Source organism: Solanum verrucosum, unplaced genomic scaffold, assembly GCF_900185275.1.
Source record: "Solanum verrucosum unplaced genomic scaffold, falcon-dt-bn FXZP01000182.1, whole genome shotgun sequence".
In the NCBI taxonomy this organism is placed as follows: Eukaryota; Viridiplantae; Streptophyta; class Magnoliopsida; order Solanales; family Solanaceae; genus Solanum; species Solanum verrucosum.
The window spans coordinates 4,916,176-5,060,354 of NW_026020378.1; the positions used below are offsets into that span (position 1 = coordinate 4,916,176).

General features: G+C 32.5%; 8 protein-coding genes, 1 non-coding gene and 1 pseudogene across 10 annotated transcripts; 3 read left to right on the top strand and 7 right to left on the bottom strand.

Annotated features, from left to right (window-relative positions):
- Nucleotides 1-6,382: 6,382 nt before the first annotated feature.
- Nucleotides 6,383-6,455, bottom strand: TRNAF-GAA (transfer RNA phenylalanine (anticodon GAA)). The gene has a single exon. It is a non-coding gene; the product is annotated as a tRNA-Phe (tRNA).
- A 6,776-nt stretch (nt 6,456-13,231) lies between these two features.
- LOC125838565 (3-ketoacyl-CoA synthase 11-like) lies at nt 13,232-93,532 on the bottom strand. Of its 2 annotated transcripts, none has more exons than XM_049517618.1 (2): nt 93,520-93,532; nt 13,232-15,046 (listed from the first exon to the last, which is right to left on the bottom strand). In XM_049517618.1, the coding sequence occupies exon 2, from the start codon at nt 14,798-14,800 to the stop codon at nt 13,283-13,285; it is 1,518 nt and encodes a 505-aa protein (XP_049373575.1). In that variant the 5' UTR covers nt 14,801-15,046; nt 93,520-93,532; the 3' UTR covers nt 13,232-13,282. The 2 variants fall into 2 exon arrangements, with proteins under 2 accessions (XP_049373575.1, XP_049373574.1); XM_049517617.1 differs by lacking the exon at nt 93,520-93,532 and adding an exon at nt 15,204-15,361 and having other exon boundaries at nt 13,232-15,049.
- LOC125838561 (carbon catabolite repressor protein 4 homolog 6) lies at nt 21,731-47,559 on the bottom strand. Its single transcript, XM_049517613.1, has 17 exons — nt 47,358-47,559; nt 46,744-47,281; nt 35,672-35,838; nt 34,328-34,393; nt 33,839-33,891; nt 32,409-32,490; nt 32,268-32,311; nt 31,991-32,072; nt 28,843-28,935; nt 28,640-28,672; nt 28,427-28,518; nt 26,539-26,777; nt 25,641-26,440; nt 25,415-25,506; nt 25,149-25,233; nt 21,987-22,113; nt 21,731-21,812 (listed from the first exon to the last, which is right to left on the bottom strand). Exons 1-16 carry the CDS (start codon nt 47,454-47,456, stop codon nt 22,024-22,026), a joined length of 2,655 nt encoding a protein of 884 aa, XP_049373570.1. The 5' UTR covers nt 47,457-47,559; the 3' UTR covers nt 21,731-21,812; nt 21,987-22,023.
- Nucleotides 47,636-61,950, top strand: LOC125838579 (uncharacterized). Its single transcript, XM_049517635.1, has 7 exons — nt 47,636-47,841; nt 48,892-48,934; nt 49,018-49,110; nt 49,201-49,263; nt 49,553-49,648; nt 49,746-49,823; nt 61,645-61,950. The coding sequence occupies exons 1-7, from the start codon at nt 47,708-47,710 to the stop codon at nt 61,729-61,731; spliced, it is 594 nt and encodes a 197-aa protein (XP_049373592.1). The 5' UTR covers nt 47,636-47,707; the 3' UTR covers nt 61,732-61,950.
- Nucleotides 62,325-76,447, bottom strand: LOC125838584 (uncharacterized). Its single transcript, XM_049517641.1, has 3 exons — nt 76,227-76,447; nt 63,059-63,181; nt 62,325-62,536 (listed from the first exon to the last, which is right to left on the bottom strand). Exons 1-3 carry the CDS (start codon nt 76,378-76,380, stop codon nt 62,325-62,327), a joined length of 489 nt encoding a protein of 162 aa, XP_049373598.1. The 5' UTR covers nt 76,381-76,447.
- LOC125838628 (pectin acetylesterase 8-like) lies at nt 83,254-85,710 on the bottom strand (annotated as a pseudogene).
- A 23,812-nt stretch (nt 93,533-117,344) lies between the features above and the next one.
- Nucleotides 117,345-118,283, top strand: LOC125838572 (cyclin-dependent kinase F-4-like). The gene has a single exon (XM_049517625.1). The coding sequence runs from the start codon at nt 117,345-117,347 to the stop codon at nt 118,281-118,283; it is 939 nt and encodes a 312-aa protein (XP_049373582.1).
- Nucleotides 118,284-120,949: 2,666 nt separating this feature from the next.
- On the bottom strand, nt 120,950-121,660 carry LOC125838629 (uncharacterized). Its single transcript, XM_049517676.1, has one exon. The coding sequence runs from the start codon at nt 121,658-121,660 to the stop codon at nt 120,950-120,952; it is 711 nt and encodes a 236-aa protein (XP_049373633.1).
- A 2,500-nt stretch (nt 121,661-124,160) lies between these two features.
- On the top strand, nt 124,161-126,899 carry LOC125838570 (uncharacterized). Its single transcript, XM_049517623.1, has 4 exons — nt 124,161-124,436; nt 124,844-125,148; nt 125,246-125,456; nt 126,191-126,899. Exons 1-4 carry the CDS (start codon nt 124,200-124,202, stop codon nt 126,689-126,691), a joined length of 1,254 nt encoding a protein of 417 aa, XP_049373580.1. The 5' UTR covers nt 124,161-124,199; the 3' UTR covers nt 126,692-126,899.
- An 832-nt stretch (nt 126,900-127,731) lies between these two features.
- On the bottom strand, nt 127,732-132,755 carry LOC125838580 (V-type proton ATPase subunit c''1). The gene is made up of 4 exons (XM_049517636.1): nt 132,448-132,755; nt 132,276-132,353; nt 128,324-128,494; nt 127,732-128,229 (listed from the first exon to the last, which is right to left on the bottom strand). Exons 1-4 carry the CDS (start codon nt 132,582-132,584, stop codon nt 128,058-128,060), a joined length of 558 nt encoding a protein of 185 aa, XP_049373593.1. The 5' UTR covers nt 132,585-132,755; the 3' UTR covers nt 127,732-128,057.
- Nucleotides 132,756-144,179: the final 11,424 nt, after the last annotated feature.

Below are 144,179 nucleotides of genomic sequence, written 5' to 3' on the forward strand. Positions count from 1 at the left end.
TTGTGATTCTTCTTATTTGTAGCAACACCAAATATAATTGTATCATAATCCTAGAAATTTAAAAGGATATTACAATCTTTTTTATGTGGTGCTGATGAATTCATTGATTTGATAATGCGGTAAATTTTATGATTAAACTACTCTTAGCTTAAATTCTATTAAATGCTGACAATTTTGGCAATCTCATAAAAATTATGACATGTTTTATGATTAACAAGTTTTATCTTAGATTGTTTAGAAAGTATGCAATTTGGACGACAAAAGAGGGCTAGAGCGTGGGTCAGGGTCAAATATGAAAGGGACATATATATTTCAGGCTTGATCTGGTTTAGTATCAAGATGATTCTTTTCTTTATATATATATATATATATATATATATATATATATATATATATATATATATATATTCGTGTATCATTTCCACGATATCGTTAAGATCAATTAATGAGACTTGGACGGAAAGTGTTTTTGCCTCCATCATTAGCTTGGATCATTCTTATTTTTGGTGGTTTAGTCACACCTTTCAATGAATCCCTTAATTATGTATGAGGAATTGTCCTATAGAGTAATGAGAAGGGGGCTAGTAGTCTCCAAAAATGCCCTACTTATAAGTTCCCTAATTTATCGATCCATTCCTTTGAATAGCAAAGTTTTCTGTGTCTCGTAAAACCAAGAATTCTATCAACTCGTAGTCTGTGACAAAGGAACTTCAATTCAATTTTCTTTTCATAGGCTCTTTTATTGAGAACAAAATTTATTTGTTTGATTCTATCATTTCTTCGATTTATTTGAACAAAATCAAATTAATATAATAATTTTTTAAAAAACAAAACCCAAATAAAATTAGGGGCAAACAATATAAATCTCACTAGTTTAGGTCCTAATTACTAGTATTTACGATAGTTTTGAATATTAGTTCTTGTATTTAATTGGTTGGGTACATATATCTTAACTCGAAAGATACATATCCAAGGAATTAGCAAAGAATGATACATGTTTAATTAAGGATTGTAACTAAAATGCTTAATTTAAGGAGGAAATCCCCCCTTTAACAATTTTTGAGTATATCTAGTCTAACAACTTCTAAAAAGAAATAAAAAAAAATTAATTTCTTCAATTTATTTTCGAGCAGCAACAAAGTGACTTTTATTTTTAGAAATTCAAATTTATTTCTCGGAATTTCGAGCTTCCTCTTCAAGATACACGTATCTGAGATATGTTCCTCTTCCAGATACATGCATCTGATATATGTTCCTCTTCCATATACATGTATCTGAGGTATGTTTCTCTTCCAGATACACATATCTGAGATATGTCAATAGCTAGATACATTACAAACGTGTGTCTATTTATGTAGCATAACAAAATTGCTCAATTAGTGGCGTAAATCACTCCTTTAATTGCTTTTGAGAATATATAGTATAACAACTTCCTAACAAAATTTCAAAAATCTTGAAATCCTTTCCTTCCTTTTTGTGATAAATTGACTAAAACAATGTAAATTTCAGATTTCTACTAAAATTTAAATTTTAATGTATCTCAAAATAAACACAGTATACATAAAAGTTAATATAACAAATTGTATCACATACATACGTAAATCTCCAATATATTTATTAGATACATGCATACTTAATCAGATACATTGATAAACGGTCAAACTCATTAGTAGCCCCCTAAAGTTGGCACTAAGTTTCACTTAGACACCTCAACTGGGTGATGTTCATTTTAGACACCTCATGTAGGGTTCCGTTGTGTCATTTTGACACTTTTGTTGGCATGTCAAAGTGAGTGTGATACACTCAACAATAGAGCGTGAAAGACTCAATTTAGCTATTTTTTATTTTATTTTCTCTTCTTCTTCCATTTTTCTAGCTACCACCTCCCACCATTTTTTGAAGCTTTTAAACTTCTTTAATGGAGGTCAATTTTTTTATTCAAATACGTTTTCAAGTCATTTTTCTTCTTCTTCTTCTTCATTGTAATACTTTTCTAAATCTACAATCACCTCCCTCGACCTTTTTTACCGCAAAAATGGATACCAACACTCATATTTCATGTTTACTCTCTTTCTTTCTTCCTCTCCCTCTTTTCTTCCCACAAAACAACACTAAAACAAAAGAAAAAAAGAGATCTGAAACAATTTAAGAAGTTGATAAAAAAAAATAAAAAAATTGTTGGGTGTAGTAAAACAACTAGCTTTGGGGGGGGGGGGGGGGAGGGGGGTAAATTGATTTTTTTAGAATAATATTTTTATTTTATTTACTAAATAGATTTTAAAATAATTTTTAACTTGAAATTACACATGTAATCATTTAATTAGTTGTTTGCCACATCATCAACGAGTGTATTACACTCTCCTTCTGCTTTTTGCTTATTGTCAAAAAAGTGTCAAAATGACATAGCGGGACCCTACATAAGGTGTCTAAAATGAATATCGCCCAGTTGAGGTGTCTAAGGCCTCATTTGTTTGCACTTAATGGAGGTCTGATCTTAATAATTCAGATTCAGTCCATTAAGTGTGTTTGATTTTTAGGTCTGAATCTGAATGATTTAGACTCAACCCATTAAGTCCATTTGTTTCTTTTGTCAAAAAGTCTCTTAATGGACCTGAAAAGGTTTGAACGGATTAGATCTAAGGAGAGTCTTAACATCATTTAGACTTATTTAATAAGTTATAAAATAATATTGTATCGCCAGAAAGTTTGCTCTCACAACTACAAACTTTCTTCCTCTCTTTTCTCAATCAAACACCAATTTTTTCCGCTAAAACTGGTAAGTTTTCATAATCTTTACAAGTATTTTTTTTTATTAATAATTTTCTTAGGGTGTATTGATGTTTGTCAAGAACACTTGTTGCAATAATATTTTTAGTGTATTGATGTTCATCAAGGTTTTTGAGTGAAAACGATACTATTCATAATTAAAAATTATAACTATGTATACATTTTTGAGGTCTCTTATTAGAATTTTGTCTTAGACCAATAATTTTATTGAGACTCTTTGTTCATCAAATTAGTTTGTGAGATAACACTAATATATTATTGCTGTTGAACTAGTTGGTGACAAAAATAATGGAGCTCTTAATAATTCTCCATCTCAATCTTCAGTTTCAGCTGGAAAAAAAAAAGTTTTGGGGGGAGAAAAAATACTTATTCATCTGAATTGGAAATTGATGAGAAGATGATTACTGCTCTCGAGTTATTGATTAAAAAAATAGTACACCTACATTTGAAGAATATATGGAAAATTAGATGGACTTGGATGAGAGGAGTCATTATACAGTACATGTGTTAGTATATTTTGTAAAAGTGTTCACTACAAAAAAACATGAATGACGTTAGAGGTTCACAAGTTAGAGAATTGGATTAATTAAGGTTATCGGAAAAAAAGATAAGAATTCTTTAGTTTTTCTAATTAGCCAAAATATATTTTAGGCGCTGATAATGTGATACCTTATTTTATTTTTTTCAACTAGTATTTGTCATAATTGTTGAACTTTTTGATATTATATTGTGTCTATAAAATACTTTTTATTCGTGATTTTTTTATGTTATGCTTGATGATTATGATAATTTTTTAATCCAAAAGTAATATTTTTTGTTGAAATCAATTTTTTATAACATTTTATTAATATAATGTTTGATTTCATATGTACATTCAAATATTGAAAACAAACAATAATCATTCAGTGTTCAGATTTGGAGAAAACACCTTAATATTCAGATGTGTATTCAGATCTAGACACGTAGCTCTTAATGCAAATCTTAATGTTCAAACGTATATTCAGATTTAGTGGTCTTAATCTTAATGAAAACAAATGAGGCATAAGTGAAACTTACTGCCAACTTTAGGAAGCCACTGATGGATTTAGAATCATATCTCAGTGACTTCAGTCATATGTGGCCTCTTAAAATTGTTCGCATAATTCATTTAGATACCTTAACTAAGACATGTGCCTATTGAACATCTCTACCCTTTTGAATTAGAATCATTTAAACACTTTTTTGCTTACGTGACACGTTGTTTGTACTTCACGCAGTATAAGCGCGTGAAAGATTTTTAATTAAGTATTTTTTTTTGGAAAAATAATATTTTTTCTTCTTCCTCCACTTTGCCATCACTATTCCTCCGCCACACCACCAGTTTCGCTGCCGCCATAGCCATACATCCTTCTTCCACTTTTTCTCTCCAAACACTTCAATTCTTCTACCTCCATTGTTATTTTTTTTAACTCTGTCTCCATTTAAAATATGATTGGCAGCACCACCACCATTTTTATCATGTTAATTTGTAGAGGGTTTTAAGTTTGGAATTTGTCTCTTTGCTGTTAATGTAGTGATTTAGTGTTAAGTTGATGTCTAGTTGTGTGAATTTTGATTGGACGATTTTTTTATTTATTATTTGTTTTGCTCAAATTTTTATTAAACTTTTTCTTATTTTTCTTGAATGTGTTGTTTTGCCTTCAAATTGATGTATATTTGTGTGAACATAAGGATGTTCTTCAACCAAAAAAAATTATCAGCTATGAAACACAAAAAGAAATCTGAAATAACTTTATTTTTCCGACAATGCCAATCGGAACTCATTAATTTTCCGATGAATTTTTTTTCATATTTCTTGTATCTAAAATAGGACGAAGAAGAAAGTTATCGTTGAAAAATAGGTTGAGGTATACGGAGCAGGGGCGGACCCACGTTGTATCCAGGGGTTCACCCGAACCCCCTCGACAAAAAATTACACGGTATATATAAGGTAAATTTTCTGTATTTCGGTAGATATATATATTTTGAACCCCTTCAATAACAAAGATAAACTGATGGCACAGTGGCAAGTACCCCCAAAATTATGTTGTACGTCACTGGTTCAAATCTCACTGAAAGCGGTTTTTTTTTATTCAGTTTCAGTTTTTTTTAGTTTTTTTTTTTTACTTTAAAAAATGTGCTAAAAGATTGGTTTTAAACCCGTAGGAATTCAAGGCTTCCATTCTAAAGACTTATTTCACATTTATACTTTTATTTTTTGAACCCCCTGAACATAAATCCTGGATCCGTCACTGATACGGAGGGTTGCCATGTTTGGGGTGACACTGTAAAAGGAAGGTTGTTGTGAAGAAGATGGCAATGTAGAAGGAAAGGTGGATAGCAGGGGAAGAGGGGGGTGGGTAAGTTACTTTCTTTTTTTCATTATTTTTAACTTTAAAATAATTTCTCTTTCTTTACTTTATGATAAATTTTTAATATTTTTTTTAGACTCGAAAATAACACATGTCATTATTTGATTAGTCAAATTGTCATGTCATCGCGAGTGCATTTCACACATTTTATACTTTTAGCTTATTCTAAAAAAAAATGCTCAAATGGTTCAAATTCAAGTAAGTAGAGGTGTTCAATAGGTATAATTCCTAATTGAGGTGTCCAAGTAAATTATGTGGACAACTTTAAGGGGTTATAAATGACTTAAATCTATCTCAATTACATATCAAATACATCATTGATGTATAAAAAACATGTGAAAAAATCTACTTATTGAAACTTTCCGATTACGTTCATGACTGGTTAGGATATCTCACCGCGGCGGTATTTGCTTCACTTTTTAATTTGTAGATGTTGCTCATTTCTCGTTGAGCTTTGATCTGACGGACCTCCACCAGATCTACCCGAAATTTGACATGAACACTCCTCCAATTGGGCTTTTCGACCTCCTAATCGCCTCCACTATCGATACGATCTCCGGATAGTAACAATTTGACAACGAAATGATATAGGTTAATCATATGAATATGCATTGATACATTTAATTTAGGCATAATACATATATTAGACCCTAAACTTGGCTTTAAATTTCAACTTTGACCTCCAACTTTCATAGTGCACAAACAAGCACTTTAACTATCCAACCTTTTAATAAATAAACACGCGATTTTTGGAGCAAAGAGCATGAAATGCAAACGCTTCCACGTGTATTAGTGAGCCACTCAATGGCTGCCAACTAATTAAACACTTTACACGTCCATTTTAGAACTAAAAAAAAATTAAATTAATTAAGAGTAGAGTTGTCATTTCAGCTTTTTTTTTTACTATTGTGTGCCTCAAAAATTTCTAACTCGCGCAAAATGCGTGCACATCACGCGTTTTGCCAGGTAAGACACGCGTGTTTATATAGTTAAAGTGTCTATGTGTGCACTTTGAAAGTTGGAGGTCAAAGTTAAAATTTGAAGCCAAGTTTAAGGTCCAATATATATATTATGCCTTTAATTTAAGGAGGGTAAGAAACAAGAAATTGATGAACAACTTGTACATAACTTCTGGTTGTTTGCGGTATGAACACACAAAAAATTGTCGATGAAATTATCAAATTGCTAAGTGTAAAATATTATTATGCGGTGAACGTGGATCGAACACGTGACCTTCAGATCTTCAGTCTGACGCTCTCCCAACTGAGCTATCCCCGCTTATTGTTATAATAATATCATTTTAGTTATCTTAACATATGTCTGCAGTGATGAAAAATATACCCGCTTTAAATATTGGGAAGCAACAAAAGAAGGTATCTGAATATATTTACGAAACTACTTTACACAAACTTTAATTATTTACTTGAAAATTATAGGGTGTCGTAAATTCGTAGCAACTAGGGGGCTCATGAATCATGATTCAACATTTATCTAAAAATAATCAAACTAACTAAATTCGAAATTCCAAATACAAAAACTTAAATTAAATCAATTAAGTCGATTCTAGTAAAAAAAAAATTATAACGAGTTTCTAAAAAAAATAAAAATTGATTGATTTATTATTAAATATAAAAGCTTACTATAATATACTCTTTGAAAGACATCCATAGAGACTAGTGTACATGACAGTTAAATTGGTATATGAAGTGAAAGAAATATAATATACTTGTCATGTGATATGAAAAGATGTTACAAATACAAAATGATGGCAGCTTTTAATTTTTGTTGAATGAATCGATCCCATATAGTACTGATTACAATCAAAGTCACTAAAAAGAAACTAATGAAAATATAATAGTATAATTTCCATAAATTTCATCGTGTTAAGAGTTAGTTACATTATTTTTCTACTATTTTTCAAATTATAAGAATCTCTTAAAATTTTTGGATTACGAATACATCACTGAACATTCGCATACATCATCAGTAGATATCCAAATACATAGGGGAGGGATGTATCAAAGAGGAGATATTATATACGGATACATAGGGGAGATGCGTATTAGAGAGGGGAGGAATGTATCTGAGAGGGAAATAGGGATGTCAGCGAGAAGGTAGTGAATAGTGATGTATTCGATAGGGAATTTTTGAAATTCTTTTAAAGGATAGAAAATTTTAGAAATTATAATAAAATAAGATGTGTATTTAGATAATTTTTTCAATTCCTAAACTACATAATTAAACTCAATTGCAGTTTTTGATAGTTCAAAATATTTGATCTTATTACTCGTAAAAAGACGTGAATATTAAGTGTCGATTGCCAAAATCCCATATGAGTGACGGACAGTTTTATTCTTTGAGTTTTTTTTTTTTTTTTTGCTAACTTAGACCCAATACTAGTAAAGTATAGTTTTAAACAAAGCCCAAAAACAATATATATAAAAGATTTTTCATATTCTCCTTATTTATTAATAGCAGTTGACAGGCTCCTATGTCAAAGCTTTTACATACTCTCTGCATCCATTTTTAATTGTCATGTTGCACTTTTCAAAAGTCAATTTGATTAATTTTTAAAATTAAATTAAATTACATTAATTTAATATTTTAAACAAAAAAATTAGATTTTCAAAAACCGTAAGAAAAGTACTATAAATTCCAACTTTTTGCATATCAATACGATGAAAAAATACATTGTAAAATAATAGTCAAAGTTATTATCGTTTGACTCTAAAAAAAAAATTATGATAATTAAAAATGGACCTCGTATTTAAGTTGCTTAATTAATGAGGTTCCTCATTTTCATATGTCTAACGGCAATAAAATCAATATACAACTTTAAATAAAATAGTCAATTCTTCTAAAAAAATCAAGAAACTTGAAGAGTAGATTGTAATCTTGTAAGCAAAAGAAAATTTAAAATCGACAATACACCACACTAGACTTTTAGTGTTGGGCTTGTGCAATTTTTTCTTTTAAGAAACAGGCTTTAAATAGAGTAAATTTTAGGAATATCAAATGTAAGAATCATATTGTGCTCTATAAATCGCAGTTGATTTGTATAAATTGTGTGTCTGTGTTTATGAAAATTGTGTTTGTATATGTATATGTTTTTTGTGTTACACTAGAGTGGCGAGCGAGTTTAGGAGAGAGGAGAGAGGCGAGCGAGAGAGGACATAGAGTGGAAAGGGAGGTAAATTGTATATTTATATCGGTTAGATAATTGTATATATGTAATTACTATGTATATGTATCAATGATTGTGTTTGTATATCTGCATAAAAATTGAATTTGTATATAATTGGATCGAGTTAAAAATATTTGTATATCAAATCTCTCTCGGTTTTATACAAACATGAATTGTACATTGTATTTGTATAATTTGTGTTTGTATAAAGTGAGAGAGAGAAATGCCAAAGAGAACTGAGCAGGGAAAAAATTGTATTAGTATAATTATAAATGTATAGGACAGAGAGCGATGTATTTGTATTTGTATATACAGTCTCTCGCTTTATACAAACACTGACACAATTTATATATTTGTGTTTGTATAAAAGTGAGAGAGGCGATGAGGAGAATTGAGAGTGGTGAGCGAGATTCAGGGGAGAGAGGCGAGAATGACAATATGTTTGCTACGAATTAGAATTAAATGAAACTATAATTATATCGTTTATTTTAAATTAATAGTTTGCCATAATGCACAATTTTCCCTTTAATAATGCTATAGTGCATGTGGAATAAGTAGACTAAAACCAAATTAATGATTAAAAGGTATAAAATATTTATAATTAATTATGAAAAAATAATACCATTTATATAGATAAATATATTAATTTATATAATTTATCGATTTGATTCAATTATATTTTATTTTAAAAAAATAAAATCAAAACCAATCAAATATTGTCATTTTTTAAAATTCAAAACGAAATCAAATCAAATGGTGATTTTTAAAATCAATTTGATTCACTTCGATTTGTTTCAAAAAAAATTTAAATCAAATTGTGAACATATATAGAAAGGAAGTCCAATCTATATATTGTGATTTGTGGGAGTGACAAAAGCTAGGGATGTACATGATCGGATTGGTTTGAGTTTTTTAAATATTAAATTAAATTATTTGTGTTAAGTTTTTAAATTTATAAATTAAATCAAACTAATAAAACTTGGGTTTTTTTGGGGTTTTCAACCTCGGGTTGAGTTGGATTTTTCAAATATCAAATCAAACAATTTGTGTCGAATTTTTAAATCAAACCAAACTAATAAACCTCGGATTTTTTTTGGGTATTTGGATTTTTTTTCGGTAAAGTATTCATACAAACAAATATTGACTATGAGTAATAACACTAAAATATTCAATGAAAATAATAATGAAACTGTATAAATTAAATATTGCAAATTCATAAGTCATAATGAAAATGATTATAATTTAAAAAGTACCAAATCATGTTAAAAACAAGTCTAATATAAGTATTAATTACATGATTAAACATTAAAGAAAAATTAAACTTAGGTTATGTATTTTAAATGTCTAAACCAATGTAAAACTAAAGAACAAATATTCAACATTATTGTCATTCTTAGTGTTGAATTAATTTTTTTATTAGCATTAATATTGATTTAATTTTGAATTGAGCTTTATTAGAGTTACTAATACCTATGGACTATAACTTTTATTCGACCATTAAAAGTTCTAAGTCTCAAAAAAACTTGAAAAAATATGTTAAAAGATAAAAATAATGAAAATTTATAAGTAATATTTAGAAATTACATCAAAGTAAATATTTTATGTATAAAATAAGTTTTAAAAATTATATACAATTTTAGATTGATTTGGTCTCGGATTGACTTATTTTTAGTTAAACCAAACCAATCTAAGTATAGTTAAAAAAAATTCCAATACCAAAAACCAAATCATTAAACAATTTTTTTTTCTAATTTGATTCAATTTACGATTTGATTCGATTTTCAATTAGCCATTTAGAAAAGATTTTCACAAATTCTAATTAATACAAGAACATGCACGTCAATTGTACGTCTCTCTCAATTAAATAATATTTTCAAATGCATGCATGTTCAGTGCATTCTTACATATACAAATCATACATAATTATTAACCAAAATAAAAAATAAAAAAATCATACATAATTCTGGTCTACATAGCTGACCTGCGTGCTTGACACCTTTATATGACCAAAATGTCTATTTATCCAAAATACTTTTCTTATTTGACCAAATTTAGATTGAGGTACCCAATAAATAATAATTGTGGTGGTAGGAGATATTATATATTTCGTTAAATTAATTAAGATAATAAATAAATTGACTCGAATACATAATTATTAAAAATAAAAAAAGCCTACTTCTCCACTTCTCCGTTTCCTCATACATCTATTTTAAATATATATAAATAACATCTCAATAATGCTTTCTTGGGTAGTTTTGTACTAGGGCCTAGGGGTGTTCACTTTATTTGTAAGTTTTGTCAAGAATATACTTTCTCTTCCCCAATTTAATAGTTCATTTTTCTTTTTAGTTTGTTAAAAAAAATATTTATATTTTGTAACAATTTAATTTTAAAATGCTTATTTTATTTTTAATGAAATGATTTACGATTAGAGGTGGAGCTAGATGGGGGTTTGTAGGTTCGGACGAACCCACTAGCTTTTTTTTAGATCTTATATTTGTATTAGAAAATTTAATATAAATACATATGTATATTTACTTGTGAACCCTAGGGTTGTTCATGGTTATGGTTAACAAATCAAATCGAACCTCAATCCGAACGAAACCGTTATTTAGTTTGGTTTGGTCAGGTTTGATTTTAAATTTTGAAATCCGATACTATTTGGTTTGGTTTTGATTTTACTAAAAAACAACCACAAAAATAACCAAATCGAACTGATAAATTAGATATGTAAAATTTATAATTATTTATATATTATTCATAAATAAAATATAGTTATTTTATTAAATTTTAATTAACTTAAATTTTTAACTTTACCATTTTCTCAAGCCGAACACTTAAATTTTAGCCAAACTATTACAATCCTAAGTCTAATTAGTCCATCAAAATTCATTACTTTAGTCTTTACATATCCTACCTCACATAACATTAGTCACATTTTCTCTTAATTGAATCACTTTGTTCAGGTAATAATAACTCTTGTATTGCTTAATTGTTTAATTGAACCAACCATATGAAATTTCCTGTGGATTGTTCATGTACTAGGTGTTTGTGTCTATCGAGATACGTATGTCCTAATTTTTTTTATTACTTTCAAACCAAAAAAACCATAAAAATTGAACCAAACCGACAATAACCAAACTGATGGTTATTTTTTTCGTTCGGTTTTAGAAATTTTAAAAATTGACTAGATTGGTTTGGTTTTTGTTTTAACCAATAACTGATTCAAACCAAACCACAAACACCCTAGTGAACCCTCTAACAAAATTGATTGATAGTCCAGTGATAAGAAAGGACGGTGAAAATGTTTTTCACACTAGTGTTGTGGGTTAGAACCCCATTATCAACAAAAAATTCTCTTTTTCTTTTTTAAAGAAAGAACCATCTATATCTAATTTTAAACTACAAGTTTCAAAAGTTTTTCTTCATTTTTTGTACTTTATAACAAATTAAAATAACTCATATAAATTAGAACAAAGAAATTGCTAAATTATTTTTTATGACAAAACACTAATTTAATGTGATAAGATTAGTCAAATATTTTGTTTGGCGTTGTGGTATGTGGGAGCGGCGAGCTTCGCATTTGGCATGTCGGCAATTACCATATGTTCACAAAATATCTTCGTTTTTTTCCCTTAGAGAGTTTGTGGTCTCCAATTTCAATCGTATTTATAACGTGGACACCTCCCCTACAAACATTATATTCATTTCTAAAATGTTACTCTCCGTTCACTTTTATTTATTTATTATACTTCCTCTAACTCAATATAAATGAGTGTGGAATGTGTCATGCAAAGAAAGATATTAAAAGATATTACATAAAAGAATAATCTTGGAGGGAAAAAGTAGGTAATTCTGGAAAAAATATTAAATGTTCTTAAGCATTGAAAATTTATTTATTTTGTACTTTAAGAAAAAAAGAGTTAACAATTCATTTACTATATCGGATGTGAAGGAATATATGTTTACTAGTCCAGTTTGAAAATTCAGTCAAAATTTATCATTTAATACCTAATTTAACTTTATGATTAACTATAACAATTTTTAATACGTTTCTCAAAATGTGAAATTTATTATAATTAAAGGATGATAAAATTATTATTTTATTTATTTATCGCAACTTATAATTGAATGTGATAAATTAATAATGAACAGATAAAAATAAATAGAAGAAGTGATTAAATAAGTAGCTATTTGATATTTTACATAAGACTTCACTTACCTATATAGGAGTAAATTTGGAAGACTACAATCAATATGTTCTTGAATATGTACATATTTCAATTTTCATTGTTGTTCTGAGGAAGCTAATTCTCTTTTCTGTTGGTTGGTTTATGTAGAAGAGGAAAAAATAAAGAAAATTTTACAAAATTATTTTCTTAGTAATTTACTATAATATCATCCCCCCCCCCAGACAAATAGAGTCTTTTTCTCTATTTTTCCTTTTGGAAATATACTTTTTTTGTGGGGTTAGGATGAGTTAAATAATTAATGGAACAAAACAATTATTAAAGCAATAATTCCTCAACGCTTCTCCAACATAAACATGTTGATGAAATAATTCAACATTACACAATGAATCCCAACAACATGTGCCCTGTCTAGATAAGAACTTTACATGAATATTAAGATATTGAATGGGGATTTCTGAAACTTAGTAACTTTTACGTGAATTTTGTTTATATTGAAAAATCCAGTAAATATATAAGAAACAAAGTATATATGTTGTTAGTTTAGTGACAAAACATAATGAGAGGTATACTTGGACATTCATAAAGATTTGAAAACAAGTAGTTCAATATTTATAAATCTTTTAGAAACTCAAACAAATTTGGATTAACTAATGAACTATCCTCTAATGAAGAATTCAACTTTACACATTTAGGAAGCACTTAGCTAATTTTAAGTTCCATTGAGTTGTTTAGATTCTTGCAACTTTTGGAACATCAACAGGGAACTGGTGAATTTCATCCATCCAGGGATTCTTCTCCTTGTCTGGATTTATACTTCTCAAAGCCTTCCAAACAGCACTGTTACACTTAAATCCTGAACCAAATGCTATCTGCCACGTTCGGTCTCCCTTCCTGATCCTACCTTTGGCTTCCGAATAGGCCAATTCGTACCAAAGGGAGCTGCTTGAAGTGTTGCCAAATCGATGAAGTGTCATTCGTGAAGGCTCCATATGCCAATCAGAGAGCTGAAGGTTTTTCTCTAGTTCATCCAGCACAGCTCTTCCACCAGCATGAATGCAGAAATGCTCAAATGCTAACTTAAAATCAGGGATATAAGGCCTTATCTTCGCCTTCAATAGCTTCCTTCCCACCAATGTGGCGAAAAAAAGGAACTGCTCAGACATAGGAAGCACAAGAGGACCTAATGTTGTGATGTTTGTCTTTAGAGCATCGCCAGCTACTGCCATCAGTTCCTTCGACAGAGAGACGCCAACTTTTCCATCGGAATCTTCCAATTGGTAAACACATGTGAAGCACTTATCATCAGCACCTTTGTGAGTTCTAACAGTATGGACCAGCTGGTATTTTGACCGTTTCTTATCAGATCGTTTATTTGAGAGCAACACAGCAGCACCTCCCATCCGGAATAAACAATTTGGAAGGAGCATGGATTTCTCATTGCCAAAATACCAATTCAAAGTGATGTTTTCCATGCTAAGCACTAAGGCATAAGTGTTGGGATGGACTTGAAGAAGATCTTTCGCAAGATCAATCGAGATCAAACCAGCACTACAACCCATTCCCCCAAGATTGTAGCTAATAACATTCCCCCTAAGTTTATAATGATTAACAATCATCGCGGACAAAGAAGGGGTCGGGTTAAACAAGCTACAATTCACTACTAAAATCCCAATATCCTTAGGCTTAACAGAGGTTTTAGCAAGAAGCTCATCAATAGCTCCAAACATGACAGCCTCAGCTTCTTTTCTTGCTTCCGCCATACAAGGATTTGGCGGTACATTAGTCACAGCCTCAGGGAGGTAAGTTGAATCACCAAGACCAGACCTCTCAACAATCTTCCTTTGAAACTCAAGATTTCCATCTGAAAATGTTCCAACAGACTTAGACATCTCCAAGAAATTCCCCTTTGTACACTTCCTAGCATCTTCGGGTTTATAACACGAGAAATTAACAAGGTAGACCGGGCTAGGACGGGTAATGAAATAGACAGTAGACAAAAAGACCAAAAGGGTGGAACAAATAACAACAGATATGAGATTGAACCTAAGCTGATCCCAAAGAACATAAAAGTCATTTGGTGAGAATGTTGAGAGTTGAGCAGCAATGATAACAACTAGAGGTGACAAAAACAGGTACATTCCATGAGTAATAAGGTAATGATAACCAAGTTTAACATACTTAAGTTTCACAGATTGTTTGAAATCAGGAAGGTTTCTTGAATTTGAAGATGGCTTAGATTCATTCATTTTGATGAAATTCTAAGAAACCCAAAATCAAACAGTTGAAGGGCAATTTAATCCTATAATCAAGATTGACTATACTACTATTTAAGGGCAATGTTTACCTACAAAGTTTGACTTTCCCCAAAATTTGTGTTTTGTAGGAGTAGTCAAGATTGAATTTTTACAACATTTTAAGGGTAGTTTAACAACAAAGGGGGCAATAATAGTCAAGAACAACCTCACCAGAAACTCAGCCCAAAATCAAACAACCTCCTGCAGAAATAGAACAACAAACTTCAATCAATCTTACAACAACAATGACATGTATGTATACACAAACTATATTATTACCGTGCGGAGATAGAGATGTTGTTTTCGATAAATTAAAAAGCTAAGAAAAACAATTAAAGACAAGAGTATAAGAAACCTTTAAAACACAAGTTAAGAGAGAGGGAAGTGAGGAGATGGTTTTCAAATTGGTACAGTGATAATCACAATATTTATAAGCCATAGAGTGAAAATTGGGATTGAATTTTAAAAAGAGTTGATGGTCAAAAAAGAACATATGAACTACATTGAATTGTTGGACTTTTTTTTATAGTTCGACAGAAATAAAAAATTTAATATTCAAAAAAATTATTACACTTTATATTTTCTAGAAAAATAGTTTAAAAATAATCAAGAGAATTTTATTGATCAGAATATTTATAAGCTAAGAAAGTGGAAATTGGGATTGAATTTTAAAAAGATTTAACAATAAAATAAGGTGTGTTTTTGGTACATAGAAAGTAAAAATTTGCAGTGTGTAGACTTGTAGCCTTTCTACATAGAGCTGTGGGTCCTTGTTTTGGGCCAGTTTTTCAGTGCCATGAAAATCATATTTTTGGCGAGAGAACATGTTGGACGGGTATCTTTCTTCCAACTGTATTTCAACTTTTATTTTTAGCTCTTTTAACAAATATTCTTTTATTTTACTAAATACTATCCTCTTCATTTTATATTAATTGAAATTTTGAAATGTTTCACACCTTTTAAGAAAAATAGATTAAAACATAAATTAAACATAGTTTTTCATTTTTACCCTTATTAATTATTGTCAAATTTATTGAAGTCATCACATTGAAAATCCAAATGAAGGGTAAAATTGGAAGAACACTCTAAAAGTAGTCTTGAAAACTGAACAATTAAGTTAATTTGAAAAATGGAAAATGCCTCAAAATTTCAATTAATATGGAATGGAGGGAGTAGCTCCGTCCCTATTTACTTGTCCATATTTCCTTTTTTAGTTGTCCATTTTGACAAATCAAGAAAGGACAACAAATTTTTTCCTATTATATCCTTATTTACACTTCTTGAAAATTGTAAAAGTGTATGTTGTTTCCCTCCAATTTATTTCACTTGAATTCAAATAAGTGGTTGTAATTTTGAAGTGAAAAGTTGTCATAAGGGTAAAATTGTAACTTCACTGTGCTAACCATTGTTGCCTTAATCTGTGTGTCATTTCTAAAGTGGACAACTAAAAAGGGACGGAGGGAGTAATACATACAATTTTTAGATTTAAAAAATATAGATATCCGATACTAAAATACTTCATTTGTCCCTAATTACTTGTTCATTTTTCCTTTTTTTAGTTGTCCCTAATTACTTATCCATTTTGACAAATCAAGAAAAGACAAAAAAAATTTTTTACCTATTATACCCTCAATTAATTACTTTGAAAAAGGTAGACTTTTTGAAAATCTTAAATTTTTAATTCATCCACTTCATAATTAATAGGTATAAAATGGTAAACTCACTATATTAATAATTGTTTTCTTAATAAGTGTGAAAAATCAAAAGTGGACAAGTAATTAGGGACAGAGGGAGTAATTACTTATGTGAGGTAGTTTGACTCGGCACTTAATGTACCATTTTACTTGTATATACAATATTTTTTTCGACGAATTGGACACCCTAACCACCACGTGGCTATGCCACTGCGGCTCCCCAATCATCCGATATTGAAATAACTCATAACGCTTCGGCTCCTCAATTGTCCATATTGAAATACTCCATCCATTCCTATTTATGTGTCACCATTTAATTAGATTTCACATGCATTAAAAAGCTAAGTAAATTTACTAATTTATCATTATTTAATATATTTTTGAATTCAAGTTTTCAATCAATGAACATGAATTATTAACTTAATATATATATATAAGAAGTGCTAAATGGCCAGAATTATGTGGCCATAATTTGGCCAAAATCGTAAAAAGACTAATTTAACCTTGTTCCCTTCCAAAGTAAAGTCAAGTATTTATTATTACTATTTTCTAAACTTCTAAAAGTATGCATGAACGAAAATTTTTAGTATGGTCGAGGCACAACAAACAAAAGTTGTGTGAAAATTTTCTACCAAAGGAGAAAATTAAAATACATGTTAATAATATACATAAAAATATGTTTTTAAATATAATTTGAAAAATATTTCAATAACGATAATCAAAACTCAAAATACTTTAGAATTGATAAAAATCAATACATTATAGAACTACGTAATTTAATTTTTAAAACATAATAATTAAATATGTAGTTTTAAATACGTAATTTAATTTTTTAAACCATAATATTTAAATATGTAGTTGAATTTTTTACAACATAATAATTAACAAATATCAAAACTACAACATTAATGTGTAACTATCTTGGGTTGTTGTGAAATAGGATCGACACTTATGAATCATATGATTTTTAGTATTTCTTTACTGTGTCGATATCTATTGATTCTAAAGTATTTTGAATTTTGGCTGTTATTATTGAACTATTTTACATTATATTTAAAAATTATTTTAAAATGAATTTAAATAATTTTTTAAATAGGTAATTTAAATTTATTCATATAATAAATACAATAAAATTACTTAATTTTAAAAATTCTTAATCAATTTTTTTAAAATTATTAATTTGAGAGCAAAAAAAAAATATTGTGACTACAACTATGTATACTTAATATTTTAACATATCATTTAATAACAAACATTTTTTTGATAAAACAACAAATAATACTAATAAAGAAAAATATATATGTGATGAAACTTTGATCTAGTTCATGTTTAACAAATTTGTGTTGTCATTATCATCAGAAAACTATGAAGATGTTTTTATTTTAATTTTTGTTTTATAAAAGTTTATTTTGAAAGCATAAAGAACTTCTATATTCTTTCCTAGTTATTATAATTTTTCAATGAAGAACCATCAATATTTTTTTCCAAAAAATATTTGTATACGTCTCTAGTACTAAAATAAATAAATAAATATTAATTTTAATGAGTCTTTATTTGTGTATGATGTGATTCATATACATTTGAGGATATGAAAGCAATCACATAATAGAGGAAACATGATGGTAATTTCAGTTTTCTTCATAGTTCGCTCACATACATTTTAAGTATAATCAGATAAAATATATATTTATCATTTAACTTTTTTTCTAGAAAATCCATACGTAACAACAACTCCTTTAAATAAATAAGAGTAATTGTTTTACCAACTTGGTGAATTCAGATTTTTAATTTTGAGTATTATAGATATAAATTTTTAATATTTAAATTTAGATATAATTTATCTTTTCATGATTAGAAATTATAAACTAAAATAGATAGCCTACAATTTACTCCTCTTTTGTACTTTTTATTTTATTTTATCATTAAGAAATAAGAAATGAAAAATAAATAAACAAAAAAAGAATAAGTAGAAAGGAAGAAATTTAGAAATTGAAAAAATTATAGTATATATATATTTATTTTTTTACTACTACTGCCATATTTTAAATTGTTTTTTTTAGATCTTGAAAATTTCAAGTAAGAAAAGTGGGTGAGACTTATGTTTTCTTTGGTTAACATTGTGATTTCTTTCTCATGTTTAATTATGAAATCATTAATAATTAATCTCATTGATCATTTTCAATGTATTGAAAACATAATTAAAGAATATATTCAATATTTAAGTTAGGCATAATACATATATTGGACCCTAAACTTGACTTCAAATTTCAACTTTGACCTTCAACTTTCATAGTGCACAAACAGACACTTTAACTATCCAACCTTTTAATAAATAAACACGCGTGTCCTACCTGGCAAAACACGTGATGTGCACGTATTTTGCGCGAGTTAGGAGTAATTTTTGAGGTCCACAACAGTAAAAAAATGTTGAAATGACAAATCTACCCTTAAACAATCCCTTTTATATAATATCTTTATATTTCCAAATCAAAATCTCATTTCTCTTTCCTCCTCTTTCAAATCAAATTTTTTTTCCTCTCTTTTAAAATGATTTGTGCTCATATTTAGTGCAAATGGCTTCTAATTTTTTTTGTCATTGTGGAAAAAGAGCTATACCCTTGTATATTAATTAAAAGTAATTTTATTTTTTTTTAGTTCTAAAATGGACGTGTAAAGTATTTAATTAGTTGGTAGCCACTGAGTGGCTCACTAATACACGTGGGAGCGTTTGCATTTCACGCTCTTTGCCTCCAAAAATCGCGTGTTTATTTATTAAAAGGTTGGATAGTTAAAGTGTCTGTTTGTGCACTATGAAAGTTAGAGGTCAAAGTTAAAATTTGAACCCAAGTTGAGGGTCCAATATATGTATTATGCCTTTAAGTTAAAGAGCAAAAATATCCAAAAATAAATTAATTTATAGTGTAAACATGTCCTTTTACCATTCGACCAAATTATGGCCAAAAGGATTTTTCCTATATATATGGCTACTGGTTGACTCAGTTGTTTGACTATAAATGATGCGTCTTGGAATAGAAAAAACGAGAAGAAAATGGACGCCAGCACTTCCGTAAGGATTACAAATTGGTTGGTAGTTTCTTTCAAACGTGTATAAATAATTAATGTGTTGGTGGGGAAGTGGCAGCTATGTGTTAATTGATTTATACAATGCGTATAATGTCTCACTTTGAAAAATAAACTTTATCGTGAGGTGTGTTGTGTGTGGGAGGGAAAGAGAAATTAGGTATTAAATCTATCCTTGTGTTTGATAACTATTACTCTTTCGGTTCACTTTTAATTATCTGATTATTTTTTTTAGAGTCAAATTATAAGAATTTTGATAAATATTTTATGATGTTTTTGTCATCATATTTATATGCAAAAAAACTATAATTTATAGTACTTTTCGTATAGTTTTTGAAAATTTAAATTTTTATTATTTAAAATTAACTTTGAAAATTAGTCAAATTAACTTTCGAAAAGCAAAACATGACAATTAAAAATAGGTGAAGTGTCAAAACATGCAATTAGTGGACTTAAATCGTACCTCACGTAAATTTTCCCAAATAAATATGGCCAATCAATGTGCATTTATTTGTTAATCGTAAATAAAAGTTATACTTGAATCAACACTTGTATTAAAAAATATACTAATATTAGTTCCAACACAATCAAGTTGGGGGGGCAATACTTCTACGACTAAGGAACTGCAAGATTTAGAAAATATAACTTTGTTTTTTAGTGGAAACAGATAAAATAGGGCACAAACAATGTATTATAAACATATTATAAATATTTTAAAATGTATTATGCTTATTTCACAAGAAATAGACACAATGTATTACAAGTTTTGTGATCCAATACTGTGCCTAAGAAGAAAAAACTACTTGAGTGAATATTTTTTTTAATAAATAATTATTAATATTAACGATACTTTATATTTATCACTCTTTTTGTCTCTGTTAAATTTTGATTTGACACACCTATTAAAAAAATAATTATTGGTATAGTGGGTATGCCATCATACCCCTATGAGATCCCTAATATATTTATTTACTACATTTTTCAAAGACAATAAATTGATGATATAATAAGAAAAAAAATCGTTCTTTGATTTGTCAAAAACGACAAAAAGAGAAATCAAATTATGGAATATTTGACAAGTAAATAGGGATGGAGAGAGTACCATTGATAGCAATACATAACAATACAATGATAAATCTACTATGTATTAAAAGTGAATATGCATGTAATATAAATATAATATAAGTATTTCAAAATGTACTATGCTTGTTTGGTAAGAAATGGACACAATGTATTACAAGTGTATTAAAGTGTGACAAATGTATTATCGATGAATAAAAATTGTATTATATGTATATTAAGTAATAAATATTTTCTTAATATATTGCATATCTACGTAAGTTTAGCGAGCAGTTTTGAAATCATTTTAGGAATACTTTGATTTGACATATACGATCCGTTGAATAGTTACATACTACATTGGATCTTTGTACATGAGTAGGGGCAGAGCTAGAAGGTTCGACTGAATTCCTTTTACTAAAAATAATCTCCTGTGCAAATAGGCAAATAGGGTAAAACAACTTTTTGAGTATATTGAAATTGTTGAAGCAACTTTACCATTTCGTCAGATTTTTTTTTTTTTTGTTGTATAAAATCCTGATCCCGCCACTATTTACCTAGGTGTATAGGCGATATGATTTACCAAAAGATTTTATCACAACAAAAGTATTTACTTACAAAGAAAAATGAAGTAATAGTTTAAAGGGAGAGGAAACTCGTCATGCCGTTTGAACAAGAGCTTACACACTTTCTATTTGTAATTCTTTCGAAAAGACAATTCCAACTACTTTTTTTGCTGTAAATTAAGTGAACAATGACATTTTTCATCTTATCTGAAGCTTAAGAAGAATACTGAACAAGTTAGCAAACAAAAAGCCATCGAAATTAAGGATAAACACTCTGACGATAGCAAAATGTGTTGCAGTAAGAACTTGATATTACTACGATCTGCTTCCTCAGCTCAATTAGTAGGACCTCTAGAGTCCACTTCTTCCCAACACTATGGGTAAAAGGGATAAAGTAAAGACTACCTTTAAAGCAGAACTCGAGTATCAATTAACTTATCGATGCACTAGCATTTTGAATCATTAGTGGTTAAACACCTTTATCCTTTCTTCATATCCAGGTTGAAGCTCTTCCAAGATGAATCTATCCCTTCTTCCCCCTAGTAGAACAAAAAGTTCTACTTACTGCAAAGGATGAAGCTATAAGATGGACCGTTGGTTTATAACTTCTAGAAATTCCTCCAATTGAAGGATGAAATTCCAAATTCAAGAGAAAAGACGGTATTAACACATTTATGTAGAAAACCAGAGGGAATGCTCCTCCAAAGACTGCATGAAAAAGCTTCAACTTTTATTTACCTGAAAACTCATACAGTCCTTTGGAGTGGACATAATTTTACTGCTTTTGGACGCTAGTATTGTGAATCGATATATCATTTGTAAAAGCAAATTCCGAAACCAGAGCAATATGATCACTTCCCCATTTCTGGATAGTAGCGAAACAACGAAAGAAGAAAATCTGTTCAATACATAATCACATGGCTAAAAGACAAGTTATTAATGAAAAGTGCATCTAACAAATGTAAGAGTTGTAACAGAATAAGCCAATTCGACTGCATTGTAATAGAGTAATAATTTTTTTCCACTTCATGCTATCTATTAATGTAAAGTTCGTATGAATATAAAAGAGAACGGGGCATTTGCAGATCTTATCCATGTTATAGCTGAAACTACTGGGAGCCCATATCTTTAGAAGTTTCATGTCTACCATGAAACTGCATGGTTCATAGACAACTGAACTAATTCCAATATGTACTTTTTTCCCAACAAACAATTGAGTCATATGTCATGTGCTCATGCATGCCAAGAAGAACTAAAGAAACAGCTCACGGATCATGTGTTTTCTACCATTGTAAGCAGGGTTTGGCACTTTAACACAGAAATGTTTGGTGTATGGATTATGCATTTTTTGCAATTGCATTGTTGCTTTCCCTTTGATAGCTTGTACGGTTTAAAAAAACATAAAAAAGACATCTACCAATGATTATTAGAAGATTGAAAAATGACTGCTTTTGCAGAACTACCAAAAATAATTTCAGTTCTTAGATGACTGCACCATTCTAAAAATTAAAAACAAGAGAAATAAAAAATGCTACTTATAATACTTCAAAGGAGGTCAATATAGCTTTTACTGACTATGGAGATGGGCACATCTCTAGACATGTTACTGGCTGCTAAAATTTTTCTCATGCTTCGAGTGATTCCAGTCTCAGCCCTTTAGAAATACCCACTTGCCTCTCAGAAGGATAAATGACCAGTCAACTAATTAATGTGAATTTCTTAAAGGTTTAAGTGCATAACTCGAATGGTGTTTCTATAGTCTCTCTGTCCTCTTATTGTTAACAGCTCGTTTGGTTTGTCATATAAGAGAAAATAATTCCGATATAAAATCCAATATAACTAAATTATTTGGTTTCTGACATAAAATTCTGATTTATTAAAATGAATCATGTATAACAAATAGTACAACATTTGGTTTCTGATATAGACTTCTCCATTACTAATACTACAAAATCTATGCAGGAATTTATGTATTACTTAATGCAGGATAGATGTGAAATAAGACTACTCATACCAGCAATCTGAATAAGAACACCTAAACTGACAAATATCCTCAAAGCTATGATATGTAATATTCATACATTGCAATCCCCGCATAACTAATAACAGCCCAGTGTTATCCTAACATTATATAAAATTGTTACATGTATTAAAATCCTTGCATAACTAGCCATCATCCAAATGACCCCCAAGTGTGAGTGTAGAATATAAGAAGCGTTAATATCTTATGTTAGTTGTTATCCTGCATGATCTAAATTATGTTTGGCATTTAGAAATAGGTACATCCAGTACTCATTGAATAGTGTCACGTCTCTTATGTTAAGTATTTTCCATATTACGTGTGATATGTTTGACAATTACAAATAGGTAAGTCTTGCTTCTGTCAAATTGTCAAGTTATAAATACACTAGTTCTTTTAAATAATAATGCTGTTTGGGCCAACTAGTGTGCATCTTGACCACCAAATCGGGTATCTGATCTTCCCACCATAACAGATGCTGCGTAACTCTCTTACAAAGCTTAGACAGATGAAACGAAATAAACTAGCTTTTTTGCCTTAGCTAAGATCTGAACCTTAGTCTCCCATCCTTATCTTTCCAACTTCATTGATTGCCAGACTACACTGCCAAACAACTTTCCTCCTATTCACATGGTATTGAAGCATCTATTATCTAGATAGAGATCCAAATATCTTCCGCATATTAGAGAACGGCCTTATGCCACCCAACTTGCTAAAATTTTCTTTGTTTTCCTAGTTCTACAATTTTTGGCTTCATTCGGTGGAACCCAGAGGGTGCACAATATTAACAGTTACAAAACATAGCTTGCTTGATCAATAACATGAAACATGCTCAAGATATATGACTGCATGAATCAACTTGAGGGTGAGTGTTAGATATGTGTAATCATGTAAGTGTAAATAATTAAACCTAATGTAATATAGTGTTAGTGACCCCATCAAAAAGGGAAAAAACAATCTTGTCTATTGTTAAGCGTGGCCATGAAAGGATTCAGGTGTAAGACATTTCATTCCATATTCTTTTAATTCTTTCAAACTTTTCTTTTATTTCTCACAACCTCTAAGGATTTTTCTCCAGTTATGGATATTTCTTTTCTCCATCTTCAAATTCAATATTATTTCCAAATTGAATAAGTATATTACCTCTTGATCAAAATGGAACTTACCTTTCTGAGAAACTTCAAAGTTTCCCTGTGATGTTCATGGGCATAGAAGCCTCGCCCTACTTTAGAAGCAAAAATTATATTTAGCTTGACTTACATTTCTCACCAAAGTAAGTTACTCTCGTAATTTCACCAGTCATATTTGGAATTGTTAATTTTAAAGACAAAACCTTAGACATTGTCCACATTGGGCAAATATCTTGCGCCATGTTTGACACCTAAAGTTTAAGTGTTAAAGTACTCATACTATCAAATCATGAATACATCTTTCTATTCTCATAGTCTCACACTCTTTGCACTCAACAGTCTAATGAAACTTCCATACCTGCCAGGTTTACGTTAACAAATGTGCATCTATCTTGACCTGGAAACTGTATCTGAGCTTCTCTCAAGTATATGACAGTAAGTCGATGATCATGAATTAATATTTCAAAGATCTGTAGCTAATGTGTCATAAAAGTCAACTTACAGGCTATTCTTAAGGCAGCAGGTACATAAGTGATAAAGGATTGCAGGAAGTTAAGTTGCATTTCATCCCTATCACAAATTAAAATCTAAATTTGGCATCCACAGCACTAAAATTTGAAGGCCATTATATGAGAGGAGATCAAACAAATGTTTCCCCATGCATAATAAAAACAGAGTTCTGTGCAGCAAGGATGAATCAGCACTGTTGTTCAGTAAAGAAATTAGTCAGAGTTTCTTTTATCAATATACCTTAGTAGGGAAACCTCTCACAAATTGCATGGCATTTTTTGGAATCGGAGCAAGCACCCTCGCAGTCTGAAGGCCTTCAGAACGCCTGAGTGTAATTTGAACAATAAGTTTCTCATGTCATTCTTGATTTCTAACTGATGGAATACCAAAACCACTAACCACAGATTGTGGTTAGATTCTTTAGGTACCCTAATATCAAGAGCATTTCAAATATGTCGTGAATAAAAAGGCAGCAGAAGCTAAGGAAGAATTTAAAGGATGCTCACCATATATAATCAACTGTACCCATGAAAAGCCTGTGATAGCTGGTCACCTCAGGTTCTCCTGTTGAATCTCTTGTTCCAGAAAAATCCTGCAACTGCCAATATGTGAATTGCAGAGTTAAAAAAAGAGCAAGTAGTAACCAGATTACCAGCCAAGAGAAGAATATATTGCTCAGCCGTATGATTGGAAAAAACACATAGACTAAAAGTTTTTTTTAATAAGAGCTACCTCTACTTCCCTATATGCACTTGTCAACTTCAGATTATGTTCCATTACTTTGCAATCTGCATTGCCTGTAGCAGTTTCTATATCAATTGGAGTCCAAGCTGATGGATCATAAGTCGAGTTCTCTCTGTCAACAACCTCAGAATCCAAATTAGGAGCATCATCTGCAATCTCATCACTTAAAGAACACGACTCTAAGGAACCGTCACACTTCTTTAATGACTCATCCAATTCCTCAAGAGAAGTTGTTTGAAGTTGGTCAGAGTCTGATGGAAAGGAACCAGCTTCATCATGTAACTGGGACAAAAATGCTTCACGATTTTCGACTAAAAGTTCATCTTCTTTTGTGCCTTCAGAGACCACACTAAGTGACAAGTTGTCCATCTTTTCGTCCAACAAGACATCAAAACAAGTCTCTGTGTGTGAGTTTTTAAGTTCACGTGATATTTTAGGGGAACTCTCTTTATCAATTGACAACACACTTTCAGAGCTTTCCGGAAGAGAAACTTCATGTACATTTGAAGAATCAGAAGATAGCCCCGTCAACGACACATCTGAACAATGGGGTATTGTAGGTCTGTGAATGCTCACCACATTTTCAGAATCAAAATCACCTACTTTGGACTGCCCATCCTTTTCTCTCTCTGAATCAATTCCTGAACACACTTTTGCTTCAAAAATTTTGTGAGAAGAGGTAGATGTGGCATTAGGGTTGGCATTGTTATATCCACTCTCGGAGTCCTTATCATATTCATCTTCTTGACAAGATTCTAATGAATTGGCTTCATGACTCGTACCTTCAACTGGAAAAATGAGCTTTCATCACAAGAACTACTTGGATTTTCTCTAAAAACAACAAAAGAAATTGAAATAGTTTAACCAAAACTGTCAGCTACATTACCATGGATTACTCTAGGCAAATCAGCCGTACTCTCGGAGCATGAGATAACCACACAAGAACTTCTCAGCTCATATTCTACAGAACTCTGAGGCACAGATAAGGTACATGCAGAAGATCCAGTTCCTGAATCTTTTTCAGGAGTCTCAAATTTCTGTTCAGCTGATGCCATCTTATTATCTTTTACCTCTCTCTCACTAGCCACTTCAGAGCTTTGAGTAGAGTTAACTGCATCCTGGTGTCTGTGGTATCAAAAGAGAATTCCAGTTTTAGAAACATCAAGGGTGGATCCAGAAAGCATTCAAAAATAGAAAGAACACAAGATCCTTAGTAAAAAATAGAAACCCAATTGCATTTTTGAATAGGCCTGTGCTTCAAGCTCAACATGAATATGTGATCAACAAATCAAAAGAAATGATAGATGGACAACCCATAATGATTTTGCATATTATTATCTTTTTCACTGCAATCCCTACAAGCCAAATTCAAATCCTCAGAAACAATGGGCCCCACATTTGGTGAGTTATTTATCAATAAAAGACAACATTAGAAATGATTAGATCAGAGAGTGAAGCTTCCTTCACATTTACTGAAAGAACACAAGATTCCTTCCTTAATATAAAATATAGAAACTCAAATGCAATTTTTAATAGGTATGTGCTTCAATCTCAACAAATCCAAAGAAAGGACTGGTGGACAGCCCATAATGATCTTGCATTTTATTGTTCTTTTTCATTGCAATTCCTACAGGCCAAATTCAAATCCTCAGAAGAAATGGACACCACATTTGGTAAGTTATTTATTAATAGACAAGATTAGAAATGATTAGATCAGACAGAGAATGCAAGTAAAGCACATTGAGAATAAAATGACAGAAGGTGCTTGAGATAATTTGATATATTTAGTGAACTTCTCAATAAACCGGCCTAAAGGTGTGACAGTACAATGATCCTTTGAGCCTAGAGGACCAAAAGGACAAGAGGCAAACCAAAAATCACATGGAGCTAAATTTTCTAGAATGACCTACAAACTCTCTAGAACACTATGAAAGCAAAGGATCCACATTAACAAAGGCTAAATGTTCAGTTTGTTTGTTCAGTTGGAGCTTTCTCACCCCTGTTAATCGTTGACTTGTTTTTGGACTTTGTTAGCTCCCAAGCTCTAGCATAGACTTCATGTACCGGTGCTAAAAAAATATTTTTTTGTCTTTTCTGTAATGGAGCTAAGAGGTTTACAACTATAGTAATATGGCATCTCCCTACAATGATAATCTCTTAGTTTCGCCAAAAAAAGAAAAGAAAAGAGAATCCACATTAGCAATACCAACTATAGGGATTAATGCTTAGTTGTTGTTACACTTGTATCAAGTCCAGTGTTTGTCAAGAGTCTTTTCTAATTTGATTAGAAACTTGTATGCCAGTGTAGAGATAAGAGTGAATTTTAGAACCTCTAGTTTTAGAAAGTCACCGATTTACCTTAAAAATACATTATATACAAGTATTGTAATGTACTGGGCCTAAATAGAGAAGAATGATATACAGGATGGATTAATATAGTCCACCCCCAGACCATGCAAAACGAAACCCGGTATTTAAGTGGAGAAGGGTAGAGGGGCGGGCCCATTATCCACCGAGTTTAGAAGGTTGTGATTGGTCCAAAGGGCGGGTCACAGACGGATTTCTCGGTTATCAAAAAAAATAAAAAATATAGTCCACCCCAAATAGCTAGGAATTGGGGCCTAGTTGAGCGATGATATTGAAGTAGAAAACTTGTAAGATTATACATAAGCTGTTCCAAGGAATTCAGAAGAAAAGGCCAAGGAGAAAAAACTGTACTACAAAGTCTCCATGAATTTACTGTAATTTCTTTTAACAAGGTAAGAAGTCAATACCTAGCACTAGCATTGAAGCTATGCTTCACTGTATTAATTGTAGCTGATTCCTGTCCTGACACTTTATCCCGAGGCACTTCTGATAAGTCTAGCTGTGGGAAAAAAGTATCCAAAATGCATTCCAAAGCACAGAATCATCATATCCTCAGAGAAGGCACAGAAGAAAAAGGGGTGGGGGCAGCAGCAAGAAAGAAAATATTGTCTGAAGCTTACTCTTTCCTCGGCAAGATAGTTGTATAATGGACTCTGGTAAAGGAGAAAAAGAATAAGGAATTATTGCATGGATTCTGGTAAAGTGTAAAAAGATGAATAGAACTATTGCACAACATAACATTCTCACAGGTAAGTAAGAGTAGAATATATGCACTGATGCAAAAACATGACATAAGCGCTTCAATGGGAATTATTGAACCCACCTTTGGTGTACTGTTGAAATCTCCACAAATCACAATAGGAGCATTGTCCCAAAGTTTTGAAACACCATCAGCCTTATCCAGAAGCACCCTAACCTGGTTGTCGCAAAATTTATTTACACTAAACAGAAGAAGAGTTGAATCCAATCAAGTGGTATATCCCTTGCATCTAAAATGCTAAACTAAAAAAGATGCGTCAATCATGAATTGAAAGCAAACCAACTTTATGAGTAAACAAACAAGACAGATCTGCCAAGTATGCTATCCTAAAGGAGGGAAGTAGGATGGAAACGGGACGAGACGGGAGGGGGAAGGGAAGAGCAGGTTGAGCCTTAACCCACAAAAACTTGGGAAAATTTCAGAAAAATATAATTACCCAACTTACATTGAAAAAATATAGCCCAAGACTTACATTGCAAATCTTTAGCCCAAAACACAATAACTCATTCCCGTTAAGAAAACGTTTTTGCCGTTGTTTAGGTAGCCAAATCAGTGGCATAGTCGCTACTTTCTTGCAACAATGTTTTAAAAATCTGATATAGAACATTAGTCATCCAATATACAATAATATATAAAACATACATTCCGTATACAACAATATACAAAACTTTCATATATCTTTTTTACAGCAATGTTTAAAAACTTGATTTACAATATTGTACAACTAATGTACAACACTATACAAAATTATAAGAGGTGTTTATACATCCATATACAGTACTACACAATATTATACACTAATATACAAAAATTGAATTCGTCTTCTTCTTTGAGTCCAAGCACCAAGTCTATCCAAAACACCTCAAAATTTACACCAGATCACCCTACATTTCAGATTAGTTTCCTCAATTCCTACCCGATCTTTTGTAGCAATACCCACTCAAGATGAAGCTTGTTTTAGAAAATCCAATTTTAAAATTTTGAAGTTTCGAGCTACAACAATGGACACCTATGGAGTTTCTGCAAGCTACATCCACCCCAAAATTCCGAACTGGAAGCGGCTCCCCTCCAGTTCCCTCTTTGATTTGTGACACGTGTCATTTCATACATTTAATGGCTAAAATTTTATTACAGTATTCAATATATCACAAAACAAAAATTTGCTTCTCTGCTTTTGTGGGTTTCCCTTCATTATTTTGTTTTCCTTTTGCACATTGCTATGTACTAACTAGTAACTACTGCACACAATTTTCTTTCTGTTTGACTCCGTTTAAAATTAGTACTCCTATATGTTTTATGTGAAAACATAATAAGGAAGAAGAACGGAAGATAATGGTGATTGAGAGGTGTTGGTCTATAGTTGAAAAGTAAGTTTCAATTTACATAAAAATTGCGCCAAATTAGGTAAGAAGGTAAAACATGGGCTAATTTTGGTAGCATTGTTTCCCCAACTGATAGAGAGTGTAATTATCTCATACCTCGCCCCCCATAAATTCTCTTTTTACTTTTTTCTTCTACTTTAATGTTTACATCTTTCAGTAATATCTGTACCTATTATCCTTTTTTGACCTCAGAAGTACCCTTGAATACCTACAAGTTTTGCATCAGTCTCGTAAAAATTTAAAACACAAAACTCGCGGTGTTCTAATGAACCTTCATTATTCAATTTTTAAGTGTTGCTGGCCGAACTTTTAGTTTATGACTAAGAATTAACTAGTCTACTTTATATTAAAGAAATTCAAGAATTTGGATGTTCACGTTATTAAGTACCTATTGAGTTGAAGACAGAGTAACAAGCAAGACAGTTCTGCCAAGTATATCGTTAAGGGAGGATAACATTGTATGAGCATCAGCAAACAGATTTAGCAGAAAGAGAAGGGGATTCTACTAACTCCTATAGAAGCCGTTTAAATGCTGTGTTTGGGATAAATACAGTTTTGTTTTTACTGTCGGAGTTTTGCAGAATTTGGAGATCAAGTAAAACAGTATAGGTTCAATGCTGATTCTTTTCTTGATAAACATCTGCTTCTTCCCAATATGGAAACTATTTGAGGAAAACAGGTCCTCATATCAGAATACTCAAATCATTCCAGATTATATTCTACCATCAAGTTTGGGGGACATTGATATTTCGTTGCCTTTCTAAGCACAACTGATTTCCCTAGATTGGAGCTGTTTAATGTTTTATCTCTCCATGAAATATCAACTTATCCAACTTTCAGGTTAAGAAAATCTATAAATAAAATATATATTTATATATATATATATATATATATTTTAAAAAGGGCCAACATGGGAGCCCTCATGTCCTCTTATTACAAGAATGATTGATAAACAAAATTAAGAGAAAGAGGTTGAGAGACGCCATAATTCAAGAATACAAAATACACTTCAGATACTCTGTGTTTACCCTTACCATGCCATTACAGAGGGAACAGCATCCCAAATGCACCTATAGGGTGCTATAAATAACTTCACCAACATCAATAACAACTACGCCTCAGTCCTAAATAAGTTGGGATCGGCTATGTGAATCTTCATTTAAGCTCATATCATATCATCCTCATAATAAATAATAAAACTGAAAAAAACATCAAAAATATATATAAAATAATAATGATTAAAAAAAAGTTCTATACGAGTCTAAAACCTATCATCAACTAGTAGCTTTCACCTATATGGATTCTTTCCTCCTACTGTGCCCTATCTTTACCTAAGTCTGTATTGATACCAAGCATTTGGAGGTCTTTTAAGACCACTTCCTTCCATGTGATTTTAGGTCTACCCTGTCCCCTACTATAAATAACTTCAGTAGATAATAAAAGAGAATAAAGAGTTAACAACGTAAAATATAGCAGGAGCGAAGAAAGAATAACAGCCTTGGACATTGATTTTCTAAAGTCATGTCAATTTATTCTATTAAGCACTTTCCTCTGATAAACACAGAGGTTGTATTCACTTAATCACAGAAACATGACAAATACTAGTTTCTCTTTAAATGCATTTTAGCACAGAGGGACAATCAGTAAAGATACATACATGAGCAATGACTACAATCTAGCAGGTTGCTAATGTGTGAAGTAGAGTAACGTATGACTGGATAACTACCAAGTATAGGATATACAAGTACTGGATAGCTGTTTCGGAATAAATTCATGCACACATTGATGTGGTGAAAATTGAAAAGACAGTATTAATTGACAAAAAGTACCTGTCCGAGCTTAATCTCTCCCCTTCTAGGATTGAAAAGCACATGAGTATTACAAATTACAACCTTATTGGAGTGACCAGGGCTGCAAGTGCAAAAATTTAGTTGGCGATAAGGAAAAAAATATGAAAACTAAATGAAAAAAGAGGCCTAGCATGCAAAAAGTTCCAGCAGAAGTGAGGCCTTAAGCCCTCAACAGATATTTGATCAATAAGGTACAAATCAAACATTCAAGAGTAAGTTGTTATACAGTGCAACTGCCAAAACAAAGAATACCTACCTTGCTAAGGGAGCTGGTGAACAATTATTTTGCTGACCAAGAGACTGTTAGCAAGAGACAAACACAACATCAGAAAAGCAAGTTTTGAACTTGAAGATACCCACAGTAAAGCAATGAAATACTTAAGAAGAATTTACGCACCTCAAATACACATATCTGGGCAACATTATCCCGAAGCCCAAACTTTTTAAATTCAATAAATTCTTCATGCACCAACTTGAATCTAACATAAAAATTCAAATAAAATTCAGACTAGATAATATCATGGACCAGTAGTTTAGATGCCATCACACGTACTGCATCTTGCCAAAAGTATTCGCGCCAAAAGGTTAAAATTAAGATGATAACACAAATCGTTGAATAGTGCATTGAGGAGCTGAGACTAATCAAGCAAAAGAGTAAGACTTAATATGCCGGAATTGCGGTTCTCTAGACATACAGTCAGATTATATTTGCCAACAGTCTAGAAATGACTACCAGCATGTTTAAATGACCTCGAGCATATCAAGCAAGTTCCAGCTTAGGTAAAGTACAGAATCCACACAAATAGACATGCACATTACCAAAGATACTACAAAAGTGGCAATGATGTAACATAAGACTGGATTCTGTGACACCAATGTTTACATTGAACAGACACATAGTTAAGAATCACTGAGCTAGTAAGCACATCAACGTACCTCATTACTATGCAAATCAGTACAATATATTCAATAGCTTATATACAAGCTTTTCAAACAGCCAAAATCAGTGACTATGTTTTTACCAGAAATGATACATCATATATGGACCAGCAGTTGTCATAAGAAAACAACCATCACTGGCAATGAAGTACAACAAGAGTTTAACATTTGTCAATATAATATTAGGCGTAGAACTGCCAAAAGATACAAATCTATGGAAACCAGGAAGCAAAAATACTAACAATATAAGAACTATAGGGACAAAATTTTGATATTCGTGGAAGTTCAGACGATGATGATCATAGCATGAGGCAAGTAAAATCTAACTAGTTAATCAAGGAAACAATATGCACTAAAATGTGATTGATTGGTTGATTATGTTTGCTAATGCAGAAAGAATTATGTTGATCATAGAATGAGGGGAGTAAAATGTGATGAGCTTATCAAGGAAACAATACACACTATGGTTGGCTGATTGTGTTTGCCGGTGGAGAAAGAAATATTATGCTGTTAGCACTCCTCCATAAAGAACACTTTTATCAATCCTTAAGTCATTTATTATATGTGCAACAGAGTTCTATTGGATTGCCAAAGGAAGGAAGACAAATTTTGAGGACTAACTATTAGAAATCACAATTGAATAGAGCCTGTAAGAACTGCATAAAATCCAGAAAAAACAAGCTAGATAAAAGCCACTGAAGAACACACATAACAGCTAAAAGTGTCAAATATCTGCAAAGGCATGACTAGATCAAATGTACAAAACACTGGATCAATAAACAAAAAACATTTTAAATAAGGGCTTCCTCATGCAACAATTAAGTACCAGCACTGTCAATTTAGTCTATCCTTCCTATTTGAGGGTGCAAAGGAATAGAATTTTCTTGCCTTGATGCATGCCAAAATATTGCACATCCATCAGCTGGATCTCCGGTACGCCTCTACATCAAATATAAATCATGTTAATCAATTCCACGTTGCACAAGAAAGTATTACTATAAAACAAAAGACTTGGAATTTATCAAGGAAATCATATAATGGTTCCAATTTAGCGAATTAGCAACTGAAATTATAAACCCTCCTTGTTTTGAAACACATGGAGGATTATTCAGCATTCCAAAATCAAGTAAGAAATCCTCCCTCCAAGATGTTTGCTAAATTTATTATTGGGTCGTCATTCCTCTACACATTGCACTTCACAACAAAATGTTGATTCATGATAATGTATGAAATTGGGAAAATACAGATACATTTGGGTTCGGTTGGGCCCTCGCTATGGGTACTTGTTCCACAACATATTAATCAACAGTAAGTCCACCAACAAATAATTTGTAAAATTATTCGACATGTGATAAATAGCATGAAAGCATCAAAAACCTTCCAGATGCCACTGTATCCACGCAACTTCAACTCTGCCTCCAACTCCTGGAATCTGTCAACCTCCTGAAATGAGGAAACATCATACGCCATACCAAGAATTGTTACTTCTAGAAATTATATAAAAATAAAACAATGAAACACAAACTTATAGGTTAAGAATGATAAATAGGGTCATTGGTGACTTACATTAATTTACAAAAAAAACTTTTCTTTCCTGGAAAGATGATTATAAAGGGGACAGGACAAGATTGATTATATTAAGTTTGGACAGAAGATAAAATATATGCGCACATACACACACATATTTTTCTTTAGAAAGGTAAGATTGTATTCTTCAGCATTAAGGGCATGCTGGCAAACCTCCAAAAGAAGTTATAAGACCAAAAGTCAATACAAGGAGAGTAACAATAATTACACAGATCCTAAAAAGTCTACTAACTGTTCAGCTCTTTCTATACCCTCTTCTTTACACCAAGAAAACAAAGTGTTGATACACTTTCTTTGATTTTCTACATTGTGTTAGAGATGATCTCGAAGCAACTATTCAAAGATTTGAAACTGGAGAGATTGGTGATATATTCACATAGAGATTATGCATGATGATCAAGCAGCACTTCATAGTTTGTCACTCTTCACTTATCAAAGAGAAACTCTTAGGACACATTGCCACAGTTTATATGATCGATGACTAGCTTGCATATATATTCACCAAATTCCTTGCTTGTACAAAGTCACACACACACACATATATAGAAGTAGTATGCACCATATTGAAGAGAAGTGCTACACATATTGTGTAAATAGACTAGGATTACATGAAACTTATAAGTTTAGTGTAACCCACTGAGAAATGCAACAATTTATATTGAAGAGTGTGAACATAAAAGAACTCAAGCATAAAACTTATCTTCAAAGATTCTGTCAATTGATAATTATCTGTACGCATCCTCCCAATTCTTTATCCCATGTTTCTTATTTCTCACTATATACATAACTCTCTCTTTCACACACATATACACACATACATATATAGATGAAGATCAAATGGAGGAAAATATATTTTTTTTTATAAATAAAAAATCTATTTGCCTTAACCATGGTTTTAAAATTTTCTTCAGGGGCCTATAGACATACATTTACAAACAAAATTATCAATTCACTGATGTACTGCACCTTTCATACCAAGCTGGAAGAGAGAACCCGTAAATATTAAAATTTAGAATATTTTCCAACATCCTGAATCATACCGCATCAATCTATGCCTATTCCACAACGTCACTGTGATTGACCACAATTCGAAGAGTATAGAAGGTCAACATTAATTGAGAAAAGGGTCATAACCTGAAGACATAATATATCAGCTGACCACCATCCAAGCTCAGAAAGGATACTTCTTTTACGCCATTCCCAGTCCAAAATATGTTGCGGTATGTGAAAATAAAGTTTTCTCTGATGATCAATAGCAAGGTAATCAGCTAGTATGTTGTATGATAAGACTATAAATCGTTCTGCAAAATATAATAGCAAGTAAACCATTCATCAGTTTGGTCGAGACCAATCTTAGCAGACTAAGACCAAAAACTATGACCAGCCAGGATTCGAAAGTAAACAAGTATCTCAAAGATGAACAGCATGAGTCAAAAATATTTAGCCCTCTACAATCTTAAAATCATGACCACATTTCAGCTGACTTTGATGAATGAGTTTGTAATAAATTAATGGAATGCTCCAAATATAGTGGTATAAAGGGAGCAAAGAAATGATTTAACCAAGTTTTTTTCTTTTCTAAGAAGCAACCAAAAGGCATATTCCAGAAGGGACTGGCTTGAAAGGATATATTCCACACTAACAAGCAAGAGGAACTTTTTAATGCCAAAATGAATGCTCCTAGTTCCCGTCCTACTCATGTGTCAGCAATAGGTGGTAAGTTGTCCCCAAAGTCTAAAGACAATGGAACTCGCAAGAGAAAGCATCAAGGCAAGCAGCCCCCTAGAAATCCGAGTGACCATAGGGACTAAACTCTTGTAGGGCTAACACATTGATAAGTGAGGCGTTCACCTGATATACACTTTGAGCCTTAGACTAACACCTTGTGAACACTTTACACCTTAAATAGTTCGCCCTGTTTACTCCGAGTTTTTTTTCTTTATGACTATGGTGTCCAGGCCAACTTTCGCACACCTCGACTAATTCCATGGGATACCTGCCACCTCCCACCTACAGCAGGTACCAAGTAACTCTGTCCACCAAGGTTAAGACATATGAGCTCCTAGATATTTCATATTTGGATTTTCATTTAAGCATGTGATATTGTTTTATGCTATTTTACGGATAGCTACACATGATGCTCGTCTTACTTAAACAAATCTTCAAAGGAGAAATGTGGAGAGTTGTAGCTCATGTTTTTTAAAGGTAATTTTATAAATGAAAACTAGCATCAAGAGAATGTTGGTGATTAGAAGCAATTGCAAAAAACAAGCCTTACTGACTGTGACCAGAACTAATAAACTCGAGTAAGGCTTCTACATCCTCAACATCCTGTCTAACATGTACATATGCAAAGAAACCTAAGACTAATTACATTTTCCATTGTCTTCGAAAATTCTAGAGCTTCTTTCTCACTATATGATCCACCAAATTGCAGCAGGGATGGCATTACATAGCTTCAATTCAAATCCACTCCTTCCTCCTGTTGTCCAACCTTGAAGAAAAACTGAGACATCTCTTGGCATGACACGTGATTCCTAGTATAATGAAGAAGAGGTCCTATAACTGAGATGTGAATTTACAATGCAGAAGGAGATGATTGGTGTCCTCCAATTGTTCTTTACAGAGAGGCATCTCCTGCATATAGTCATTCCTCTCCTCTGTAAGTTGCACTTAGTTAGGCATGCATTTTTGCTTGCCAGCCAAGTGAAAACACTGAACCTTGTAGGGGGCATAGCTTTTCCAGATTTGTCTCCATGGCCAAGAGGGATTTGACCCTTTTTTTTTTTGACAAAGGTAAGAGTTTTGTGTACTAATCTTCAGCACTAAAGGTTGGGAAATTTACATCATGGAGCTACATACAATTGAGTATACTCAAACAAAACTAAACTAGATCCTACTTCATCTTACAAAGAACCTAGGATATCTATAATAGCTATAGGATTATCTACATACTCAAAACTGCACCAATAGCAAAAAGTGATAATGCAATTCATTTTAATCCCGTGTAAAGGACTACTAATGCTCTCATAGCATCTCATAATTCTCTCCTTCTATATGATCCACCAAATCACTGCTGGACAATCTCCATCTGCTTTGGTCTATACTGTCACTATCTTCATTGTTCCAGCTTTCTATAGCCTGACTTACCCTTTGTGGCATGGCCCAACTTGTCCCCCTGAAGCTGATAAATAAGTGTCAAAGTTGTCTAACCAGCCTGCAGTGAAGAAACAAATGCTTGATTGTCTCTGCCTGTGCTCACAAAAAATAACATCTAGGACACATATGTATTCCCCTCTTCATGAGATTCTCCAGTGTAAGTGCTGCCTCTTTTACTACCAACCAAGTAAAGACTGCCACCTTATATGGAATTTTGACATTCCAAATAAGCTTCCAAGGCAAAAATTTGAGTTGATTTCCCATATGATTCAGGTTCTTATAGGCAGAGCTAACTGCGAAGATACCTTTAATGTGATTAATCCACCTGAGAGTGTCTTCACTCTTCTCCCTCTTTCAATCCTCCAAAATGGTCTAGGGTGCCATAAAATTCAACTAGTATATCCACCTCCCAATCTTGTATCATCCTTCTGTATGTTAAGTTTCATCCATGGATGAACCAAACTTCTTGCACATTGGCCTGTTGTTGCTGATTCAACAGATAGATGTCCGGAAAGAGCTGCTTGAGGCTGCCATTTCCTAACCAGTTATCATCCCAAAACAAAATCTTCCTTCCATTTGTTTACATTGAATCTAGTTCTTTGAAAGAAACTATGCCACAAATTTCTAATTGATCTCCAAAGGCTAATACCATAGGCAGAAGTCACTTCCTTAGTTTTCCAGTGGTCTATCTTCTCGTACTTGGCCTGAATCACTCTAACCCAAAGGGCCTGCTCCTCTTTAGGAGATCTCCACAACCACTTCATCATAAGACTTTTGTTTTGTTTCTTCAAGTTTCTAATGCCTAACCCACCTTGTTTCTTTGAAAGAATTATAGTCTTCCATTTGACCAAATGAAATCCTTTGTATTCTTTCTCTCCATTCCACAAAAAAATCCTCCTTAACGCATCAATTCTTTCCTCTATCTTAGATGGGAGAGGAAAAGGTGACATCAAATATGTTGGCAAAGCATCTAAGATTGAGTTGATCAGGGTCAATCTTCCACCTCTAGACAAATACTGTGCTTTCCATCTAGATAGTCTTCTTTCACATCTCTCCACCACCCCATTCCAAATTTCATTGGATTTGCTTTTGGCTCCCAAAGGCATTCCCAAATATACTTTTGGCAGTTGACCTATTTTTCCTCCAAAGATCTCTGTCAGATGTTGCATTCTGTTCACCTCAACAATTGGAAAAATAAGACTTTTTCTCCAGTTGATATGGAGACCCGAAGTTGCTTAAAAAGAATGAGTATCACTCTCCAGATCTTAAGTTGGCTTTCTTTTGCATCACAGAAGATGAGAGTGTCATCTGCATATTGGAGATGTGTGACTTCCAAAAGATGTCCATCAATCTTTAATTCTTTCATTAAAATCCTCAGTCTCCAACCACCATCCTTCAAATTTGAAATATGATTTTGTGGGACTCCAACTGACACTTTTAAGTGCAATTGGTGCATGGTTAGAACACACTCTAGGTAGTAGTTCTTGCTTCACATTGCAGAAACTCTCCCCCTATTCAGAGGAGCACATAATTCTGTCTATCCTCGAAACAACTTCCGGGTTGGATCAGGCCCAAGTGTAGTTCCCCCCTTCTAGTGGTGGATCAATTAACTCCATGTCCACGATAACATCAGAAAAATCATTCATGTACACAGAGGTTCTGGAGCAGTTCCTCTTTTCTGAAACATATCTGACAATATTGAAATCACCCCCAAAAACCCAAGGCCCTGTAAATAAACTCCTAACAGCCCCTATCTACTAGATGTTGGTGAGCAGGGAATAGCAAGATCTGACCGAGAAAGTGTCATCCTTTTTACCTTTTCAATATATATGCAACAGGGAGGAGGAAAGTAGCAGCTACCCATTCCTACACTTCCAAATTGCAAGACACATCTGGTCATTCTTCTTTAACCTCTTTAGAGTCTATTTTGTTATGTGACATATAATGGAGCTACTGATAATTTAGATTCTTCTTTTTGACAAGGTATTTCATTTTTTTTTCTTTTAAGTACTTGAATCTAGATATTGTTTTATAGTATTCCACAATTAAGAATCTGATGATTTGTTTTTCTTTTTTTTGATTTGCACCGGGTGTCCGAGTCTCTTTGAGCCCCGACTAATCCCGGGGGTGCACAGCTGATGATTTGTTTTTCTTTACAAGATAATCATAAATGTGTTAGTCACAGCATCAAACAGATGCTCTATCTAAGCAAGAAATCCATACTCCCTATTAGAAATCAGCAGGTAAGGGAGTTCATAAAGCTAATGTCCTATACATCATTCAATATATCCCATCAATACCAATGGGAGAAAAGATCTATACTACTAGCTTTAAAAATGTACTGGAGTAGCCCTTTTTATGAAGCATCTCTGGTTCCTTTCTCTTCATATGCTCCAACAAATACACCATGGTAATAGTGATCAAACTTTCTTCATGGGCCTTTGAAAGACCTATTTCCTGACATCTATAATCTCACTTTACTGCCTGAAGCAACTACAGAAGATGTTTGGGGACAGCAAGGTTGGAATATTAACTTAGAAGATTGTTGAATGACTGGGAAATTGAGAGAACTATTGATTTTTTGGAGGAGCTTTGAGAAGTTTCAAGGCATCAGAGATGCTGAAGATTCACTGCAATAGGAATGAAACAGCAAAGAGACCTGTACAGTCAAATTTTCCCATCACGTCTTATCAAATACAGGGCAGCAAGCATGCAATTGGCCTTGGTAACATGTATGAAAAGCTAAAATTCCCTACAAAGTGGCTTGTTTTACTTGGTTGGTGGCTAAAGTTGCTTGCTAAACACAGGAAAATCTGAAAAGAAGGGGCATTTAACTAAATTCCAAAAGTTATTATGTTGTGGTGCAAATGAGAATGTGTTCATGGAAGGGCAACTAATCTCTATGGACATCACCCAATCTTCTATACCTATAGGGACCTCATGGGTTCACCTAAAAGAAAAATTTCTAGTGGACCAACATTTACATCCCACACCCTGCATCGTCCCTTCCGTCTTCCAAAGGTCAAGCAAAACAAAATTTGGATGATATTAGCAGTTCTTAGCTTTCTTCACTACCACTATTCATTCTAATACGTCATAGCCAGTTCCAAACTCCCAATGAATTAAAATGATTCAATTGAATAAATCCTCGATTCAATTGTAAGGAGGCAATCCATCCAAGAGATGGAGATTCGGAACCTCCCTAAATGAAAAGATCTCTTCAGTCCTGAAAGGCTCAAACAACTAAGTGACATTCTCATCTATCCTAATAAGATTTTATCCTCATCCTCTCCATTTGCGAACTTGATGCCCCTAGGACTTTCAAGTGGCAAAAGGTTGAGGGACGTGTGACTCAGGCCACAAGTTCGAGCCCTACGCCATGAGAACTAACCTTGTATTTAAGTAGAGAAGGGAAGAGGGGCGGGGCATATTATCACCAAGTTCCAAAGGCTACAGTTGATCCTAACAGATTTCTCGATCATAAAAAAAATCCACTTCCCCGGAGCCAGAGTCTTCGTGATTTCATTCAGCTTCCAAAATCACTATCCAAACTGAAAGTTTTACTATTACCATCACCCTAGGGCTCAAATTTCTTTAGAAGTTCGACTCTTTTCCTGGCAGCCTAAGAAAGGGTTGGGTCACTCATTAGGAGTGTCAAATTTATCTCACCAGCACCATAAGAAGGGATAGAGGAAGATTTTTTGGCCGGAAAGGACATCTCGGGTCTAGGTGGCAGTGAGTGAACCTCACGCACCACCTGCACCTCATTTCTGTCTTCCACTCGTTGGCGTTTGGTCCTGCATATCTGTTTTTGGCTTACTGCACCGGCATTTTCTCGTCAATCACGACACATTCTGGTATTCTTCTAGTGTTGAATCTCTATTTGAAGGTCTGTACTTCATTTTCTCTTCTGGTATTCGTCTTTTGTTGCTACTGAGACTCAGAAATTTGGGTTTGAGAATTGGTTAAACAGGCTTTGTTCAGTCAAATTTAGACATTGTATCAGCTCTCTGACATGGTTGAATATTATTTGGTTTGCTGCCCCGTACTTCTAGTTTGCTGATTCTACAACACATTGTGTGTTTCTTCAGTCTGGTACACTTATTTGAGAGGAACTGGTGGGTTAGACTTGTTGAACTCCTTTTGTTTTCTGTCAAGAATTACACTAGATATATTTGTCAGAAAATGACTAAGAAGACAATTCTTGTTTCGGCTGATGAGTATGCAAAATTCTCTCATTTTCAAAAATCACTTAAGGAACCCATTTCAATTACTACATTTCCGGAGTCAAGGAAAACATGTCTTTTCTCCTCATCGAATAAATGGGTGATTGATTCAGGTGCCACAAATCACATGACAGGTAATTCTAATATGTTTTCTAGCTTTCGATCACATAAAGCACTTTCTCCTGTGACGGTAGCTGATGGTTCAACTTGTAACATTGTGGGATCAGGGACCGTTAAACCAACCTCAACTATCACCTTGTCATTTGTATTAAGTCTACCAAAGTCGGCCTTTAATTTGATCTTTGTCAGTAGAATTACCAGAGACCTTAATTGTTATATCTCATTCTTTCCCGATCATTGTCTGTTTCGTGATTTACAACAAATCAAGTAATTGGTAAGGGGCATATATCCGATGATCTCTATATTCTTGATGAATGGGAGCCTCAATTTGGTGCCTACTCCTGTGTTGTGTCTCCATTCAAAGCACATTGTCGGTTGGGACATCCTTCATTACCTATGTTAAAGAAGCTTTGTCCCCAATTTCAAAATGTTTCTTCCTTAGACTGTGAGTCATGCCAATTTGCAAAACATCACCGCATCTCGGTAGGTCCAAGGGTTAATAAGCGGGTTGGATCAACTTTTGAATTAGTTCATTCTGATGTTTGGGGACCATGTCCTGTTGCTTCCAAAACTGGGCATAAGTATTTTGTTACTTTTGTGGATGATTTCTCTCGAATGACTTGGATTTATTTTATGAAGAGTCGTTCTAAAGTGTTTACTCACTTTTGTGCCTTCCACGCTGAAGTCAAAACTCAATTCAGTGCTTCGGTATGTATGCTAAGGAGTGATAATGCCAAAGAATACATGTCAGAATTGTTTCAGTCGTTCATGAGACAACACAGTATTCTCCATTAGTCTTCATGTATTGATACACCCTCTCAAAATGGAGTTGATGAGAGGAAGAATAGGCATTTACTTGAGACAGCTCGAGCACTTTTGTTCCAAATGAAGGTTCCTAAACAATTCTGGGCAGATGCAGTCTCTACAACTTGTTTTTTTATTAACCGGATGCCATCTAGTGTGCTTGTTGGTAACATGCCTTATATTGTTCTTTTCCTAAACAAGTCTCTCTTTCCGGTGGAACTTAAGGTTTTTGGAAGTACATGCTATGTTCGAGATGTTCGACCATCTGTTACCAAGTTGGATCCCAAAGCATTGAAATGTGTTTTCCTTGGCTATTCTCGACTTCAGAAGGGATATCAGTGTTATTCTACTTATTCTACTGAACTTGAAAAATATTTAGTGCCAACCGATGTGGTATTTTCAGAGAGTACCCCATTTTTCTATGCACCTCCCATTTCTACTAGCCAGGAAGAGGAAGATGAGTGGTTAGTTTATCAAGTTACCCACGCTTTGAAAGAACAATTAAATGTCGCTCCTCAATCTCCCAGTTCTTCTATTGAGCACCAATCGACTATTGTGCCTTCAGAACCTGCTCCGTCTGTGCTAGCAAAACCTCCAATTGTTCAACTTCAATTGAGGAGGAGAGAGACCAATGAAACATGTCCTGTGCCAGTTCCTTCATCATCATATCTTCCGCCATCTGATCCTTCAAAAAACCTTGACCTCCCTATTGCTCTTTGCAAAGGTACACGTACCTGCAAATCCACATATCCCATTGCTAATATTGTTTCCTATGACCACTTATCCTCTGCGTCTAGATCTTTGATAGTCTCTCTAGACTCTATCTTTGTACCCAAACCAGTCAAGGAGGCTTTGCATCATCCTGGATGGTCTGAGGCAATGCTCGAGGAAATACGTGCCTAAAAGGAAAATCACACGTGGGATTTGGTGGATTTACCGAAGGGAAAGAATTCAGTGGGATGTAAGTGGATCTCCACAGTTAAAGTCAATCCAGATGGTTATGTGGCCAGACTTAAGGCCAGACTTGTGGCTAAATGCTATGCTCAGACTTATGGGGTGGATTATTTAGACACCTTCTCTCCGGTGGCCAAACTCACTTTTGTCTGGCTATTCATTTCCCTAGCTGCTTCTGAGAATTAGCCTTTACATCAGTTGGATATCAAGAATGCATTTCTTTATGGTGATCTTCAAGAGGAAGTGTATATGGAGCAACCACCCGATTTTGTTGCTCAGGGGGAGTATAGAAAAGTTTGTCACTTGAAGAAGTCCTTGTATGGCTTGAAGTAGAGTCCCCGAGCTTGGTTTGGCAAGTTCAGTGAGGTATTTCAGGAGTTTGGACTAAAAATGAGCAAATGTGATCATTTTGTATTCCACCAACACTCCGTAGCTGGCACTATCCTACTTGTTGTATATGTTGATGACATTGTCATCACAAGAAGTGATTATGCGGGGATCTCTTCTCTCAAGTCTTTCCTGCATACTAGATTTCATACAAAGGACTTGGGTCAGTTGAAGTACTTCTTAGGAGTAGAAGTAAATAGAATCAAGAAGGGAATTTTCCTATCTCAGAGAAAGTGTATTCTTGACCTGCTTGCAAACACTGGAAAGTTGGCTGCCAAACCTTGCAGTACTCCAATGGTCCCCAATGTGCATCTTATGATAGATGATGAAGATTCTTTTGATGATCCTGAGAGATACAGGAGGTTAGTTGGGAAGTTAAACTACCTCACTGTGACTCGTTCGGATATTGCCTTTGCAGTAAGTATTGTTAGCCAATTTATGTCAATGCCTACCGTCAAACATTGGGAAGCTTTAGAACAAATTCTTTGTTACTTGAAAGGAGCTCCTAGACGTGGCATATTGTATGGCAATCATGGTAATACTCGTGTAGAGTGTTTTGCTGATGCTGATTGGGCGGGATCCAAAATTAATAAAAGATCCACAACAAGTTATTGTTTTTTGTTGGAGGGAACCTAGTATCGTGGAGGAGTAAGAAACAAAGTGTTGTATCTCGATCCAGTGATGAATCCAAATATAGAGCTATGTCACAGTCTACGTGTGAGATTATGTGGGAGTGAAGCATTATACACCAGCAAAACTCTGGTGTGACAATCAGGTTGCTCTTCATATAGCCTCAAATCTGGTGTATCATGAAAGGACAAAACACATTGAGGTTGACTGTCATTTTATTCGTGAGAAGATTCAGGAAAATTTTATTTCCACAGGCTACGTGAAAACGGGAGAGCGATTAGCTGATTTGTTCACCAAGGCATTGAATGGAACTCGAGTTAGTTATCTTTGTGACAAGCTGGGCATGATCAATATCTATGCTCCAGCTTGAGGGGAGTGTTACAGAATATGGTAACAAATCACAGAGTGATTGTAGAATATTACAGAATAATAAGAGTGATTGTAGAATATTTTCTTTTATTTCTTTTGATTGATTTCCTTTTATAGGATTCCTGTAATTGTATAAATACCTTGTATATTCATGAATAGAACAACAACTTCTTTTATTAGATTACAGTAGTTAACACAGTATATTTACAAAAAAAAAACTACGTCGTGAAAATTTTCTGTCTTGAAAGGCTAAAACAACTAATGTGACATTCTCATCTATTCTAATAAGATTTTATCCTCTCCATTTGCGAACTCGATGCCCCTAGGGATTTCAAGCGGAAAAAGATTGAGGGACTTGTGACTGAGGTCACAAGTTCGAGCCCTACACCATACGAACTAAGCCTTGTATTTAAGTCGAGAAGGGTAAAGGGGCAAGACACATTATCACCGAGTTCCAAAGGCTCCAGTTGATCCTAATAGATTTCTCGATCATAAAATAAAATCCTCTTCCCCTGAGCCAGTCTTCCGGATTTCGTTCAGCTTCCAAAATCATTACCTAAACTGAAAGTTTTACTATTACCATTATCCTACCTGACTCACAACACAGTAGTCTTACCCTCCTTCAACTAAGGTGGTTATTGCAAAGTTAGACCTCCTTTATTATCCCTATCAAAGGCAGCATTTAGTTTTCTCCTTATTAATCAGATAATTAAATTCCATTATCAAATGAGCTACCATAAACCATGTAGTTTGGATTCCAAATCTAGGACAGGACAGTATATCAGATTTGGGTAATTCAAAAAAATGCACTGCTTTTTTTGGGTGGAGCCAACTGGGAATGTTGTTTCCGCTTCCTCTCTTTCTTTTGTTTACCTCCCTTCTTTCCATTCTCTCCTACAAGAGTATCTTCAAGTTTAGTAAGTATTTAATGTGTTTTAGAGTATCCAAACTAAATCTTTATACCTATGTTAGACCATTTGACATGATCACATTTAGATTAGACTTTAGAGCAACATTATACTGTTTGTCGCAATTTGCCTTTGTCAAAATGGAAGTTTCATATCAGTTAGAATCACTGGCACTGCAACTCTTCTCCGCGCCATTTGCATATGAACACTTCATATGAAACAAGTAGGTCCTACTTTGTTTGATTATAAAGAATAATCAACCAAGAATACCTATATATATCCTCTCATATTGTACTTCGCTTTTCTCACCACATCCTGTTGTCCAATACGCCAAAGGAACATTTCTAAATTGACCATATTTTATAACTACAAACTCATATCACAAACATAATACACTATCCATATAACGATTTGGATACATGGATTCTTAACTTTATGTATATCCTCCCCTCTAAGCAACAAAAAGAAAACACAACCACAACAATGTCTCAATCTCAAGCATGAAGATTCATCATCAATTGACTAGCTTTAAGTTGGTTGTCAACCTATCACATACACCCTTCTTTTATCCTGGCTTATTGGAATTGTACCAACAGTTGAATGTACCCAAATTGAGTAAATGCGACATTGAAAAGAGATGCAAATTTACCGCAATGAGGTGGAGGTCCAGGTCTAGCATACTCCCAATTCCGAAAGTTCAAAGCCTTGGGAGGCAATGGCCGTGGCCTGAACTGCTGATTCTCATAAAAAATTGGTCTATTAAACTGCCTTTTCTCATAAAAATTTGGTCCATTAAACTGCTGATTCTCATAAAAATTTGGTCTATTGAGCTGCTGATTCTGATAATACTGTGGTCTTAGTGGAGGCTGTGGCATTGCTCTATTGAACTGTTGATTCTGATAAAACCCTGCTGGTGGTGGCATTGCTCTATAGGATTGCTGATTGTAATGAAATGGCTGACGTGGTTGAGGAGACGGCAATTGTCCATAATTATGATGAGTAGGATGGATATTTGGAGATGGTGCCCTAGGCCGGAAAGGTCGAAAAATAGGAGACGGACGGAGATTTCGATTGGTTTCACGAACAGAATTGAAGTGAGAGTCTCCAGTTACAATGTCCTCTTCACTTCGCTCTCCGGAAGGACGGTGCGAAAAGTTTCTCCTGCCGCGTCCCCTGCCTCCTCGGAACTGTAAAGGAGAGTTACGTTAACAGTTTAGAAATGGAAGTTAATGTGAATTTCGTATTTCAGGAAAGTATTCTTACTGATTGAGCAGATGACATGGTGGCGCTGGCGGCGGCAGACGCAGTATCGGTGAAAGCAGCGGCGGCAATGAGGTGGCGGGAAGGAGCAGAGTGCTTCATGAATATATGACCAACATTTCAATTGTGTTACACTAGTGAAAACTGTAAATTGCAATTTTGGGCAACTGCCTCCCTTAAAACGTCGCCGTTTGCCTCCCCTGGGTAACTGGTGATGAGATCACGATCGTACGATTTCCTTACAATATCAATCCAACGGTTCGAAATTAAAAGTCTTGTTGTATTAGCTGCAATTCAGAGCTTTTTCTTCAATCGATCATCGACGGAGCTTTGTGTGGAGAAGCATACATACGATGTCGTTTTGCTCCTCTGTGTCATCATCTCCACAGTCTCAGTCTATTTTCCCCAAACCTTTCCGATCTTCTAAGCCTTACAGCCCTCGTATCTCTGCTTCTGCCGATGTACCTGACTTTCTCTCCGCTAATTGGTACCCATCCTAACTCCCTCTCTTGTTTCCTCGTGAATATTTTGTATTAACTAGTTCTTCCTTAGTATTAGGTGGGCTGTGTATACGTAATCTTACCCTATTGTGTGAAGGTAGAGATGTTGTTTTTTGGGTTCTTACTTATGTGAAAATGATGTAAAGTTATTTATTTTGCTATTGGGTTAGTGGAAATCACGAATTTATTCAGTATTTTGGTTCTTCCCAGGGATTGAACTCGGGGTTTTTGACTTATTGAGCTGATACTTTTGCAATTTGTTTGATTTTCTGTAATTTTGGTTAATACGACTTTCGCAAGAAATTGCATTGTGTGAACTGAAGTTGCCAGTTTCCTTGGTTGATCTTGGGTAGTGTTGAGTTGCCACTAGTTGAGGTCAGCCACCACCACTTTAAATGAAATAATGATGTTTTCTGCTGCTTTCAAAAACTTAAATTCGTTAAACAGTTAAGTTTAAGCACAATTCTTGCACCGTCAGGCTTACTGATGCAACAAGAGCAAAGTCTCAATCTCAATCTCAAACTAGTTGGGTTGGTTTTCTGAATACATTATGTCCAGTCTGCTCTGTTTGGGACAATTTAACTCCAATCCCCAATAATTTATCTTTTGAAATAAACCAGGAGTTTTATAGAATTAGAGGCTCTTTAACTCTTACATTTCTGTACTGATATACAGATCTCTGGCTGAAAAGACTCCTGGTGGACACTGTATCTTATATAAGTGTACCTACAATAGCTAAGCCTTAATTCCAAAGTTGATATCGCCTATATGTATCCTTTGCTTCTATCATGCTTTGTTTAGCTAAGTAAGTTCACGTATACTCCCAGAGATTGGCGTATGAAAATTATTTGTGATAAACCGTGAAACTTGAGGTCAAGATCTTTGCATGCTCTCATACCATGTTGAATTATATGACCACCTCATCTAAAAGTTTAAATAATTGGCGAGATTTCACTTTTAATTACTTATGTCTTTAATAATCCGTTATTGGGAAATTCTATTAAAAACTATTTGCAACTATGCATTATCTGCTGCAGGCTTGAATCTCGTAGGAAAAAGCCATTCGGTCCAAGATTATGTGTAAGTTTCCAACACTTGAACGTGGATTCTTGGAGGTTTCTGCACTTGCTTATGTATCAATTTACTTTATGGTTTTGCAATAGTTTAGTGCAGAAGAAGCAGTTCGAAACCAGCTTGATGCATTGAAGTACAATGACCAACCTCATCACGATTATGGAGTTGAAGTCATGTACAGAGTAATTTCGGAAACTCTTTTTCTCTTTGAGTATGATGGTTTATAACAAGCTGAAGCTGGCTGTTTGGTTATCTTTAATCTCTCGTGATAGTTTGCTGGATTTGATCCTTTTCAAAGGTCTACCTACTTTGGACGCTTTTTTGACTTGGGTCAGGTTAGTAATCACTACCAAAATATTAATTTGGTTGTTTTATTTTTTGGCCTTTTTTGTTTTTATTTTCTCCTTAATCGTTAATTATTGCTGTATATTGGCTCAATCGCCATGAGTACTCAAAGAGTAAGCTGCCTGTCAAATCTATGCTCTTTAGGTCAAGGCATTTGAAAATAATTCCTGCACCAGAGGCAGCAACTAAAAGAAGCTTGTAGTTATTCTATTAATTAAAGAAAAGGCAATATTCACTATTACCTATCTTTACTTGGTTTGTCTACTGTCCATTGTGCAGTTTGAACGATTCAGGCGAATATTTCATCATTCAACTTATAGAGTATTACTTGGCCATCAGGAGAGGGAGATTTTGAGCAGTTTGCACGTAAATGAGGTTTGTCAGGTTTTACATGTTGCTTAAGTGCTAACAAATGTTAAGGAAATGCAAGGATAAGCTTAAGAATTGTCAAACTTCCACTATGCTTGTGTAGACTCTGTATAAGCAGCGTGTCTGGGTCCGTGGCACTCGACCTGAGGAAGAAGAAATCTTCCAATTTACCATGGCTCAGGTTTGTTCTTTATTGCTCACCTCCTTGTTGAGAGCATATTTGAATCAATATTTCTTTAACTGTGTTTCCCTTTGATTTTTCATTTCAAATATTACACAAAAAATAAAAAAGAAAATAAATATATATATTTAATTTTATATTCCATTTTTGGTATTGCTTTATCAAAATGATGCAAAACTTTTTTATGCCTCCAGGCTCTTTTTCTTATTCTATGCACATGCTGTTGAATATTTTTCATTTTTATTTATGCTAATAGCATGGATATAAACATGAAATAGTATAACACATATTTAAGTTGAAAATTCTTATAATTTTTTATTCCCTATAGGTACTAAGTAATTCTTATATGTCTAAGTATATGACTAAGTATAATATAGTTTGTTTTTAAAAGATAATGATATGAAATGAGAAGTTGAGCGTGTATACCTTCCTTCTTTCTGATCGATGAATAGTCCTTATCACTACCTCAGTAGTTCTCCTCTAGGCAATGAACGGTATTTCCGCCTAATTGACCTCAGTTCGGCGGCTTACTTCCTTACTGTTCTTCCTTAAGGCAGAAGATCACAACCTTCGTTTAAGACTATTTATGGAGTTTCAAGAAGAGAGATATAGAAACCAAACTTTATTTCATATAATTATTTTTACAACAAATCATACTATATCTTACACATACTCACGACATAAAAAAATACATTTCCCTGACGGGAGAAGTTATTACTCACTATTCATTAAGGTACCTAACATTTTTCTTCGAAGGGTGTTTTCTTAGAAAATGTAATCTGCCTTTCAAGTATGAAGTTCCTCTCATTTTATAGATGGAAGGAGGGACTTATTACAAAATATAACTTTTTAGGGACTTTCCTAAACTTTTACATATTTTTTCTTTCATTCTTCACTGATTGAAGATTCTTTTTTGATAAGATGAGGATGACTTGTCTGTCTTCTTTTGTTGATGGCCGACAAGATGTGACCTCTCCTTTTGACTTTGAAGAAAAGAAAATATTATTTTCTTTGTTGATATCTTCATGACGTAAGTGCTTACGTCTCCTGTTTTGTCTTTCATTTGACAATTACATTATTCTGCCCCTGGATGATTATGATCTAACATTTTACATGCTAGCTTCCATGTTTCTTCCGTTGCTCCTAATCTGTGAAACTCTATGTCAAGAATTCCATCTTTTAATTCCTTTGATTTGGATTTTCCTTTGGTTATTAAAACCCAATATTGGTCTTGATCTAAGACTCTGCAGTCTTCATTATAAAATCGTTTAAGAATAAAATATAATGTTTTTATTCCTAAAGCTCGTCTAGTTTGAATCTACTTCTTGTTGAGATGTGGAAGTTTCTTGTCTACACATGTGGCTTTGACATTGAAATCTTTTATTTTTTCTACTGATATGTAGTTGAGTGTGGGATAATAAGCTTGCAAATCCTTGCATTCCATAGAAATGCTGTAAAATCTGCAATAAACGCCATCTTCTTGGGCATAGTTTTTAACTGAATTGAACAGTTTTATTGGTAATTGAGATATTTCTTTTAGATCTTGTTTTGCATATACTCGATCTAAATGTCCAAATTCAAATAGTTGAACTGTAAAGTCCGGTGATCCGTTTGGAAATATTGATATTCTCGGAAACAAACTTGTCGTTCCTAGAACACCAAATGTTTCTCCGCTTTCCTCAGGGAGGTTGTAGATGTATCTTGTAAATGCAAGATACTCTTCCTCTTTATGGTGCTGTTTGCCAACCTGAAAAGAAGAAAAAACTTTTGCTCCAGATGGAACCTTGTTAGTACTGCTTTCTGGTTTCCCAGAGATAATTTTTTCAGCTTTTGCTGAGGATGTGCCTGTTTCTTCTTTTGAAATAACGGCATCAATTATTGCTCGGCTTTTTCCTTCATCTTTCGATTTAGGATTAGGCATATCCGTGCTTACCTTTGAGATGTTTTGGGCACTAGGTGCTAGTGGGACATCTCCTGCCACTTTGTTGGGATTAACATTCCCCTTTAGAATTGAATTCTGTTTTGGATATGTATCCAAATGTTCACATAAGAGTAAAAATTCTCTCATGTTTTCAGCTTGTATCATGCTGAGCTGATTTATTTCAGATTGTAAAATCCGAGCTTGTTCAGACAACTTTGACAGTTCATCTCTGATTTTGAATAGCCTTTGCTTTTATTATCTATGGACTCGTTCACAGTTTCCATTTTTTCATATATTCTGTTTACCAGAATTTTTGTTCGATTGTCCATATTGGACATTTCTGGAGATGAAATATGCAAGAAAATTGTCACTTCCTTTAATATATTATATTGTAAATGAATAAAAGGATAATAACATTTGCCATCGATGCAATCTTCTGTATTGTGGTTCAGAAGGAAGCTTGTTAAATATTAATCCTGACACCTGCGTGTTATCAGTTTTAATAACAAATTGCTTTGGTAAAAGGAAAGTAGAAAACTTTCTAATTCCTTTAACAATAGCCAATAATTCCTTTTCATTCGTTGAATATCTTGTTTCTGCATCATTGAAAGTACCACTTGTGTACCTCAAATTTCATTTAAATCGGTTTGCAATAATACTCTCCAATGATAATCAGATGCGTCTGTTTGTAATACCAAATTGTCATTATCTTCTGGTAGTCTAAGTTTTGGTAACTTAGCACATTCTTCTTTTAATTTTTTGATACACTGTGTGTGTTCTTCTGTCCATCCAAGTCTATTGGATTTTCGTATTAATTTTTGCAGTATATTCCTTTTTTTTTGCTAAATCTGGAATAAATTCTCCTGCATAATTCAAACATCCTAAATTTTTTTGTATTTCCTGTTTTGTTGATAGTTTATCAGGAAATTCTATAATCTTTTTTGAGATATGTGCTTGAAGTTCTATCCCATTTTTTGAAATAATCATTCCTAAGAATTCTATTTCATTTTTATTTCTATCTGCCTTCTTTTGGCTTAGAACAATTCCATTTTTCAGACAAATTTCTGAAAATTCTTTTAAATGTTTCAAATGTTCTTCATATGATTTAGAACATATTAATATGTCATCTATATAGACAATTAAAAATTCTTTTTCTGAGAAAATTTTGTCCATTTTTCTTTGGAATATTTGTGGGGCATTTTTTAGCCCAAAAGGCATGACCAACCACTCATAATGTCCGTTAGGGGCACTAAATGCAGTTAGCGGAATAGAGTTTTCTGATAATTTTATTTGCCAAAATCTACTTTTACAGTCAAATTTTGAAAAATAAGTTTTTCCTTTTGCAAGGTTAATTAAATTATTTTTATTTGGGATAAAATATCCATCAAATATACAGTTTTTATTTAGCTCTTTATAGTTTATTACTATTCGAGTTTTTCCTCTTTTTATTTCTGCCTGGTTTCTTACCATGAAAGTTGGGCTACTATGAGGACTTTTACTCATTCTTATTAACTTTAAGTTGAGTAATTCTCTGATTTGGATTTTGAATTCAATTTTGTCGTCTTCATTATAGAGCATGAGTTTGACTCTAATAATAACACTAGGGTCTTTTAAAGTTAAAATGGCCCTTTCATGACTTTGTTCCCATTTTTCTAATGGATTCTCTCCATATGATTTCTGTAAATTTTCTTTGATCTTTTCAAGATTAAGACACTTACAAGTAATTTTTCTTAGATTCTCTAATTATTTTCTTTTAAATTTTCCATTATCTTTATCTTTTTCAAGATTATAAGGATTTTGTTTTCTTGAGACTTTGATAAAGTATCCTCAAGGTGTTTTAAGGCTATCATGTATAAAGTTTGATGACAATCCTGAAATTGTTGTAGAAAATCATTTCCTAATAATAAATCTGTTTCCAGTTTATCATAAGCAAATAATTTATTTGTAGAGACAATCTTTGATCCCAAAATTATTTCTACCTTTTCCTTAGACTTTGCTAGTCTTTCTTTATCACCAGTGATTCCAATCATTGATATGTTATTCTTGTTTATGTCTCAATCTTTTATTAAAAAAGATTTTGCTAGACTTGCTTCAGATCTATTGTCTATCTGACAACAGGTTGTTATTTTTGTATCATAGAAAGCTATTTCTATGAAAATAGAAACTTTGAAAGATGTTTCTTTAGGCATTTTATTTTTTCGGTATGAAACAAGTTTCATTTTTATGGATCATTTCTATTCCATTTTTTTCCTATACTATAGTCCTCTAGACTATTTAGGAAAAGATTTCCTAGGATAAGATTTGATCACTTTCATGATTTGTAATATAACATGGAACTGTTATTCTTATTGTGTCTAGTTGTATTGGTAAATCTACCATATTCTTACAACCAAAATTGTTACCCTCAAAGGTTGTATATTTATAAGGATTCCCTTCATATATTTGTAATCCCTCTATTAGCATTCTTTTTATATGGTTAGTTGTAGCTCCTGTTTGGATTAGGATTTCTTGGAATTTTCATTTCGTTCCATTATAAAAATTTCCCATGATTTTTGTTATATTTGGATTTTCTATAATTCTTTTTGAATATCTATTGGATATACTTTTTCTAATGGAATTCCTTCCATATTCTATTGAAAGCCTAGGATTACTAGAACTTCCTATTTCTTGTGTTTTTCCAAACTGAATCTCATATTCGTCTGAAATTTGAGCTTGCTGAATTTTTGCTTCAACAATTCTTGTTATTCCTGCGCATTCTTGATCTATTTCGATCATTTCTTTGTTTTTATAAACCTTACCATAATTTAAGTTTGTAACTGTGTACAAAGCTTGGTAATAAATACTCATTATATGATTACCTGGTTTGAATAAATCTTTCCTTTTGATCTGAAAATGTAGACTCAATGCATCATTAAAATCAGCATCTTTGAGTGAAATACAATATTTGGGGTAATATGTAAAGAGGAGTTTTGTATAGGCTAGGTTTCCCTCTACTATACCAAGGTTTCCTTCTCTTGCATTCATAAATCTTTCGTCTAATAGATTTATAACTATTGGACAATTGATTCCTTCTTTAAAAGTCGACTTGACTAATATTTGGATTCCTACTAAATGATCATAATTCATTTTTTTTTCTTTTCTTTTCAGGAATTTTTTTAAGTATTTGATCTATCATTGGTTTAGTTAACAGGTTTAATTTGTGTTTTCCTGTTGTTTGTGTAATTTTTATCACTTTTTCAACTTCTTGATATTCATGATAGGAAATTTTATCTCTTGCAAACATTCTTTGCATTCTACTTAATAAGGTTATCTTCTGTTTAAGATTTAGTTTTAATCCTTGGATTTTTCTGAAAATTTCTCCATCAAAGGTTGTTTTTAAAGCATATTCTTTGTGATCTTCTTCAGTTTCTAAGATTTGAACTGAATTTTCGTTTTCTTGAATTTCTTTACTCATTTAGTCAGAATCTCCTGAGCTGGTTGAGTATTCTTCATAGATTTCACTAAAGAAGTCTTCACTACCTATTGATTTTATTGATTCTAAATCAGAATCAATGTCTATTCTGTCTATTTTTGATATTTTTACTTTTCTCTTGTTACATTCGTAACTTTTATGACCTTCTTCACCACAATTATAACACTTGCATTTCTCTGCCGGTTTTGTTTTTTTAAATTCTTTTTTCTTTTTATAATATCTTTTTCTGGGTAAATAATCTTGTTTAGAAATATTTTTTCTTTTTATTAAACCCTTTCTGAGTTTTCTTTTCTTATATGGTTTATCATTACATCCCCATTGTGTGGCTGCATTTATATCTATACAGTATATTTGTGTATTTATTCCTTTGGCTTTTCTTTGTATAATATGTGACATACATAATTGACCAAGTCTAATTTTTAGGAAACTTATTCTTTGCTCAAGAGTATCTCCTTTTTTATTTTCTTTTTCATATTCTTCTCTGAAGTATTTTGCCCAAAAGCCTGGTAATTTTTTATAGTATTTTTCAAGATATGGAATCATTTCTTTTTCACTATCAAATATTTTATAGTAATATTCTTCGAATTCACAAGTGTATTCTTAAATATAACTCATTTTACAGATTTGTAATTTTTCTAATTGCTCTTTAGCAATTGTTCTTGCCTTTTCTCTGTTGTCTATAGGGCTTCCTTGCCCACCAAAGAATTCATTAGTAATGTATTGTTTTAGGTTTGTTATACCTTCTTGTAATGAACTTTTTAATCCCTCTAAAGTATCATTTTTTATAATTTTCTCTACATCTTCTGTTAATCCAGAGAACCAGTCATTTACATTTCCTATAAAAGTATTTATCATGATGATGTGTTTTTCTTCATCAGTATAATTTTCTTTTCCTAGTAGGAAATATAAAAGTATGTTTTGAACCATAAATCTAGACTTGTTTCCGGATCTCTTTTACAATCTAGATCTAGAAATTGGGTTCCAATATCTCCTGTTGGGAGTCTATTAGGCATGAACCTGGATTTATCATCATTATGATATTGTTTTATAAAATCTTTGTTCTTTTTTGCTTTATTTGCAAAAAATGTATCGTTCTTTTCTGGCTCCTGTCATTCTTCTTTAATGGATTTAGATCCATCTCCTTCTTCAAATTTTTCAAATTTTTCTTGGGGTCCTCCTGTTTCTCCTTTATTCATGAATACTTTTATTTCTTGTTCTGAAAGATTTAGATCTTCCATTGCATAAACTAGCTCATCTAGTTCATTCATTGTAATTCTTTTTCTAATTCAGAAGATTTATTTTCTGTTGTTTCTAGATTTTCTTCTTCAATTTTTTGTTTTTCTAGGAATTTTTGGATTAGTATTTCATCCATACTTCTTTTTTTATAAGTGTTTTTACTTGCAAATTTCTTTGCTAGTAATTCATTTATGTATTTTTGACTTACTCTTTTGTCAAATTTTTCTGTTTTTTCAATTACATTTGTAATTCTTCTTGGAAAATTTTCTTTTAGAGAAATAATCTCTATTTCTATCATTTTTAACCTTAAAAGTTATTTGTTTATGACTTTCTATTAAGTCTTTTAATAATTTTGAGACTTCTCTTAAGCTCATATTTATTTATTCTGAAAAGTAATAATTAGAAGTATTCATTTCATTTATGCTTTCATCCAAATAATTATAATGTATTTCATATAATTCTTCTTCAGATTTCTTTTCTAGAGTAATTATAGTTAAGATTTTCTTCTTAAATCTTAATCTAAGGTTTTAATTACCTGTAAAATTGCTATTAAGGTTTCATCTTCTATATACCATATATGTTTTACTAGAGTAAAATCTAGTTCCATGGTTCTTTTAGTATCTTGGCTCTGATACCATTATTTTTGGGATGTTTCTCAAACAGGGTTGTGGATAATTATGCGGTAAAAATTACGTATTTCTTCAAAATTGATAGAGCATTTTTGTATTCAAAATACTCTTGTATTCTATGCATTTTCATTTCATTTATAGCAAATATAATTTATGTAGATCTTAGGCTAGCATGCAAATATGCTTGCTCCATTTTTGGTATTGCTTTATCAAAATGATGCAAAGCTTTTTTATGCCTCCAGGCTCTCTTTCTTATTCTATGCACATGTTGTTGAATATTTTTCATTTTTATTTATGCTAATAGCATGGATATAAACATAAAATAGTATAACACATTTTTAAGTTGAAAATTCTTATAATTTATTCCCTTTGAATACTTTTATTCCTAGGATAAGAAATATAAAAATATTCGACTTTTAAAGAAGGAAATGAATATTTAAATACTTTTGTTTAATACCATTATTTAAATCTTAACTACAACCTCCCTGAAGAAAGCGGAGAAATATTTGGTGTTCTAGGAAAGACAAGTTTGTTTCCAAGAATATCAATATTTTCAAACGGATCACCGGATTTTACAGCTCAACTATTTGAATTTGGATATTTAGATCGAGTATATGCAAAACAAGATCTAAAAGAAATATCTCAATTATCAATAAAACTGTTCAATTCAGTTAAAAACTATGCCCAAGGAGATGACGTTTATTGCAGATTTATAGCATTTCTATTGAATGCAATGATTTGTAAGCTTATTATCCCACACTCAACTACATATGAGTTGAAAAAATAAAAGATTTCAATGTCAAAGCCACATGTGTAGACAAGAAACTTCCGCATCTCAACAAGAAATGGATTCAAACTAGACGAGCTTTAGGAATAAAAACATTATATTTTATTCTTAAACGATTTTATAATGAAGACTGCAGAGTCTTAGATCAAGACCAATATTGGGTTTTAATAACCAAAGGAAAATTCAAATCAAAAGAATTAAAAGATAGAATTCTTGACATAAAGCTTCACAAATTAGGAGCAACGGAAGAAACATGGAAGCTAACATGTAAAATGTTAGATCATAATCATCCAGGGGCAGAATAATGTAATTGTCAAATAAAAGACAAAACAGGAGACGTAAGCACTTACGTCATGAAGATATCAACAAAGAAAAGAATATTTTATTTTCTTCAAAGTCAAAAAGAGAGGTCACATCTTGTCGGTCATCAACAAAAGAAGACAGACAAGTCATCCTCATCTTATCAGAAAAGAATCTTCAATCAGTGAAGGACGAAAGAAAAAAATATGTAGAAGTTTAGGGAAGTCCCTAAAAACTTATATTTTGTAATAAGTCCCTCCTTCCATCTATAAAAGGAGAGGACCTTCATACTTGAAAGGCGGACTACATTTTCTAAGAAAACACCCTTCGAAGAAAAATGTTAGGTACCTTGATGAGTAGTGAGTAGTAACTTCTCCCGTCAGGGAAAGGTATTTCTTTATGTCATGAGTATGTGTAAGATATAGTATGGTTTGTTGTAAAAATAATTATATGAAATAAAGTTTGGTTTCTATATCTCTCTTCTTGAAACTCCATAAATAGTTTTAAACGAAGGTTGCGATCTTCTGCCTTAAGGAGGAACAGTAAGGAAGTAAGCCGCCAGATTGAGGTCGATTAGGCTGAAATACCGTTCATTGCCTAGAAGAGAACTACTGAGGTAGTGATAAGGACTATTCATCGATCAGAAAGAAGGAAGGTATACACGCTCAACTTCTCATTTCATAGCATTATCTTTTAAAAACAAACTATATTATACTTAGACATATAAGAATTACTTAGTACCTATAGGGAATAAAAAATTATAAGAATTTTCAACTGAAAAATGTGTTATACTATTTCATGTTTATATCCATGCTATTAACATAAATAAAAATGAAAAATATTCAACAGCATGTGCATAGAATAAGAAAGAGAGCCTGGAGGCATAAAAAAGCTTTGCATCATTTTGATAAAGCAATACCAGAAATGGAACAAGCATATCTACATGTTGTTGACCTCAGTCCGGCGGCTTACTTCCTTACTGTTCCTCCTTAAGGCAGAAGATCGCAACCTTCGTTTAAAACTATTTATGGAGTTTCAAAAAGAGAGATATAGAAACCAAACTTTATTTCATATAATTATTTTTACAACAAACCATACTATATCTTACACATACTCACGACATAAAGAAATACCTTTCCCGGACGAGAGAAGTTACTACTCATCAACGTACCTAACATTTTTCTTCGAATGGTGTTTTCTTAGAAAATATAGTCTGCCTTTCAAGTATGAAGTTCCTCTCCTTTTATAGATGGAAGGAGGGACTTATTACAAAATATAAGTTTTTAGGGACTTCCCAAACTGCTATATATATATATTATTGTTAAAATATGCATACTGTGGAAATTAGACTATTGAGTCTATTATGTAGTTTAGAATTCTCCATCTCTGTTTATAAGTTATTTCAACGTGTTCAAGATAGTAAACACTTCTCCAATTTATTTGTATTTATATTGGACCAAACAAATTTAAGAAAGAACGGGATGCTGCAATAGAAGCTCTTTAATAATGAAACAACTTTTTTGCTTGTGGTGAGTGTCGTTATTTGAATCTAGTTTATTCACACAGAAAGGAGCAAGTATTCCAACTCATTTTGTACTCTTTTTTTTGTGCTTCTGGGTTCTGTTAAGCTGTTAGATATAGTTTATTGATTTCATGATCTGCTCTCTGAGTAGCTTTTTGAGAGAAGTGAAAATGGAAATTGATCTTTGTTATTTAGGCAAGAGACCCTTTGCTCGAATCCTTCCCTCCAAAATTTTAAATCTTCCTGTAGCTTGCAATTTGTAGCCTCCAAAATGCATTCGCCTGAATAATTTATCTTGTGTCAACAACTTAATAAAGAAGGAAATGTTTTGCAATTCCTTTTGTAAGACAGAAACTCAGGATCAACTTTGCATTGCATCTCCCTATCAATAACTGTTGAATTTCCACATCTTCTCAGAGCATTTCCCACTTGTGTTGGACAAATTTGGAACGTAGTTAATATTCCACCATATCAGGGTTAAGCTAGATTTGTACATTAACTAAGTTGTCAGATAACCGTCCTCGAGATTCCTGACTATCTATGCGAAGTTTCATGACTGTGACTTCACTGCTCAAATTCAGCATCTGGATAAGAGAGAAGAATCTAGAGTTGTGGGAAGGTTAGTAGAACACTCTAGAACTCCCTAAATATTTTCAAGAATGCTTTAGAATTCCCTAGAACTTTTAGAGAATTCTAGATTAGGACTAAAGTGTAAATATTGCAGGGACTTGTAAAGTAATTATTATTTACACTTTAGTCCTAATCTAGAATTCTCTAAAAGTTCTAGGGAATTCTATAGCATTCTTGAAAATATCTAGGGAGTTCAAGAGTGTTCTACTAACCTTCCCACAACTCTAGATTCTTCTCTCTTATTCGGATGTCGAATTTGAGCAGTGAAGTGGCGGGTGATGACACTCAACCTGGCTTTGATACCACGTGATAGTCGGATGCTGAATTTGAGCAGTTAAGTGGCGGGTCATGACACTCAACCTGGCTCAGATACCACGTTGTCACGGACTTAGAGTCTCACAAATGTTATGTGTGGCACTCGACAACTTACTCACAGTCTTGTAAGCCTTGCAAGAAAGATTTAGAGAGCTTTGAAAAAAGGTTTTGTGGAAGATTGATTACAACTTTGTGGGATGATTTTGCAAATGAGAGAACTCTATTTATACTACTTCCTAGGGGCCTAAGTGTAAATAATAATTATTTTACAAGTCCCTACAATATTTACACTTTAGTCTTAATCTAGAAGTTCTAGGGAATTCTATAGCCTTCCTAAAAATATCTAGGGAATTTTAGAATGTCCTACTAACCTCCCCACAACTCTAGATTCTTCTCCCTTATCTGGATACCGAATTTGAGCACTTATGACAGAAGTCTCTATAGAGTTATCAGGTTTCAGGATCATTCACAAAATCCGTTCTACATCAACATGAGGACAAAAAGATACAAATCAGATTAAATCGTCAGTTTTCAAAGTAGTCCATCAGAAAACTTTCTATTTCTTGTCCTTCCACAGACACCCACCAGATGCATACTGGTATTGTATTTCATGTGGTCTTCATTGCTTTTGATAGCCCTTTTCTGCTCCAGCCCCTTAGGAAATTAGAGGTAGATCTTTTCATGACCAATTCAGTCCCAACATACTTTAAAATATAAACCTGTATCGCAACAGAACAATGCAACTGTGTGTTCTTTCTTCACACATATATTTATTCTTAGTTGGCATGAAACTAGTTTTGTATGCTTTAGGTTGTGTGCAACTATTCTTAGTTTAATGTCACATACAGGGAATTTGGAAGCAGCCATACTAAATTACGGGAACATTAAATCAGACACATGTCATCTACACTTGATATTTCCATTATCTGTTTCTGGGATTTTCATTTTTCTATTTCCTGTTTTCACTTAGTAAGAAGAAGATAATAGACATATGGTTTGTAATTTACAGCGTGTTGGCGGGTCTTGGGATGGCTACTGGCTGACAGAATCTGTGCTTCACGATGGGGATACTTTCTCTGGTGGTGTGGCTTACTGAACTAGTATCCACAGTAGCTTGGAAATCAATGTGGTTTCATTGTAACTTCACTGCTGTGAGTACGAGTAATATACAGTATAATGTATAGTTCAGTTGCTTACCATCTTCGTTGTATCAAAAGAAGACTGGCCAATCATGTATATAGAAACTTGTACATTTTATAGAATGTAACAAACACATATTTCTTCTGATAATGCATCAAACATCAGTATTTCACCACTTATTGTGCTTTTATTAGTCGTTGACAACAGGAATAATCATATCACATATCAGCATTCGTTCACCCTGACGACATTTCCGTCCCAGATCAGCTTTCAGTACAACTAATCTACAATACCTGATAGCAGTCGAGGGATATCTCTTAAGCCAATTATTATCTATGAAGCTTTGTGTGGGATCAATCATGACTTAAACAATAACAGAATTCTGTCTCACCATGAACTCTCCTACATCTTTAACAAGATCAAGCAAAAAAAAAAAGTCAAGTTCAAGAATTGTGGAATACTACCCCATAAATAACAAAAACTAGAAACAGAAGGTTCAGAAACTATGTCAAGGCTAGACGAAAACTCAATCAAGTCGGCTCACATGTATCATTTCTTTGTTTGAGAGATAAACTTGGCTAGGATATAACAGTCTGGTGGGGTAATGTTTGTGTAATAGTTTTTGATGGTATCAGTGACCTCAAAGCCGGATTTCTTATATAAGTTGATGGCATCTTCATTACTTGTCTGCACATGCAAGTAAATCTCTCTGTTATTCTGCTTTGTACTAAGATCAAGAACATGATTTAACAGTTTTGTACCTGCACTACACATGAAGCAGTTTTATTATAATGAGCTATCTGGAGAAAGTGGACGCCAATTGGATTCCCTGCAGCTATGCATCTTCAACAGAAGAATCCAATATTTTTTTCACAAATCTCAAAGAGTTTGGACTTTGGAGCCAAAATATGCATTTAGACAGATCTCAAATATTACCAGAAAAGATACTGACTAAGAAAGGATCAAGAGAAAAGATGTACTGAAAGTTGGGGGTTCCATCAATACTTTTTTTTTTTTTTTTTTTTTTACCGTGGTTTCCGGGCGTCGCTTTGCGAACCCGACTAGCTGTACCCACCGGGTCCCGCTGTTTCAAGGCGGGTCCACCACGGTTAGTTCCACGGGGCCCTGGAGACGCGGCCGGTTTGTAATGCCTCCAGTGGCCCTGCTGGGGCTCGAACCGGCGACCTGAAGGACTTTGTCCCAGGCCTTTACCAGCTGAGCTACCCCTCAGGGTTTGGGTTCCATCAATACACATTCACTCTGAAGATAAGTTGATCACTTACCAATACCTAGACCACGATATGGAGCTAAAACACCCAAAGTCATTATATAAACGCAAACAGCTCCACCTTCCTTCTTCTCAAGTCGACATGCAATTGAACCGACACAAATGTCACTATAATATGCTGCAGGCAAAAGAACTAAACCAGATCAAACTTTTGAAATTTCCAGCAGTCAACATTGGAGAAATCACCAGCTAGAGATACATTTGTTAAAATACTATCAAGGAGGATAAAGAGCAGTAAGTGCAGCAAAAGTTTTTACATCAGTAGCCCAGAAAGTAAATGAACTCCCACTGTGTCTCCCTGACCTATTCCTGTGGAGCCTCTATGAAATCTGTCATACTTCTGTCAATCATTCTTATCTTCCTGAATGCTATAGGGAACCCCCAGGCCCCACCCCACCTCACCTCTTTCACACACACACACTTTTATAAACAATTGACACATCAATACCTGCTTGCAGCAAATATTATCAAGTTGAACTTTTCCAAAAGATATAGTACGTTCACTAAATATCCCTACTATCCTCTCTATGGACCTGTAAGGAAGAATGTACAATCCAATAACCTCGTGCTTCTTTTAAATCTCTTGTTTGAGAAAAAAAATGTTCTTCAAGAATTTTCAGGTATGAAAAAAGAAAGTAGATACATGTGAATAAAGTCATTAATTCTTAATGTCAATGATGCCCAATACTCAATAAGGGCTTAAAAACCAAAAGAAAATTGAAATGAACATTGAAATAGTCACGGCCAGATGTGTTAACTGCATTCTATAAAAACCACCACGAGGAAAAAAAAAAATCTTTAACTAGCTATTGTTTCAACTTTCTCAAAAAAAATAAAAATCTATTGTTTCAAATGAACAGCAGATAGTGTTTCAAGCAACAATAATTACTTATTTGTGTTATTAAATTTAGTCCAACGATATAAGGTGGATAACTGCTAATGGAGAGTATACATTCTTTTTTCCTTTAAAATTTCCATGGGGAGAAATAAATTTCCATGGGAGTTGAGAGGAACCATTTTCAGTGGACCTTTCAAGTTGCCTAAACAGTTGCATAAAAATTGTGAGGACTTTTGCCTTAACAGTAAGATCTGATGTTCTTGAGTTGAGTTATTGTCTCGCTCTGTAAAAGTTCCCTTTAACTAGGTTTTATACAAGCTTTGGTACTGAAAGTTCACAGAACACATTCTTTAATGGCAAAAAGGATTGGCAATTGCCACTGAGCTCCAATTAGACACCCATACATGCACAGAGCTCTGTTACTGGCCACCCAACTCTACAAATTCTCACCCAAACACCTAGACATGTATAAATCTACTGTTTAAATTGACTCTGACCATCGACTGAGCTTATGTGGCAATTATATAATTGAGCTGGACAAAGCGCATGATACACATGACTTTCAGAAGCCTGGAATCTAAAAATTAAACAATAAACAGTTTTAAATAAAAGAGTGGAGCAAGACCAGGCAAGGCAATCTGAGTCAACAGAAGCAATTGGTACTAAACCAATTAGCAGAATTTGAAATGATACAGGACCAGAGAATTTTGGAGGAAGAGGAGATAGTTTCCAAATTGGCTCTTATTGCTGAGTTTGAGGAGGTGGCTAAAAAAGAGGAAACTGCATGGAGACAGAGATCTAGGGCAGTATGGCTTAAACAGGGGGATAGGAATACAAGCTTCTTCCACAAAACAGCAAATGCACATAGAAGAGTCAACACTACTGATGATTTCCCTCCTGATTATCCTTTCAAGCCTCCAAAGGTATGCCTATGCTCTACAGCATCCTTGTCCAGATCTGTGTCTGTTCCTTTACATTCTTTATTGTTATAAGCTAGAGAGTATCAGTTTGCATGAATTTAACCAAATACAAAGGAATCAACTGAATGCATCACAAATATGTGCATATAGGTTTCTAAGAATAAGAATAACATCAGAAGAAATTTTGAAAAAAAGGCTCCCAGACACGAAACCCAATGTAATCTTTAAATCATCTACCAACCCTTAAACCCACCGGCGATCCTTCTGATCACCGGAATCCTCCCTCCCTCTTTCTTTTCTGACAATCTCTTTCCACCAAGGCACCTACCAGCCACCCGCGACTCAACCCCAAAAAGACCCATCCACAGAAAGTCCCACACGCGCTCGCACGCGCCACCACTTCCTCCAAGACCTCGACCTCACGCGCGGCACGCGCCGGCGCGTGAGTCGACAAATCTCAGAATTTCAACCCTTTCGTGGTTCGATCCAGGCCACAAGGGTCTTCAACCCCCATTCCGTCTTCGTTTAAAGATTTTTTTCTTCTTATCATCAGTTTTTTGGAGAGAGATGGCTAACATAATCTTTTTCAAATTAGGGGGGAAGTCTTATGACTTAACTGATACCAACCTAGCCTCAGATTCTAGGTTTGAATGGGTGGAGAGTGTTGGACGGTATGTGAGAAGAATGAAGTTGAGTAGAACAGCTCTACAGTGGCTATGCAGAAGATTTAATGAAGCTTCAGAATTCAAAGGAAAATCCTTCAAAACTTGGAGATGCAGAGATTTAACTACTCTTATTTATTGCTCTTTAAAGTACAATAAATATGGTAGATTTGTGTCTGTTATTACGGTTAAAGGAGAGCTGAGATCTATTATTATTCTCCCTGAAACTTCATTCAATGCTGGCTGGTCTGATCTCTCTAAGAAAATTGAGGTCTTTATTATTAAGGCTGAAATTTCACAGAGAGAAACCCTAAATGCAAGGGAAATAACCAGGAATGGACAAAAAGGAAAAGGAAGTTATAAGGAAGCTCTTCAAAAAAGCAGATGGCTCCCTAATGAACTTCAGTCAGCACCAGAGAGCAGCACCAATGGAGATAAGGATCCTTTGAGGAGAAGTCTGGTTGGCAGCTTCCCAGATTGCGATGAGATACCTTCCCGTAACGATGTTAGGAAATGGGCGCAAAACACATGGAGAGGCATCCATAATATACAAGTTTTTGACTTGAATGGGATCCAGTTCCTTTTTGAATTTCAGTCGAGAAGGGATGCTGAGAATGTGCTTGCAGGGAGATGGAGTAGGAGCAACCATATACTGGAGCTGGAGTGGTGGTCCCCGACGACGGGAGCTATTCAAGCTCAACAACAATTTGATTGGTTTTGGGTTCGAATTTTGGGACTACCGTTACATCTATGGTCCGATAAAGTGATGAAGGAGATGGGGGATCAGTGTGGCGGATGGATTGAAGCGGAAGAAGAAACCCAACTCAAAAATCACTTGAGATGGGCCCGTATTCGAGTCAAAGGACCTCTGAAGGAAATTCCGGCATACGTAGAAGTGAGTGATGGAGAATTCAATTTTTCATTGCCGGTATGGTGTGAAGCTCCGGCGAGATTCAGACGGAAATCAGATCTAATGCAAGTCGAGCAATTAGAAGGCGCAACACATTTTGTATCTGGAAGGGAGCTCTCACAGCAGAACTCTTTGCTGACCTCTATTCCAAATGAGGTGGAACATACCTTTTTGGGTAATGATACGCAGTTAATTTGCAAAAAAAAAGGGGAAGAGGAACACGCGGGTCTGAATGAAAGACATGTGAGGGAAATAATTAAAAATTTGGGCCCAGGAATTGTATTAGAAGTGTTGGACCAAATCGGGATAAAAGGCATTGGGTCACATGAAGCCCAATTGCCTAAGAAAGGCCCCATTCTGTTAGAAAAAGAACCTTTTGTTGACGACCTCTTTTCGACAGAGAACTGTTTCTTTCCGAGCTCGAACATAACAGAGATGGAGATGGGGACTGGAGTGAGAACTGAAATATCTTCTGCTAAGGATGATGTGGCAATTTACTTTGGGTCGGAAGTTTTGGGGGGTGAAGATAACAACTTGCCCATGGTTATTTATGATATCGAAGGGGCAGGAATTAATTCAGCAGAAACTGATAAGATAGATCTTCAGCAGGGCTTTTGCTCTTCTGAGCAAATTACATTATTTGCAGAACCTCTTCCTCTTCAAATTAATGATAGTCTCTCAGAACAAGAAATTGAAGACAAAGCTTCACTTTGGGTACATTCAAATGTACTAAAACTCAGTCAACTTTTTGGGGTTGCTTGTGAAGGATGTGATAAGGCGGCTTTTGATCTATTTCTGAGAATTGATCAAAAGAGAGGGGATTTGAGGCAGAAGAAGGTGGAGACAACACCAATCAAAGCAAAGAACACAATCCCAAAAGTGATAAGAAATTTGGAGTTTCAGGTTAAGTTTAAAGAAGGGGAATCAAGAAACAAGGGGAGAATTTCAAACACAAATTTCCGATGAAAGTCAAAATCCTTTCTTGGAATGTAAGGGGGGGTAAATGGAGAAGAAAAAAAGGGGTTAGTTAGGAGATTATTTCAACATTGGGGGGCTGATATTTATGTTCTGGTTGAGACAAAATTGGGAGGATCAGAGGTGAATGTATTCAAACAATTATGGCAAAATAGATGGATGGGGGAATTTCATTTGGATGCTATAGGCAGAAGTGGTGGCATAGTAGTGACGTGGGATAAAAGGGTGTGGAGAGGAGAGCTGGTAATAGCAGCAAACCAAATGGTGACCTGCAAGTTTGAAGGCATTAATCAGGCACTCACATGGTTCCTTAGCTGTGTATGCCTCGTGCGATCCAATAACTAGAAGAGAACTTTGGCAAGAATTAATCAACATCAAAGAACTGTGTAATGGGCCTTGGGTAGCTTGTGGAGATTTTAATGCTACAAGATATCCAAACGAAAGATCAGAAGGGCACGGAATTACTACACCAATGACTGAATTCTCCGATTGGATAAATGAGATGGAGTTCATCGACCCTCCTTTATTTGGGGGATCTTTCACATGGAGAAGGGGGGACAATCACATGTCTGCTTCCAGAATTGATAGGTTTTTATTCTCTTCTCAGTGGGATGGGACCTTTACAGGGATAAAACAGAGCATACTTCCCAGAATAGGTTCTGACCACAGTCCAATTTTGCTTGAATGTGGAGACTTAAATTTGAAGAAGTCTTACTTCAAGTTTGAACAATGGTGGTTAAGGGTGGAGGGTTTCTCAGAAAAAGTAAAAGATTGGTGGGAATCCTTCAATATCACTGGTACGGGCTCTTATGTCCTAGCCTCCAAGTTGAGGATGCTAAAGGGGAAGCTAAAGGAATGGAAACGGGAAAATAGGAACAATTGGAATCAGAGAAAAGAGGAAATCTTAAATCAGCTGTCAATTTTAGAAAAGACTCAGGAGTTGAGATTGCTATCAGAGGATGAGTTACTTCAGAAAGTACATCTTTCAATGGAGTTTGAAGATGTTGCAAAAAACGAGGAAATAGCTTGGAGGCAGAGGTCTAGAGTACATTGGCTTAAACACGGAGACAAAAATACCAAGTTTTTTCACAGGATGGCTACAGCACATAAAAGATTCAACACCATTGACATGTTGATGGTTGAAGGGGTTACAGTAACAGATTCTGAAGAAATTAAAGGAACCATAATTAATTTCTATCAAAATCTTTACAGGGAATCTGAACAATGGAGGCCAGATTTTAATGTACAGGGAGCTGAAAGCATTACGCAAGAGGAAAATGTATGGTTGCAAAGGCAATTCGAGGAAGATGAAGTTTTTAATTGCATAAAATCATGTGCTAGTGATAAGGCCCCCGGTCCAGATGGCTTTCCGATGAGTTTTTTCCAAACCTTCTGGGAGATACTGAAGACAGACTTCATGAATGCAGTGAGACAATTTCATGAAAGACATGAGATAGAGAAGAGCCTCAACGCCACCTATGTGGCTTTAATTCCAAAGAAGATAGGAGCTATGGACCTTAAGGATTTTAGACCCATCAATCTCATTAGTGGTGTGTACAAGATCTTTGGTAAGTTGTTGGCAGAGAGATTAAAGAAAGTGATAAGCAAATTAGTGAACAATCATCAAATGGCCTTCATTCAAGGAAGACAAATTATGGATGCCGCATTAATAGCAAGTGAGTGTGTAGATTCAAGGATTAAAGGAGAGATCCCAGGAATTATGTGCAAGCTTGATATAGAAAAGGCATATGATCATGTCAATTGGGAGTTTCTACTTAATATTCTGAGGCAGATGGACTGGCAGTGAACTTGGGGAAAAGCAGCATCTTCCAAATCAAGGAAGTGGCAAATATTCAGCTGTTGGCAAGCATCTTGCAATGCAAGATAGAGCACTTACCAACTACTTATCTGGGAATGCCTTTAGGGAATAATCACAAGGAGCTTGAGATTTGGGATGGAATCATTGAGAAGACAGAGAAGAGGTTGGCTAAGTGGAAGGCAAACTATCTATCTCTGGGAGGAAGAATCACTCTGATCAATTCAGTTCTGGATGCGTTGCCTACATATGTTATGTCACTTTTCCCTTTACCAGCAAAGGTAAAAGAAAGGTTGGATAAATTGAGGCGTGATTTTCTATGGTCGGGGAACAAAGAAGGGAAAAAAATACATTTAGTTAAATGGCAGGCAGCCTTACTAAGCAAGAAGACAGGAGGTCTTGGCATAAAAAATCTGAGGGTCCAGAACAAAAGTTTACTTTCTAAATGGCTTTGGAGATTTGTGGTTGAAGATCAGGCATTATGGAGAAAAGCAATTCTCAACAAGTATGGGCAGACCGAGGAATGGGTGTCTAATGTAGTAGATAGCACATATGGGGTTTCAGTTTGGAGATCAATCAGAAATTTATGGGATAGTCTAAAGGAGAATTTGGTGGTCAAGGTGGGAGAGGGTAACAAAATATTCTTTTGGAAGGACAAGTGGATTGGACAAGAGTGTTTAAACTCGGTCTTCCCCGATCTTTTTTCTTTTTGTACCAATCCTGAGGCTAAAATTGCTGAGATTTGGTCCCCTCAGGGATGGAACCTCACTTTCAGGAGAAATCTAAATGATTGGGAAGTGGATAGAATTGCTGAATTGCTACTCAAATTGGGTGAATTCACAGGCCCTACTACAGAAGCAGATGGTATTAGATGGAAACATAACGCTGATGGTAAGCTCTCTGTGCGTAGACTGTATAAGAGAGAGATAATGGCTCACTCTGGGGGAATTCTTGGCCCATGGAAACAAATATGGAAGGGCAACATCCCAACCAAGGTGAAATGCTTCACCTGGTTGGTCATCAGAAGGGCATGTCTCACTCAAGAAAAACTCAAGAAAAGAGGCTTCCAGATTGTCTCCAGGTGTTTTTTTTGTCATGAGAAGGAAGAAACTAACAGCCACTTATTCCTACACTGTAGGGTTACTGTACAGGTGTGGCGCATGGTTCACAGCATCTCTCAAGAGCCCTGGGTGATGCCAAAACATACTGCTGATCTTTTGAGCTGCTGGATGAGGAGGGGGGGGAGCAAGACCCAAAAAAGATGGTGGTCTATAGTACCTACTTGTGTCTGGTGGGCTATTTGGAGAGAAAGAAACCTTAGGTGTCATGAGAATATTACTAACTCTATTCAGAAAGTTAAAGAAAATTGCATTAACATGTTGTTTTTTTGGTGTAAAGAAGATGGTATAGAAGAAGTAGAACAGCTGGTAGATTTCCTAGGATCTATGTAATTATGGTTTCAACTTGTAACTTTTTGGAGGTAGCCAGCATACCCTTAATGCTGAAGAATACAACTTTAACTTTTATCAAAAAAAGAGTCAACACTATTGATAAGATTAAAGTCAGAGACGAGCTATTGACTGAGCCTGCTGAGATACAAAAGGAGATCACAGAATACTATGAGAAGTTATATGCTGAAACTGAGGACTGGAGACCAGACTTAGAAATGATAGGGTGCCCTATGATTGATGAGGATGACAATAACCAATTGATGGCCCCTTTTGAAGCACAGGAAATCCTAGAAGGCATCAAAGCATGTGTCGGGGACAAGGCCCCTGGCCCAGATGGTTTCTCCATGGCTTTCTTTAGCTAGTGTTGGGAAGTCATCAAAAAGGAAGTGGTGGCAGCAGTTCAAAACTTCCATGAGGAAGGGGTATTTGAGAAGAGTATAAATGCTACTTTTGTGACCTTGATACCCAAGAAGACGGGGGCTGTGGAACTAAATGACTTCAGACCAATAAGTCTAGTAGGAGGAGTGTACAAGATAATTGCAAAACTTTTGGCCGAAAGACTGAAAAAAGTGATACATAAGCTAGTGGATAGACAACAAATGGCTTTCATCAAGAATAGGCAGATCATGGATGCAGTATTGATAGCCAATGAAAGTGTAGATTCCAGAGAGAGAGACAAGAAACCAGGGATCCTATGTAAACTGGATATCCAAAAGGCATATAATCATTTGAATTGGAACTTTTTGATGAATCTGTTACAAAGGATGGGATTTGGAACAAAATGGCTAAAATGGATGAGACAGTGCATAAGCACAGTGAAATTCTCTATTCTGATCAATAGAAGCCCATGTGGCTTCTTCTCGTCATATAGAGGTCTGAGACAAGGGGACCCCTTATCCCCTTTTCTCTTTATCTTGGACATGGAAGGACTAAACAACCTATTTCAGACAGCAAAAGTAAAGGGCTGGATCAGAGGTTTCCAAGTGGGAAATAATACAAGAAATAATCTAGAGATTACTCATCTACAATATGAAGATGATACTCTAGTTTTTTGTGATGCAGTAGAGGAGCAGATGCTGATTTGAGGGTCATCTTCAATATTTTTGAGGCTGTTTCAGGTCTGCACATAAACTGGAGCAAGAGTTTCATCTATCCAGTCAACACAGTGATAAATATTGAAGACCTAGCCAATACACTAGGAGGGAAAGTGGGTGAATTACCAACAACCTACTTGGGAATGCCTTTGGGGTCTAAGAGCAAGTCAAAAGAAATATGGAGTGGAGTAATTGAGAAATGTGAAAGGAAGCTTGCAAATTGGAAGTGTCAATATTTATCGTCAGGTGGCAGACTAACTCTAGTTAACAGTGTCCTGGATGCCCTTCCCTCGTACATGATGTCATTATTCCCTATACCAGCCAAGGTAGCCAAGAGGTTGGATGCAATTAGGAGGAACTTCTTATGGCAGGGAAGCGAAGATAAGAGAAAGTACCATTTGGTCAAATGGGAGGAACTGCTGGTAAGTAAGAGAGGGGGTGGACTCAATATCAGAGAGCTGAAAACCTAAAACAAGAGTTTGATGATGAAATGGTTGTGGAAATTTGTCTCACCAGAAGTATCTCTATGGAAGGAAGTAATAATAGAAAAATATGGCATGGAGGATAAATGGATGACAGAGGTGGTCACCAACCCTTACAATTGTAGTGTATGGAGGTCTATCAGGAACCTATGGCAGCTGGTCAAAGAGAGAGCAAGCTGCAAGGTGGGCACTGGAGAAAAAGTAGCTTTTTGGAATGACATTTGGTGTGGACAGGAAGCACTCAAACATGCCTTCCCTGTACTACATAGTTTGAGCCAAGGACAAGAAGCAACAGTGGCAGAGTTATGGACAGGACAAGGGTGGAACCTGGTTCTAAGAAGGGTACTAAATGATTGGGAGATGACAACCATAGCAAGATTTCATGATACAATGCAAATGGCTACCAATCTGACAGGAGAGGAAGATAGACTACTATGGAAGGGGGAGAGAGGGGGAGAGTTCACTGTAAAATCAGCATACAGAGAACTCAGGTCTACGGAGGAGCAGCATGCAGGATGGCCCTGGAGGATGATCTGGAGAACAGAAATTCCCTACAAGGTGAATTATTTCACATGGCTCTTGGCAAAGCAGGCAGTCTTGACACATGAGAACTTAAACAAGAGGAAACCCAATCTACGCTCTAGTTGCTATCTATGTGAAGAACAGGTGGAGACAGTCAACCATCTCTTTTTACACTGCAAATGGACTGATCAATTGTGGCAGATGTTTATCCAAAAGAGGAAGATTAAGTGGACAAAGCCGGGGAGTATTATAGAAGTCCTACAATGTTGGAACAGGGATGGAAATGCAAGAAAAAATGAGAAGAGATGGAGGATTGTCCCAGCTTGCATTTGGTGGACAATTTGGAAGGAAAGGAATCAAAGATGCTTTGAAGGAAAACAGAACAATATCCAGAAGATAAAGACTAATTGCCTAGGGCTTTATTATTTTTGGTGTAAGCAAGTAGTGATAGGAGATACTGAAAATGTGTTTAATATTATTGACTGGTTGTAACTAGAAGATCCTAGGAATGATGTAAGTAAAACTTTTTGGAGGGGGACTACACTTTGATGTAGTATACCTGTGGATATATAGAAGTAATGTTACCTTTCTCAAAAAAAAATAAAAGACCTCTTTTATGCTTCTATTCTCGCTTTTTCTCTTTTTTCTTTCCCTTGTTCCAATAATACCATTGAAAAGAGCTTCACCATTCAGGCCCTCTCCCTTTTCAGACTGCCTTCTCGCATTTTCACAATGCATTGCTCTCTCTTACCCGCTCTCTCACACTGAACACAAGTTTTTCTTCACTACACTCCCTGGTATTCTTTCTTCCCTAAGAAACTCATGTCTCACACTGCAATAAATAAATAACTCAAACAACATGTAGCCTAGATATATACAAGAAAAGAGCAAATAAGCATTGGATACTCAAAACTCAAACTACTCAGTCCTATGAGATCATGGCTCCAAATATGTTGTTGGTGTGAAGCTAGGTTTAGTACAGGCAGAATATGCCATTAGCCATAACTCTGGGACTGGGGCAATACTTTTCTGTTCCAGAAAGAGGTTCTAATTCAAATTCCTAGTTGATCAGTAAATTTTAAGCAACTAATCAGATAATTTGAGGTTGAGTTTCAAGGAACTTTTGGATACTGTAGAGACCGGCAATAATTCCTGTTGAGAGCCTTTTCAAATATGAACATCCATACTGTAATAAAATTGTGCCTATAAAAATTGAAATCTTATTGTAAAAACTATTCCAAAATATATAGGGAAAACCTAAGTGGGTATGGAGGGAATACTTCCCATGTTCATTTCTGGGTGGGTTTTGAGGAAGATGGAAATGAATAACGGGTCTTTTATGGTAATTATGGTGTGAATGAGATGACTGGGAAGGGAGGCTTGAGTTATTTGTTTTATGTGTGTAAGCAAGTGAAGGAGGTGAGAGTTTGTTGGGTTTCACATGAGTCTAAATTTATGAGATTACAACAATTTGATGGTGCAGACCTATGTCAGATCTCAACCCAAGATAAACTAGCAAAGAAGAAGAGAAGACTAGAGTACCAGTTATGCAAAATCAAGCAGCCCTAAAGGATGTGACATCATAAAGAATTCCCATTTTTCTTAATCCTCCGGAGTTAACTTCATTCAAATATGCCAGAGGGTTAAATCATGTAATGCAGCTAAGACTCCAATTCTGGTCACCTCCTTTGCCCCTCTGAGAGTCCTCTAATGGCTAACCACTTAAACCTAAACTTATGCAGGGTAAAACTCCTTACTACAGGCTGCAGTTTCATTCTTTTTCATGAAACTAGTCTTGAGTTGTACCGCTGCATACACTCTTCATTTGGCATCTTCCTTTGCTACCCCTTTGTTCCCTGAACTTCTGACCTTCAACATGCTTGTGAAACAGTGGAGACAAATAGGTTTACCTTCTATATAGTATATACTGTATTGCATCATTTACATTGGCCTACATGTTTTCAATTTTCATCGGCATGAAACAAACATATGTCTGTTACCCAACTGTCGTTTACAGAGACACCTATTGTTGCTTCTTTGATTCAGGTTTAAGTTGCTAAAATAAAGGCATAGTGTTGGAAACTGGTGTCAAAAAAACAGCATGACAAATTGAAGTGTATAGTTCAAGACTTCAGGTTACACATTTGAAGGTTCACTTTAGGTTACCCATTTGAAGCTTCTCACTTGAAAACAAAAGATAACTAAATTTGGTTGATAGAATATATACGATACCTCATTTCGATGTAGCAGAGCGAATTGAAGTGTAGTACATGTTGTGCATCAGCTAGTTTCTTGCTATGTAAGAGAATTATAAGAAAATTAGCTTCCTGAATGGACCTCATATGAAAAGGCTCTAAATTGATACAGTATAAAATTCCATACTCTTATCAATTTTATGTCAACATCAATATCTTAAGTCATAAACACAAGTAAGAACCAAATAAACCATAAAACAACCCGGTGCCCATAGAGCAACAACAACAATAACATACCCAGTGAAATCCCATAAGTGGGTCTGGGGAAGGTAGAGTGTGTACAGACCTTACCACTACCTCCTCGAGGTAGTGAGGCTGTTCCAACTAAGTTGCTCGGAGTCTCCAAAATATTACCGCACCCGTGTCGGATCCTTCAAAAGTATACTATTTTTGGAGGATCCCACACGCACCTGTCGACATTTTTGAAGAGTTTGAGCAACATAGATTTCTGAAATACCCTCAGCTCGAGTGCAGCAAATTCAAATACAAAGAAAAAGAAAACAGTGTAGAAAACATAGCAATTAACACGTTGGGCCAACAAAATAGTGCAATAATTGAAACACACTAAACACCTGACTTTACGAGATATCAAAAGTAAGAACTACAATAATACCATGTGATATCAGGTACCACAAGACAAAGACTATATGAATAGGTTAATACGATGACTGACACGGTGCTCTATACTACCACCAAGTCAAATACAAGAACAGGCTAGTAATAAGACAGCTCTGAACTACCTACCAACCTTCTACCTTTATCCACGACCTGAATATCTTCCTATCAACAAGCACATTGAAATTGTATCAACCCTCAAAATATCCAACACAACAACTACATCTCCTCAACTAACATGAATCCTCAACACAAACATCAACAACAGAAAAAAATTAAAAGACAATCTGCTATTTCATAATGCATAGGACATGAACAAAAAAAGAAAAACTTGACTCACCCCGCCACAAGCAACGCTATAAACATCACCACACTTAGAGAGACAAAAAAAGAAAGATTAGAGAATTTGAGATTAGGAAATGTATTCCTACTATGATGCCGAAGAACCAAAAATGTCAGTCCTTTATCCCAAAAACTTTTGACACCACTTCGATTTGTCAACTAAACGAGTAGAAATTATGAAATTAATCGATAAAAACAGCAACTTGACGTGATTTCGACCGTTCCAGAAAACCCATATAAGAAAATTAAAAAATAAGGAAAACCCAGAAGTGAAAACGAACCTAGCTTGGTGAAATCACCAGAGGCGAGCGCATCAGAGTAGTATTTATCATTGTAACGAATTGGGAATAGTACAGTATTGATCTTCTTCAGCTGCATCATGTTCTTGTCCCTTACATTGTCCAAGGAGATTAACATTTCACGCCCCGCACCCATTGTCTGTTGAGAGATTCTTAGACACTGTAAATGGCTCAAAAGGGTTGCGGTGGAGGAGGAAGAAGAAGAAGAAGAAGAAGAAAAGATTTGGTTTGAGCCTGACGTATAATGGTTCATCACATTGCTACATATCTTAAACTAGCTTATTTAGGAAGGATATAATTTGAAGTTAAAATGTCTAATCCCACAAGCTTTAGGAGTTGTGTCGATTATGCTACGAGTCTAAAATGACATAAGAGGGACCTTAATTTGAGGCAGCTTTCATTAGATTGTGTTTTTGAATGACTATGATCTCTCTATTATCTATCATTTGGGCCAAATGTAGTAGCGTGCTCCAAAATCACATTTATGAAGCTTTTCCTTTTTGTATCTCTACAGAACAGTGACACACTTAGACACCAAAAACAAATAACAGAGATTCGAAGCACAAGTTTTAAAATTCGACATATTGTAAACGTGAATCAATTCGATTGAATAATATATCAAAATTATTGAAATACCAAGAGGAGGTTATATCTAAATTTTGAGTTATTTAGAGAAAGATTTGACCTTTTGTCCATTGAAATTCTCAAATTTTAAAATTTGACCTACCACAAACGTGAATTGTTCCGAGTGAATAATATATCAAAAGGCTTGAAACGTCGAGAGTAGTTCATACCTAGAATTTAAGACTATTTAGAGGAGATTCAAATTGGTTAGGAAAATAATCAATTTGCTAAGAAAGATGAACGATTGATATAACAATGTATATAACTGTATATACATCTCTCATATATACATAGAGAGAGAGACTTTGCACATAGTTCTTAAATTTGGTTATTTTGAATGTTTAATTAATTTATATTGCATATAAACTACAGACGAAAATGAAGGTGTTAAGACAACTTTGCCACAAACTGATTCATATATAATTGATGAAGATGATGTGTTGTTGAATGTGCCATAAGTTTCATGAATCTTTTTCAAGAGTTCATTTTTTACTTTTTAATGGTTGGAATATTGTCATTTTTTTGTGTGTGTTTATTGTGATCATTGAACAACACTTAGGTTAATATACATTTATGTTTAGCTAGTTATATTTTTACTTGATGTCAAACTCAATAAGTAATATAAAAATTATTTTATTTATGAATTTAGTTAACAAATAGTAATCCTAACATCATATAATATTATTTTTTCGATATTTATATTAATATATTTAAATTATAATTAATTTAAAATTTTATATAAAATATACTTTAAAAAAGAGTAAATTTTAGGTTTAGCAAACATAAAAATCATAGTTGTATGTTATAGCTATAGTTTGTATAATTGCGCTCCATAGCAAACTTTATGTTTGCTATGGAGCATCAGATTTGTATAAATCGATGGCAGCCTCTCGTTTGTATAAATCGCTGGCAGCCTCTCAATTCAATTTTATGTTTTTGTATATCTGCATAAAATTTGAATTTGTACACAATTGAATCGAAATAAAACGTTTGTATATCAAATCTCTCTCTCTCGCTTTATACAACACAAATTATACATTGTAATTTGTATAATTTGTGTTTGTATAAAGCGAGAAAGAGAGAAAGGCAAAAGAGAACTGGCAGGGGAAGATTTGTATTTGTATAATTATAAGTGTCTAAGATGAAAATATATGTATTTATATTTACAGTTTTCTCTCGCTTTATACAAACACAAACACATTTTATACATTTGTGTTTGTATAAAGTGAGAGAGACAACTATTTGCTACGGGTTACAATTAAATCAAATTGTGATTATAACATTTAATTTGAATTAATAGTTTGTTATTTTATACAATTTTCCCTTAAAAATAGACTGACCTGCCATAGCCCATAACCCACATACTGGTGGGTTGGACTGATTGTTTACTGGCCCACAAAAAAAATGAATCAGCCCAACATGACTCGTCAAATTCCAAAGCTTCTATGGGGGCTAAGTTCAGATAGAGTGGGTCAATCCATATTGATAGCTCTAGACAAATTGATATCTTTTCTTGATATATTAAATGACAAGTAAAAATAAAATTTATTTTTGAAATAGTGAATAGTAATTTAGTTGAACTTTCGATTTTTTTAATAAATAATTTATTCTTTAGATTTGTCTCTTCAATGAGGTGTATTTGGTATCACGGAGATTCAACAGAGATGATAGAAAATTACCCCTTCATTCACTTTTATTTGTCATATTTGAATTTAATATTGTTTTATTACACAATTTCTATTAATTGGTGTTTTCTTAAAACAAATAAATTATTTTTTCTTAATATATTAAATGATAAGTAAAAGTAAAAATTAGTTTTTGTTATAAAATATTGTGGTGTGGATGTCCACTACACCAAGAAGTTACTATCACTAATTATAGCTTCATTACTTCCCTCTATTATGAAGATAACCTCCACTTTTATGATCACTATTCTTGTAACTTTCACCTTCCTAACCTCTTCCATTATATTCATGTTTAATGTCATGTTTATGACTAACATTTTGTATGCATCTATGTTAAACTATAAATAGAGGCATAAGGGTTCATATTGTAGACACTTGAAGATTTGGTGAACACTTGAATATTTGGAAGAATAAGAAAAACTCTCATCTCTTGTCTTCCTATTTCTATTATCATCTTCTATATTTCTTGTCTTATTTTGCTTTATTTTTACGACTTTTTAAAAAGTATAACTTATATAAATCTCATAGTGTAAAGAATAAATTACATCATATCCCTACTTTTTTTTCTAATTACAATAATCCCTTAAAATTTGTACCTTCCGGATACATAAGTCACCTTCAGGATACATTAATTCAACATCCAGATACATTAATTCTAATACAAGAAAAATCTTTCTGTTGCGCTAAAAAAGGAATAAAATCTAAAAATTAATTAAATCTCATAAATTATGCTTATTTTTCTTCTTACTATCAATCATACAGAGGCAAATCCTAATAGAGTGAAGAAATTCAAAATTTCAAATTGTTCACCCCGTTCAACGAAGAAACCTTTCAGATTTGATTCAAAAACTTTTGTCGAAATTTTGGGTAAGCGATGTGCGTTATGAAGGATACAAAAGTGATGAAATTGTTGTTGGACAAACGATATCCTTTTGAATCTTCAAGTTTATCGAAAATCCTTTCAATTTTGATTCAAGATTATCAAAAAAATTGAGATTCAAGATTCTTTCTTCTCCAAGTTCAACGAAGATCCTTTCAATTTTGATTCTAAATTGTTGACAATTTTGAGATTCAAAATTCTTCTCCTAGTTTATTGAAGATCCTTTCAATTTTGATTCAAAATTGTCGAAAAAATTGAGAAGATACATCATGAATATCTTTGCTACTTAGATTTTACTATTTATGTATCTTGTTTAAATTGATAAGTATTGTATTTATACTAGATACATTAAATAAATAATTGTTGCCCATAAGATGTTAAATTTGAGATCGATACATTACTGTGTGGTATTTGTTATGTAATTGATACATTTAGTAAAAATTCGAATTTACATATCATATCTAAAAAATTAGTGCATGATACATTACTATTTATGTATCTCGTTTAAATTGATAAGTATTGTATTTATACTAGATACATTAAATAAGTAATTGTTGTCCACAAGATGTTAGATTTGAGATCGATACATTACCGTGTGACAGTTGCGATATAATTGATACATTTAGTATAAATTCAAATTTACGTATCATAGCTAAAAATCAGTGCATGACACATTACTATTTATGTATCTCGTTTAAATTGATAAGTATTGTATTGTTTGCCTGGAAAAATATTTATAACTTACATAATGTATCATTTTATAGTTGATAATAATGTATCTGATACAATAAGGTTGTGAAAGAAGGATGTATGTAAGCTGGAATAAAGTGTATCACAATAAATAAGAATTAAGTTATCAATTAGATACATGAACAAACACAATCCATTAAAGAAATTTGATTATGAAAAACACCAGAAAAAAGAGGAAAATATTAGACTGTATGAAATTTTGGTGAAATTGAAACTAATATTATTATTAGAAAATTAGAAGATTAAATAATAATAATACAAGAATCCTAATTAATTTCAATGAATGATTAGTTGTTAGAGTCCATAACCAACTCGAATATGAAAAAATTATAAATATTATATATATATTTTTTTCAATCAAACACCCGAGGTGAGTTTTATTAACCAAAATAAAGAAACCAAATAAAAATACGAAACCCAACCGTGATTTGGAAATAATCGAAAAACAAAACAACTACTAAACCAAAAAAATAAAAAGAAGGGAAAAGACAAAATAAAAAGAAAAGACGACAGAAAAGGCAAGAACTTCTACAAATATTATATTAATTATTAACAAATAATAACAACTACTACTACTTTTTTTTTCTTCTTAATTTACGTTTTAGTGTAAAAAAAATTGAACACATAGTTTATTTTATTATAAATTTTGGAATATTTTAAAATTTAGATAAAAGACTCATAAATATCATTTTTAAACTTTTTTGTCTAAAAATATCCTTAACCTACAGAAAAGAGATTGATTTTGAATTTCAAACGTGAATGAGAAAATAACTATCAAAATTTTGTGACTAAAAATAAGGAGAGATTTGTGAAGTGAAATAAGGAAGGGATAAATGTTGTTTTGGGAGTTAGGATTTATATATCTAGCGTTTGGGGGTTTGAGAGTAAAATAAGGGATTTTGGAAAATTTTAGAACATAATAATGGAAATTATGAAAAGAAAAAAAAGGTGTGTATATTAAAAAATTATCATTTTAAAATAGTGGACAATACTTTGAGAGTTAATTGTGACTTGTAAGGAACATATTTCGAAACAAGGTTTTAGTAACGTAATATTATCAAAATTGGTCATTAATGAAAATGTGATGTACGTTATTGAAATTTTAGCAGTTTTTTCCCCCTCATATTTATAAGACTTCATTAATGTCTCTAATGAAACCATTTAGTGAAGAGGGTTAAAACAAATGATTCATCTGAACGTAAGAGCTTTTTCAATTCTTAATTAAAATTAATGAAATATGTATTCATTGATAACGTGTATTACATATCGAAATTATATAATTTGTTTCTGTATTTATACCCTACAATATTGTCTTCGTAAAAGGTAATTAGTAAAAATCATACATTATATTATTGTGCTATTAAAAGAAAAGGTAAACAATAATGTTGCAGAATTCTCCGTGTTATTTGTTTGTTTGTTGTAATGCATTTCTTTGCTTCTTAATATTAATGCTTCTACATATATTTGGAATATAACATCACGTTCTTTAGATTTTTTTAATGTGTATTTAAATGTTTATTTTTTTTTAAAAAGAAGAAAAAATAATTAGAAAGATCTTATGTTTCAAGAGAAGTATTATGCACGAATTTAATTTTGGTGTAATATGTACCTATATCTAAATGATAATCAATTGAAATATTCAAAAATCATGAATTGAAGTGGTAATTAATATTTATAGACTAGTGAATTTTTCTAAATACAATATTTTCTAAAATTACGCTTATATGAAACTCTTTAATAGTATTGGATAATTGCCTATATTCGCAGGAAATATGAATAAAATGATAGCTTGTGACCGGATGATGGTATTGGAGCATATTTTGGTGTTCTTTTTTTTATATTTTGTATGGTATTAGTAAATTGTAAAATATACCCTTTATCAGTAGAACAAAGTTGTTCTTGTTTGTGTATTGAATATTGGACCTATACAAATGATGATATACCTACACCTGAGGTCGGACGAATGTGCCAAGAGGGATTACTTACAAATTTTCATTGTGCCATTAAGGATGCGTATGATGATGCTGTTGATAAAACACCCTTTTTAAAACCTTTAGAGTGTGATCCTCTTTAGAATATGGTCACAAAATTTTAACATAATTTTGTGTCTTTATTATTTTCTTATGAAAATAACTTTGTATTTGTAATGCCATTATGATAATAATATTTTTCTTTCTTGATAAAAATAAATGCAAAGCATAGTACTGGAAGCTTTGTTTAGTGTTTGAATTGATTCTCTAATTTTATAACCATAATATATTTTTTTACTGTCTAATAAGAGGATAAAAGTATACGCGAGTATTGAACATATGTGTGCTTCCTTGCCAGGGATCTTTTTGGTATTTAGTAATTTCAATGCTTTAAGAAGATTGTACCAAATTGCTTTATAAACGTACATATCTATTACTGGACAATAAAACCAATCCATTGGCCTTACACATTTGATATAACTTTAATTTTCTCGTATATTTATGTGAGTTATGTTTGTCATTCAATTTTTTTTCTAAATACCTTATTATATTAATTACTCCACTAATATTTTATCTACAAAACATACTAAAGGTAAAAAAAATAAGGAACTGAATAATTATAATGTGTATTTTAGGATTTTTTTTTTTTGTCCCCGTATTCTAAATTGTACATAAATGTGAAGTGGTAATTAAGGACTTTAACGTTTTAATCGAAGAATATGATCGTTCAAATGATATTTTTTGTATTTAGAAAGTAATTTGAGTTCAATTAATTTGGAAACGGCGGTTAAAGTTTGTTTGACAGTTAATTGTGTTATATTTTGAGTTGGATTCAGTTATTATCTCTAATCATATCAGACATAGCAACACAAGCAACAACAAATCTTTGTATAGATCATATTCTTCGATTGAAATACATTAAAATTAAAGTTGGCCTAAACTGAGAAATTGTAAACTTCTACTAAAAATCTAATAGAACTTACGTGTAAAACATCAAAACTTTCTTTATACCAATAGTTAGCTACTCGAACATCTACGTACCCCGAAATAAGCAGCAGGTACAACATCTGCAAGCCTATTCGTTACAAAGTTTTACTAACTTATAGGTTGCAATCTCTAGCACAAGGGTACATGTCTATATATTGAAAACCTGCTCTCTCAAAGTACCAATCCGCAACAGCTTCATTGATTGTCTGCATATATAGATAAATGTTACAAGAATTTAAAATTTGTTATGATCAGATCATCAAAAGATAAAATTCAAAAACAGATTAAGAAAGTGTATGTTCAAACTTTATATGGATAATGCAAACGAAACATTACCTTATTAAGTAACCTTGGAGAGCTAGCACTAAACCAATATGTTGGTGAAAGAATTCCACCATGAGAATAGCAAGATGTGAGGAAGTAACCTCTCGTAAAACAAGGGGGTAGTCCCTCAAATTTCTTCAAAAACTCCACACCAAATGCTATGTTTAAAAAAATTTACAAGAATTAAATTAGGAGAGGAAGAGTCATTATATATACATGTGTAATTGAAAGGTATTCATTAATTAGTTTATCACGGGAGAAAATGCTAATTACCTTGAATAATTATACGTTTCGCTAAATGTGCAGCCACTTATGTTACTCTTGCAATCCTTCCAGGCATGTTGAGGATTAAGTTTTTCAGGAATCAAAATGTTTTCAATCTGAAATTAGAGTGTTGGGTACAAAATGATTTCTTTCAATTTATAGAATCTATAGAAAGAAAGGAACATAATTATATATATAAAAAAAACCAAAGAGAGATTAGCATTTGTCTTCCAACCAGCCAGGTATCATAGATTGAATTGATTATGAAGAGTGGAGTCTGAATGTATGGAACAACATTCTCAGGAAAAAAACACTGCATCATATATCATTGAGGAAAAATAGGTGTTATACGTAACATATATTTAAAGAAATTATTTGTGTATCCAAAAGCTTAAACTCTTACTAGACTTGGTTCCATCACAGAAGTACAAGCTGACGGCAAATTCTTAGCTGATCCCTGAGAACGAAAGAGAGAGAGATTTAGAGGGAAAAAAAAAAGATATTATAGTAAAGCACTTGCATATACAGATTACTAAACCAAAAAAAAAAAGAAAAAAAAAAGATCTATGAGACTCACATGTAGGTTAACAATTTTTCGATACATCTCTTGAATATCTGAAGTACCAGAGATTGTCTTCCTGCATAAATCATGAAACATGGCAAGATGAATTTTACACTAATAATTAAGATAGTTAACAGAAGGTATATAATTACGCAAAAAAAAAAGAGCTGACCCATTGATGAAGAAGCCCACATCTGCAACACACTTTACTTTGACATTCTCTGGCAGGAGGGATTTGAAATTGTCACAGTTCAAAATTGTTGCCAACCCTGCTGCTGAAGTTCCACATAGAATTGTCTGGCATTACATTATTCAGGAGTTTGCCTAGTAGAATTATAAGGTAGTGTATGTGTATTTATGAATATGAAGTTAGAGTGAATCTTACATTTTCAGCATTATTCATTCCTTTGCTCCATAGATCTTTCATTATTGCCTTAAATATTCTTGCCCCTCTAAAAAACAACTTGTTCTCCTAATGTAGATTTTTGACCAAATTAATCACCAGTGATCATAGTATTAATTATCAATATATATGAGAAACATATGTACTCCGTATTTACTAGTAATAATTCTTACGGGGTCAACTTGTTCAACATCACCAGTGAAAGATGAACCGTCACGTACAATACTTCACCCTCATTCTATTCCAATTGTAAAACTCTACCAATTCCAACATTGTTTCAGTTAGAAGATAGATCTAGTGAGTTAAAAAATTAAGAAAAAAGAACGTATGAAATGAAATCACCTAGATTTTGTTTGGAACTATTATGAAGTAATGCAGCGAAAAAACCTTGTTGTTTCATCTGCTTGGTAGAACCTAAGGGCTTGGTTGAACGATCAAGGCAATCTGGGATACTGTCGCACTAGCCACCTCCCTATAAATATGAAATAATTTCTCCCAAGTTAAATTTGGTGACTTAATTAGTTATGTTAAATTTATGAAAATTAAATCTAAGAAGAATATTAATTTAGTAACTAACATCCAAGTAGATAATCCAGCTGCTAACTCCACTACCATGTCCTCTATCCAGATGATATGCTACTGGACTTCCATCTAGGCATACTGTTGACAATGACAAAGTCAGAAATTTTGTTAAGAGTTTTCAAGGATACTTACAAGCAAACATTTGACTTATATATGTATACATTGCATCATTTTACGACTAAAGGTCTTCAACTGACCAATCTTCAACATATACAGTTATGTCCCTTGACCAACTCATAAACAAAACAAGTGAATGTGAATTTCTTTGAGGAATTATGAATATATTTATGTATAGCTAGATAGTTAACCATCACCTGTGCCTTGGGCAGTTGCGCTTTGGAGTATAGTGATATTGATGTATAGATCATCTTCGGCTCCTAGAACACTTGTACTATACAATATTGCTAGCAAGGCCAAGAGAAATGTTAATGTCATGATCCTCTTGAATGACATGTTGTTCTTCTTAAAGGAGGTTTTAGAGAGGGAAAAAATGGATAATGCTTATATTATGAGTACAGAAGTAGAGGTGAATGAGCTGGAATGAATTCACCTTTGTTTATAACCAAATTTCCTTCACTTAAATTCACTGCTTAATTATTTGTTTATTATGCTTAAAGAGGTGTGATACATCCAAAAAGAACAATAGTAAATTTGAGGTGTTAATCGAGGTGCGCTGATGATAGTGAGAGGTGACAGATATTCTATTAACAGTTGATTATAGACTCATACTGACTTTGCATGATATGTGACATATCCTCTTTAGGCATTCATTTATTGTGAAAAGAAGAATTACCTCTGCATGTGATATGCTTTAGATGAAATTTTAAAAAAATTATGTATGATGATTTATATTATATATATATATACTGAATATAAGCTTCAATATGTGATTAATTCAAAAAGAATGATGAAAAATGTAATATCTAGTTTTACATAATATATACTAGTAATAATAATACCTACAACGTCGAGTTATTGATTAATTTACTGAGAAAATTCCTATATATATAATATAAAATAAGATCCATAATTATCAAACATAGCAGAGTTTTCTGTTTACCAAATATAGTTATGGTTTTCCCCCCCAAAGAGTATGCAAACCATCCTTCGAATCTTGCTTACGATTTCATGTTTAAATATGGTATGAAATATGTATATAACTGTATAATTTATGTATAAGTTAAGTTTCTGAAAAAAGATATATGTATTTTTTGTTTATAGACTATGTATATTATGATTAAAATAAAGTAAACATACATTGTATAAAATTTAATAAAGTACAAATTTTGATAATGTATGTATAAAATTATATTAAGGCATAATACATAAACATGATCCTTTATTAAATTTTATACAATGTATGTTTACTTTATTTTGGGGTAGCTTATATGGTTTAGCTTGGGACTTTCATAATAGAACTCTCAAGTTCAAAATGCGAGAAAAGAAGGGTTTACCTTTTGGATCGAGTTCATCGATTGAAGAAGCGAGGTTTACGCGTAACACTCAAAGATAGCAATTGTGGGTTACTTTGTTGTAAAAAAAAGGGTAAAAATTCCTTATTGTTAAATCGTTTAGTACATAGCCCATCGCAATTCTTCAAAAAAGGGTCATCCTATGTATGCTACTACATTAGATATTGATGTTTTTTGGCAATGACATTATGAATTGTTTATCCCTTTATAAGGACCACTCTATGTGGTATTAATACACAATTTATTTTTTTATCATAAAAATAATCATTTTAGAAGAAACTCATAGTATAGTAGTATACAACCACAAAAAAATATCTACTTGTACTTTTTAAAGGAAAATGGAATTTCAACCTCTCCATATTGTCATTAAAAAATTCCACATCATTGATTATTTCCTTCCATTAGAAGGCGATAGGGATATGCTACATAACATGTGATGTACGATCTAAACTGCACAATTCAATATCTATTTAGGCATTTGCTTATTGAAATTGAAGAATTATCTGAACATAACATATGCTACTTTTTAAAATGAAAATTACCATGATATTCTTTTTGTAATTGCAGCGAAAATTAACTATAGTTACTTCTTTTATCTTCAACATTTATTTGGCTATAAAAATTAAATTTTATTGTAACAGATACGTACGTGTAGAGATAAGTTTTATAGTATTATAAACATAGTTTAAATATATCATATCAAGTTAATTACTATATCATGTCACGATTCAGAATCTACAAATCGTAAGGACACTAATACCTAAACTAGTAGGCGAACCTAATTCTATTTTAATCTATTATTAACAATTAAGTGAAATTTAAAAGTGTAAAAGACATGAAAGTCATAAATAATGTTTGATAATCATAAAAGCGTGGAAATAAAGGAACTATATTCCCCTAACTTGGGGTCGCAAATACAAAAGCCTCTAACACTATACAAATTTGAAATAGACTCCATACAACTAGCTAGAATAATGAAGACCGAAAAAATGATAAAGAGAAAGTCTAATATTGCGAATTAGCCAAACAACCAGCCCCGAATTTCAAACTCCTTCGCATAGCGCATACAGGTCAGAACCTGCAACAAATTAAAAAGAGTGCAACAAGTGTATATACATACAAAAATAATGTGTCCTAGTAATTATAACATCATCAAAATAGTGAAGAGATTCGACAGGTATACCATTTACAATAATCAATTAGCATAAAAAAGGCAAAATTATTCATGTATTAACAAATAAGGTCACCATAAATTAAATATATAAAGACGGATAATGCAATCCATCAAGTCAAATGAGAATGAATGAAATGTACTATAATAACTATATATGCTATCGAGATGCACATGAATTGGGGTGTTCAAGAGACATAACCATGAAAGACTAAATTATCCCATGTTATATGGAACTATTTAAATTATTTATCCCAACATGACCACCTTATGTAAATATCTTATTTCTATATATAAAAAAATCTTTAAAAGAAACTCATGCAAGATGACACGTCAGCTACTTTGTATCATCGTTCAAGATTTTATTTCTTGAGTAATAATTATGACCCTTCCATTAATAGATGATTAGAACTCATAAATTGACTTTACATGACATGTGATATGTACGTACTCTTAAGGTATTCATTTATTGCCTAGTGAGAATTAACTTTGACAACATGTGATATGCTTTAGATGAGTATTTTTTTTAAAACTATGTATGATGATTTGTACTATTAAATAGAAAATTTTGGGTTTTTAAAAGCTTCAAATGTGTGATTAAGTTAAAAAAAAAAAGATCGAAAAATATAATATGTAGTCCTATATTCTCTCTTATACATAAGAGGCTAGGAAACAATTTTTTGGATGACATGTCTGCTTGAGCTATGTGCTTTCAAGCCAGAGGAGGAAATTTATTTATTTTGCTTTCTTGGTTAATTCGTTATGTATTAAAAAAATAATGCTAAAAGTATTAAAATCACAATAATTATTAATTTAAAATATTCTATTGTGTGTTTAAAAAATACGAAAAAATACTACAAATTACAATAATTAACAATCTAAAATATTTTAAAATCTAATAAAAAGCTACAAACACATAATTTTTGATAGTACACAATATATTTAATAATTACGTGAAAATCACAATAATAATGTAAGAATGTATTTTCTAGCTATTTAAGCTTATTTTCCAAGCGTTAGATTTTTTATCGTAGATGGTCACATCCAATATCATGAGATGATTTAGAACTACAACACAAATGAAATAAATTTTGTTCTTTATATTCAATATTCAATAAGTATTGCGAAAAAGGGACATCAAGAAGGGTCAAAAATTCAAGAAAAGAAAGAAGGGTAAAAACATCTTTAGAAGGAATGCACAATGCTCAGCCAAAAACCATATTTAATTGTATTCTATAGGGGGGAAAAAAATTATCATTAGACTTTCTCAAATTGTCTGAGCTTGATTGATAAATATCTTTTTTTTTTGCCAAAAACCCTTTTTTTTCTTTTCAAATGATGTTTTGAAAATAGAGTTTTTTAAATTAAAGTGACTTTTTTAAAATGGATTATTTTATTTCAGAGTCGTCACTTAAAATTGAGTTTTGGTGTTCCAAGTCACCTTATTTGAACTCTTATTCAAAAGGAAGTTTAAGCACAGTCGCTTTATTGACTTTTATATGACTTAAATTAAATTTTGGATATGTTATATTTATGAACTTTATAAAAATGCTTATTACCCATATTCTTTGATTTATTATAAACTGCTTAAAATTTTCATATTTTATGCGCTTTTCAATTTTGCTACGATTTATTTATTTATTTATATGTCATGTCTAAAATTTGTGTAATGCTCTTCAAATAGTAAAACTTGTCTATTATTATTATTATTATTATTATTATTGTTCTATCATGTTCCTAACAATTCAATTTAATTATAAAAAATTACTTAAAATCTGAATTCTTTATATAAAGGCGAAGAACTTTAAATTATTTTTTGTTCAAAATAAATCGTTGTGACCCACTAAAGGTATAATTCAACAACCGAATATTTATATAGATCAATATAAAATCGTTAATTTAATACCCTAAAAATAATCACCACTCAAACGAAATGCAGAGAAAATTGTAAACTTTTATATTTGTTTTATTTTTATTTTATGTTTTTCTGAAAAATAAGTGTATACAATATTAAGAAGAAACACAAAATGAAAATAGACAATTAAAAATATACTTTTCCTACATAAGTTTTGCACATGTTGTATTAGTATAAACATGTTAGGAATTATGGGCATCTAAAATCTTTTATTTTTCTTTATTTTAGTCATTAAAATGAAAAGAAACACCTACTAATTAAAATCAATATTTTACATAAATATATCTCATCAATTATTCTCATCATTTCAGTTTGTTAAACCATAAATAGATGTATCATCATAAGAGAGTCAAAATATAAAAATAAGAATAGATGTAGACCATAGTTTTACTTAAACATAAAATAAACTATGTTTAAACATAAATTAAACTAAGGTTTGTTATAACAATTTTGCACTAAGTCTAATGATATAAAAGATCAAAACATAAAGGTGATATGAAAGATTAGAATATACTTGATATTCTAACATCAATGAATATTGGTTTAAATGCATACGAAATTTGACAACTTCAATATATTACAACCAATGCTTGTATAATCATGACACTAAACTATACAAAAAAGGATTAAGTATTATCTCTTGTGAAAATTAATTCACAAAGAAAAGATTATAATCAGAAATCACGAACTCGGAAACCTGAACTCCACTTTTATTTTTCTTTTTGCTTTTCTTGCTGTATACGTATGTAGTAGTGTTGTATATAGTCTGAGGGTTTTGGTGTTGTATTGCTAAACGTGTGTTTTTCTGTCTGTCCCCCCAAAAAATAAACTAATGTGAGGTGTTATAAGGAGTTGACTGGAGGGTGTGTACGTGTGTGAGTAAGACTAAGTGGGGTTGAGGAGAAAATGTTTGTGCAGGGCGCGTGTGTGTGCGCGCATGAATGAGGGAATTTGCAAGGATAAATTGAGGAATTTGTGGGAAGTGCAGGTGAGTGTTTGGGTAGTTAAGGTTACTTTATAATATAATATAATATAATGATAAGAATATTATTTAAATATTTTTTTGAACTAACAAAAAAGGTTAAGTATCTAATAGTATAAATTATAATTAAGAAATACTAGCTTATTTATTAAAATTTTAATTACAAGAAACATGTATTTTTTTAAATAAATTTTCTTTTCTTTAAAATAAAACTTACACTAAAATATAACTCCATTTATTTTGTAATTTCAAATCTATTAAAATAAATTGTAACAACCAGTAACTAGAAAGAACTAAAAAGGAATTTAAAAAGAGGAAATAGTCATTTTTGGAAGGTATAAAGAAAATCTGGAAATTGTGAAGTGTGTTAAAGTTGAGTTTTTGGTCAACTTCAAACGACCATAACTTCTAGCTCAGGATGAGTTAGGTGTGTTTCCAGATATCGTAGGAAATATCTTGGAATAATCTTCCAACGCCGTCAAATTTGCACGATTCCGAGTTTGTATGAGCGAGATATGCCCATTCAAAGTTGGGTTGTTCGAATAAGAAATGTCCAGTCTGGATTTTAGAAGGGTAGTTTGGTCTTTTCCTTACCCTTTTATTTTAATTCGTTTTCGGTAATTACTTAGGGGTCTAAACTGAACTTGGTCAGTTTACGCTTTTACGATATTGAGTTAGGGTTTTAGAAAAAGAGAAAGGAGAAGAAGGAGCAAGAATCGTCTAGTTCTTCAAGAATCGTTTGGGGTGATCCCTACGAGGTATGTGAGTTCACACAACATTGGGTTCGTTCACCCACGCGCCAAACATGTTTAATTTAACATGAATTCGTCCTAAAAGTTGAAAGTTTGAATGTTCTTGATGTGTGTTCTTGAATTTACTTTTGTTCTTGAATTTGGAATGAGATTGAGGAGTTCTTGAGAGTTTAAGGTCGATTTTAGAGTTGTGTTTGATTAGATTCTTGTGTACATATGTTGGGTATCGGAATCTAAAGAGAATTGGAGAAAAAGAATCGAATTTAGGTGACTTGGGGCTAAAAAACGAAGAAGGAACAAGTCGGGCAAATCTGGGTACCAGGTCCGCGACTGTTCCTCAAATTTGGAAAATCCTCCCTCGCATCGCGGAGCGGTCACGAATTGAATAACCTCAAATTTTCGCGACCAAAACTTTAAATACATCTCCGCGTCACGGACCATTTTTCATACAGTGATTTCTTGATCTTTTCTTGTGTTTAACTATCTAAAAACACTCTTAAACATCATGTGATCTTTCCTATCACAAATCTCAATCCTTGAATCCATAATTCAATTCAAGGATCAGTTAAAAGACAAGTCAAGAGAAGTTAAGAGTCAAGTCAAGAGAAGTTCATAGAGTCTTCCAAAAGTCTTTTACAAATGATTTAACTTTGTTTCAAGACTTGAGTTTTGAGTTGAGTAAAGAGTAAAGTTGAAGTTCATTTCTTCAACGTATATGGGGACTATGTATTCCCAAAGAGTTAAAATGTTTTCACATTTAAACAAGAAAAGGAAATCTTGATTTCCAAAGAGCCTTTGAGCTAGTTTTCAGAAAAAAGTAAGTGCTTTCACAATTAAGCAAGAGAGGAAACTTTGATTTCCAAGATAGCCTTCGAGCTAAGTTTTGAGCAATTATCTCAAATCACAGAAAAGAAGTATGTTTTTAAACATAAGAGGTAGTATCATATTTTGGGGGTAGTATTGAGCACCAATATGGGGGGGAGTTCATACAACTCACAACTCCCATAAACCATGTAACCATAATGGGTAGAAAAGGGTCATACTTTTTAAATGATCCTTTAGTGCTTTGTAGCATAGACTAGTGAATCCACTTAGTAGTTCAGGTTCTATACCTTTGGCAAGGTATAGGACGGCCCTGACAACGTGAGGCAAAACGTTGTATCATCACAATAGCTCTTACGTGATGGTAGTCGGTTAGAGAAACAACTCCCACAAAAGTAATTGTATTCTTATATACACAGTTTATTGTATTTTTACATACATTTAAGAGTTATATGTATCATTGCATACACACAGAGCTGACACCATGTTTTAAACAACTTTTCTTTATATTGCACTTGTTTTAAATTGTTTTATATTGAAAATGAGTTCAGTTATGTTGAGTTGAGTTGAGCCAGATAAGTTCTTCAGTTCACTTCAAGCTTAAGTTATAGTTATGTTTAGCATTCCAACTAGCATACTCATACGTTCAATGTCACTACTAAAAAAAATGCCAAAAAGAGACAGAAAAAAGTAACAGACTGCGCGCTTTTTTGGCCAAAAGTGACGCAGTCAATCTCGTCGCTTTTTGGCTCAAAGCTTTTCCAAAAGCGACAGACTACGTCGCTTTTGTTTTTTTTAATTTTTTTTTTTTTGAAGAATGCAACGCCGTCCGTTTTATTTTTTATTTTTTATTTTTTTTATTTTAAAAAAGAGACGAAGTCCGTCGCTTTAATTAATTTTTATTTTTTTTTAGAATCTTGAAAAGCTAGGGACAATGAGACGCCGTCTGTCGCTTTTTGGAAATAAAATTTTGAAAAATTCATAAAAGCGATGAACTAAAGGACCCTGTCCGTCGCTTTTCTGGTTTTTTTTTAAAAATAAGATTAAAAAAAGCAACGGACTAAAGGACCTTGTCCGTCGCTTTTCTGAGTTTTAAAAAAAATAAAATCCAGAAAAGCGACGGACAAAACCACCCTGTCCGTCGCTTTTTCTGCAAATTTTTTTGCAGCAGTTTCTGCTGCCCACCTGCAAAAGCAATTCAATTCAATTCAGCCTCAATCAAACACAAAACATTATAAAGAAGCTACACAAAATATAAAACAACAAACTTAAATTAACATTCAAAAATATCTAAATCACAATATAAAGACTTTTAAAGTCTTTCAAAATTCGTTTCAAAATTACAAATAGGTAATGAAGACTACATTTTATCAAGATTTCTAAAGTTCAACCTAATAATTAATTCATAAATTCTATAAATCAAGATTCCTAAAGTTCACAACCTAAAGTTTAAAATCCTACAATAATTCAAGATTTCTAAAGTTCACAACTTAAAGTTCTAAAATTCCACAATAATTCAAGATTTCTAAAGTTCACAACCTAAAGTTCTAAAATCCTACAATAATTCAAGATTTCTAAAGTTCACAACCTAAAGCTCTAAAATCCTACAAAAATTCAAGTTCTCTAAAGTTCACAACTTAAAATTCTAAAATCCTACAAAAATTCAAGTTCTCTAAAGTTCACAACTTAAAATTCTAAAATCCTACAAAAATTCAAGTTCTCTAAAATTCACAACTTGAAGTTCCACTACTAAAAAAACTATGAATACCGACCTAGAAATACCGACCTCCGGAGGTCGGTATTCCTTGAAATACCGACCTAAAACCGACTTCCCAGCTTAGGTCGGAAAAAGCTTGGTCGCTATTCAATACCGACCTCTGGAGGTCGGTATTTACTGACCTCTCGAGGTCGGTTTTTATTTTATGTCGGAATATTCATTTTTTTAAATTCCGACCACTGGAGGTCGGTATTTTTATTTTTGTAATGTTGAAATTCCGACCTCCGGAGGTCGGTATTTTTTATTTTTGTATTTTTGAAATTCCGACCTCCGGAGGTCGGTATTTTTATTTTTGTATTTTTGAAATTCCGACCTCCGGAGGTCGGTATTTTTATTTTTGTAATGTTGAAATTCCGACCTCCGGAGGTCGGTATTTTTATTTTTGTAAAGTTGAAATTCCGACCTCCGGAGGTCGGTATTTTTATTTTTGTAATGTTGAAATTCCGACCTCCGGAGGTCGGTATTTTTATTTTTGTAATGTTGAAATTCCGACCTCCGGAGGTCGGTATTTTTATTTTTGTATTTTTGAAATTCCGACCTCCGGAGGTCGGTATTTTTATTTTTGTAATGTTGAAATTCCGACCTCCGGAGGTCGGTAGTTTTATTTTTGTATTTTTGAAATTCCGACCTCCGGAGGTCGGTATTTTTATTTTTGTATTTTTGAAATTCCGACCTCCGGAGGTCGGTATTTTTATTTTTGTAATGTTGAAATTCCGACCTCCGGAGGTCGGTATTTTTATTTTTTATTTTTGAAATTCCGACCTCCGGAGGTCGGTTTTTTGCTGCAAAACAGGCAGCAAATTGCTGCAATTTTTAGTTGTCCACCTGCATATTTATACCAAAACAACCCAAAGCCAAATAAGCTTCATCCAACCAAAACAAACCAAAGCCAAATAAAATTCATCCAACCAAAGCCAAATAAACTTCATCCAACCAAAACAACACAATATTTTCAACATATACAAACTATTTCAAAATAAACTTCATCCAACTTCAAAATAAACTAAAATACGATCAAATTAAACAATTCTAAAAATATAAAAGTCTAAAATGTCAAATAGATACAACTACTCTTCATCACCCTCACTCTCCTTATCATTCTCATCACCCTCCTGATCAGATCCATCACTGCTAGCCGGACATGGAGGAAGAATATTTTCTGATTCAAAAAGAAAAGTTAGTTGGGCCTGAAGCGCTGCATACCTCTTGTTCTCTACCTCCTTTGCTGCCGCAATCTCCTCCTCTCTCTTCTTCTCTCTTTCTTCTCTCTTCTTCTCTCTTTCGGCTACAACAGCAAGCTCGGCATTGAGATAAGTTATCTTACTCTCCATTGCAGATATTGTCTCTCTATCCCCACCATCAAAGCTTGAGGATGATGAACCACAATACCAAGACTTCTCACATTTTCACAATTAACACACGGACACCTAATCAATCTTGAATTTAAAAAATCATCAAGTGTCATTGCATGATTTATAAATCTAGTGACACCTTCTGCAAATTCTGGAATCATACCCGCTCGACCAGGATTGTTTCTATTATACATCCAACTACGATCAGGATTCATCTACACAAACAATAATGATAATTTTAATTCCATCAACTAAATAACATTTGAATTTATTTAAACAACTTAACCACTTTCTAAGTCTAACTAGTTTTGACATATTTATTTTAACTTATTTAAACAACTTAACAACTTTAACTAGTTTAGTTTTGACTTAATTCGAACAACTAAATCCACCAACTAAACCACAATATTTATTTTAACTTATTTAAACAAACTTAACTTTTTAACTTTAACTACATTAGTTTTGACTTAATTCCAACAACTAAATTCACTAACTAAACCGACATTATTTATTTTAACTTATTTAAACAACATAACAACTTTTGAACTTTAACTACATTAGTTTTGACTTAATTCCAACAACTAAATTCACTAACTAAACCGACATTATTTATTTTAACTTATATAAACAACATAACAACTTTAACTAGTTTAGTTTTGACTTGATACAACAACTAAATCCACCAACTAAATCACATTATTTATTTTAATTTATCTAAACAACTTAACAACTTTTTAACTTTAACTACATTAGTTTTGGCTTAATTCCAACAACTAAATCCATCAACAAAACCACATTATTTAATTTAACTTATTTAAACAACTTAACCACTTTCTAAGTCTAACTAGTTTTGACATATTTATTTTAACTTATTTAAACAACTTAACAACTTTAACTAGTTTAGTTTTGACTTAATTCGAACAACTAAATCCACCAACTAAACCACAATATTTATTTTAACTTATTTAAACAAACTTAACTTTTTAACTTTAACTACATTAGTTTTGACTTAATTCCAACAACTAAATTCACTAACTAAACCGACATTATTTATTTTAACTTATTTAAACAACATAACAACTTTTGAACTTTAACTACATTAGTTTTGACTTAATTCCAACAACTAAATTCACTAACTAAACCGACATTATTTATTTTAACTTATATAACAACATAACAACTTTAACTAGTTTAGTTTTGACTTAATACAACAACTAAATCCACCAACTAAATCACATTATTTATTTTAATTTATCTAAACAACTTAACAACTTTTTAACTTTAACTACATTAGTTTTGACTTAATTCCAACAACTAAATCCATCAACAAAACCACATTATTTAATTTAACTTATTTAAACAACTTAACCACTTTCTAAGTCTAACTAGTTTTGACATATTTATTTTAACTTATTTAAACAACTTAACAACTTTAACTAGTTTAGTTTTGACTTAATTCGAACAACTAAATCCACCAATTAAACCACAATATTTATTTTAACTTATTTAAACAAGCTTAACTTTTTAACTTTAACTACATTAGTTTTGACTTAATTCCAACAACTAAATTCACTAACTAAACCGACATTATTTATTTTAACTTATTTAAACAACATAACAACTTTTGAACTTTAACTACATTAGTTTTGACTTAATTCCAACAACTAAATTAACTAACTAAACCGACATTATTTATTTTAACTTATATAAACAACATAACAACTTTAACTAGTTTAGTTTTGACTTAATACAACAACTAAATCCACCAACTAAATCACATTATTTATTTTAATTTATCTAAACAACTTAACAACTTTTTAACTTTAACTGCATTAGTTTTGACTTAATTCCAACAACTAAATACATCAACAAAACCACATTATTTAATTTAACTTAATTAAACAACTTAACAACTTTATAACTTTAACAACTTTTTAAAGCTAAGTGTCAACACTAGATGGACACAAATCGATCTTCCAAGAAAATCAATTTTGTCATCTATAGGATCAACTAGTGTTGATACTTATGCTTAACAAACACATTATTCCTAAATTAAAGCTTAATAGCAACACTAGATGGACACAAATCGATCTTGCAAGAAAATCAATTTTGTCATCAATAGGATCAACTAGTGTTGTTATTTATGCTTAACAAATTTATTATTTCTAAATTTAAAGCTAAGTGTCAACACTAGATGGACACAAATCGATCTTCCAAGAAAATCAATTTTGTCATCTATAGGATCAACTAGTGTTGATACTCATGCTTAACAAACACATTATTCCTAAATTAAAGCTTAATAGCAACACTAGATGGACACAAATCGATCTTGCAAGAAAATCAATTTTGTCATCAATAGGATCAACTAGTGTTGATATTTATGCTTAACAAATTTATTATTTCTAAATTTAAAGCTAAGTGTCAACACTAGATGGACACAAATCGATCTTGCAAGAAAATCAATTTTGTCATCAATAGGATCAACTAGTGTTGGTACTTATGCTTACCAAATATATTATTTCTAAATTTAAAGCTAAGTATCAATACTACATGGACACAAACACATTATTGAAAACAATTGTACTTGAACTTTAGAAATTTAGAAGCACCAACCTTATCCCCTACTTTGATGAAAGAAGCAATATAGTCTTATATCAACTTTTTTAGATGTTGAGCTTCCTCAGTTGCCTAGCACGAAAAGTTCTAAAATTAGTTATATATAAACTTCAAATCCAAGAATATTAGTTATATATATATATATTCAAGTTTTAATAAGTTCAAGTTTTCAATTCATGTTCATATCTAATTTCTAAAATTAATTAGTTATATATTCAAGCTAATTAGTTCCAAGTTCAAGTTCTAATTTCAAGTTCAAGTCTAAGTTCAACTTCAAATTTTAAGTTCATGTTCAAAGTTCAAGTTCAAGTTCAAGTTCTAATTTCAAGTTCAAGTTCTAAGTTCAAGTTCAAATTCTAATTTCAAGTTCAAGTTCTAAGTTCAAGTTCAAGTTCTAATTTCAAGTTCAAGTTCTAATTCTAAGTTCAAGTTCTAATTTCAAGTTCAAGTTCAAGTTCTAAGTTCAAGTTCAAGTTCTAATTTCAAGTTCAAGTTCAAGTTCTAAGTTCAAGTTCAAGTTCTAAGTTCAAGTTCAAGTTCAAGTTCAAGTTCAAGTTCAAATTCTAAGTTCAAGTTCAAGTTCAAGTTCTAATTTCAAGTTCAAGTTCTAAGTTCAAGTTCAAATTCTAAGTTCAAGTTCAAGCTCTAAGTTCAAGTTCAAGCTCTAATTTCAAGTTCAAGTTCTAAGTTCAAGTTCAAGTTCAAGTTCTAAGTTCTAAGTTCTAAGTTCTAGTTCAAGTTCAAGTTCAAGTTCAAGATCAAGTTCAAAGTTCAAGTTCAAGTTCAAGTTCAAGTTCAAGTTCAAGTTCTAAGTTCAAGTTCAAGTTCTAAGTTCAAGTTCAAAGTTCAAGTTCAAGTTCAAGTTCAAGTTCAAGTTCAAGTTCAAGTTCTAAGTTCAAGTTCAAGTTCTAAGTTCAAGTTCAAGTTCTAAGTTCAAGTTCAAGTTCTAAGTTCAAGTTCTAAGTTCTATGTTCTAAGTTCTAAGTTTTAAGTTCAAGTTCAAGTTCAAGTTCAAGTTCAAGATCAAGTTCAAGTTCTAAGTTCAAATTCTAAGTTTAACTTCAAATTCTAAGTTCAAGTTCAAGTTCTAAGTTCAAGTTCAAGTTCTATGTTCTAAGTTCTAAGTTTTAGTTCAAGTTCAAGTTCAAGATCAAGTTCAAGTTCTAAGTTCAAATTCTAAGTTTAACTTCAAATTCTAAGTTCAAGTTCAAGTTCTAAGTTCAAGTTCAAGTTCTAAATTCATGTTCAAGTTCTAATTTCAAGTTCAAGTTCTAAGTTCAAGTTCAAGTTCTAAGTTCTAAGTTCAAGTTCAAGATCAAGTTCTAAGTTCAAGTTCAAGTTCTAAGTTCAAGTTCTAAGTTCAAATTCTAAGTTTAACTTCAAATTCTAAGTTCAAGTTCAAGTTCAAGTTCAAGTTCTAAGTTCAAGTTTTAATTTCAAGTTCAAGTTCCAAGTTCAAGTTCAAGTTCTAAGTTTAACTTCAAATTCTAAGTTCAAGTTCAAGTTTTAAGTTCACGTTCAAATTCTAAGTTCAACTTCAAATTCTAATTAAGTTCATGACATTCAAACATTAATCTTCTACTCATAACACTTCAATTACTAATTTCTAACTTCAAATTAACACTTTACTAACTAGTCCTAAAATCAAATCCAAAAAAATCTCAATCTAACCTCAAATTACATATTCTCAAGTTTAAACTAGTTCTAAAATATAAAAATGCTAATTCTTCACTAACTAACAATGCCCAATTTAAAAATGTCTACTTTCTTTTTAAAAAAACCTTAAAATACAAAATCTTCAATTATCTATACCTAACTAACAATAATCAAATCAAATTAACAATTGAATAACACAACCAACAAACAAAAACAATAATATACTAACAAACAATCAATTATAATTACTAGCATTAAAGCCAAGTATTAATACTAGATGGACACAAACACATTATTCAAAACAATTGTACTTGAACTTGAGAAATTTAGAAACACCAACCTTATCTCCAACTTTGATGAAAGAAGCAAAATAGTCCTGTATCAACTTTTTTACATGTTGAGCTTCCTCAGTTGCCTAGCACGAAAAGTTCTTAAATTAGTTAAATATAAACTTCATATCCAAGAATATTAGTTTATATATATATATATTCTCAAGTTTTAATAAGTTCAAGTTTCAATTCAAGTTCATATATAATTTCTAAACTTAATTAGTTATATATTCAAGCTAATTAGTTCCAAGTTCAAGTTATAATTTCAAGTTCATATTCCTAATTAAGTTCAATTTATAGTAAATTCAAGTTATAATTAATTATAAGTTCTAATTAAGTTGTAATTCAAATCCCTAAAATTCTAAATTCAAACTAGCTAGCTAGTGTCCCAACTTCAAACTATTAAATTAGTCCTAAAATATCAAATATAATTCAAACTATTAGTCCTAAATTCCAAATTCAAATTAGTCTTAAAATCACAAATTGAAAGTACTCCTAGAATTCAAAAATCAAACTATAGTGCTAAAATCCCAAATTCAAACTATTAGTATTCCTAAAATCTCAATAATAATTCAAACTAGTCCTAAATTCAAAATTCAAAATTCAAACTAATCTTAAAATCACAAATTCAAACTAACCCTAAAATCCCAAAATCTAACTAGTACTAAAATCCTAAATTCAAATTAGCTAGCTATTCCTAATCCCAAATTCAAACTATTAGTCCTAAAATCTCAATAATAATTCAAACTAACTCAAATAATATCCAAGTTCAAACAACTCCTTAAATACCCTAATTCAATCTAATCTTACAATTCCAAAATCAAACTAATTAACTTAAGAAATACCGAATTTCAAACAAATCCTAAGATACCCTAATTCAAACTAACCCTAACATTAAAATTTTCAATTCACAATCAACAAACACAAACTAACAATCAAATAATACCTAATTCAAACTAACAATAAAAAACCCTAAATCATTCACTTACTAACTAACAATCAATCAAACTAACAATCAATAAAACTAAGTATATTAGTACTCTAATTTTGAGATACTTCAACTAAATAGAAACAAAAGTAATCTATTATGGAGGTTCTAAAAATTCACCTTCACTAAGAAGGTCGGGGATGGAGGTGCTGGTCGAGATGGAGGCGGCACCGGTCGGAATGGAGGCGGCGCCGGTCGGGATGGAGGCGCACAACCTCCTGCAGCTGGGCGTGACTTCCTCTGCACCTGCAGCGACGTCCTCTGCTGCTGCGAAAGTGGGTGGCTGCGGTCGTGGAAGGCAGCGTGGCGCCGGTGTGGCGTGCCGCTGGTCGGGGATGGGTGGGGATCGGCGCAATGGGGGTGGGTCGGGGCTGGATCTGGAGTGGGGGAGTGAAAGTGGACTTAGGTTTTTGAGAGTTAGTGTTTAGGATTAAAACTTATATTGTCATTCTTTTTTTGAAATAGGTAACTTTAACTTATATTGTCATTCTTTTTTAAAAAGAATTCTTTAATATACCGACCTCGGGATGTCGATATTTTCTAAAATAATTATCTATATTTAAAAATATATAATAAATACTGGCATCATGAAGTCGATATTATTTAAATAAAATAATAATTTAAATATACCGACCTCTTTAGGTTGGTATTTATTAATTAATTTTAATATAAATTCACCTCTAAAGGTTGATTTTATATATATATATATATATATAAAATTTAATTACATATCAACAGAAGTTTAATTTAATAAATTTAAATATATATATATATACATATATGTATATATATAACTACATATCAACAGAAGTTTAATTTAATAAATTTAAATATATATATATATACACACACACACATATATATATATATATATACATAATTATTTTATTATGTATATATACACAGACACACATATATATATACATAATTATTTTATTATGTATATATATATATATATATATGTAATTTAATAAATTTACATATATATATAGATGTATATATATATAGATGTATACATATACATATATATGTATACATCTATATATATAATTATTTGAATATAAACTCACCTGTTGAGGTTGATTTTATTAATTAAACATATATAATTTAACTACACATGAACATATAATATATGTATATGTATACATACATATATATAGATGTATACATATATATGTATATGTATACATCTATATATGTATTTATATATATATATATATATATATATATATATATATATGTAAATTTATTAAATTAAACTTTTGTTGATGTGTCGTTAAATTATATATATATATGTAATTTAATAAATTTACATATATATAGATGTATACATATATATGTATATGTATACATCTATATATGTATTTATATATATATATATATATATAATTTAACTACGCATCAACAGAAGTTTAATTTATTAAATTACACACACACACACACACACACACATATATATATATATATAGATATATATGTAATTTAATAAATTTACATATATATAGAGATGTATACATATATATATATATGTAAATTTATTAAATTAAACTTCTGTTGATGTGTCGTGAAATTATATATATATACACACACACACACATACATATATATACACATAATTATTTTAATATAAACTCACCTCTTGAGGTTGATTTTATTAATTAAACATATATATATATATATATATATATAATCACATTAAATTTTAAGAACACAAAATAGTCCTCCGGAAAACGATTTAAAAAAAATTAAATCAAAAGAGAAAATAATACCGACATCAAGAGGTCGGTTTTTATTGTAATTCATTAAAAATTCTGACCTCAGGAGGTCGGAATTTGGTTTACCCGGAAACCGCAAACCGACCTCCGGATGTCGCTTTTAAAAGTAATTAGATGAAATAAAAATACCAACCTTCGGATGTCGCTTTAATTAATAGTAATTATATGAAATAAAAATACCGACCTCCGGATGTCACTTTAATTAATAGTAATTATATGAAATAAAAATACCGACCTCCGGATGTCACTTTAATTAATAGTAATTTGAAGAAATAAAAATACCGACCTCATGAGGTCGGAATTTGGTTTACCCGGAAACCGCAAACCGACCTCCGGATGTCGCTTTTAAAAGTAATTAGATGAAATAAAAATACCGACCTCCGGATGTCGCTTTAATTAATAGTAATTATATGAAATAAAAATACCGACCTCCGGATGTCACTTTAATTAATAGTAATTATATGAAATAAAAATACCGACCTCCGGATGTCACTTTAATTAATAGTAATTTGAAGAAATAAAAATACCGACCTCATGAGGTCGGAATTTGGTTTACCCGGAAACCGCAAACCGACCTCCGGATGTCGCTTTTAAAAGTAATTAGATGAAATAAAAATACCGACCTCCGGATGTCGCTTTAATTAATAGTAATTATATGAAATAAAAATACCGACCTCCGGATGTCACTTTAATTAATAGTAATTATATGAAATAAAAATACCGACCTCCGGATGTCACTTTAATTAATAGTAATTTGAAGAAATAAAAATACCGACCTCATGAGGTCGGAATTTGGTTTACCCGGAAACCGCAAACCGACCTCCGGATGTCGCTTTTAAAAGTAATTAGATGAAATAAAAATACCGACCTCCGGATGTCGCTTTAATTAATAGTAATTATATGAAATAAAAATACCGACCTCCGGATGTCACTTTAATTAATAGTAATTATATGAAATAAAAATACCGACCTCCGGATGTCACTTTAATTAATAGTAATTTGAAGAAATAAAAATACCGACCTCATGAGGTCGGTATTTTAATTACATACTACCGACATTCGGAAGTCGGAATTATAAAATATTTAATTGAGAAAAAATTCCGACCTCCTGAGGTCGGAATTTTTAATGAATTACAATAAAAACCGACCTCTTGATGTCGGTATTATTTTCTCAATTAAATATAAAAAATATCGACCTCATGAGGTCGGTATTTTATATTAATTTATTTTTACTCTTTAATTTTACCGACATACAGAAGTCGGTATTATATTTTTTTTGTTTTTTATTTTACACAAAACCTATTGAGAAAAAAGAAAATATTGTTATTTATATATATATATATATATATATATATATATATATATATATATATATATATTAATATAAACTCACCTCTTGAGGTTAATTTTATTAATTAAACATATATAATTTAACTACACATCAACATATAATATATGTATATGTATACATACATATATATACATCTATGTATATATATATATATATAATATATATATATATATGTAATTTAATAAATTTATATATATATATATATATATATATATATGTAAATATATATATGTAAATATATACATATATATATGTAAATGTATTAAATTAAACTTATGTTGATGTGTAGTTAAATTTTATATATATATATATATATATAATTATTTTAATATAAACTCACCTCTTGAGGTTGATTTTATTAATTAAACATATATAATTTAACTACACATGAACATATAATATATGTATATGTATACATACATATACATACATATATATACATATATATATATGTAATTTAATAAATTTACATATATATAGATGTATACATATATATGTATATGTATACATCTATATATGTATTTATATATATACATCTATATATATATATACATCTATATATATATATATATATATATATATATATATGTAAATTTATTAAATTAAACTTCTGTTGATGTGTCGTGAAATTATATATATATATATACACACACACACACATACATATATATATACATAATTATTTTAATATAAACTCACCTCTTGAGGTTGATTTTATTAATTAAACATATATATATATATATATATATATATATATATAATCACATTAAATTTTAAGAACACAAAATAGTCCTCCGGAAAACGATTTAAAAAAAATTAAATCAAAAGAGAAAATAATACCGACATCAAGAGGTCGGTTTTTATTGTAATTCATTAAAAATTCTAACCTCAGGAGGTCGGAATTTGGTTTACCCGGAAACCGCAAACCGACCTCCGGATGTCGCTTTTAAAAGTAATTAGATGAAATAAAAATACCGACCTTCGGATGTCACTTTAATTAATAGTAATTATATGAAATAAAAATACCGACCTCCGGATGTCACTTTAATTAATAGTAATTTGAAGAAATAATAATACCGACCTCATGAGGTCGGAATTTGGTTTACCCAGAAACCGCAAACCGACCTCCGGATGTCGCTTTTAAAAGTAATTAGATGAAATAAAAATATCGACCTCCGGATGTCGCTTTAATTAATAGTAATTATATGAAATAAAAATACCGGCCTCCGGATGTCACTTTAATTAATAGTAATTATATGAAATAAAAATACCGACCTCCGGATGTCACTTTAATTAATAGTAATTTGAAGAAATAAAAATACCGACCTCATGAGGTCGGTATTTTAATTACATACTACCGACATTCGGAAGTCGGAATTATAAAATATTTAATTGAGAAAAAATGCCGACCTCCTGAGGTTGGAATTTTTTATGAATTACAATAAAAACCGACCTCTTGATGTCGGTATTATTTTCTCAATTAAATATAAAAAATACCGACCTCATGAGGTCGGTATTTTATATTAATTTATTTTTACTCTTTAATTTTACCGACATACAGAAGTCGGTATTATAATTTTTTTGTTTTTTATTTTACACAAAACCTATTGAGAAAAAATAAAATATTGTTATTTATATATATATATATATATATATATATATATATAATTATTTTAATATAAACTCACCTCTTGAGGTTAATTTTATTAATTAAACATATATAATTTAACTACACATCAACATATAATATATGTATATGTATACATACATATATATACATCTATGTATATATATATATATATATATATATGTAAATATATATATATATATATATGTAAATATATACATCTATATATATATGTAAATTTATTAAATTAAACTTCTGTTGATGTGTAGTTAAATTTTATATATATATATATATATATATATATATATATATATATATTACTATATAAGAAGAGTGAATAAAGATCCTCTTTTCCGTCGACACGTGGCAAAAAAAAGAAAAAAAAAGGGTTGAACTGGACCCCAACAAAAAGCTACAAATGAATAAATTGGCTGAATTAAATGGGGGTATTTTTGGTATTTACTAGCTTTTGCTCCTTAAAACTTTTGTATGTCAATGCTTTATAATTGTACCTTTTCTTCTTTAGACAAAAAAAACCATCCAACATCTCCATAATGACACATATATCCATCAAATCTACTACTCTTTAATTAATTAAAGTGGGCCCCACCACCTTTCTCATGGCGGCTGACCAATAATTGTATTTTTCTTTATTTTAATCATCATGTGTCACCATTTTTCCTTGATTACATATTTTTAAAATAAAAAATAAAGTAGTATATATAAATAATTAACAATTTAGTATGCTTAAAAATAGTAAAAACTACATAAAAAGTACTACATATTATATTACAATAATTAACAATTAATTGACACTTTAAATTCTATCAATGCTATATAAATAACGATAAAAAAGGCAACATATAATATTTAAATATATTTAAAAATAATATAAGTAATACTATACTTAATATGCTTAAAAATAGTAAAAACTACATAAAAAGTCCTACATATTATATTACAATAATTAACAATTATTTGACACTTAAATTCTATCAATGCCATATAAATTAGGATAAAAAAGGTAACATATAATATTTAAATATATTTAAAAATAATATAAGTAATACTTACAGTACAATAATTAACGGCTTAAATATTTCAAAGTTATATAAAAAATTTAATTGACTCTCTAAATTCTATTGGTACCACATAAAATGGATTATCTGATAAACATATATCGTTTGAAATTGACGAAAAAGATACTATAAATTACAATAATTAAAAAAAAAAATAGTCGACTCCAAAAAATCTATCAATTAACAACATATATTGTTTGAAATTGATAAAAAAGAAACTATAAATTACAATAATTAACAAAAAAAATTCGCTCGACTCCAACAAATCTATCAATTAATGCCACATAAATTGGGACATGGGAAATAACATATATTATTTAAAAATTAAGTTCAAAATGTACTATAAAATACAATAATTAACAACTTAATATATTAAAGAGACATATAAAAAAGGGTTAATATTTAAAATTCTGCATGTGCCACATAAATTAGAACAAAGAGAGTAATAACTATTATTTTCAAAATTATGTTAAAAAAAAGTACTACAAATCACAATAGCTAACAATTTAAAATATTATTAAAATCATATAAAAATTTCAATAACTTCTCAAATTCCATAATATGACATAAATTAAAATAAATAAAAAATATATATTGGGCCCCGTGCTGGCACGGGGTCCTATATCTAGTGTGTGTATATATATATATATATAATTATATATATATAATTATTTTAATATAAACTCACCTCTTGAGGTTGATTTTATTAATTAAACATATATAATTAAACTACACATCAACATATAATATATGTATATGTATACATACATATATATACATCTATGTATATATATATATATATATATGTATGTATCACATTAAATTTTAAGAACACAAAATGGTCCTCCGGAAAACGATTTAAATAAAATTAAATCAAAATAGAAAATAATACCGACATCAAGAGGTCGGTTTTTATTGTAATTCATTTTCTGGGAAAAATTCCGACTTCTTGAGGTTGGAATTTGGTTTACCCGCAAATCGCAAACCGACCTCCGGATGTCGCTTTTAAAAGTAATTAGATGAAATAAAAATACGGACCTCCGGATGTCGCTTTAATTAATAGTCGAAATAAAAATACCGACCTCATGAGGTCGGTATTTTAATTACATACTATTTAATTTTTACCGACATTCGGAAGTCGGTATTATGAAATATTTAATTGAGAAAAAATTCCGACCTCAGGAGGTCGGAATTTTTAATGAATTACAATAAAAACCGACCTCTTGATGTCGGTATTATTTTCTCAAATAAATATAAAAAATACCGACCTCATGAGGTCGGTATTTTATATTAATTTATTTTTACTATTTAATTTTCCCAACATACGGAAGTCGGTATTATAATTTTTTTTGTTTTTTATTTTACACAAAACCTATTGAGAAAAAATAAAATATTGTTATTTATTTATTTTTTTAATACCGACATCAAGAGGTCACTTTTTATTGTAATTCATTTTTTCCGAGAAAATTTCCGACCTCCAGAGGTCGGAATTTGGTTTTCCCGCTTTCCGCAAATCGACCTCCGGATGTCGCTTTTAAAAGTAATTAGATGAAATAAAAATACCGACCTCCGGATGTCGCTTTAATTAATAGTAATTAGATGAAATAAAAATACCGACCTCATGAGGTCGGTATTTTAATTACATACTACCGACATTTGGAAGTCGGAATTATAAAATATTTAATTGAGAAAAAATTCCGACCTCCTGAGGTCGGAATTTTTAATGAATTACAATAAAAACCGACCTCTTGATGTCGGTATTATTTTCTCAATTAAATATAAAATATACCGACCTCATGAGGTCGGTATTTTTATTGTAATTCATTTTTTCCGGGAAAAATTCTGACCTCCGGAGGTCGGAATTTGGTTTTCCCTCTTTATTTTGAATAAAAACCGACTACTTGTAAATACCGACCTCCGGAGGTCGGAAATTACCGACCTCCATTTGAGGTCGGAAATTTTTAGGTCGGTATTCACTGTTTTTTTAGTAGTGTTCTAATATTCTACTATAATTCAAGATTACTAACGTTTCACAACCTAAAGTTCTTAAATCCTACAAAAATTCAAGTTCTCTAAAGTTCACAACTTAAAGTTCTAAAATCCTACAATAATTCAAGATTTCTAACGCTCACAACCTTATAAAGTTCTAAAATCCTACAAAAATTCAAGTTCTCTAAAGTTCACAAATTTAATATCTAAAATCCTACAATAATTCAAGATTTCTAAAGTTTACAACCTAAAGTTCTAAAATCCTACAATAATTCAAGTTCTCTAAAGTTCACAACTTAAAATTCTAAAATCCTACAAAGATTCAAGTTCTCTAAAATTCACAACCTAAAATTCTAAAATTCTACAATAATTCAAGATTTCTAACGTTTCATAACCTAAAGTTCCTACAAAAATTCAAGTTCTCTAAAGTTCACAACTTAAAGTTCTAACATCCTACAAAATTTCAAGTTCTCTAAAGCTTACAACTTAAAGTTCTAAAATCCTACAATAATTCAAGATTTCTAACGCTCACAACCTTATAAAGTCTAAAATCCTACAAAAAAATCAAGTTCTCTAAAGTTCACAACTTTAAGTTCTAAAATCCTACAATAATTCAAGATTTCTAAAGTTCACAACCTAAAATTCTAAAATCCTACAATTATTCAAGTTCTCTAAAGTTCACAACTTAAAGTTCTAAAATCCTACAAAAATTCAAGTTCTCTAAAATTCACAACTTAAAGTTCTAATATTCTACAATAATTCAAAATTTCTAACGTTTCACAACCTAAAGTTCTAAAATATTACAAAAATTCAAGTTCTCTAAAGTTCACAATTTAAAGTTCTAAAATTCTACAATAATTCAATATTTCTAACGATCACATCCTTATAAAGTTCTAAAATCCTACAAAAATTCAAGTTCTCTAAAGTTCACAACTTTAAGTTCTAAAATCATACAATAATTCAAGATTTCTAAAGTTCACAACCTAAAGTTCTAAAATCATATAATAATTCAAGATTTCTAAAGTTCACAAACTAATTAAAGTTCTAAAATCCTACAAAAATTCAAGTTTTAATTAAATTCAATAATTCCTATCCAATTTATAAAATTATTTATATATAAACTTCTAATCAAAGAATTAATTAGCTATATTCAAGCTCCAAGTTCAAGTTCTAAATTCAAGTTTATATCTAGTTATATATAAACTTCTAATCCAACAATTAGTTATATATTCAAGTTCTAATTCAAAAAACCTCATCGATCAATATATATTCATGACATTCAAACATTCATCACTATATAGTCATGACATTCAAGCATTCATCATATACACTTCAATTACTAATTTCTAACTTCAAAGTAACATTTTACTAACTAACAATATATCAATCAATTTTTTTTTTAAAATCTCAATTCACAATCAAATTACATATTCTCAAGTTCAAACTAGTCCTAAAATAAATAAAAACTCTAATTCATTCACTAATTACAATACCCAATTTAAAAGAAAATCCTAAAATAAAAAATCTCCAATTCTCTACCTAACTAACAATAATCAAATCAAATTAACAATAACACAACCCAACAAACTAAAACAATAATATACTAACTAACAATCAACTATAATCACTAGAATTGAAAAAAAAAACCTAAAACTAAACACCAACCTTAACAAAGAGGAGAGGCAGCGACAGGCGGTGACGGCGGCGGCGGTGGAGGTTGAGGCGCCATCTGGTGGAGGGAGATCGATAGAGAAAAGGGAGAGAATAAGAGTGAAGAGAGAAGAAGAGAGAAGAGAAAAAAGAGAGAGAGAAAAGAAAATAAGAAAATCCCGATATGGGTCAAAGATATTTTAAGAAAAGCGATGGACAACGTCTCTTTGTCCGTCGTTTTTTTTAAATAGTTGACCAAAATTTTGACCAAAAAAGCGACGGACTAAGAGACGTTGTCCGTCGCTTTTCTTAAATGTTTGAACAGTCATGTTGACCAAAAAGCGACGGACTTAGAGATGATGTTCGTCACTCCTTTAAAAAAATAATTAATCAATTAATTATTAATTATATATATATTTCGCGCAAAAATCCGCGAAAAGAAGTGACGGACTAAGAGATGCCGTCCGTCGCTTTTTGAAAAATAATTTTAAAAATAATTATTTTTATTAAAAAGCGACAGACAGCGTGGCAAATAGCGTCTCTCCCGTCGCTTTTCTGTCCGTCGTTTTTAGCAGTTTTTTAGTAGTGTGTATTGATGCCAGTTGGCCTGCATCGTCTTATGATGCAGACGCAGGTAACCATGATCAGCATCCAGCGCCCTGTTGATCCAGCTTGAGCATTTAGAGTCTGTTGGTGAGCCTCCTTGCATTCCGGAGGACTCCTTTATTTGCTTTCTAGTTTAGTTCATTAGGATGTTGTGGGGTTTGTCCCAACATTCATCTCAGTTGTTTTAGAGGCTTCATGGACAATCAGTTATTAGTTCTTTAGTCTTCTCATTTTATCTTATGTTAAGACTTGGGTTGCCATTTTGGCCAAGTTGAATGTTTAATTCTTCTAACATTCTAAGTTATATTATTAAGCTATTTGAGTAAGTTCATTTGATCATTGTAATCATGCTTAGAGTCTTCCGCTGAGTTAAGTAAGTCACGCCAAGGGTTCGCTTGGGGACATTAATGGTTCTCGAGTGCCAGCCACGTCCAGGGTGTAGGCTCGGGGAGTGGCACTTTTGATGGGCAATCAACTTTTTTTAATTCATGTTTTTGTTATAGAAAGTTTTAGGCTGATAACTCAACATTCTTCTTGATTAACATATTTTTACATCACTTAAGAATCCTCATTTGTAATATCATCATTGAGTGTATTACAAACTCTATAGTGATCACAAAAGGAAAAATCACCCCACACATATATTTAAGGAGTAATATTACAAGTTTTAGATCTACTTTTAAAATATTACTACTTATAACATTTTAATTGCAAGTTATAATAGATCATTTTTTATTTATAATTCAATTAATTCCACTTTATTAAATAATTAGCTTTTTATAATTATATTTTAATTAATAGGTGAGATAAATAAAATTAAGGGTAAGAGAGAATCAATGATAATTATATTACACTTTTTAGGGATATTTTACCTTTCACACATAATATTACACATTTTTAGGGATTCTTTTACTGTTCACACATCAACCACCCACCTCCACTAGCACGTTTCTTTCTGACTCACACGCCAAATCAGTACCCCCACCCCCACATTCAACCTTTACTCAAATGGTAGATCTTTCTCTCTCACCATCATCATTCTTTTTCTTTGTACATCCAAAAGAAGAAATAGTAAATATTTCTCTCTCATCATCTTGAATCTTCTTCTTTGTACACTCAAAAGAAGGACAAATCTTCTAAACAATACAAAGAATCTAGAGTTTAGGTTAACAAAAAAACATGTCGAAGAATAAAAAACATAAGCATGCACTTGGAAAGAGTCCAGATTCGTTAGAAGGGGTTTCTAATGTTGAAATTGAGGCTTCATCTTTTAACATCTTGACTCAAACTCCGCCGACCAACAGGAATGCGAATCCGGCGATCAAGAGTGTTACTATTCCCAAGAAGAAACAACTTAGTAAAGTTGTATATGATCAGATTTTTTATATTTTTGACATGAAATTGATATACTATGTAGTTGGTATGATTTTTTTTTGTATTAATATGTTTGTGCATTGACATGAAGTTTGTATAAATCTGGTATGACTTTTCCACAATTGTATTTAAATTGTTTTCCGATTGAAGTTGGTGAAATGGAGATAAAAATTTATATGAAATTTATATGTATTTCTATCTTTTGGTGATTTGTTCATAATAATTAATTCATTTTCTTTCTCAAAATTATTTTTTTCTTCAATGTTGTTTCAGTGATTGTGGTATGTACACATATTTATTTGCTGAATATATTAGGAATGGAGTTTTTAATACGGGTCACATTGATAGCGATACAAAGTACCATCGTCAAAGGTACGCCACAATCCTATGGCAGTGTGGAAGAAGCAAGAATGTTGATGGCGCAATTAGTGAGAGTGAAGTAACTGGAACTGTTGCTAGCAAATTTGATGGACCCCGCATAGCAAAAGTACATGCTCCGGATACTACCTATTATCCTAAACCAAGACTATGAAAAATAAATTTGAGATAGTCGATTGTAGCTTAGAATTTTAATTATTACATGTTTTTTAATTTTTAGATGATATATATTTGTTTTTGCTAAGTTTTTTACAACAATATATAATATGCACTATTTTACATTATCAGATTTATTCTTCTCAGATTTATATCAGTTGGATACCAACTTCATACATTTTTATTTTTAGCCTGTCTTAAATTTTCAAGTCAGATACCAAGTGTATACAAATTGGATATCAGCATTAACCAGATTTATATTGGATTCTTAGTTTTGAAAAACACATCATAAACATAGTAAAAATTAAAATATTTTGAGATTCCTTTTATAGGACAACGGGATACATAGTTACACTTAAGTTTTTCAGATGGATATTAATTGGATACAATATTAACTTGTTTTAGGTTGGCTAATTTGGTTGAAATCTCAATTACATCTTAGTTTTTCTATTTTTTTCAGTTGGATACCAAATAGATACCAATTGGATACAACAATAACTAGTTTTAGGTTAGCTAATTTGGTTGAAATCTCAATTACTTTTTATTTTTTCTATTTTTCCAATGATATTTGGATACCAAATGAATACTAATTAGAAATTACATTAACTAGTCTTAGGTTGGCTAATTCGATTGAAATCTCAATTATTATTTTTTTTAATTTTCCAGTGGGATATCGGCTTGATATCAAGTGTATACCAATTGGATACAACATTAACTAGTTTTAGGTTGGCTAATTCGGTTGAAATATCAATTACATGTTATTTCAATCAATGGGACTTTAGTTGGATACCAAATGGATACCATTTTCATACTTAATTTTGACTTAACTTTTCCAGTCGATACCAATTGCATATCAGCATTATCAAATTTTTCACTATACATTTAAAAAGCATAGAATACACAAAGAATTAAGTAGTACACATAATAAATGTTTTGAAATTATAATTCATTAATTTAAAAGGCAAAATAAATCAAAACACGAGTTTGTCACAATTAAACAACCAAATAAAAATAAAAATAAATTATGACTTTTTCCAGCAGGGTACTAGCCCTTCTAGCATTCAAGTTATCTCCCTACAAACATGATAGAAAAGTGCAAATACATACGTTATATGAGTATACAAATTAAATTTCATACCATTTTTATGCATATTTCCTATACCTATTCCATGTCAAAAGTCAACACAGATTCATACCAGATTCATGCCAAAAAGAATATCAAAATCATATCATTTCTAACTAGTAATTGTCTTTTATTAAATAAGCAATACACCAAATTCATTTCATTATTATGCACAATTTCATACCAATATAATGCCAAAAATAAAAATTGAATCATACCAGATTTGTACCAAAACATTACCAGTTTCCATTCAAGTCTGATATAACTAGTATACCAATTTCATACAGATTTTATGTCAATTTTTAAACTAGAGTCATACCAAAAACGATAAATGATTCATGCAAAGAATGAACAAATTTAATGTTCATATCAAAAACTAATAGTATAAATTAAAATAATGCCACAATTAAAAGTATTATACAAAATCTATATCTAATCAGCATACATAAAAAAATGATATCAATATTTTTTTACCAGAAACCTTAAATTAAAAAAAAAATCATACTAATATTTATTCATGTTTCAAAAATTTATTATGTAATCTGAACAAAAGAATGTTCATACAAAAAACGTAACAATTTAAATCTATTATATACAAACAAAATCAAAAAAAATTCTTTACAGTTTCATTGTTCCTATTATTTTTTTCGTTTGAATAACATAACAATACAAATAGTAAATCGCAAAGAACACTAACCTGAAGGATCCCATCTATCACCATGTTTTATTAATATTGATAAGAAGAGAGAATCTGATTTTTGCATTACTTTTAACTGGTTGAGTAAAAAAAGGAAAACAAATTGATAGGAAAAAAAATCGAGGGAGAGAGAAACGTTTGAAAATAAAAGAAAATCTGATTTTTGAATTAATTACTGATTGAGCAAAAAAAGGAAAATAAATATTCCTGTTTTGTTTTGAATCTCCTAAATTTATGGCATTATTAATTATACTTATTGTATTCAAATTAATGATTATAAATTAATTATCTGTTTTTTTTCTTTTTATGATTTAAAAAAATATATTTTTTACTATTATTTTTTAAAAAAATTAATAAAATGTTACAACCTGAAATTTTTTATTGTTACAACTTGAAAATTTTACTATACTGTCATAACTTGAAAATATTAGTCTTATATATGTCATTTATAAAATTTTCACATCACAAAATACTTAGTTCTCTCTAGTTCTTATTTTCTTCATGTTTGTTAGGTAACAAAAATTAGGTACTTCATTAGGATTGGTAAGGTAATGCCTAGCCCCCCTTGCTTGTATTTATCCTTATTGATATTTTTTTATGTTTAATAAAATAACGCTAGACACTATCTAGTGGTAAATTTGCTTTTTTTTTTTTTTTTTTTAAGAAAAAGGACTAATAAATAATTTATGAACAAGCTAAGAAACTTTAATGTACTACAACAATATACATATACTCTTATATTATCATTGATTAATGAGTAATTTCTGAAGAAGAAACCTTAATGATACCAATACAGTATATATATATACAGATTTAATATTAGTTAAGCGGAATTATCATCCTTAATGACACCAATACAATATATAATAGTGATTTAGTATCAGTTAAGCGAAAATTATCAGCCTAAATGAATGAAGGTATGAGCTGTAATTTATTTATTTTTTGAGAGAATGAGTATTTCTTGAATTACTTTGAATTGGGGTATGAACATGTAATTATTTTGAGCATTTTACTTTTAATTTTTTTTATAATAGATTTGCACTTTAATTATCTAAAACATAATAATTGAAATGCATATTTCACTACAATACTTGTATTGATTGAGATATATTTCACTATAATACTCATATTAATTGAGATATAGATTAAGGAAAAATAATTTTGGGAAAGTGTAATTGTTATGTCGTAGTGATTTTACTTTCCTTGATTGAAAAATCACTTTAAAATATCTAAATACTTTCAAAATTATGTAAAAGTATTTTTAGACAGAATTGCCACTAATTAATACTAAAGAAATTAAGAAAACTTTATTTTTAATGATTCTAACAAAAAAATCTTTAAAAAATTTAAAGAATGGATAAGGGTTCTTATTAATATTTGATCAAGAAGGTTTTAAGCACTTGAAACGTCAGCTAATATGCGATTATTCGAAAGTTAACTAAAATCTATTTAACTAAATTAATTGAAGAACTTCTTAAATTTTACAACTGAAATTAAAAGTTATTTTTGGACATTTACTTGAAAAGAAAAGCTCTTTTTAAGTTGCTTGAAAAAACACTTCTTTTTGAGGTGATTTGAAGGATGAAAGAAAACTATTTCACAATTTATTTATTTGCTTATTTGATTTCAAGTGAATCAAATAACTTCAAGCAAAAAATATCTATCTTTCTCTTTCTATTCTTATTAAAATGTTGAACTAAATGATTAGTCTAATAATTCTCAAATATGGATTTTTAAAAACCCTTTCAATAAGTATGAAGGGAATATATATAATGAATTCCCCCAAGTTATTATTAAAGCGTGGAAATAAAGGATTATTATTTTTGATGTTTTATTTGTCAAACCAATTTTTTAACCATCAACTTAATAATATTTCTTCTATTATTTAGGAAATAAACTAAGAGTAGGAATTCTAAGTTGTTTAGAATTTTTTTATTTGATATTTATTTATTTTATGTCTAGCTAAAATTAATTTGTCCTAATTCATATTGGAAAAGGTTTCCTGATTCTAATTTAATTTGGTTTGTTAATATCTAAATATGGTATCTTTGTCACTTATCCTAATATGTTTAGAACTTAATATTTGGTATTTATCGAATTTGTTTGTCCTTCTTCATATCGGAATTGGTTTGGTTAATTTCTTAGTATTATAAATAGGACGTGAGATTGAAGGACAAAGAACAAATAAACTTCAGTTTTTTAGGGTTTGGTAGAGTTAAGCATTCTTTCTTCCGTGGCTTTGTTAGAGTTCAATTCCAGTGTATTAATTTTACTTAAGACATGGATCAATTGTACCTCTGCTCAAATCATTCCAGAAAGTCCTTCATTGGCAAGCTTTTTCCTAGTGTTAGACTACTAGTTCCTATTTAGTGAATAGTAAGTATTGCTTTTTCCAATCAACTAGTGAAGAGGAACAACGTGTGTTAGTTCTAATGGAAAAGTACATAATAATTAAGGAAGTTGGTAATGGTACATTTGGGAATGTGTGGCGAGCTTTGAATAAACAGACGGGTGAAGTGGTTGCAATTAAGAAAATGAAGAAGAACTATTATTCATGGGAAGAATGCATCAACTTGAGAGAAGTCAAGTCATTGAGGAGAATGAGCCATCCAAATATAGTTAAGCTCAAAGAAGTTATTAGAGAGAATGACATATTATACTTTGTGTTTGAATACATGGAGTGCAACTTATATAATCTTATGGAGAATAGACCTCATCTTTTCTTAGAATCACAAGTCAGAAATTGGTGCTTCCAAATATTTCAAGGTCTTGCATCCATCCATCAACTAGGATACTTTCATCGCGATCTTAAGCCAGAGAACTTGTTGGTTTCAAAAGATCATACTATAAAAATTGCTGATTTTGGTCTAGCTAGGGAGATCAATTCTCAGCCTCCATATACTGAATATGTCTCAACACGCTGGTATCGTGCCCCTGAAGTTCTTTTACAATCACCAATATATGGTCCTGCTGTTGATATGTGGGCAATGGGTGCAATAATGGCTGAGTTATTAACTCTTCGTCCTCTATTCCCTGGTTTGAGTGAAGCAGATGAGATTTACAGAATATGCAGTGTTATAGGTACTCCATCAAAGAGTGAATGGGCTCATGGACACGAACTTGCTGGTGCTATCAACTACCAGTTTCCGCAGATCTGTGGTGTAACTCTGTCTGAAGTACTCCCATATGTTAGCGAGGATGCAATTAATCTAATAACTTGGCTTTGTTCGTGGGATCCTTGCAAGAGGCCAACAGCGGTGGAAGTTCTTCAGCACCGTTTCTTTCAGAGTTGCTTTTATGTACCTCCATCATTATGCTCTAACACTGCTGTTGCTCCCTCTGTTGGAATTAGGGCAAAACCCTTAGTATAAAGCAATTAACCTAAGCTCCTATATCAATGAAAAAGAGGAAGAATACAACAAGAAGAGAAGAAAAAGGATAGGAACATTTTTTTTGTTTTTTGTAGTGATATTTGTTTTAGTTTAAAATAGTTTATGGGAATCATGGGAACTCTACAAAGGAAAAAATATGTAATTGATTATTTTTTGTTACAGCTATTAAATTGAATTTTTTTGACTAATATCATCCTGAAGTATAATTCAAACTTATTTAATCATCCCAAAATTTACAATAAACATCATTCTATTAACTTAGGTTAAGAGGGTAATAGCTGAAATAAATACATCCGTCAAGCACGACTTCCCCCAAATTTCATATACTGTTTTAATGATTGCAATAATTTTCGTGAACTCAGATTCAACATGTTATTTTTGGAAATAGTCGACTGAACACAACTTCTTGCAACTGATCTGAAGCTGCTAATATACTTTAGAAGGTAATGAAACTTGGAAATTCATACACAACATACCTGCAATTTTCTTTCAGACATTTTATCAAATAGCTAAGGGGCATTTAACAAATCCATAGCGTATCCTGATCATGGTTATTTCTACTTGTCCTTCGCAAATACAAAAGTTTTTTCAAGACGGCAAAGACAATGAGAGAATAAAACTAACATTCTAAATCGTCAATTATAGTAATGAATTAAGTACTGTTGGAACAAGAAAGAGAAGAGATTATGGAGTTAACTTTTACCTTGTTCTTTGAGGCTCATCTGTACTTATAGCTTGTAGGATTTGAGAAGTGCCTGAGCCTGACTAGTAAAGAGATACGCACATATATATGACTAGTAACTATTGCTATATATGTGTCCAAACACCTATGATGATGCCGCTGATATTTGGGGGAGTTGCGAGTGAAGAAAACTAAAAAGACAGAATATGTTTAGTGATTGATTTTTTTTGTTTGGTAAAGTTGTTGCCGTGTGACTAGGAGATCACCGGTTCGAGCTATGGAAATAGTCTCTTGCAGAAATGTAGGTCAAGGCTGCATACAATTGACCCTTATGGTTCGACCCTTCTTTGGATCCGCGCATAGCGGGAACTTGGTGCACTGGGACCTGGAACCCCTTCGGCGGAAAATTATATTATTTATATATGGTTAAAATATTTTTTTTTGTTATATACAGTAAATGTCGAACCCCCTTCGGCTACTTCCTTGATCTATTTTTTCAGATTTTGAACCCCTTTATTAAAAATTGGACCCCAATTTTCTCGGAGATAGTCTGGTATGACTGCCTTTTTTAACTATCTTTGTGTAAAGGTGGTGTCATTACCAGCTTTCACCTCGGCAAATCCATCAGGCGAGCTGCCACACCTACGGGCTACAAGCATAGGTCTTAGATAATCCTTCCTACCAAAGTTAAGGCAAATGTGTGAGTTGCACACTTCGTATTGTAATGGGATATGAACTTTATTTTAATAAGTAAACTAACACCTCAAGTCGTGAAAGAATCATGTATCATGTATGCCCCTCTATTTACTTGTCTTTACTTAATGGAATGGAAAATATTGGGAGTTGTACTATGGTACTCTTTCAATTATAGTGATGAATAATGTCTTATGAACTTTAAATTGATCATTAAGGAGCATGTTTTGGTGTATGCTAAGCTTCAAGTTGTTCGTCATTGGCATGTACCTTGCATGTTAAGCACTCTACCTTTTGATTTGTTTGGTTTAATTTTTATCAACTAATTTGGCAATCATTACAATTTAAATGTTATGCAGGTCGCAGTATTATGATAGATTTCACATTTTACTTTGTTTGGTTGAATTGCCTTCAAGTTTTGATCATACAGGTAATTGACAAATTGGCGAAACTTCAAGGATCTCCAAAATGGATTTTGGGATGGAGGAATGGCTCGAAGATGGTGGAAGAAAAGATAGTTGCGTAATGTTGTCATTCAACTTTTTGTCTCTACAAACAGCATCATAATAGGGAGCAAAAAGCTTTAAACAGGTAGGCGATTTGTCATTTTGTTGTGAGCAATATTCGCCTCTACTCAAGTTACATGTATATACTTGGGGTGATAATACTGAGTAAAAGATGAAATACATGTCTATACTCTTTCTTTCGATCTTAGGAAGGGCGGACCCTGCCGATCATGAATATGATTTTCATCTTGCTCCCATGTTTAGTGAGTTTGTTTCTCAATCTGTTATGAATATGTGTTAATGCCCATATTGTAATATTCTCTCAAACTATATTATGAATCAACACAGCAGAAAGTTGCAGCGATTTGACGAGTGCTTTAACTTTGTTTGGCATGTTCTGTTCAACAGTTTACTCTGAAGTAGAAAAAAATTACTGTGCAACATTGTTTCACGGCTGTGCAAAGACAAATGGTGTCAAAACAAGTTATTGTAAATATTATGGACAAGATTGTTATTTACATACCGTAGATACTTTGATGAATAAAGGAAAGACGACTATGCTTATGCTTGTGGATTTGCAAGTCAAGGTTGTCGTATCTTTTAATTTGTTTATTAAGATTATTTGGAGACAATTTTGATGAGTGAACAATGACAATAAAAGTGTCTATGTTATTGTGATATATTATAATTCATTTGTATCAGGTTGAGAGATAGAAATTCACATTAACTAATAAAATCATGATACAGGAAAGCAAGTGAGCATCTCAATCAGGCAAAGCATTTCCTCTCTCAAGGTTATTCTTGATCTCCAAGGTATATTTTCCAAAGGCACGCTCAATCTTTTTATTGAAGTGCTCGTTACGATCATTAATAGAGTCAATGTCTTTCTCTTCATGGAACTTTCTCCTCCGACTAAATGATTGGTGCTTCTTGTCCCTGTCCTTGAGCTCCTTCACCATCCTCTCTATCTTGTCATCTGATAATTTTGGTGCCTTTCCATACTGGAGACTAGAAGCTTCTCGGTCAGCTTCCTTCATTCTATTGTACTCATCTACATCAACAGCAACATTCTTTATCCGCTTCTTGTATGCATCAGATAGCGTCTTCTTATTAAAAACATCCAAACCAGGCTCCTTCTCCCACTTGTTATACTTTGCCTCTGCAGAATCTTGTGTATCTAGCATATATGCCTTGCTCATATCTAACCCCCTCTCTTCAATCCATTTTTGCTTGGGCATTCCCCTGCTAGACTCTGCTTCTGTTTTTTTCTTCTCTGCTACCATTGCAGATTGATTCGCTTTTCTTGCCTCGTTCATTTTTAACCTCAATTCAAATAACTTTTTCTTCCTCCCTGTGAGATTCACCGAGTCTTCTCCCATATTATCCTCTCCATCATCATTGTGACTTTCAACACCATCTCTTTCATCAGGTGCATCGGAACTCACATGAATACCAACTCTTCTTTCGTCACTCATGTTCTCAATTTCCGTATTAAGCAAGACTCTTCTATCTTAATAAAAATATGTAACAAGACACCCTATTTATAAGGCTAACTAACTAAATTAAACTAGACTAGAAAATCTACTCCTATATGAATTAGGACAAAACAAATCCTAAACTATTTAGGATTCCTACTCTTTGCGCTTATTTCCTAAACAGTTTAGACAATGTATTTTCCCTTTATTGTTAGCTTAACATTATAGGAGTAATTTTTAGTAAATTTCCGATAATTATATATGGTTACTCCGTCCTATTTTATGTGGCAACATTTGACCGGCCACAGAGTTTAAGAAATAATGAAGACTTTGAAATGTTTACCAAATTGCTCCTTCAAAAAATAGTCATATTAAAAAGTAGACTCATTTTTTTCTTTCCTCATAAATGTATTTGAGTATTATCTTTAAGATTAAGTGGGATCAACAAAGATAAAAGAGAAATTGTACCTTTAAATACTTACCATATAAGGAAATGTGACATTCTTTTTGGGATTGACCAAAAAAGGAAATGATGCCACATAAAATGGGACGGAGGGAGTATTATAGAGCTTATTGCTAAATGAAATATGACTTACTTATCGTGAAGAAAGAAAAACATGTCTTTCTTTTTTTTTCCTTCAAATAGTGTCCGAGTCAGCTGGTGCGTATCTCAATTAATTTCTAAAATATTAAATAACTCTATCCATCTAAATTAAAACAAATGCAAAGAAATCACTTAATTTAAAAATAAGCCAACATCAAAAGTTAGATAGTCTTTGCTTTTGACTTTTAATTATTTGACTTATAAATTTATTTTTTATAAGTAATATGGCTCCAAATTTGAGCCACAGTAGCATGGGTTGAGGGACCAGGTACTTTTAACCTTTTACAAATCAAACTGACCCCCAATCCGATTTAAATAAAATGGAAACAGGACCAATTAAGTAATAAGTACTCAATTAATTTATCGAACATTTTAACTTCAATGATATAAAATATTTTGCCACAGAATGATTAGAAGGATAATTATATTAACTAATTTGAAATCTAATTAATTTTGAGTAAATAAAAATGTACACTTGATCTAAATAGTATTTTTGGTAAGATAATTTTTCAAATATTTGTTAAAAGCACAATTAAGATGAAATTTAAATACCAAGTCTACTTAATTTAAATACTCAATAAGAGAAATTTAAAAATCATAAAAGAAGAAAAATATATAATAACTTATAGCATGTTATCCAAGATTGTTGTAGTTTACTAGTTACTATTCGAGAATCGAAAGACTAGATGTAGAACTAATTTAATTTCAATTGGAATAACATAAGAAATTTCAGTGTTAGGACTTTGAATGTTAATGTGAGTTGATTGTAGTCGCTTCTATTATTTTAGGTCAGATTTTTAAGATTTTATTATTTTTTAAACTTAATAAATAGAAGTATATTTTATGCACATAGTATTTGGTATGATTCAATATATTTTTCATTAATATTTAACAAATACTAAACATATTCGATAGGATTAGGGTTACGTATCGGTCGGCTCGGTTCGGTTTTGAAATTTATCGGTTTTACTTATCGGTTATCGGTTTGTAATCATGCTAAACCGTTATGGAACCGTTAAGATATCGGCTCATCGGTTATTGATTTATTGGTTAGTGAACGTTATCTGTTCGGTTATCGGGTTAACCATTAACAATTCACACAATTTTCATTGAAAATTACTAATAGACTAGTCACTAATTTACAATACGCAGTAGCCAGTAGGCACTGACGAACTTTTCTATGTTAGTCCATTACTCTACATAAAACACTTAATAAAACTCCATATTAGCCTAGACAGAGATGTCAATATTGTCCAAACTGACAAACTTAAAAGAATTCCTCATAACAACCAAGTCAATTTCGATATGAACTATAAAGAGAAACCATTACAACACTACTAACGAAAACTATTAATGATCTCAATGAGACCATTACTAATAAAAACTTTTTCATTGCAGATTTGGACGCATATCTCACTGACTCACTGTAATGAGAAGATAAAAACAAAGACTTGAAGTAAGAGAACCAACCATTTGAACCTCAATGTAGACACTTAGAGAATGATATTCAATATAACTCTCCGGCGTTGGAGCAGTGACAGTGAATCAATGAGTGATGTCACAACTTTGGAATACTATTGTGAAATTTGAGTGTCAACTATAAAGTCATTATAAAGAGTCTGAAGAGTGAAGTGTAGGTTAAAATTGCCTAAGGCCTTAAAGTGATATAAATGTAATTAATTAAACTTCTTATTGAGTTATTGAGGCACCCGATTAGAAGTATGGCCAAATCGAGACCCAAACCGATAAGCCAATAAGAAGTTTATTGTGAACTGATATCCAAACTGTTAAACCACTAACCCGAATCATTGACTCAATAACCAAATTATCGATTCGAATTATGATTTCGGTTCTATTTTCACCCGCCTAAGCCCTAGATAGGATTATATGAGCACACCCCGACCAAAGGATTTTGCACAGAAAGAGAAGAAAGAAATGGGGAAACCGAAGGCAGTGATCGTTGGAGGCAGCATAGCAGGTATATGCTGTGCACATGCTCTCATCAGAGCTGGTTGGGATGTTGTGGTTATTGAGAAAACTCCACAACCTCCAACTGGTAGCCCCACTGGTGCTGGCCTTGGACTTGACCCTTTCTCTCAGAAAATCATTCAATCTTGGATTCAACAACCCCAACTCCTTCAACAAACCACCTTGCCTCTTGTCATCGATCAAGTAAGTTATAGAGTAGCTACTTTCCCCAGCTATATTGATTTTTACATCAAATTGAGATTTGGGGTAAGGGAAGGGGAAGGGGAAAATGGGGAGATAGATTACAAGGTGGGGAATCGAAACCACACCAATAAGGTAAAAGTTCAGGCAGTCAACCATGAAAATTTCTCGAATTTTCGCTGATTGAGTTTGTGTTCTATTATTGTTTTCCCTTTTGTGGTTTCCTCTTTCTGCTTTTTATGATATTGTTCCGTTTTTTTTGGACCTAGTTCCACCAATATTAATTTCACAAATTTGGAGAATTTTTTTTAAAAATAATAATGTAGTTAAACATCATACTGTTATTGGATGTTTTTCTTTGTCAAACCAATTCTTTAACTATTATCAATACTACTTATGGTCAACTACAGAACCAGGCAACTGATGGAGAAACAAAAGTGAGCCGGACATTGGTAAGGGATGAACATTTTAATTTCAGAGCAGCTTATTGGGCTGATCTCCATAGCCTTTTGTACGGTGCACTACCGCTAGATATTGTTTTATGGGGTTATTTGTTCCTCTCCTTTTCCATGTATGATGACAAATCAAAAGTGGAAGTCGAAACTAAAGTTCTTGAAATGGGTATTACAATCAACATTGTTGCTGATTTGCTTATTGCTGCTGATGGTTGTCTGTCTTCAATCAGACAACATTTCCTTCCTGACCTTAAGCTGAGGTTAGTATATAAAGTCAATTAATGTTCTTCTTTTCCCCTCTTCTAATCGATGAAATGCATCAGTTTGGTGTTTTTAGTGACCCCTATTTTCTGTTAGATATTCAGGTTACTGTGCGTGGAGAGGGGTTCTTGATTTTTCCAATAAGAAGCACTCAGAAGCCATTATCAACCTTAAGAAAGTGTATCCAGATCTTGGGAAATGCCTGTACTTTGACCTGAGCTCTGGAACTCATAGTGTATTTTATGAGTTATTGAACCATAGATTCAATTGGATATGGTACATTAATCAGCCCGAACCAAGCCTCAAGGTAATAAGCTTGTCAAATCCAGTGATATGGTTATTAAATTAATGTCAATCCTGAATGATTGTTCACGTTAACCCTGATAACAAAGGAGAATTGTGGGTTGTGATAAGCTGAAGACCAATGTAAAAGAGTCAATTACCTTTTTCATTTCATTTTATGTGGCATAGTTTGAGTGGACACAGTGTTTAATAAAGAAAAGCTTAACTTTTGAAACTTGCGTCGTAAACATGCCATAATAATAAATGAGAAGTTAAGTTATTCTTTCCAAATTTAGAAAGTTTCTATTCTTTTGGAATGGATTAAAAAGGACATGCTGCCACGGGAATGAAGGGAGTATTATGTACCTCTTATTTAGTGAGTGTTGGAACAATATGGACCTGAATTAAACAATGTGATATAGAGGATTCATATAGTGAATACCAATAGATTTAAAATTGATTGATTTAAAGTGGATGTAAAACTGTTATTTATCATGAATGGATCAACATATAGTTCCATCAGATCAGATAATAATTAGAGATTTGGAGAGTGGATGGACGGATCATTTTCTTAACCACATATCTGATATACAATTAATGATGCAAGTTCAACACAATTCGAGTGTTACCTAGAAGAGTGGACTGGGGGACTTTGGTACCATTTCTTTATGCTTGTTTTTCCAGATCAGTATCTTGATTATTGTCTGTTTATATTGGGAGTATTGATTCTGAAAACCAATAGTTTGTTATGAAATCCAGGGGAATTCTATGACAATGAAGGTTAGTGAAAACTTGGTTCAAAACATGCATGAAGAAGCTGAGAAGACTTGGGTTCCTGAATTGGTCAGGGTGATTAAAGAAATTAAGGAGCCTTTCCTAAATGTGATTTATGATTGTGATCCTCTGGAGCAGATTTTTTGGGACAAAGTGGTGTTGATTGGAGATGCAGCTCATCCTACTACTCCTCATGGTTTGAGAAGTACAAACATGTCGATATTGGATGCAGCTGTTTTAGGCAAATGCCTAGAGAAGTGGCAAGTAGAAAATCTGAATTCTGCCCTTGAAGAATACCAGTCTATTAGGCTGCCAGTAACTACGAAGCAGGTTCTACATTCAAGAAGACTAGGTCGCATTAAACAAGGTTTATCACTTTCAGATGATCCGTCCTTTGATCCAAAATCTGCAAGTCCAGAAGATTGTGAAGAGCTTCAGCAGAAAAACATGCCTCATTTCTACGATATTCCTTCGATATTGAAATAATGTCACTGGTTTTTATACTGGCTTGGTTATTAAAGCATTGTTGGATGCATAATTGAGACGAGCATTTTGTGTATATGTCCCATATCGCAAATGACTGTATTCTGGTGCACCAACATATAGCAGGCCAGTGTTATTGTTGTTGTATCTGTATACAATTCATGACTTCATGAATGTAGTATAGTGAAAATATTGTTTATATTTGCCAGTACATAAATTTCCTTGACACAGAGCAGGTTGGCTGAAAATGCAGCTCATCCTATACTCATGGTTCGAGAAGTACAAACATGTCTATATTGGATGTTACAGTTTAACTTTTGGGCAGATCTTGCATTTGTATTTAAAAAATCCAGTAAATATGTAAGAAAAATGACTTGGGAACCCATTAACAGAGTGTTTTGTTGGTTCAGTTGCAGAAAGGGAACTTTTTAAGCTTTGCTTCCCTCTTGTGACTTCAAATTTTGGATTTGCCCCTAAAGAGTATCTGTTCCTTCGGTTGCCAGTTACTTCAAAGCAAGTTCTATATTCAAGGTTTAGCACATTCAAAATGAGATAATAAATAAATGTACAATCACTTTAATAATATAAGATTTTGAATAAGACAGCATATTAATTAGGTCGTGGGTGCAACAGTAGCTACAACCTATCATTAGGCCTTATTTTTTGATGATCATGATGTTCAAACCAACTTTTCACACACTCGACCAATTTCACGGAATAGCCATCGCCTTTCACCACCAACATCTACCAGATAACTCTATCCACCAAGACAAGAACATATGAAAAGAAGTCACCTAATTTTTTGTCTTTGCTGAAATTTGAACCTGAGACCTCATAGGTCTCGACCCACTTCATTAATCATGATCTCTAGTCAAGAGGGATTAGCCGATTAGGGATTACACTTTTGTGTGCTTAATAACCAACTTTGACATTTGGGGCTATGAGAATAAGAGGAAACTCCCGTCCCCAAGCCTATTGTGAAGAAAAAACAAATATGTAAGGGCAAATGCAGGACTCCATTTGAAAACCAAATTTGCATTCATTCAGGCAGGAGCTTATTAACTTTCAGCGGCTATCCGCGTACAAACAATATTCCTTTGCTGAGAATAAGTACAAGCAGCACTCTCCAGGAAAAAAATAACTATAAGTCATTCATGTTTCTTCAGTTCAAGTGAAGTAATAATACAACAGTGTAAATGACATCGGTTGCAGGTCAGACATGGCCTAGCTTATGTCGATTTCATTTATGCGAATGCAATGGGAGAACCAAGAACCTCTTCAATTAATACTCCTACAAAAACAATAAACTATTGGCAAGAGAGCAAATACAGCTTCCAAATGGCAGCGCAAAGAAAGCAGATGTACGTGATCATGCTGTTTTAGAAGGCCATGTTGCTTGAGCAGACATGATTATTCCCACAATCACTCCAAACAATCCCAGTGCACTACCGAAAATCTCAATCACAAGAATCTTGACGAAAAGGGTGGAATTTTGTGCATCTGACAATGCGCAACTGCTACCAATAATCCCTACGCAGAGCCTGTTTATAGGAATATATTTAGGAAGATGGTCAAGTGAAACAGAAGAAAACTCTGTATGCAAACAAGTTTCTTTAATAAGAAAAAGTTACAAACCCGCAAACAAGGTTGGCAAAGCCCACAATAATTCCAGAGGCAAATATTGCATATCCTGCTCGAAGGGACTCCGCTGCATATATCTTGGATGCTGGGACACTCTCTAATTTAGTTTGCAGAATAATTGCCACAATAACACCATAGATAGCAACGGCTTCACAGAAAATCACACTACAAGAAGTAAAGATAAGTTAGCCTTTTGTATCAGTATGAAAAGGACAAGTCACATGTATCCAATGACCATAAGTTTGTTTCGATCCTTTGGAACAAGTATTAAACAGTGAGTCGGGCAATAGAGTATTTTGAGAATGCGAACATGATATCGCTGCCCATGACACAAATGTGACACAGATATCCCAAGACAGTAAGTATTGACATAACACAATTGAACACTATGCTGCCACCTTATTGTATAGTTTAGTCCCTAAGGGCTAAGGGTTGTCGGATTTGTAGTTCAGGTAGAATATTGGAAAATAACTATTATAACCAAGAACTTTGGTCCAAATTTGTGTTGCTGATAAATCATTTAGTATTGAAAGGAAATAATCCTGAATAGAGTGGACCTAGAAAAAACTTCCCATGGTCGACCCCTACTAACTTGAGATTGAGGTTGGTTAATTGATTGACTGATTCAATTAACTTTTTGAACTTGGGAGTGACGAGGGAATTCAAATTCCATCTTCATGATAATTCAATACCATGGAGCGGCGTGGGGGGCATCGGACGACATTTATCCCAAAGCATCAATGGGTGGTTTTACCCTTTGCTCATCTCTCTCTCCACTTTGTTTAATAGCTTATTGCAAAAAAAATTTATTGCTTAATTCTAGTGACATATTTGACACAAAACTTAATCATATCTCTAATCCGTCCTATACAGAACATATCAGCATAGCAAATATTAAAATCTATGACAATCTCACTAACAAATGCTTCCACTGTAATTCAGCAATATTACAATTCCACCATATACTGCTCCAACCCCTGAAAAATTCCCAGCTCAAATAACACGACAAACTAAGAGATTTGTAGAGCCTCTACATCCAGGTAGCTGATTCCGTCTTTCCGAGGAAGTCAAGGAGAAGCTTGAGTTTGAATTTCTCTCTTTATCAAATAGATGTGAAAGAGAGACATCAATCCCTTTGGAAGGTATGCTAATCTCGTGGAGGTATGTGAAGATACTTGCATATAATGACACTTAAGCATAGTCCTCTTGTGTTTTTTTGATGTTTTGTTACAAGGGTATCATAAAATTTAACAGAACAGTAGGGTGGTTGGAATTTCTGGAAAAGAGAACAATGAACTCATATTCGCACTAAAGAACAAAAGATTTTATGGGTATACTACTTGTGTACGGGAATTTTCCCAAATTATTAGAACTATTTACCTTATCAAAGAAAAAACACGTGATTCTTTTCCTTTTCTCTTTTTCTGGATAGAGAGTGGAGGGAACAACTTCGGGACAGAGCGAAGTGAAAGATGGGGAATGTAACTTTAGTAAACCAGGAAAAGAAGACCAAAATGGCCAATAACTAGGCAAGCACATAGGAAATCTGGGTTATGGAGAGACGGGGTGGTGCTAAATCTACAACTAAAGTAGTTAGCTAGAGATCAGCAGTCCTTAGGGTGCTCTTCAACCAGTGTACATGTGTAAAATCTGACAGGATAAACAAAGAGTATGGATCTGGTACATGTAAAGACACTATATAACACTCCAACGAATATGAATAATATTTTTATTGTTATGAAATCTGAATACAACTTCTATATAAGTAATATACTAGAAGTTTTATTCAGATTTCATAGAACAAGTAGTGAAATTTGGAACTTGACTAGGTTTATTGAGTCTTAAGAGCTTAGTAGTTATGATATTTGGTAACTCATAACTTTGCTAGGGAAATAGGATACAAATGTTGGAGGATCTTGTTGTTTAGTCAGATCATATACAACTGGTAGCATCTTTGGGTGCTTGTTTATTGCCCAAGACTTGTCTCACAAGGTGCATAATTCCTATGTACATGATTCCTACCCAAGACTTGGTTGTTTTTTAGTTTATTACCCATGACTTGTTTCACAATAAATATTTTCCCTTCATAAGAAAAAATGGGTTAATGCATTTTACCCTATCGAGAGCGTTTGATTTCAATCTGCTGCATATGGTACCTTAACAGAATCATTTTGAGCTTCTAAGACACCAACAATTAAGGCATTCTTCATCTGAAGATAAATATGGAATACAAGAGACAACTCGCAGAGGACTGAACTATATATTAACAGGGCAGACCTATGTAGGCGGGGTTCAGCTAATCCCTTCTTCCAAGAGAATTTCACTGTTTATATATGGGTAATTACATTCCAAAAAATAAAATATGAACAAGAGGATAGCTGGATGACCAAGGAAGTCAATACTCCATATGGGGTCAGCCTATGGAGGTCTATCAGATCCCTCTGGAGTGAGTTGAAAACTCAATCAAGAATCAAAGTGGCAAACGGAAACAAAACCAGATTTTGGAAGGATAATTGGCATGAGGTTGGTATCATGGAACTGGTCTTTCCAGATATCTTCAACCTAGTACTTCACCAACAGTATACTATTGCTGAAATGTGGACATCTAACGGGTGGAGCTTGAATTTTAGAAGACATTGCAATGATTGGGAGGTTCAAAGAGTGGCTGATTTCCTCAGCAAACTTGATCAATTTCCTGGGGTTCAAGCTGGTGAAGATCATTTATGGTGGCAGGGCAACTCCAAAGGCATTTTTAAGGTCAATGCTGCATATAAAATTATGAACCAATCCAAACAACAGATAGCAAACTGGCCATGGAAGCAGATTTGGAGGATAAAAGTTCCCCACAAGGTATCAATTTTTGTATGGTTACTAGCAAAGGAGGCCACTTTAACAGTGGACAACTTGATGAGCAGAGGTATGACACTGTGCTCAAGATGCTTCCTGTGTAAAGAAACAGCTGAGACAGTCAACCATCTATTTCTGCATTGTCCATTCACAGCTCATTTGTGGAGAATCATCATAAACCTTAAGGGTATAGCATGGACAATGCCAGGCAAGATAAGAGAGGCTCTTAGCAGTTGGGAGGGAATATGTTCACATGCAAAGGATAGGAGTAGATGGAGAATTGTCCCAGCTTGTATCTGGTGGACAATCTGGAAGGAGAGGAATTCCAGATGTTTTGAGAGCTTAGAGAATGATGTGCAGAAGATCAAGTTGAACTTCATCTTACTGCTATGTTTTTGGTGTAATCAAATTTATTCTAATGATACTGTGTCTATCATAGATGTTCTAGATTCTCTATAGCTAGAAAGGAAAGACACTAGAGCTCTATTGTAAATATGGTTTCAGTACTACCCAAGTACTGTTTTGATCCTTGAAATGATACAAAGTTACTGATTTCAAAAAAATAAAAATAAAACTATTTATATGATAATATGCACATCTTATTAAATTCCTTCACTATGAGGTCTAGCACAATTTCACTATCTTTTATTGAACTACTTTAGTGAATTCCTGTGTCCATCCATGTTAATATCAAGCTAGTATTTTCTTAAAGAACAAGCCTAAATCTGCAAAAAGCTCTACTAAGTCGAATGCAACATTTCAAGATTCACAAGGATAATCTTTATACTCCCTCAGTTTCAATTTGTTTGTCTTACCTCCTATTTTAGTTGTTCCAAAAAGAATGTCTTTTTTTTATTACAACTCTTTAATTCTAACTTTCTACCAGCCACGTTTAAGACTATAAATTTAAAGAGCATTTCGATACATTCTACATATCTTTAATATAAGACCACAAGATTCAAAAGTACTCTTTATTCTCTTAAACTCTATGCCAAAGTCAAAACCACACAAACAAATTGAAATGGATAGAGTAAATCAAATGCAACATTTCAGGAATCACGGGGACAAGATGGGGAAAAGTGTAATACTCTCAAATTACCTAATGAGATTCTTGGAGGTGATGCGAGGAGCTTTGATTGCAGCACCAATCAGACTACTTCCGGTAATGTAAATCCCCCTACAATAACAAAGTCAAAAACTTGTAATCAGATTTGAGTACCCTTTAAGAAAAAGAACATAAAAAATTGATCTTTTCACACAAATATGACTACCAAGCGGCACCAAGAACAGAGACACCAATAGCAATAGCAATTCCAACAGCAGAGAAAGTGTAAGGTGAGATCTGTATCATAGCTCTGGACCACGAACTTGATGCTCCCATAACCGCCATTGTCGAAGCTGCTGACATTGTGAAATCTGATTAGCTAACAATTTTCTCCTTTCTCGATCTTGAGATTTCTTCACTTTGGGCGAGACTCGAGAGAGAGAGAGAGAAGGGGATTGAAGAGAAGACAATATTGTGTCGTTGATAACACGTGAGAAGAGCAAGGAAGGACACACTCAACAAATTAAAATTATTCAAAAAAATTTTCAAAATATTTTTTCACTTTATTTGAAAATGATCATAAAAATCTCAAATTCATATTTTAAGTAGGAGTTTGGACATAAGGGAATATGAAATCATGAGATAAAATTAACGTTTGGACATGTAATTTCACTGATTTCAAATAAAAAATTCTCCAAAAACCATGATTAGGAAATTTCAAATCATGATTTGAGATTTCAAATACAAGAATTGATCCGTAAGTTTATATTTTATAAAAACATTCTTACATTTATATCTATTAACCATTTATTTCATATATAAATAAATTTATAATTCATATCATTACTTTTTAAACCATTTATATCTCATACAACGATTAACATGGAATTTATTATTACTTCAAATTAACTCCTTTTACCATTTATATTCACCTAATTCATTGTTTTTGGTCAAATTTATTTACCAACCAAATTGACTAACAAATTACTCAAAGTAACAACGTTGGTTTGTATTCTAAATCATTTGATCGAGAAATGCAAGTTCAACATGAGAAGATAATCCGTACTATGTAAGGAGATTATATTAAAGACTAGTACACTATAATTTATGTTCAATTTTTTTTTTTATTGAATTGAAGTTTGATTAATAAATGTTGTATTTTTTTTAGAATAGTTTTGTGATAGTGTATTATACAAATTTATAAATGTTTGCTTATTTGGTAAGATTGTATGAGAATTAGGATAATTTCAATAGTTTTACAACTTACGAGTTTTTGTATGTTGTTTTCTATGTTTATGAGAAAACATACAACATAAAAAGTCCAAATTGCATGTCCAAACAAAACTTCAACTTTATCTCGTGATTTCGTCTCATGATTTCATATCGCATGACCAAACGGATCCTAAATTTGGGAAAATGCTCAAACATGTCATCAGACCTTGATAAAAGGTTCATCCACGTCATCCGTTAAAAGTTTGACTCATTTATGTCATTTTCGTTTGAAAAATGTTCATCCATGCCATTATTTGTTAACTAAAAACAGTTCTGATTTTGCAAATTCATTTTTTTCATGTGGTCAATTATGATTCAGTCACATCATTAATTAAATCATTTTCTTAAAAGGAAAAAAAGGCTAAAATACGTCATAGAACTTTGAGAAAAGCTGATTTATATCATCCGTTAAAAGTTTGACTTATCTATATCAATCCAATTAATAAAATGACAGAAATAAGCATTTTTTTCAGATAAAAATGTCATAGATAAACCAAACTTCTAATGAATTGTATAAATGAGCAATTTTTCCAAAAAAATCTTTTGAACTTACAAAAATATGTCACTTATAACAAAATTTTCAACTTATTTTTTGTTTTTGAATATGTATATCAGTATACATACATTCGAAACATAAATACTATTTCAAATAATCTTTACCAGAAGTAAGCCGTCAAAATGGGCAGCCCATGGGGCTGGCCAACCCAACTCGTTATTGGGATAAAGTTGGGATGCATTGTTCAAGCCCATTTAAAACTATAGCTTATAAGTCTGACCCATATAAGTCCTTGGCCCTTGAGGTTTGATCGGAGTCGGGTCGGGGTCCTTGGCCCTTGAGGTTTGATCAGAGTCGGGTCGAGGTCGGCCCATGATTCAGAACTATTTATTTAAGGATAACTTACAACAATATCAATATAAGCTAATTACTTAAATGCACGTTATGTTGTAATATTACGAATCTTATCAGATTTTGGTATATCCGGATACATGTATCCTGGGATACATAAACTCAAAATTAGGTGAATTTGTTCTGGATACACTCTATCCAAGAGGATTCACATGTATCTAGAATATATAGAAAAATTCCGCGCCCTCGCCTCCCACTCGTTACTCTCTTGTCTCTCTCGCGTATCTGAGATACATCACACCAGATACATGTATCTCGCATATCTAGTATCCTTGATACATGCTAATCACACTAGATTTTTTGCTAGTGTTATTGAAACGACATCATTGTTTGTCATATTTGATTTGAAAATTTTCTCATAGTTTGATGTTATAGAATTTTAAGTTTGAAAAGAAAAAATATGGAAAAAAAGAGCTAAGTCCGCCCTAGCCCTCGACCCTTTTAGGGTTGGGTTGGATTGAACATTTTCAGGCCCTTCCAAAAGAAGGGCTGACCTGCCCTAGCCCATCGAATTTCGTTGGCCCGCAAGGCTTGGACCGGATGGGACTGGGCCGACCCTTTTTAACAACTCTAACCAGAAGTATAAACAAATATAACTGCATCTAATATTTAAATTCAACTTCATAAATCCAAAAAGAAATTAAAAAAAATAAAAAGATAACCAAGTGCCTACTAAACGACAAGAGATCTTGAAAGGGATACTAACTGTTGTAAATGAGAAGAAATATGGGAAATTTTCTCTGTGTATTTTATTGATCAGTGTTCCATTCCATTATACAAGTAGAAGAGAAGAAAAACAGTTATATTCTATACAGGTGTCCCTATACTATAGGCTAGGTTCTAACAAACTTGTAAAAGAGAATATTCCTATGTACACGTATTGTTTTCAGCAGTTGGGCCTTTAACAAATTAACCCAAATTCCTTTTGTCCAATTCATTAATTGGGCCTGATATTCCAACACCCCCCCCCCCTCAAGTTGGAGGGTGGTGAAACAATCCCCAACTTGTCTAGGAAGGATCGATGAACAAGCCCAGTAAGGGGTTTTGTGAACACATCAGCCAATTGAGCAGTTGAAGGGATAAAATTCAAATAAATGAGCTCGAAAAGGTATTGTTATCGCACAAAATAACAATCCAGATCCACATGTTTGGTGCGTTCGTGGAACACCGGATTTTTTGGCGATGTGAATGGCTGTCTGGCTATCCGAATGAAGAAGAACAGGTAAAGGAGAAGGAACACCAAGATCAACAAGTAAACGAACCAACCAAGTGATTTCTGCCACAACCCTTCGCATGGAGCGATACTCAGCTTCAGCTGATGAAAGTGATATCAACGACTGTTTCTTTGATTTCCACGAGACATATGAACTACCAAGAGTAATATAATAACCATTAATTGAGCGTCTAGTATCTGGGCAACGCCCCCAATCAGAATGACAGAAGGCAAGTAGATCAAAGGAAGAATTAGAAGGGATGAAAATACCCAAACTAGGGTCCATGATAAGATATCGGAGGCATCGAACAACCACATCAAGGTGAGGTTGTCGTGGAGATTGCATAAATTGACTAAGATGTTGAACCGCAAAAGAGAGGTTTAGGCGTGTATGTGTGAGGAACTTCAATTTACCCAGCAACATACGATAGAAAGTAGGATTTGACAAAAGTTCCCCCTCATCAAGTTTGAGTCTTGTAGCAGGATCCAATGGAGAAGACACTGGCGTTAAGTCTGTGCAACCAAAATCATTTAATAAATCCAACGTAAATTTTATTTGTCCAAAAATTATACCCTGAGGCTCTCTGATGATTTCCATGCCTAAGAAATAATGAGCAGCACCTAAATCCTTGATTTTAAACTTAGAATTGAGAAAGAACTTAAGAGACTCAAGCTTTAAAAGATCATCCCCTGTAAGTAGAATGTCATCAACATAAACCGCTAGAATAGACACCTTGCCTTGAACTTTCTTAAAGAAGAGAGAATAGTCGTTAAGAGAATGAGAATACCCCTTGAAATTCAAAGCTGCAATCAAGCGAGCATACCATTGCCTTGAAGCTTGGCACAAGCCATATAAAGATTTCTTGAGCTTGCATACATGGGATTAACTAGGTGCTGGCATACCAATAGGGAACTTCATATAGACCTCTTCCTGCAAATCACCATGTAAAAAGGCATTATTGACGTCTAGTTGTGAAATAGGCCAATTCTTCTTCACTGCCACAGCAAGAGACAACGAATAGTTGTCATTTTGACAACATGGGAATAAGTTTATGTGAAATCTACGCATGCCTTTTGAATATCCTCCCGCACAACAAGTCGTGCCTTGAATCTTTCAACTGTACCATCTTGTTTATACTTGATCTTATAGATCCACTTACAAGGCAAAGCCTTCTTACCCTCGGGTAATTGAACTATGTCCCATGTATTGTTTGCTTCGAGTGCCTCAAATTCCTTTGTCATGGCTACCTGCCAACCGTAAGCAAGTCTGAGAGTATGAGGTAGGCTCGGTAATGTAGGAGACTGAATTTAGAAGAGATTGATTAGTATAAGACATGAGCTGAAAAAGAAAGAGGAAGGAGAGACAGTAGCAGCAAAACACTGCTGAGTGAGGTCAGTGAGAATGACTGAGTTTCAAATGTAGTCATTGAGATATTTAGAAGGGTGACGGGCTCTAGAAGAATATCTGGTGGATGGATATTGTGACTGAACTATTGGGAGCACCATCTCTTGCTGAAGCTCAAGAGGAGGAGAAGATAAATATGAGGTAGTAAGAGATGCAGGGGAGAGCTCAGGTACATTAGATGAAGTATCAAAAGAGGAAGAAATAGTGGGAGAGTAATCTGTAGAAGCGGGAATAAATTGAGTAAAAGGAAAAGTAAGGACACTAAGAAAAGCATAGGAAAAAAGATAGACGTTTTCATGGAAAACAATATCTCTCGACACGAAAATTATGTTTGTAGTTAGATCTAAAACCTTGTACCCCTTCTTCCCAAAAGGGTAACCCAAGAAGACACATTTGATTGATCTAGGGTCTAATTTGGACCTATGCACATGCAAAGTTGATGCATAACAAAGACAGCCAAAACATCTTAAAAGAGAATAACTAGGTGGATGACCAAATAAGAGCTCATAAGGAGTTTTCATGTTTAAAAGTCTAGTAGGGAATCGGTTGATAAAAAAGAGTTATTATTAAGAGACATTCCCCCCAAAAAATGTGTAGGAACTTTAGATTGGAAAAGCAAAGACCTACATACTTCTAACAGATGTATGTGCTTTCTCTCCACCACACCATTTTGTTGTGGAGAGGAAACACAAGATGTTTGATGTATTATACCTTCAGAATTGAAGAAATCAAATGCTGCCTTAGTACTGCCCAATTCGAGAGCATTATCACTCCTAAGAATTTTGACTTTAGTGTGAAATTGAGTTTGAGTCATAGCTAAAAATTGTTTCAATATAGTGAAAGCATTAGATTTGGTGCTTAAAAGATATGTCCAGTTAGCTCGACTATGATTATCTACAATGGTGAGAAAATATTTGAAACCATCATGTGTTTGAGTTTTGTAGGGACCCCAAGTGTCAACATGTATGAGATCAAAAATATGTTTAGACTTGGAGGAACTAGATGCATAAGGTAACTTAGTTTGACTTGCCTTTGCACAAATATCACAATGAGAAGAAACTAAAGTAGTAGGAACAGAGCAAATAAACTTCATATTAGAAAAGGGCATGTGACCAAGTCTACAATGCCAAGTGTTTACATCAACAAAAATTGATCCAAAGAACAAAGAAGAATCTGAACACTTTGATTACAAACAGAATTAAAAACCTTGCCAGGAAAAGAAAAACTAGGTGTAGAGTGGAGTTGACTGGTCCTAGCTGAGTGTAGAAGATATAGCCCCCTAGTGACTCTACCAAGAACCAGTGGCCTCTTCATTGAAGGGCCTTGCAGAATAGCACCAAAAACAGAGAAAGTGAGAATAGAGTTGAATTGTAAACATAATTTATAAACAGATAGAAGATTATAATTGAAACAGGGGACAAAGAGCACATGATGAATTGTGTATCTAGGAAATAAAGAAATAGATCCTAATTTAAACACAAGGGCTCTTATAGAGTTAGGAAGATCGGCATATATGGGTTTAGGAAGCATCTTAACATCAAATAAGAGACCAAAATTAAATGTCATATGCTCTGAAGAACCAGAATCCATAATCCAAGAAACTGAATTTACTGATACAGTAGAGTAAGATCTAGGTGAGGTGAAGGAGGTGATACTAGCACAATTAGCAGTAGCAACTTCCTCAGTGCTATTCTGAATATCTGAGCCTAGCTTCACATGCTGTAAAAGTTGGTACATGTTATGATATTGATCCTGAGTCATTGGTCTGTCCCCTGAACTGTTGCCAGCCTCTATATTTGAATAAGCAGCATTGCTCTAGCTGGAGGTCCCATCCTCTTAGACTTAGTAAACTTGAAATCAGCTGGAAAACCAATCAACCTATAATAATTGTCTATAGTATGATTCGCTCTTTTACAATAAAAACAAAATAAGCCAGATACATTTTTCTTTCCTTCAGTCCTAACTCTCTTATCTGAAGTAAATTTCTGTCCACTAGAGTATTGCTTTGAAGGTCCAGCAACGTAGTTAGAAGGACCAACAACGTAGTTAGAAGAGCCAGCAACATAGTTAAGAGGAACATCACCATAGTTCTTAGAGGCATAAAAAGAAGCAGCACCTGGATGTTGTGAAATTTGAACTTCCCTCTGTTTTTCATCTCTGATTAGTAGAGAATAAGCATAGTTCATTGACGGCAGAGGAGACAACAATAGTAAATTGCTCCTAGGTCCTTCATAAGCTTTATTTAATCACATAAGGAATTGAATCAGCCTACCATCCTGTTCAGATTTGTGAGTTTTGGCCTTACCTCCACTTGAACAATCACATGTGCAAGTTTGGCATATATCAAAGTTGTCCAGCTCATCCCAAAGTCTCTTTAGTTTTGTGTACTATGTAGCAATGTCTAAATTTTCTTGAGCTAATTCACTTATCTCCTTTTGCAGTTGATAAAGAATAGGTCTATTGCTTTGGCCAAACCTTTCCTCAAGCTCCTCCCAGATGTGTTTTGCTGTTTTTGAGTATAAGACACTTTCAACAATCTCCTTTGAAAGGGAGTTCAAGAGCCAAGAAATAACCATATTGTTGCATCTAGACCAAGATCTGTGAGATTCAGAAGTGATACTTGGGGAAATGATAGATCCATCAATGAAACCAACCTTGTTTATAGCCGATAAGGCTATCAAGATGCCCCTACGCCAACCACCAAAACCTTTACCATCAAAGATGGTGCTAACAAGGATCATACAAGGAGAATCTAAGGCATGAAGAAAGAAAGGATGTGAGGTGTCCAAAACAACCCTTTCAGCTGAAGCTGAAGCAGTACCAATGGTGGTTGGTGTGGTAGAGCCATCAAAAGGAAGTGAATCGCCCATGGAAACAAAGCAGATTAGCAAAAGAAATGAAAGGAGTAGAAATGAATAGGATAACAACCCTAATGCTCTGATACCATGTTGTAAATGAGAAGAAATATGGGAAATTTTCTCTATGTATTATATTGATCAGTGCTTCATTCCATTTATACAAGTAGAATAGAAGAAAAACAACTATATTCTATACATGTGTCCCTATCCTATAGGCTAGGTTCTAACAAACTTGTAAAAGAGAATATTCCTATGTACACGTATTGTTTTCATCAGCTGGGCCTTTAGCAAATGAACCCAAATTCTTTTGTCCAATTCATTAATTGGGCCTGATATTCTTGATATTCCAACACTAACAGTCAACAGACATGTGGAAATATGTTTTTTGTTTGGAAATTTAACATAAAAATTAGAAGGAAAAAAAATGTAATGGCCGCAAAATCAATTAGCTCGATAATAGTAACAATAATACAGTCCAAAAAAAGATAATAATAATAATAACAACAACAAATAATCTCTCTCTCTATATATATATTACTTAGAGGACCATGAATTGAGATGGGAATTAAAGAATAGAAAATTAAAAGAAATATTTAAACTAAATTTTGAAAGAATTTGATTAAGACCATGCAATACAATGTCATAAGTTCTCAACTTGTGTTGCAACTTATTCCTTAAAGAAAAGAAAAAGAACTACGATAAAAAAATAATTTTTTTGCCAAAATCTAAAATAACAATTGAAAAAAAGAGAGTGTAATTTAATGAACCAATACTATAACTTGTGTTTTTGATATTTATTTTTTTATTGTTTTTTTGTCCCACTTTTAGTTTATCTATTTTTTATTTCACATTTTATTTTATATGAATTGAAAGAAGTAATTGAAAAACAAAATCTAATAAAATAAATGTTGATCCCATAATTGATGATTTCGCAAATTTTTTAGTCAAAATTGTTCTCTTTTTACCTTGGTTTACTTATATGGTAATTGCACTCCACACATATATTTTAATATTAAATACTTATATTCTTTATACTATGAAAATCATACTTTTATAACTCTTTTGAAGTATATTAAAATATAATTATAAAAATAAATAAGATTGTTAATATAAATATTTAATATATATATTTTATGAAATTTAAAAATAGGATAAATATTTATGCCAAAAATATTTATTCATGCATTTGATAAATTAATTTATTTTTGTTAAATATGTATCTTTTGAAAAATTTAAATAAAAAATGAATACAGATGACGAAATAGGTTGACTCGATTTTTAATGTATGATAAAAATAAAATCACAAAATTTAGTACATAAAAAATTTATGATTAATTTTTAAATTATATTTTAATATACTTAGTTATGAATATATATCTCACGTGGGGTGTCTATGTATTAATTTCGTATAGAAAGATGTGTAATCATTTGATTTGAAAATGTAAGGATTATATTTGAAATTAAAGCATATTATCAGAGTATTCAATTTAATTAACCTTCAATTTTATTATTCTCTATAATATGCGAAGATGTTTATTATCTATCAAATATTTTTACTTAGTTAATATGAATCTATTTATCTCTATATTTCATATAAAAGATATAGATACAAATATAGTAAGTGAGCTAATAATTTTTAAAAAAATCATGTCCTCATTCGAGGTTGAATATATTGAGACTTAATAATCAGTAGCGTAACGTTTTTAAAGTACTTTCTGAAAAATCATATTTGACGAGTGTAACATAACAATTATCTATTGATATAAATACAACTAAAGAATCTAAAATACCAATAGACGTGATTTATGCAAAAATCATACAAATATAAATTGTATATTTGAAAAAGGAACAAGAACGATTGAAAAATGAAATATTTAAAGGAGTTTTATCATGTCAATATGAAAATAATAATAGGACGTGTTGATGTATTTCATTAGTATTTTTCAGTTACTTCACAACATAATTCTTAGATACTCAAAAAAAAAGAGAAAATGGTTAAATGTCCCCCTAATCTATATGCGGATTTCCAATTACACACTTTAATGTTACGAGGGTCCTATTACCCCCTGAACTCTTTAAAACTGAAATTATTACACCCTTATAATACACAACCACTTATATGTTGATGGGTGAAACTCACGCGTTTGACACGTGAAATATTATTGGCCAAAGTCATCTGTAGCCCCTCAAAGTTGTCCTCATTATTCATTTAGACACCTCAACTACACCTAGTACCTATTGAACACCTCTACCACCCCAGATTTGAACCATCTAAGCATTTTTTGCCTACATGGCAAATCGTTTGTGATTCACGCAACTCGGGCGCGTGAATTGTTTTTTCTCCTATTTTTTACCCTGCATTTAAGACATCCAACGTTACGTTGGATATTTTAACATTAAAATCTTCTTCTTCCCCCAAATACATTTTAGAACCCTAATCCCCAATTCTCTCTTCTTCCTCTAAATATCCAACGTTTCTCTCTTCTAAATCAGTTGTGTTTTATCAAATGTCACAAAGTTCAGTGAATATCGAGGAAGTTGATGTATGTAAGTGTGGTTATTATTGTCGACTGAAAACTTCGAGGACTCCATTGAACCCAGGTCGTCGATTTTTTGGATGCAAAGCATCAAAGGTTTGTAGTTATTTGAACAAAAACTACTATTATTGTATTATTTGAAAAATCAACATTTTTGTATATTTATTACTGTTATGTGGTTTGTAGGAAAATGGTGGATGTGGCTATTTTAGATGGATTGATCCATCACTTGAAAATGTTGATGAATCATCCTTAATGAATAGATTCATAGATGGTCATAATCCGATTGATCGACTAAAGAGGAAAGTAACAGAGCTTGAAGAAGAAAGGGATTCTTTGAAATTTCAATTGAATGAAAATGAAGAGAAGATGATGGTATTGAACAAGAAGCTCAAGGAAGTTAAACTCCAAAGGGATTGGGAAAATGTCAAATTTAACCGAGTTGTGATTGTTTTTCTTTGTCTGCTAACTATAAAATGGTTCTTTAATATTGTGTAGTTCAAAATTGTAGTACTTAATTGTTTAGTTTTGCAGTAGTTAGGAGGCTATTTCACGTAATTAGTGTTGTACTTAATTGGTCTGTTAAGTTCATATTTTATATAAAATTGGAAGTTTGAATGTGAATTGATCAGTGTCTCTTTTGTAACTTCTAGTGTGAATTGATCAGTTTCTCTTTTATAACTTGCCTCTGTTTTATAACTTGCCTCTGTGTTCTAACTTGCCCTGTGTTCTGAAATTAGTTCTGGGATCGACTTGCCCTATGTAGTTGTTGGTCAAAAACTGAGCTAATAACACAAATGCATGGCTGGAAAATACATAACACAAAGTCATGGTTGAAAAATACATAACACAAATGCATTGAGAGGTAATAAAAAACCATTGTCTTGCATGGTTCAAAAATACATAGTCTTGCTAACACAAAGGCATGGTTCAAAAATACATCACACAAGTGTTCAAAATAAACTAAAGAGTAGCTTGTTGAAGACCCTTTTAACATGGGCCAAAATCATAACAACTTTCCAAATGAACTACTTTTAGTTTTTCCTGTTTGCTTTCATTTGTTGCAACTGTGAGGTGCTGACTGCATCTTTTCCCTTCCATTTTAGGCCACGAGGTTTAAAGCCAATGTCTATATTGGTTGGTGAAGCACTCTTCAATTTTGTTGGCCCATGTAGAATCTTCTCACTTGATGGACCAGGCTGTAATATAAGAAAGAAAGTGTAAGATAAGGTAAGATCATAATATAGCTATCAGAATATACACCAAAACAGAGTAAACATACATTAAATACTTGGGCTCCAGTTATAGGATTAGAGTAAACACCAAAACCAGTTGTAGGCCTTCTGTTACCTCCAGTAGCAGCAGCAAATGAGGCAGACTTGTACGGTCTTTTGTGACCCGATAAAGGTGGCAGTTGACTAGAAAAACTATCACTTTCAGTAACAATTGGGGTCCCTCTTGCATTAGCTTTTTTTCTTCCCAATCCTCTTCCAGTCCCAACCTGAACCCTATTTTGAGGACGTCTTGGCACAGATTCTATGTCAGCACAAATAGAACTTGGTTGACTTGATTGTGTAGTTGCATATGTGGTTCTAAAAGTAGAATGCGATGGACCTCCCATTGTAGACTATATAGCATAAATAAGGATATATGAATTACTTGTAGATCAATCAGAAAATGTAAATGAATTATTAAATCTAATCTTACTGTTGTTTGAGTAGTTCTTGGCACAACAGTGGTATCAACACAAATAGAACTTTGTTGAC

Coding starts and splice junctions, on each gene's coding strand:
- LOC125838565 (XM_049517618.1), bottom strand. CDS start 14,800: ATGAATGAATCTAAGCCATCTTCAAATTCAAGAAACCTTCCTGATTTC.
- LOC125838561 (XM_049517613.1), bottom strand. CDS start 47,456: ATGAAGCACTCTGCTCCTTCCCGCCACCTCATTGCCGCCGCTGCTTTC. Junction 28,936..31,990: donor GAGAGATTAAGCTCGGACAG/GTACTTTTTGTC, acceptor TGCGACAACCAG/GTTAGGGTGCTTCTGGATAA. Junction 26,778..28,426: donor AGCTTCAATGCTAGTGCTAG/GTATTGACTTCT, acceptor TTGATACCACAG/ACACCAGGATGCAGTTAACT.
- LOC125838579 (XM_049517635.1), top strand. CDS start 47,708: ATGTCGTTTTGCTCCTCTGTGTCATCATCTCCACAGTCTCAGTCTATT. Junction 49,111..49,200: donor GAGTTGAAGTCATGTACAGA/GTAATTTCGGAA, acceptor CTCTCGTGATAG/TTTGCTGGATTTGATCCTTT. Junction 49,649..49,745: donor GCAGTTTGCACGTAAATGAG/GTTTGTCAGGTT, acceptor ATGCTTGTGTAG/ACTCTGTATAAGCAGCGTGT.
- LOC125838584 (XM_049517641.1), bottom strand. CDS start 76,380: ATGGGTGCGGGGCGTGAAATGTTAATCTCCTTGGACAATGTAAGGGAC. Junction 63,182..76,226: donor TGGTGATTTCACCAAGCTAG/GTTCGTTTTCAC, acceptor TTTTGCCTGCAG/CATATTATAGTGACATTTGT. Junction 62,537..63,058: donor ATATCGTGGTCTAGGTATTG/GTAAGTGATCAA, acceptor TGTGTAGTGCAG/GTACAAAACTGTTAAATCAT.
- LOC125838572 (XM_049517625.1), top strand. CDS start 117,345: ATGGAAAAGTACATAATAATTAAGGAAGTTGGTAATGGTACATTTGGG.
- LOC125838629 (XM_049517676.1), bottom strand. CDS start 121,660: ATGAGTGACGAAAGAAGAGTTGGTATTCATGTGAGTTCCGATGCACCT.
- LOC125838570 (XM_049517623.1), top strand. CDS start 124,200: ATGGGGAAACCGAAGGCAGTGATCGTTGGAGGCAGCATAGCAGGTATA. Junction 125,149..125,245: donor CTTCCTGACCTTAAGCTGAG/GTTAGTATATAA, acceptor ATTTTCTGTTAG/ATATTCAGGTTACTGTGCGT. Junction 125,457..126,190: donor AGCCCGAACCAAGCCTCAAG/GTAATAAGCTTG, acceptor TATGAAATCCAG/GGGAATTCTATGACAATGAA.
- LOC125838580 (XM_049517636.1), bottom strand. CDS start 132,584: ATGTCAGCAGCTTCGACAATGGCGGTTATGGGAGCATCAAGTTCGTGG. Junction 132,354..132,447: donor TCTGTTCTTGGTGCCGCTTG/GTAGTCATATTT, acceptor TTGTTATTGTAG/GGGGATTTACATTACCGGAA. Junction 128,495..132,275: donor ACCTCCAAGAATCTCATTAG/GTAATTTGAGAG, acceptor TACTTCTTGTAG/TGTGATTTTCTGTGAAGCCG.